Raw genomic sequence first — 143242 nt, 5'->3', positions numbered from 1 at the left:
CTGGATATCACTTCGTCATGCCCAAGAACAAAATGTAGGCCGCTTTTATCTTCTCCCTAAAATATATAATGTTCCCGTCGACGAAATATTTACAGAAGAAATACCAGGTCGGCCTATTGTTTCTAATTACAACGCACCTACATAGTCGGTATCTACACTCTGAAATCTCCACCTGTGAAACATCCCCACCCCCTTCCCATTTTTGTTCAAGACACACCGCACTTCCCTCGCATTATCGATGACATGAACGCCAACCAAATCCTTTCTGACCTCGCTATTCAAGTCAGTTTAGATGTTTCTACCCTTTACAGCAACATATCCATGAATGAAATAATCGAAGTCGTTTCTAAATCATTCGCAATCAATCCCCAAGCGCACGCACCTGAAGCTTGCCTGTCGCTCCTTAGGTTAGTTCTCACGCTCAACTATTTCGAATGCGATTCTATTCACTACCTGCAAATTTTCGTCACTAGCATGGGAACACCATTTGCTGCCACGTACGCGAACATTTTCAGGGGATAGCTTGAAGCAGACCTGTTGAAATCCTACCATTTAAAACCCCACACCAATCTTCGTTATATTGACGACACGGTACTAGCGCATTCACATACGTATTTAGCCATTTTAGTTGCTTTACCCGAGTATTAAATTTACTGCTCCCCACTGTCCTAGTTAGATCAGCTTCCTCTACACGACGGCCTACATAGAAAACGGAAAACTGAGAAGGACAATTTACCGGAAGCCTACGGATAGCCAGCAATATTTAGACTACAAAGGTTATCACCGTGACACTGCCAGCAAGGAATATTTGTCGGTCAAGCAAAGCGAATAAGAAGAATCTGCAGCAATGACCACGATTATATCCACCTCCTAAATGACATTCGAAGAACGTTAGCAGACCGAAACTATCCACAAGTTGCTCTCGATAGAGCTCATTATGTCTCGTCATGTTTGGAGAGACAGTTGGAAATAGCTTAAATACAGCCTACACCAGAATGTGATAGAACGCTCGCCTTCATAACAAATTATTCTAAAGCACTCCCACACCTAAACAACATTCTACGAAAATACCACCCAATATTATGAAGTAACGAGCGCCTGAGGAAAGCGTTCCCGGATATGTACCAAGGGTTACCTCTCACCTCAATAGGAACTTTAAAGACACGTTAGTGCACGCAAAAGTCAGCCAACACCAATCCCCCGTAATAAAAGCATGTTGTCGCCCCAGGTGCGAAGCCTGCAGGCCGCTTGGAAGTGATATCAAAATTAAGAGCATCGCAAATAGTTATCCACACGAAGTCAAATCTAGCTTTTGTACAAGTTCGGACGTGATTTATATGCTCCAATGTTCCTTCCGTAAGAAACAATATATCGGGCAAACGGGACAACGAATGAACGTCAGATTAAACGGAGATCGCGCGGACACAGCTAAAAAAGTTGACAAAGCCGTCGCCAGCATTTCTACCAAGCAGTACATAACTTTGATTAATTGAAATTCTGCATCTTACAGTCAAATTTCCGTTCTGAACGAGAAAGAAAATACCGAGGATAATACCTCACCCATATGTTCAAGACATTGCAAACAATAGGCATAAACGTTTCGAAGGGAACTTTAGAACCTATTAGCTATGCTAAATTTGGAGGTCTAGGCAACAACACCTTATTTGGTTGCTTAGGGGTATTTTTTCTTTTATGCAATCCTATTTCCACATTTTCTTTAAAAGTCCGTTTTTCACGAGCACCGGTTTCTGCCGCTCCTCTGTCGGTTCCATAAGCTATAGTTGCCGCTTCTCGGCAGCTGTAGCTTTGTGTTCTTTTTTTCTTTCCCCCGCACAGCTGGCACCACCGCTGCCGCGATGCGCAGGCGCGAGCGCCATCTACTGGTTCTGCGAAAAACCCAGCGGCACACGCGGCTCGAGCGGCTTGCGCCTCCAACTGAAACCGCCGCTACCTAGGATGCATGGATAGATGCTATGAGCATCCCCTTTGAAATGGGGCGGTGCATTGCGCGACCAAGTTATCATTATTTTACCCAATTCCCTACCTATATTCATAAGAAAAACAAATAATTTCCAGAATTAACTTCCTGTATCCCTAGTGGGAACTTCGTTTTTGGACGCCTCTGTTGTTTGGCATCTCGCTACTTTTCTGCCACAAAACTTCCAAAACTTCCAATTGCCTCTTGCAGATCTCCTACAGCAGACATGTTTACTTTCCCCCAGCATCGTGAACCGGATGACTTCAAGGAGGCTTGATGGGCACAATTTAATCGTTGGGCTCATATTGTAACATTCTAGTAAAACACGATTCATAGTTTTCTTAGTTTACAGCCTCAAGCACATGATTATTTTTTCTTGTTGTACCTCGCTCTATAAATGAGTGTTCTAGGGCATCGTGATATCGCTTCGAAAAGTAGACAGCTTCCCTTTGAGTTATCGTAAGTTGTTTCTTTCCTTATTTCGAATTTTCCTCTTATGTAGTTGCTCAGTGGCGGTTCATTTTCCATTCCCGTCACCTATGAGATTGTTTCAGCCACTTTGACTTTGCATTGACGTTCTTTGTTGCCATGTTACTCATTATACTCTTCGCATGTTTGCTGATAAGCTTCCAATATTTTCCTCCACTGTGTTCAATGTTTTTCCTGTAAAATTATCTGATCACCCTCGCAACCCATTTCTTTTCTTCCATATTCATTATTCTTCAAAATAAATTTTATGCTGAGCTTCGCGCACTGCACATCTCGCCAAGCCAATATCATCCTGCGCAGTTTTGAGTGCTCACGGGGTGGGCGCTCAATGCTGACCTTTGATTTCCATCGATTTCGGATTGTACCTCTGAGTTCAAGAAACAACTCCATTTACAAATGTGAGTCCTGAAATCGTTAGACTTTTCCACATGCCCCGCACCAGCTCGTACCTATCGTAACCAGATAGGGCTCCAGGTTTCGTTATGGCCACATTTCTCTTCCCCTTTGCTGCTATAGTTTATTCCTGTGTTTCCATATTGCTACTGCCTTCGTTTATCGATATACAAAGGTATTTGTATTATTTTACCCGAGGCATTTCCTGGCCCTACATTGACACTTTCTGTTGACTGTTCTCACTGAATACCATAACACCTTAATTTTAACGCTTATTTTAACGAGGAATAAATCCTAAATTCTAGCCTTCCTGGCCATAGGTATTAGTCAGACGTTGCACATCACTTTGCTTGTTATCTGTCAACACAATGCCGTCCGCTTCCAACAAGTCTCGAAGCTGCTGCTCTGTTATTCTGCCAGCCTGCTTCTATGCGAGATTGAACCCGATATTGCTTCCCTCTAGCGCCCTTTCCATCGTTGAAATGTGCTACCTAAACAGAACTGGGGATAGAGGGCGCCCCTGCCCTAATCCCTTGTCGATATCAACTTTCTTCTCGGTCTTCGTCCGTTCGCGTTCAACCGAAACTGTATTGTCTTGGTAAATCTCCCTCAGAAGCTGCATACAGTCGTTGTCTAAGCCTTTCCCTTCCTGAATATGCACAGTATATTGCGGTGCACGCTATCATACACCTCGGTAATCTCTAAAAAAGCCCCATATGGCGATCTGCTTTCTTGTCACGCTATTTCACGACACTAAGTAGGGAGAAATAAGTTATGGCCCAGACGTATGGATTGTGAAGCCATACTGTAGTTCTCCTAATGATGTTATTGTCTGTTCATGTTTCTTGCTTTAATTTATTCGCCTGCATTGGTGACCTGTATATTGCCCATCTAATTGTCAACGGTCTACATTACTCAATTCTATGTTTTACAGCGAAGCTGTTTGTGGCTAGGGTTCCATGTATTTTACCTTTCAGCCAAAAGAACTATCATGAATGACTCACAAATTTACGCAAGCAACCAATGCAACGACTCATACCTCCCGCAAGACAGAGGCTTCAAGCTACAGCAGAGTGTAGCGAACAGTGCATGCATTCTTTAGAATTACGCATACAACATATAGTACAGCATACGTTTCAATAAAGAACAAGCTCAAAAAAGGTATGCAAGCCTCATAACTGATGATAAGGCGCTCCTGATATTAATGCGAATTGAGGTTGAACAGCGCGATAAAACAAGAACACGAGGAACCAAATACTGCAGACAAGTGCAGCCTGTCAACTGGAAGTTTATTTGAAATTCTCCAGCTATGTTATAGCTTCTTCAGCATAGGCATGCGTACACCCGTCCCAAAACAATCTGCGCATCAGCAGCATCCAAATCTTTCCTCAAGAAAGCTATTTCTTTTCCCGACAAGGCAAGAGAGGCAGCGCTTACACATTTATCTCCTTCCCCTCGAATGTAGTAAGCCTCTATTATTTCCCTTTCCCTCTCACCTTTTCCTTTCCATATGAATTTTGTTTTCTTCGAATATGGGAGTGCAATGACACTTGTTACAATGTCCTGCTACATGACTCAAAGCCATTCTTTAGGTTCTTGCTGTGCTGACGAGCTCTTTCATTGAAAAACTGACCCGTTTGACCTATACAAGTTTTTCCTCAGCTCAACGGTATCTGACAGATAACGTTGCACCTGCAGTCAGTGAAACGGTATTTATGATTTGTGGTGCACAGGGGCCTTTCGCGCGTTTTCGTACGATTACATATCGAGAATAGCTTACATGGGGCACTGAACAGCAAATAATATTATGTCTATTGGAAACTTTCTTGAGATTGTGTGACAGCTTGTGCCAGTATGCCACCACGTGCGCTTGTCTCTTCTCTTTATTCTTTTCTTTTTGTGATGTTTCAGAACCCATTCTTTTCTCTTTCTGCAAGATGGCTTCGCCTACTGTAGTGATCACAGAACTGGGAAGCCTGCGTTCTATAATCGCGCTATCTGATTTAAAAACTTTGATCGCACTCACGCTCGCACGACTTACTCAGTGCTGCCTTAATGAACGTGGTTGCTATGCCTCTCTTAATCAATTTAGAGGGTGCGCTGTCGTAGCGCAAGAAGGTTTTCTTAGATCTGGGATGATATCGCCAGCATACATGCTCGTCCAAAGAAAAACAGAGATTAATATCGAGAATCTTAATGCGGTTGTTAATTGGCAATTCATACGTGAACTTAAGTTCTCCCAATGAGTTATTGAACAAGTCCAAAATTTCTTTGACCGCGTCATGAAAATGCATACCGGTATATTTCTTCATAACAATTAACTAGTCGTCAACGTATCTAAATACTCGCGTTGCAGGCATGTCCACCAACATAGCAGAAATTACATTGCCAAACGAGAATAAAAAAGTGTCACATAAAATGGAGGCTATGGCTGATCCTATACAGATACCAGTGCATTGGACGTAGAATTGGCCATCATAATTAATAGCAGTTGAATGAATATAACAATCTAAAAGGGTTAAAAAGTTGTCGCTGTTGACAACTACAGAATTCTGAAAATTGACTTCTCCACAATCTTCTATCCTATCGCGAACAGTGCACATCAAATCATCGCACGGCACAGAATAATATAAGTCCTCTACATTTATTGAAAATGCGGTTAGTGCAGTCCCCTGTACATAAGTAACACGAAAACAACAAGTGTAATCACACTGCAAGAAACAGGCGCACACCCAACTTAAACGGGCTACAACACACATACCGACACGCCTGAAAGCCACATGGCCGCACTTACCGCTAAAACACTCACGACAATACAACAGACAATAGACGACAGGGACGTCGATCACAACCTAATTAGCATCCTACCGCTTCAACAAGGCCGGAAGCGCCTTCTCATATTGAATATCTATAGCCCACCTAAGCAGAAGCAGCTCAAGTTTGACTACTTTATCGCCAAAGCGATTGCAACAGACAAAAAGAATAGCCTGCTGATAGTAGGCGAATTTTACGTGGCTCACCAGGCATGAGGCTTCACGACAGCCACATCAAAAGGCACTGCACTCAAGTACATCATACAGTAGCGCTGTCGCACCATCCGCACAGGCCCCGCATACCCCACACGTCTAGGAAACAGCGTCTCCAGAGGTACATACCCATGCCATAACCTCACTAAAAGGTTACAACAAAACACCTTACACAACACGGATGAAACCCTGGGCGGTGAGCACTGCATACTTGCCAACACATTGAACGTTACGCATGCACGCCGCCTGATAAAAACGACAACACTCACACATTGGGCAGCGTTTCGCAGAAAGCCAGCGGATGACACCTCAACGGAAACTACGGATCTCCAGCAGTCCGTACGCGAGTTTCAGCGAGACGCTGACAGGCATTCAAAACAGATCACATTCACCACAGACATACGTGCAGTAGACCCGCACATTCTTCCCCTCTGCGAAGCAGGTCGAGGCATTGTTACAAGATGGATCATCATCATCATCATCAGCCTGATTACGCCCACTGCAGGGCAAAGGCCTCTCCCATACTTCTCCAACTACCCCGGTCATGTACTAATTGTGGCCATGTTGACCCTCCAAACTTCCTAATCTCATCTGCCCACCTAACTTTCTGTCGCCCCCTGCTACGCTTCCCTTCCCTCGGAATCCAGTCCGTAACCCTTAATGACCATCGGTTATCTTCCCTCCTCATTACATGTCCTGCCCATGCCCATTTCTTTTTCTTGATTTCAACTAAGATGTCATTAACGCGCGTTTGTTCCCTCACCCAATCTGCTCTTTTCTTATCCCTTAACGTTACACCTATCATTTTTCTTTCCATAGCTCGTTGCGTCGTCCTCAATTTAAGTAGAACCCTTTTCGTAAGCCTCCAGGTTTCTGCCCCGTACGTGAGTACTGGTAAGACACAGCTGTTATACACTTTTCTCTTGAGGGATAATGGCAACCTACAAGATGGATGGTGCCTCACTTAGAACTCCTCCAGTGCACTACATTTGCAAGCTTGGAGTGACGCCTGACACCGGCAAAAGATGCCGAGAGGAGAGTGGGGCTATACTAATCCTTGTACAACCAAATTAGGAAGACGTAGTAAACTTCAACAAAGACACTCTTTCACCAGAACAGGAATTGGCCTCCCTGGTGCAGTATTTGGCCAGCCCGTCCCTCAGGATTCTTACAATTAAGCTATGGCCCTCGGTCCCCAGCAGCTGCCGTGCACCTGACCAAGGTGGTGGTCGGACCTGTAACGTAGCAGAAAGTGATCAGAATAGCTGTATCCGGAAATGGAAACTGACCTTAGCAACCTTTAAGAGCAGAACTCTGTTGAGTGAGGCTAGTTTAGTAGGACTCAGAGGAACCATGTGACATTCACTAGGGTGGAAGATTGGGCGAGTTGGTATTGCATTCTAAATCTGGTACAGCGCAACGTAGAAAAGAAGAAACAAGCCGAGCCGGCCAGCTAAAGGAAGGCAGCATTCTGTTCCCTTATCTGACAGGCTCGGCTTGCTTCTTCCTTTTTATGTTGCGCTGTACCAGCTTTATAGTATCAGCCATTGTTTGGGATATCATTGGCCTTAGCGAGACTAGAAGAACTGGTGAGGCTTATGCAGTGCTGACTAACGGCCATCTACTCTGCTATAAAGGTCGCCCAGATAAGAAGCAAAACGGGGTAGGATTCCTAATATAAAAGGAGATAGCGGGCAACATTCATGAATTCTACAGCATCAATGACAGGGTAGCAGTAGTCATAATGAATCCTAATAAGATGTATAGAATAAAGGTAGTAACAGCCTACGCTCCAACATCCAGCCACGATGACGATAAAGTAGATCAGTTTTATGAAGATGTTAAATTGGCGATGAGAAAAGTGCAAACTCAGTATACTGTAGTAATGGGCGACTTCAATGCAAAAGGGGGGAAAAGGCAGGCTAGTGAAGAACTAATTGGCTACTACGGTGTCGATTCTAGGAACGCTCTAGGAGAATGCTGGTAGAATTCTCAGAATGGAATAGCTGAGAATAATGAATACCTTTTTTCAAAAAGCGTAGCAAGAGAATGTGGAGCTGCAAAAGCCCTTATGGTGAAACAAGAAATGAAATTGAATTTATACTTTCTGCCGATCCCAGCATAGTACAGGATGTTGAAGAGATAGGTAGGGTAAAGTGCAGTGATCATGGTTAGTGAGGACGAGGATTTTCCTCAATTTGAAGAGAGAAAGAGTAAAATTGGTCAAGAAACAGGTCAACCTAGAGGCAGTAAGTGTAATGGCAGATAAATGCAGTGTGTGGGTTGCATACAAAAGCACCCTTAGAACAGACAGGTGAAGATGACGTAGAGGTAATGAATGAAACCTTAACTAGGCTGGCTTCAGATGCAGCAATTTAAGGGGGAGCCAAAAAGGCCATCAGTAGGCAAGCCTTCCCAAGTAACAGACGACCTAATGAAGAAACGACAAAGGATGATAGTGTCCAACTAGAGAGATCAGATATTATTCGCGGAGGTGTCAAAACTGATCAACCAGCGCCAAAAACATAATCGCAAAGTGAAACTACGTATAGTGGAAGTCGCGGCAAGCACAGAATTGGATACTGGGGAGCTCACCTGTCATAACTGGCGACCACTATGCAACAAGTTGCCGGGCACTCTAAGCATGAACAAAACATGGTCGCTGCTGCGCCACCTTATTGACCCCACGCAAAGCAAAGCCTTTAGCCAGCAAACAATCCAACGCCTCCTGGACCACAATCATCCGGGTTCTGATGACGACATCCTGGAGGAGTTGCGGGGGCGAAACATAGGCGATTTCAAAGCAGCTCAAGGAGAACGTCCCACGCTCAGTGGGGCGACAACCACGACCTCGACAAGCCGATGGCCTTCTCTGAAGTACAACAAGCAATCTATGCACTGACACAAAACACCATCACTAGACAAGGAGAAAATAAATGACAAGCTCCTGTGCAATTTTTATGACGGCATCATTACATCTCTTACTGACCTCTTTAATCATCATTAGAAAGTGGGTACGCTACCAGCAGACTGGAAGCACGCGGATTTCACGCTCATTCTTAATCCAGGTGAACCCTCCAGCTGCAAAAATTTGAGACCAATATCGCTAACTTCATGCCTACAAAACCTCCTGGAACACATCATTCTGAACAGACTTCAACCTTACCTAGAATCCAGCGACTTCTGTACCGAAACAATGAATGGAGTCCGGTCCCACATTCCTACCAGGGACATTCTTCTTCAGCTGAAGGAACAAGTCCTTGAAAACATCTCACCCCACAACACCGGAGCGATCCTAGCACTCGACATCAAATGCGCTTTCGACAGAGTGCCTCACCATACAATCGTTACAAAGCTAAGTCTCACCAACTGTGGTCTTAATGCTTACAATTGCATACGCGCCTTTCTAAGCAACCGCACGGCCTGAAGAGGCATTGGCTGATTCAAAACCTCCAGGTTACCTACTAGGAGCAAAAGAACCCCAATAGGTGCTATTCTATCACCCACCGTTTCCTGCATTGCTATGATGAAATTATCTGATAAAATCAACGCAATACCCGGAATACGGCATGGAATATACGCCGATGATATTATTATCTGGAACACCAGTGGTCCCCAAGGAGAGAAACAAGATGTCCTTCAACAAGCGACTAACGTTGTCCAGCTATATGCGAAATCAATTGTTTTCCTATCATCAACACCTGGTTACGTCTACTGCAGGGCAAAGGCCTCTCCCATACTTCTCCAATTACCCCGGTCATGTACTAATTGTGGCCATGTTGTCCCTGGAAACTTCCTAATGTCATCCACCGCCTAATTTTCTGCCGGCCCCTGCTACGCTTCCCTTCCTTGGGAATCCAGTCCGTAACCCTTAATGACCATCGGTTATCTTCCCTCCTCATTAGATGTGCTGCCCATACCCATTTCTTTTTCTTGATTTCAACTAAGATGTAAGTAACTCGCGTTTGTTGCCTCACCCAATCTGTTCTTTTCTGATCCCTTGACGTTACACCCATCATTCTTCTTTCCATAGCTCGTTGCGTCGTCCTCAATTTAAGTAGAACCCTTTTCGCAAGCCTCCAGGTTGCTGCCCCGTACATGAGTAATGGTACGACACAGCTGTTATATACACTTTTCTCTCGAGGGATAATGGCAACCTGCTGTTCATGACCTGAGAATGCCTGCCAAACGCACCCCAGCCCATTCTTATTCTGATTATTTCAGTCTCATCATCCGAATCCGCGGCCACTACCTGCCCTATGTAGACGTATTCCCTCACCACTTCCAGTGCCTCGCTACCTGTCGTAAACTGCTGTTCTTTTCCGAGACTGGTAAATATCATGGCCTGCTATACTCGCCCGACAAGTCGGGAGTGTCAGTCGTTCGCCAGAAATCACCAAGAAAACTTACTGAAACACCCCACATCACACTCGACCTCGACGGGAAAAGAATACCCACAGTAAACCGTGTCCACATCCTCGGCCTCCACATAAGACAGGACGGCGTGGACGAATACACCATCCAACGTTTCAAGCAGACCACCTTCGAAATCATGCGAATGGTGAGCCGCATCACCACCAAACAGTACGGACTGAAGAGAAGACGATATAGCACACTCCTCCAGGCCTTTATAATCCGCCGCATTGCCTACGCTGCCGCGTACCTACTCCTCACCCCGAAAGAGAAAGATCGTATGGACATACTTCTGCAGAAAGCATACCAGCAGGTGCTCCGCCTACCAGGGACACCCACACTAAAGCTTGAATCCCTAGGCGTTCATAAGATAATAAGAGAAACAATACACGCCCACCTCGCAAGCCAACGACAAAGCCTGACCTTCCCACCTACATGAAGAATGGTCCTAGTGCACTTAGGTTAGCCGACGCAGGGAAAATGCCACGAACAAGCAATCTATCTCGCCTGCAAAATGCGGGAGCACATCAAGGTAGCCTTTCTCCCCAGAAACATGCGCCCGCAACATCAAGCCGGCCATCATCAAGCTTGAGCAAGGACCGTCCAGACAAGTTATGGCCACCACCACACCAAACTATACATAGATGCCACGCAGTGCCCCAGAAAGCAGCCAAGATAGCCAGCGTTGTCAACCATCACATTCAAGAGGTGGTCTGGATGACGATCCGCAGTGTCAAGGCCCTCGAAGCAGAGGAGACAGCCATCACATTGGCCAGCATCGCTAGTCTAACCAACGAGCACGTCACACATATTACTGACTCCCAGGCAGCTTGCCGTATTCCGCGAGAGGCAGAATATCTTCCATCGCGCACCGACACTTCAAACGAGCCTCCCAATTTCCGGTCGTTCAAATAGTACGGACTCCAGGACACGAGTCGCTCCGTGGAAATCAGCGTTTGCACGCTGCAGCGCGAGTGAGTCCCAGACCCCACAAGAGAGGGATAAAGCCGCAGCTATGGAGCCCGTATATTTACAATGCAACGCTGTGCTACAACACAGACGAAAATACCCATCTCCACACAATACCCTCTAGGGTCAAGAAGCCATATCGTTGTGACAATTACAAACCAACACATACCCCCTTTTAAGCATACTACACGCAATAGATACTACACTATACTCGTACAAATGTCCCCTTTGTAATGACTATATACGCCTCCTTATATTTCACCACATGGGCGTGGTCCACCAAATGCAGCAGCCGAAATAACCACCCCACACCCGAGCAGTCGGATACCATGCCCGTCAGATCGGACCCTCGTGACCAGCAGCAACTGGTGCGGCGCGCTCGGGAGACAGCAAGAGCCACAGGAGAGCCCTGGACTCAGGGCGCCTCCGCGCACGAGCAGAAAGACACCTGCTTGTCTTTATTTTTTTAATAAATGTTTCCCATCGTCCTCCTCCTTACTCTAAAGCCACAAAGCATTGCATACCACCCTCAGTACTTGTAGCGGTGGTTTTCAACAGCTTCACTGGTCATTCACCGTAAAAAAGTGAAATAGCTCGTGAATTTTTTTCTCCTTTATACGTTACCTTCATTCTACTTTGTCACCAACTGTCTGGCATTCCTTTAACTTTTCAGGTTTCTTTCCTTTTTCTTTTACGTTCAACAATGCTTCCGTACTTTTTGGTTCTAGTTGAATAATTAGCCCAAAGAGAACCCTTAGCCCTTAGGCTGTGCGATTACAAATGTTTTGTTCCGCTTTAATTCAGGTGAAATTTTTCAGCAACAGCTCCTTTTTCATCTGGTTCTTTTGCATGCTCGTTTTTTGCTCCAGTACTACCTCGTCATTTCCTTAGAATGATTCGGCTGCCATTTTTTTAGATAATTTAATACCTCGTCCCCTTCCAGCTCGTTTCCATTTTGGTCTAGGATATATTGTTGTATGGTTGCAAACTTTCGGCCTAATAAGTATATGTGGATCCAAAATATTTTATGTGCAGCCTTTTTTTTCGTATTTCTGACAATCAACGTTCACTTTCTCCTTTTAACTATACTTGAACTAGAACTTCAACCATAGATCGTTTATTCCGGTATATTTCCCATATTCTCTGTATTTCATCCTGCGGTGGCGGAGCTTTTCTTGCCTGCCTATGCACCCGTGGTGCTTTCTGTTGTCCGTCGATCGCTCCTCTTGCCTCCCTTTTGCACTAGCTTTATGGTTACCTTTTTTTCCTTTCCAACAAGCATGTTGCTTCTCTTTCCGTATCTCTGTCGTGATTGCACTTAGAAACTCACTATATACACACTCTTTCGCTGCCCATTTGACAACGTCTTTCTCTAGTCTTATGAATATATTTCCTATTTGTTAAGCGTTCAAATATCAACTGGCCAATCTTGCCTCCTTGCTCTTTTTTCCAATTCTGTATACCATTGTCAAAGTTATGTGGGTAACGCCACTCCCTATGATGCCATACCCTTCCTCTTAACTTATCATATATTCCTTCGTCATCAGACAATAATCAATGCAATCAATGGTCGATTGCCTATTTTCCACTGCCCGCGTAGTCTGCCCATCACACATAGGCCCTGTATTCATGGATGGATGGATGGATGGATGGATGGATGGATGTTATGAACGTCCCCTTTGGAACGAGGCGGTGGGCTGCGTCACCAAGCTCTTGCTGTTATACTGCTTAATGTTCTACCTAGGTTAAACAAGAAAAAAAGAAAAAGAGCTAGTATGAACTCCCACTACCAAATTTTCTGATCCTTTCTTGCGAACTTAGCTTTTGTACGTCTCCGTTTTTTGTCGTTTCCTTACTTTTCTTCCACCAATCCTCCAACTGCCTCTTACTAATCCCTATTGCACACTTCTTTACTTTTCCACTGCTCTCGCTGAACCCAAGGGCTTCAAGGAGTCCCGTGGTGCCTAAATCAACCGCTGGGCATGTGAAGCTATCTTCACATTCTAATAAAACATGCCCCATAGTTTCCCTAGCTTTACCACAGCAAGCACATGCTTCTTCTTCCTTCTTATATCTCGCTTTATAGGTGCGTGTTCTAAGGCATCCCGATAGATGGATGCATGAATAACTTTCTTGAGGTCCGTCGTTGCGCGCAATTAGTGTGCAGCATGCCGCTCCCACTTCGGGACACAGAGGCCATGCCCCTCCGCCGCGCCGCGGGCCCGATGGGCAGTCCAAAGCTTTGATTCAAGGTCCGAGCTGTGTAGAGCCCGGTCCCACTCTTCCTTGGTGCTCCTGGCTCCCGGCGCCAGGGGGCAACCCCAAAGCATGTGAGCAATGTCCTGAAAAGTAGCGACACGCATTGTGAGGGTGCGCGTCCGGAAAGATTTTGTGCAGGAAGGCCGGGATGGGTAGTTGCCCGTCTGAAGCCGCCTGTACGTGACTTCTTGTGCCTTATTGAGTGCTTCGTACGGTAGGGGCGTGGTTCTCTTGAGTAATTTATAATGCTAGGTGAAATCGTTGTAAGTGACAAGCGGGTCGTGCTCGCTCTCCTATCCTAACCAGAAGGAGTCCTGGCTCGCACGGTGAGTTAGGTCTCGTGCGGCTTCGTGTGCCGTCTCCTTGAGATTAGGGAGCGGCCCCTCCAATGGTCCCATGTGTGCCGGGAAGCAATTGATGCAGTCTGGGGTGAGGTGATGAGTATGAAGTATTCTGCTGATGGCCGGGGATATTCTCCCTCTTCCGAAGGACAGAATTGCCCTCTTGGAGTCGCAGTATATCAAGCTTTTGTCGTCTTCTGGGAGTGCAAGGCTGAAGGACGCCTGCTCGGCGACCTCAGGACTATCAGTGCGGACTGTGCACGCGTGAGACGAGTGGCCAACCGGCATTAAGGAATCCCGACCTCGCTTCGAAAAGTAATGAGCTTCCGTTTGAGTTATCATAATTTTTTTTCTGATTTCGTTTTTTCCTCTTAATTAGTTACTCATGGCAGCTTTCTTTACATTACTGCGACCCACGAAATGCAGAAAAATAATGAGCTTCCGTTTGAGTTATCATAAATTGTTTTTTTTTCCTGATTTCATTTCTTCCTCTTAAGTAGTTACTCATGGCAGGTTTTTTTTTCCATTACCACCACCCACGAGATTATTTCAGCATCTCTGACTTTCCGCCTGAAGTTCCTTGGTGCTGTGCTGTCCACCCTACAGGCCGCGTACTTGCTGCTAAACTTCCTAGTTCTCCTACTCCACTGTGAATATTTTTCCTGTACAAGATACCTCAACACTCTTCCAGCCCATTTGTTTTCTTTCATATTACTCAGTCATCTCAGTATTAGCAGTCATGCGCAGCAGCAATTGTACTCGGACTCACAGTAGAAAAAATGGAGAGAGAGGCTACAGTATCGAAGGAAAGGCGAAGTAACTGTTTAAGTTTAAGGCGATGCTAAGTTTAGGGCAAACCGCATAAATTATTACCCTGTAAATCCGTAAGTGCCGCACCCCCAACTTGATAGCCAATAGAACAAAAAAGAAAGCCCATCGCCAAAGAAATCGCCTTCGGTGCGCTGATTACTGTTCATATCGCTGTGTCTTATTTGTTTATTGATTCCTTTGATAATACTGTGCTTTATTTGTGCGCCTAATAATTGATTATTCTATAATCCTTTATTCCGCCACCGGGAAATAAATTAAACCAATGGCATAAGGCATGCTTTGACAAATAATGAAACTATTGCGTTTGAGGTCACCTGGTTTTATGCTAATAATTTTAGCAATAGGTTGTGTTCAAAAAATTTATATATTGCGTAGCTTTATTTTCTACGTTATGTCTCATCTTTTTAACTAACCTTTCCTAAGTAAAATATTTCTTGATTTTATCTTAGTGTATTAAAGCTATCACAAGGTGGTACATGAATTTTTTAATTTTGCAGCTTAATACGGACAAAACACATATATCCCCCTAACGTGTTGCACTGAATCCTCTTGACGCGGGAAGCAAATGCTATATGAAAGATGAACTGCTTCTAGTGCGACGAAAACCCCTCGTTACTCGCAGTCGCAATAGTCGTTCTCAAATTAACTCTCATAGGCACGTTCAAGGCGACTTCTTTATTTATTTAATATCTCCCAACAATCTACGCCACATTCTTACTGGATAGCAAAGTCGAAGCTTCCTTACCTTGGGGTGTCGTTGTAGCCTCAGTGGTCGCCTCAGTGGTCGCCTCAGTGGTTAGCAGTTCTGGATCCTGAACCGCATCTTGAAGCCATCTGTTCGAGCAAGGAATATGGAATGCAGGGCACCAAGTGTGTGCACACGTTTCCTGGAAAGCTGCGCAATAAAAAGAGAAATTCCTCTTCCACTGCTCATTCCTAATCATCATTGATGGTACAAGATATGGCGCATGTATTCGGCACAAATACCAAGAAAAAAGATCAGGGAAGATTCGCATTGTGTTGCGTGAACACGACTCATTCTATTTTAACTTCCTTAAAGATGCCACATGGTTTTGTTTAGAAGGGGTGGAAACGTACAAACAGTGCAAGCTTATTACCACGTACTGTCACTTGGAAAGATCCCTAGATAAATTACAAAGGACCATTTTAATCAAGCCGAGCTCGTGCTACGACGACGAAGAAGAAGCTGCGCGGCTGATGATCATAATTACAGATGAGGAATTTGTACAAGTGATGATGTGTAGTGATGAATAAGAATCAGTCATGGGTCGCGCTCACACCAATTACCTCCCGCGGTGGAAGCAGCCTCCTGGTCGCGTGGCATTATGATGAAGCGCGGCGAGTGTACGGTTTTAAGCGCGATACGGCCACAATTTTTGTACGGGGCCGACGGTGGTTGGGAGAAATTCTGAGGGGTCAGACACGGTAATAACCGGAAATGTCTGGTCAATGACCGTGTAGGCTCTAATAAAACGACTGACGAGTTTTTAGCATAAACCGGGAACGCGCATAGGAGTCCATAGAACTTTGTTGCCAGGGTAACAAAATTGGCTGGGGCTTAGCTAAGGTTAAGCCTGGATATCTTGAAGCGAAAAGGTTGGGTGACGCTTATGGTTTAGCTTAAGGTTATGCTTTATGATTTAGCCTATGGTTGTGCTTACAGTTTAGCTTATGGTTATGCTTTATGATTTAGCCTATGGATATGCTTACAGTTTAACTTATGGATATGCTTATGGTTTAAGCTATGGATATCCTTATGGCTTAGTTTATGGTTATGCTTTATGATTTAGCCTATGGTTATGCTTACGGTTTCACTTATGGATATGCTTTGGTTAGCTTACGGTTATGCTATACGTGTACCTTGCGTAGTTGTCATCATCATCATCAGCCTGGTTACGCCCACTGCAGGGCAAAGGCATCTCGCATACTTCTCCAACTACCCCGGTCATGTACTAATTGTGGCCATGTTGTCCCTGCAAACTTCTTAATGTCATCCGCCCACCTAACTTTCTGCCGCCTCCTGCTAGGCTTCCCTTCCCTTGGAATCCAGTCCATCACCCTAAATGACCATCGGTTATCTTCCCTCCTCATTACATGCCTTGCCCATGGCCATTTCTTTTTCTTGATTTCAACTAAGATGTCATTAACCCGCCTTCGTTCCCTCACCCAATCCGCCCTTTTCTTATCGCTTAACGTTACACCCATTATTCTTCTTCCCATAGCTCGTTGCGTCGTCCTCAATTTAAGCAGAACCCTTTTCGTCAGCCTCCAGGATTCTGCCCCATACGTGAGTTCTCGTAAGACACAGCTCCCAGCTGTGATAAACATTTCTCTTCAGGGATAATAGCAACCTGCGGTTCATGATCTGAAAATGCCTGCCAAACGCACCCCAGCCCATTCTTATTCTTCTGATTACTTCCATCTCATGATCCGGATCCGCCGTCACTACCTGCCCTAAGTAGATGTATTCCCTTACCACTTCCAGTGCCTCGCTACCTATCGTAAATTGCTTTTCTCTTCCGAGACTGTTAAACATTACTTCAGTGGTCTGCAGATTAATTTTCAGACCCACCCTTCTGTTTTGCCTCTCCAGATCAGTTAGCATGCATTGCAGTTGGTCCCCTGATTTACTAAGCAAGGCAATATGATCAGCGAATCGCAAGTTACTAAGGTATTCTCCATCAACTTTTATCCCGAATTCTTCCCACTCCAAGTCTCTGAATACCTCCTGTAGACACGCTGTGAATAGCGTTGGAGAGATCGTATTGCCCTGTCTGACGCCTTTCCTTATTGGGCTTTTGTTGCTTTCTTTATGGAGGACTACGGTGGCTGTGGAGCCGCTATAAATATGTTTCACTATTTTTACATATGGCTCATGTACACCCTGATTCCGTAATGCATCCATGACTGCTGAGGTTTCGACTGAGTCAAACGCTTTTTCGTAATCAATGAACGCTATATATAAGGGTTGGTTGTATTCCGCACATTTCTCTATCACCTGATTCATAGTGTGAATATGGTCTATTGTTGAATAGCCTTTACGGTATCCTGCCTGGTCCTTTGCTTGACAGAAGTCTAAGGTGTTCCTGATTCTAATTCTAAATTTCTTATCAATGATATATACCATAAGTTATGCACGATTATTAAACTTCTTTATTCATCATTGTTGGGCACACTGTCTTGCGATTTCTGTACAGGTATAAACACAGCTCTCTGTATCGGTAGTATCACTCTCTTCTCCTTCCATGTTGAATGCGCACGCCTATTCTCTGACAAGCGGTTATATAGTTGGCCTCCACGATAAACACGCGTTTGCGGCGAACTTCAAACGATGGCGCATAGCGCGCGGCCGTGGCCACCTGCGCCGACTCCGAACACGCTTACGGAGCCAATTCCGACTCCGAACGCGCTTACCGAGCCAATTCCGACATACGCCGGCTCGCGCCAAGCGCGGTGTTGACTTCTCGATTAAAAAAATGACAACACGGTGAGTTGAGTCGTAGCGATGCTTCAGCGCATCCTCAGCTATACCGGCGTTAATTCGGGCTCGATGATGGCAGTCTTCGAGGCGAGACAAAAACTTTTCTGAGAAGGGTTTTGCTGAGGACACGGGAGCCATAAGGAACGAGACGTCCAGGACGAAAGTAGGTGAGCTGCCATAGACGAGGAAAAATGGAGAAAAGCTGGTGGTGTGTTGTAGAGCCGCATTGCAAGCAAATGTCACAAATGGCACAATTGCATCCCAGTTGGTGTGGTCGGGGCTGATGCACAGTGCAATAATATCGGACAGTGTACGATGAAAACGCTATGTCAAGCCGTTGGTCTGCGGGCGGAAACTTGAACTGGTCTTGCGAACGGTGTTTGAGGCGCGTAGAACTTCGGTAAGAAGATACGAGAGGAAGGCTTTGCCGCGGTCGCCGAGGAGAACACGCAGAGCTCCTTGACGTAAGAGGATGTTGCGTAGAAAGAAATCGGCGGCTTCAGCAGCCCTCGGACATTCTATACAGGCTGTGGCGGCGTAGCGTGTCAGATGTTCTACGGCCGTAACAATCCAGTGATTGCCGTAGGAGGCCTTGAGAGGGGGACCGTACAAGTCTATTCCAACGACCTTTAAACGGCAAGCGGGAAAAGCAAGAGGTTGCAAAAGACTAGAAGGAGGAGTCGTAGGTCGTTTGCGGCGTTGACATAGAGCGCATGAAGCGACGTACCTGGCTACCGCAAAAGAGAGGCCAGGCCAAGAGCACCGACTTCGTATTCTGTCGTATGTCTTGTGGTATCCGAGCTGACCTGCCGTTGGATCATCATGAAAGGATTCAAGCACCTCACGTTGCAGAGAACGTGGCATGATGGGTGCCCACTTGGTGCCATCGCCGTGATAAATGTAGCGATGCAAAGCGCCATCGTCAAGCTTGAATTGGTTAAATTGTCGATAGATTCGGGATGTTAGGAGGTGAAGCCGAGCCTTGCATGCGGTCGAGAATGGTTCGGCATTATATGTGGGCACGTCTGTGGGAAACAAGGACAGATTGGTGATTAGGTTTCAGCCAGTCAAGCGTTGAGACAGACAGGGATGATTAAGTGGGGTCGGGCTTTGCAGCTGTATGACTAGGCGATGCTAAGTCATTATTGCTCTGCAAAGGGCAATGAGATAGAGCATCTGCGTCTTGGTGACTCTTGCCAGACCTGTAGGTAACATCGAAATTATACTCCTAAAAACGGATCACCCAGCGACCAAGGCGACCCGATAGCTTCTTTAGCGACCATAGCCAGCACAGTGCGTTATGGTCGGTGACGACTGTAATGTGACGGCCATGGAGGTGTGGTCGAAACTTTTGCACTGCCCAAACCACAGCATGGCACTCATGTTCGGTGACAGTGTAATTTTTCTCAGCAGAGCCACCGTCCGACTGGCGTAAGCAATGACTCATTCAGGCAAGGTGGTGTCACGTTGCAGAACAGCAACGAGACAATGACTGCTGGCGTCAGTGTGAATGATAGTAGCTGCGCTTTGGTTATAGTGGTACAGCACCGGGTCGGACCTCAGGGTCTGCTTGAGCGACAAAATGGCACTTTCCCAATTGGCCGGCCAAACGAAGGGCGCGTTATTTGAGAGGAGGTGATGGAGCGGAGATGCAAGCGCAGCGAAGTTGCATATGAAGCGGCGGAAGAACGAAGCCAATCCGAGAAAACTGCGCAGGCCTTTTGGGCGCAGAGGACGAGGAACCTCAAGGACGCCGGAACGCCTCTGAGGGGCTGTTCGAGTGCCATTTTTGCTGACTAAATGACCCAGAACTGTGAGAGTCTATCCTGCGAAAGTAATTTTTTTGCGTTCAGCTGTAGGCCCGCGTTTGCGAGGCAGGTCAGTACTTGTTCAAGACGTTGCATGTGTTCTGGTAACGTGGTTGAAAACAATACGATTTCGTCGAGATAGCAAAGACAGGCTATCATTTTAAACAGCGCAGGACATTATATATCATGCATTCCAAGGTGGCAGGTGCATTGCAGAACCCAAAGGGCATCATACTAAACTCGTATAGCACGTCATCATCATCATAATTATCATCATCATCCTGGTTACGTCCACTGCAGGGCAAAGGCCTCTACCATGCTCATCCAACTAACCGAGTCAGGTACTAATTGTGGCCATGTTGTTCCTGCAAACTTCTTAATCTCATCCGCCCACCTAACTTTTTGCTGCCCCCTGTTACGCTTCCCTTCCCTTGGAATGCAGTCCGTAACCCTTACTGACCATCGGGTATGTTCCCTCCTCTTTACATGTCCTGCCCATGCCCATATCTATTTCTTGATTTCAACTAAGATGTCATTAACTCGCGTTTGTTACCTCACCCAATCTGCTCTTTTCTTATCCCTTAACGTTACACCCATCGTTCCGCTTTCCATAGCTCGTTGCGTCGTACTCAATTTTAGTAGAACCCTTTTCGTGAGCCTCCAGGTTTCTGCCCCATACGTGAGTACTGGTAAGACACAGCTGTTATACACTTTTCTCTTGAGGGATAATGGCAACCTGCTGTTCATGATCTGAGAATGGCTGCCAAACGCACCCCAGCCCATTCTTATTCTTCTGATTATTCCAGTTTGATGATCCGGTTCTGCGGTCACTACCTGCCCTAAGTAGATGTACTCCCTCACCACTTCCAGTGCTTCGTTACCTATTGTAAACTGCTGTGCTCTTCCGAGATTGTTAAACAGTATATTAGTTTTCTGCAGATTAATTTTTAGTCCCACCCTTGTGCTTTGCCTCTCCAGGTCAGTGAGCATGCATTGTAATTGGTCCCCTGAGTTACTAAGCAAGGCAATATCAGGGAATCGCAAGTTATTAAGTTATTCTCCATTAACTGTTATCCCCAATTCTTCCCAATCCAGGTCTCCGAATACCTCCTGTAAACACGCTGTGAATAGCATTGGAGAGATCGCATCTAACTGCAGGACAGCTTTCTTTATTGGTGTTTTGTTGCTTTCTTTATGGAAGACTACGGTGGCTGTGGAGCCGCTATCGATATCTTTCAGTATTTCTACATACGGCTCGTCTACACCCTCATTCTGTAACGCCTCCATGACCGCTGAGGTTTCGAGTGAATCAAACGCTTTCTCGTAATCAATGAAAGCTATATATAAAGGTTGGTTATATTCCGCACATTCTCTATCACCTGATTGATAGTGTGAATATGGTCTATTTTTGAGTAGCCATTACGAAATCCTGCCTTGTCTTTTGGGGGACACAGTCTAAGGTGTTCTTGATTAAATCTCTATAGAACTCCTCAGCCCTATAGGTCATCTGGGATGGCGAAAGCGGTTTTCTCTTTGTCGGACTCTGACACCAGTGTTTGCCAGTAGCCGTATCTCAGAGCAACACTAGAAAAATAATCGGCACCCAGTAAAATATCTAGTACATCGTCGACACGTGACAAATCCTTGCGCGTGAATTTGTTCAGGAAACAGTAATCGACATAAAAACGCACTGAAGTGTCTTTCTTCCCCACTAGAACAACTGTATCGGACCAGGGGCTCGAGGAAGGTTGCATTATATTCCGTCGAAGCATGTCCAATACATATTTCTTGATGATTTCGCGCAACTCGTGAGACACGCCATATGGCCGCCAGTTAACAATGAGGATAGCCGTCAATGTGTATGCGATGACTCGCAGCAGTTGTCATACCGAGGGCTGGCGAATAGATGTCGAAGAAAGTACAGTATGTTTCTAATCGCGCCTCTGGGCAGAGGTCAGGTCAGGGCTTATGTTTGCCGACAGCGGTGTGGAAGAGACAGTGAGTGGCGATGACGTTTACTCTGGTAGCACAGTCTAAAGGGCAACAACTGCATTAGGCTGTGTATCAACAGCGCAAGTGACACTTGATGTACGGGGTAGTTGTCGAGGTTCTGTAGTTCGCTTTACCATGGTGAGGAATGCAGAGCCATGAGAGAAGCGAACAAGGCCAGGTGTCATAAGAATTCCTCTAGATTGCGTATGACTGTAGGGAAGAACGAGAACGTCGGCATCCCGAATGTCGCTGGAACTGACACTTACATATTTCTTCTCTTGATGGCCAGAAAACATATTTGGAGAAGGTGACGAAGCGAATTCGTTCTTTATAATCAGGAAGAGAGTAACCGGCAGCATTCAGGTGTACGAGTCGCTCACGACAAGAGATATCAGTGGACGCCAAAACGAAGAAATCCCATGCTAAAATAACTTCGTGGGAATACTCGGGAAACACAGCAAAAACAATGTGACCACGTATTCCGTCAATGAATACCCGAACTGTACATTGCGCGATGGGTCGAAGAACAGCGTTGGTCGCTGCACTTAGAGACGGGCCGCAGTACGCATCATCTCTTTCAGGAGGCGGGAACATATCTGCCCGAATAATCGAAATGGCGGCACCTGTGTCAATCAGATCTTCGACGGACACGCCTTCCACAACCACTGACAACAAGTTCGACGGTCACTCTGGAGGAGTCGTGGGCTGTCCGGTGGATGTAGTTTCCCCTCCTAAAACTGCATCGGAGAATGTTGCGAGTGAGCGTGGAGACGTGAGAAGCAGGCAGGAGAGGCAATACAGAACGACGACGTGGAGAAGGCTACCTGTGTCCAGATTCTCGAGAATTCAGAGGCGCGTTGGTTGTGTACGGATGAGAAGGGGATCGTTGAAATGAAAAGCGGTACGAGGTTCTCTGGTAGCCCGTTGCTCCACCGACACCTGTTCGCACTTCGGGTGTATAACCATGTTGCTCATCCTGTTGACGCCATCGACAGAACTGGGAGATATGCCCGCAGTAGCCACTGTAGTAGCAAATGGGTCGAGCGGGAAGCGAAGCGGAGCGGTAAGGCTGTACACGCACTGGTGGCGACAGTGAACCCACAGGGACGTAGTGGTCCGTCTGTAGAGGGGCCGCGGTGACCAGAGGGTAGCACCACGACGACGGCGTATCCTGGCACCTGTCCAGTGCAGGGGCCGTCGGGGCACGTTAGACGTGACGCAGTGGCGATCTCTTGTTCCCTTATCTCGCGTAAGCCGGTCGGAGAAGGTGTGACGCCACGTTCTGGCACGCAGTAAGGGCACCACCCGTGAAGTTCCTCCCGAACAATATCACGTATGATCGTGCGCAATTCTGCTGCTGAAGGCAAACGAAAGCCTGCGTTAGCCGTGCATAGCCGTAGAGATTGAAGTTCTGCTAGGCGCAGGCAAATGGCTATTACATCTTGGATGGTGGCAGGCTTTTGTGTGGCGAGTGCGCTAAAGGCGACGGTTTTTATGCCTTATATAATATGCCTTATGTGGTCGGTCTGAGACATGGTGGCGTGGACACGTTTGCACAATGCTAGCACATGCTTAATGTAGGATGTGTACGATTCCGCGGGGAACTGAACGCGCTCACCGAGCCACTTCTTCGCGACCTCAGTGCCGACAGCGAAAGCACTGAAGATCTGTCGAAGTTGCTGCGTGAATGCTTTCCAGCCGGGGAGATCAGGCTGATGGTTCGAAACCAGGTTTTCGCGACATCCGTGATGTAGAAGGGCACATTGTGCAACTTCTGTGAGGTATCCCACTCATTGCAGTCGCTTCCCAGGTTGTAGTTTTGGAACCTTTCCTCGACGTCATTTCCCCGCAGCCCAGCGAAGACTGGTGTGTCACGGTGGCGGTTGTGGATGGCCACGACAGATGGCGAAGGCTGTGCTGGGGAGGTAGTAACGGGCGTGCTCGAATTGTCTTGAGCAAGCATGGTATGAGGCCACCCGAGCGGAGCTCCAGTGAGAAGGGCGAGAGTTCGCGGGGAACGATAAGCACCTCCACCACTTATAAGGGACCGTTTTATTCCAGCAGAGCTCGAGCTACGATGGAGAAGAAGCTGTGAGGCTGAAAATTATAACTACATGTAGAGATCTTGTACAAGTGATGATGTTGTGTAGACATGAAGAAGAGCTAGTCATGGGTAGTGCTCACAATATTTCAAATAAACAATAATAGACTGATGATGGTAACCGTAACCTAAGGAAGTTCGTTCGAATCTGGGACAGAAGGGAATAAAACATGATAAAAGTAGTAGTTTACGAGCGCAGGATGGAAGCTCCAAGTGGGTGACCGGTGCGGCGATATATTTGGTTGGGGTCTTTTGAATGCACACGCGCCTTTTATATCAACGGGAAACGAGATCGGGCAAGGCAGCTTTCACGTTTAAGCGGAGGAGAGTATGTTGGCCGGCGGTTGTTGTGGCTCGTCGTTTCATGTGAAGTATCTTCGTACACGAAAATCCGACAGCGAGAGAGACGTACCTGCTGTGCCCGCCTACCCCGAACCGCGACTACACAGCTGCTTCCAAGTTTCCTGAGCCGGACGATGTTGTCCGATATGAACACATTTATGCCGCGCTCAACAAAGGCGCAAGGTAGTCTAAAGCGAATAGCGAATTTCACCTTTTGTGGCCGTTTTAGTGGTCGGTCGGTGGTCGCGGTACCGCAGTCAGCACGGGAAACGTTAATTGGGTCGCTCTGTCTCCTTCTTTCGTTTGCTCCTTCTTCGGGATATTGGCTTACATTGACAATCACGTACCTAAGTACTGCATAGCTGTTGTTCTACCAAGTACTCTGGGGCATGAAATACCGGCCCTCATGGTGGGTGTGATCAACGGCAGAATAATGAGGTCTACGAAAGCTGCCTCTTTTACGAAGCCTTTTGAGGAATATTCAGCGTACACACTTCCACCCTAAGGATTTGATTCGAGAAATGCTCGCATACTTCTAACGACACAACAATGCACTTCTATAAGCGGATAAAAAAGTTGTTTTGTTGTGATGGCCTCCCACGCATTTAGTGAGGAAGCAACGCGAGCATTAGCTAAGAACTTCCTACTAGCCAAAGCGAACGTCAACAAGGCAACGCCCCAAGGCCATATCTCTGTGTAAAAGGCTTCATGCGAAATTATAGAAACCCTTCAGTGACTCGGAGAATGGCGCTCTGTCGGTGTTTTCCTTTGTTAAGACGCATGCACCACATACTCCTTGTAGGTACATAGAGGAAATGAGCTTTCCTAGAAGCATAATTTAGTCGATTTCATAAGATATTCCAATGTGCTTGAATGGAACGATCCGTTAACTGGTTAGAATATGACAGGTGTTCTGACTTTCAGTGAATATAGAAGATTTCTTTTAGGCTGTCTTGGGGTCATTCAAAACAAAATACAGCTGTTAGGACCTGCGGCGAACTAAATGATGTTCATGCTTGTTGTGAGGGCTTCAGGTATTTTGTTCACATTTCCGTAACTTTGTTGCAATGTTAGGTACCCTCGGCATTGGTTTATTACAATCATCAAATTTTCATTCGACGTAAAGACATCAGCAGTGGTTCGCGTGTCACGCTAGTTTGACGTATCATATATTCTCCGCTCTTGGCCCACAGATGGTTGAGGCCCTTGGCAATGCAGAGGCGCTTAGGATTGTTAACTCTTCAAAACAAACCCTTATATGGCCCACACTAACGCAGTGGGTGAAATTTTAAGGTTGTTTAGGTAACATCGTAGAAATCTTTATTTTAAGAATTTTTTCTTTGTAGTGACCGATTTCAGTGTTAGAGTGCGCGGTTACAGTGAGCTGCACGTACACTTGCTCGGTCGTATTACGCACGTAAACGCAAGGAGCATCTGCCGTTTGACTCACCTACTCCAATGATGTAAATGGAGCTTAAGTAGCCGAATGAGGTCTTACCGTCTTCAAAACGCTGTATTCCCACCATCGTCCTCCTTGTGTGATCGCTTTCGTCGTTCCAGCGTCAGAGCTCACATCTTCTTGACGTAAGCATGTACGCTCGCGTCAGGCCCAATTAGACATCTAAGCAGTTTTCACCACGGATTCATAGCTTGACGGCGATAAGCATTTATGGACTAGGTATCGGAGTCTCCCTGTAGCATGACTGTTCCTTGTGTTAAGCGGTCTATCTTATGGGATTACCGAAATGCCAACTCGGTGGACACGAACCGAACACCGAGTTCGAGCACGACCGGAAATGATGTGCCAAACGTTGAATTGATTGTGCTTCGCCAGTGCTCGTCGCCTTCGCTACGATTACCCTGGGGAATAAAAAGGAGAATGAGTAGTTCGTAGTACGCAGGCAAATTTTGTGGGAGGCGATCGCGTACGACGCAGTAAACTCGTTCATACATGGGGAGTACTTTGGAATACAGATCAATCGCGTTGGCAACGACTGACAGCCACATAAGCGCGGCAAGAAGGAAAAGGCCACTCAGGTGCAGTCGACGCTGATGCTCCTTTTGCGCTCATAGTTAGTTGGAGCTGAAAGAAGCTTGCTTGTATCAAGGACAACAAGAGACATCCGTGGACTACACTAAGGTGAACTAACCTAACGGAGAAATGTGCCGCTGACTTGCTCGTTGTGGCGCGCTGTGGCAGATATGCGATACTGGCCTTTGCCGCAGTGGCAGGTATTAAGCACTGTTTTCGTTGTGCGCAACAGTTCATGTGTGGTGCAGAGAAAGTTGCGTGACATCAAAAGAACTCAATTCTTCCGAGATGCATAGAAGAAGGGAAATCTGCATAGGTCTAACAGCTCCGAAAGCACATCGCGGGCAGCAGTGGCAGCGTGTCCTTCCGGCCGCCTTGATACCGTTTTACATGCACGCGGCATCATCATATGAAGCCCGATTCTGTAAATTGTCTGCATTGGCACCGACATCGCCGTCGCTACTTATAGCCTGCGGCAAGCGACCTGCGACCACTGCCCCACCCATCTTGACTGCCATAAGCGCACGCATCGTGGAACGTCTCGGACATCGCGGGCAGCAGTGGCAGCAGCGTGCCTCTCCGGCCACGCCGATACTGTCTTACGTGCTATTTTACGTTGTTATTTTAACTTTGTGATTTTGCTTTGTTGCTGCTGCCCCTGCTGCCCTATGCATATATTTATCTGTTCGTTGTTCGGTTGTTTGTCCTCTCACACTGAGTGTTAGAAATGGCCTCCGAGGTAACCGATACCTGCCTCTCGTGTTACGAAGATTTCGTCAAAGGTGAAGAAGTTCTGACATGTTCTGAGTGCGCTCAATGCTACCACCTGGGCAAATGCGCTGGCATAAGCGAACGGGTTTTCAAAACCAAAGATGAGGAAGCTAAAAAAAGAATATAAGATGCCCTACATGTCGGCTTTCTCGTAATGGTCAAGGGTCACATCAAATGCCCTCTACTTTACCCATTGAAATAGATAAGCAACTAGCACAAATAAGAAAGAGTTTGGCTATCCTTACCACGAAAGTCTCAGAATTGTGAACCTTAAGAGAGACAGTAACTGCCGTAGAGGACTCTGTTCAGCACATGTCGGACAAGTTTGACGGACTACTGCAGACGTCATCCAAACATGATAGCGAAATCGAAAAGCTTCGCGAGAGAGTCGAGACTCTTCAAAACAGCCAAGACCAAAAAAACTGTTGAAAAACTAACTCAAGAACTGAACGATCTTCAACAGTACACTAGGCGCGAGAACATGAAAATTCATGGCTTACCATTCACAGAGAAGGAAAACCTATTGGACAAAATTAACAACCTTGCGCTGAAGCTCGATCTCCCGCCCTTGTCAGATAGTGACGTTGTCAGTGTGCATCGCCTCCCGCCGCGCCAGAATGAGCTACCGATCACGCTAATTCGTTTTTCCAGGCGAACGGTGCAAGCAGCGTGGCTGGCAAAACGGGATAACCTGAAGGAGTGCGCAAGCGCTTTACATTTTTTCGATAATTTTACTACCATGAATAAGAGCCTTCTGTGGCTTGCTAAGGCTAAGGCACGCGAATTGAACTACACTTTTGTGTGGTGTTCTCAGGGAAAGGTTTTCGCAAAGAAAGAGCAAGGCACTCGAGCCATACGGATTGCTTGTGAAAGTGATCTTGAAAAAATGGTTGGGTCAGTGTAGACGCACCGCTTGCACACTGGTTTGCAACCTGTCACTATCATGGGATCCTATTTTGCACCGAATTCAGTTAATAACTTGATAAGCAGCAATAATTATTCTTCTGAACAAGCACTTTCCCTATATCACCTCAATGCACAATGTCTACGAAACAAAGTACATGAAATTGAAGCCAATCTTCAGCAAATAAGTTGCGCATTTGACATCATTGGTTTTTCCGAAACTTGGTACTCCTCTGATGCCGATGTTACGCGGTTTCCGGGCTATGAGAACATTTCTGTGTTCGGAGAAGATTAGCGTGGAGGAGGGGTTACTTTATAAGTCAAGAAAAGCCTGTCCTACGATGTTTTGTTTGATTACACGGCCTTGCAGGAAGATCTTGAGGCTGTCGCCATATTACACCACAATGTCGCGATACTTCTAATATACCGTCCCCCTAGTAGCATAACAGCCGTAGTTCTTGAATTCATACAGTCTTTTCTTGAACGCCCAAGCATTATTAAAAGGGCAACAATTATCTTTAGTGATCTAAATATTGATCTCAAGAAAAATAACTCTAACCAGATGAAGTTTCTTGAATTAACACTCTCATACGGTTGTGAAAATGTCATTGATTGTCCCACGCGAGTTACAGTGCATTCTGAAACGTTAATCGACTTGTGTTTTACAAGTTTTCCCTCAGACTTCATCTTATCCGGGGTATTTATTTTCCATTTTTTGCACAATTTCCACTAAAGAACATTTTAGTGAAAGCAATTATAAGCGACGAATCGTGAATGAGTTCGACGTGGCCAGATTTTGTTCTTTGATAGCTGAGACTAACTGGGCTGAGGGGTACAGAGAAACGAATCCGTCTAAGGCGTATGATGTGTTCTTAGAAAAAATCCTCCATAATTATGACCAGGAATTTCCACACGTTTTTGTCAAAAAGCAGAGAAAAGCGAAAAAGGCATGGATTACCAAAGATTTGTATAAGCGCATTAATAAAAAAAGCGATTATTCTCTCGGTTCCTAAAAACAAAAAAACTTGATCATCGCGTAGAATTTAAAAAAATTTCGCAACAGGCTCAATATGTACCTCAAGAAAGCAAGGTCTGATTATTACGAAAACAAGTTTTCATTAGTAATGCACAAGCCCAAATTGGTTTGGCAAGAATTTAATAAACTTGTATCCAGAAGAAAAGCATCTTTGCCTTCTGAGTTAATCATAAATCGAACTGTTTGCTCTGGCTAATTTCTTGGCAACCAGTTCAACAAGCACTTCTCGAATATCGGCGCTATCAATAACTCTGAATGTGTACAGTCATGGAAGTCTATACACTGGTATATTTTTCCAACTTACAGTGATTCGTTGTTTCTAACGCCTACGTCTGAAGAAGAAATTACAGATCTAATAAAAGAGTTAAAAACGATTGTTCGCCTGGAGACGACGGCATCAGTCCTATTCCGATCAAAGCCACTATTGATTTTATTGTCAGTCCACTTATCTATATATGTAACAGAATGCTTCTTACTGGCATAATCCCCGACAGATTGTCACTTGCACGTTTTACAGGGATTTTTAAAGGTGGTACCAAAACGATTTTAACAATTATACACCAATTTTTGTATTGCCACATTTTTCTAAAATTGCTGAGAGAGTAATTTACAAAAGAATCGACTGCTTTTTAAAGGATAAAACGTAATTTGTAAACAGCAGTACGGATATCAAATGGGAAAATCAATTAAAACAGCTCTATTAGATATTAGGGATAACATACTTTCAAACTTTGAAAAGAAGCTGTATACTCTTGGTATTTTTATTGATATTCAAAAAGCGTTTGATTCCATTAAACATGACATACTACTAAAAAAAATCTAGAAATATACGGTATTCGGGGAGTCCGACGAACTTGTAGAAAATTACTTGGTTGGAAGGAAACAGTGCACACAACTTCACGAAACTCGGTCTGAGACCGGCAATATAAAATATGGTGTTCCTCAGGGATTAAATCTTGGTCCTTTGCTCTTTATTATCTACATAAATGATATGCCTTTAACCCCAGATATAGTTATTTATGCAGACGATACAAATGTGTTCTTTTCCGGACCTGATCTTGCCTTGCAGGATTCACAAGCTAATGCCTGGCTTAGCGAGTTGTATGTGTGGCTCAATAATAATGAAATAGCACCTAATGTAAACAAAACAAAATATATGATTTACACTCCGAAAAATAAACCTATACACTATAATCTCAAATTACGCATCAACAATTCGGAAATCATGTTAACAAATGGCTGTCGATTCCTTGGGGTTTGCTTCAAATCAGATTTCAGCTGGTGCAACCATGTCAACCATGTACGTCTGAAGGTATCTTGGTCCATAGGCTTGATATACCGGCTGAAATATCTTATATCGATGCGTTTGAAGAAACAATTGTATTTTTCACTAATTAATTCACACCTTGGGAAACTGTCATTTAGTTTGGGGATTAGGCAACAAGACTGACTCGGACCGGCTCTTCGCACTCCAAAAAAGAGCTTTGCGTTTAGTATGTTTTTCAATATCTGTACCAGATAGCTGTATATTCCATATTCTAAAAATATTAGCTTACGCCGAGCTTTACAGTTTCTTCCATAATTTACGTACGAATATTTTAGTCGGACATAGACCCGGACCAACTATGGTACCCAAACAATACATAATCAAATAATATCCCTTTGTAACAGACATCCTTCTATAATTGATCACGCTCTCAACAGTACAACTATTTGGCATTAATAAAACAAAATAAAACTACTATTGTTCAAAATACCCGATCCTATCTGATTTTATTTGGTGCTTGACCTGTGTGTTATAGGTAATGAAGTTCAGCGTTGTATGTAGTGTATATATGTAGTGCGTTCATCCCTTTATATTCATATTTATATAGTGACCCAATCGTATTGCACTACTTTGTATGACTTGTTACTATTTGTGTGTTATTCCGTTGATTATAACCCATCTCAAGTGTACATTTGCTTGTGTTCCCTATGTATTATAACATGTTTTGTTCTACTTATGTGGTATCACATGATTGCACTGTATTTCATTTAGTGCATATGCTGTCTGATGTGTACTCCCGAGGCGAAGGCCCTGTCAGGAAACATACGTGTTTCCTTTTCCCACGCCTCGCGGACATACCTACTTTATTGTATTTATGTCGAGAAATAAAGATTGATTGATTGATTGAAAGCTTCAGTGATAGAGGGACCAAACTCATCTGTAGACACCGTATTATTTGTAGATATAACACTTAGCTTAGAGTTGCTGGCGGGCAGATTTTCATTCGGCTAGTCTATGCGTTCCATGTCGTTAGTGGCTTCTACATCAATAGGGCACTTGACTCGAAGGAGTGTAGCAAGTACGGAAGCCGGTTAGCTCTGTTAGCACAGTTAGCTCCTCCACACTGTGCTGTATCATGGAAACAATGCTCGGACGCGAAAGCTAGCAGCACAGCCTTCACAGTGAGGAGGAGGTCGAGATGGTGAAAACAGTGCATTTGCGTTGTAGAAGCTGCTCCAGCACAAACGCAGAAGCGCTCAGGTGTTGGCACAAATGTTGCTATCTTTCTAGCGAGAATTTTACAGAGAATGTGGGTAACGTCGACGTCTGAGGTTGGCAAATCTCGCATCATTACCTGCACAGGGGATGTTGGCATTGAGGCGCGGCAGAAAAACCCAATCGTGTAAAATGTCATCAGAGTCATGAAAAAATCACAATACGCACGGGATGTATAGTGCATCGTCAATTATAACGCGCGCCGTAAACACAACTGAAGGGTCGCCATGCTGAGCGCTTACTGTGCGAAAGAACAATGAAAGGTTGCGTCTAGTCTTTCCCAGACAAGACACAACGGTTTGCTTCCATTACAAGCGTGGTCCCTGAGATATGCACGAGAGCGAATTCACGAGCACCTTCAGCGAGAGTTTTAATGATATTGAATGGGCGATGATGGTCAAATGTATTTCAACGGCGCATAGCCCATTCCTCCTGGATTGCGATAGTCACTGCATGGCCGATGTCGTGGCGCTTGCCACATAAAAATTTTTAGCCGTTGCTTTCACCTTCTCTATTCCTTTCCATAGACCCTGCGCGGACTTGTATATACCTGATCATGTGCTTTTAGTCCTGTTTGCCACGGGTGACCGGTTACCCGAGGTTGACATATTTACGTTTAGATAATTGTCTTTTTTCGTTTTTTGTTCCTTTTCCTCACTCTCTTTCTTTCTTTCTTACTCTTGTTTCTCCCTTTCCTTTTCCTTTTTCTCTTCATCCCTTTTATTTCCTTTTCATTTTTCTTGTTTTTTTGCATACTTTTCTTTCACATCACCTCTACTCTTCTCTCACCATTCACTACATCACTGGAATGGGAAGTGCCTACTTTGATATCTGATATACCCCACAATTCTTTTTTTTTTTTTTGATGATTCTGTTTCACGTTGAGCCTTATTGGTTCCGCCGGCCGGTTGGGCGTACGTGTGGGCTCGGGTGCTTCTTCTGCGATGACTGCCCGATTGGCCTTTGTTTCCGCACCTGGCGGCCATCGCTTTGCCTCTGTAATTATATTTACTTAACTTCACATCCTCGTTTACTGACTCCGGCTTGCCTCCATGCCTGTCACCTCAACCTGCTCCTGTCAAACTCCACCCAGAGGCCTTCTCACTAGTATCGGGCATTTCCAGTCTCAGTCATTTGTCACTCACCCTCTTATTCTTTTATCAACTGTTGTCATAAATAAACGATCTGCTCGAGTGCTTTCTTTGCTCCCTCACTAGACCTTTAGGACGCCAGTAGTTACCGTGCCAAATTGTTGTTTTTCCAATTGGCTTGCTTTCCTAAATTACTGCTCTGGGTCGTTTCACACCCCTTTTCATTTATTTTTGTTTGGCTTTCATGACCGTTATTGCTTCAAGCAAAAGCGCGCTTGCCCCCCCCCCCCCCCCCGGCTTTCTATTACTTGCTCTGTAAATACCGGGTGGCGATGAGTTTGGAGAGGGGCGACAATAGCGAAATGCATTTCAACGCGCCGCAGCGCTTTCCTCGTGGAATGCAACATCCACTTTTCCTTACTCCTTTTAGCTACAAAACGATGTCACATCGGTGATGGTGAGGGGTGACGTTGGAAACGTGTACACCGGTTAATGGACGTTAAGCGAATAGCGGCTGCTCAGGGCACGGAAGGCGGGTATCAAAAGCAATAAAATGGACGTAGCGCACATGTATCAAGTCTTGTGGCGAGTGATGCTGCGCCGGGAGATCGACCGTGCCGATAAAACTCGGTGCCGTTCCACTCTATGCAGAACGATGACCAGCGAAGCTACGTATGGGGACCCCTTATTGGCGGATTGCACATCCGCCGCGGATCGGGCCGGTGTTGCACTATGTTCGGGATTGGCCCACGTATGAGAAGCGCTCAATGCCTGCTTCACCTCCACCGCGGGTCGGCCCGGCACTCGACTATCTTCGAGATCGGTCAGCGTATGGGGAGTGCTTAACGTCTGCTTCACCTCAACCGCGTGTCGGCCCGACATTTCACTATCTCCGGGATCGGTCCACGTATGGGGAATTATTGCTTACTATGCCAATGACCCGAAAATTTCCTTGTGCGGTAGAGGTGTACAGATTGACTGTAATAGCTGGTGGTATGACCGACGTAGTGAACCGCAATGCATAGAGGCCTGTCGTCGAAGGCATCTGGTAAAACAATGGGAAAGGTCTTGTGTCGGTACCGACTTACAATTTCGCGGTAACTGAGACATAGCGCTGCATAGAACGGTCCCAGCCTGTGATTGCATCGACAGAACTGAGAGACGCCACTACGGGGAGCTCGTCGCAATGTTCAAGCAAAACCATGCCTCTTTATTCTCATTTCGCTGATGGAGAGTGAGTACGAGATGCAGAGCAGGCTGGTGTGTCTGCTGCGGCTGAGCGAATGACAGTAAGGAGATCTGGCGGGCAATATTCGACACACAAAAACGCTTTGATCTATACGAGCAGCGTTGACTGATCGGAAGTGGACAAATCGAGCTGATTGTTTACCGTGTGAAGGAGGGCCACGTATCAAGGGTGGCTGCTTCTACCATTATTTGTAGCTTTGACACAGAGTGGTATTTTCCACCACAATGTGGGGGCTCTTTGTAAGCAGCATGTAAAACACGCTGTCTAATATGGTTTTCACAACACTCTTTATTTTGTGCACTGCCACATGCACATGTGGACTGTTTTGAACTGGTTGTTAATGTCTTCGATGAAGGTCGCGAATCATTGCGCCTGTCCTGTCTTCTTCCTTGTGATCGTCTAGAAAGCGCAACCAATCTTTCCGAAAATTCACCCGGTGGCGGTGCTTGCTCCACCGAATGCCGCTCTGCGCGCAGCTTGCAAACAGCAAGTCGCCGAAATACTCCTGCGAAGCACGTCTTGAATGCTGACAACATCGGCATGCAAATCTTTTCATTGTTTCACTATACCTCCGAGATAGATGCTAAGGTTCTTCAGTGTCGTTACATCATCGCACCGTCAGGCTACGCCTTCACTCTGGTTACCGCAAGCCAGTCCTTGGTGTCATTTTCATCCGCGCCGCTGAAGCCAGAACGGTCATCTGGATGAGCATACCGGAGCAGACGAAAGATGGGGAAGAGAGCAACTGCTGGGATACTTCCTGGGTTATAGTTCACGGTAGTACAGGTCAGGGTGTTTTCAAGCTACCCTGCACGTCAACTAATTTCTAACCAGTTTATTAAATGCAAGTTCCAAAATGCTAATGCGACCCGCAAGACACCAAGTCCAAGCACTAGCGCTAATCTCCAGCGTAGCGCTGGACAATCATCCTTTGCCAGCGTTTACTCTCTTCGCTAAACTTGTAACTTCACGGTTAGTTGTAAAACACCGGCTCGTAGTAAAGTTCTGCTGAAGGACTCGGACACTAGGGTAAATTGTTTTCATGAACTTCTTTTACAGAGACACAACAGTTAGGACAGTGCACGGCGGCATTCAAGTAAAGACCAATCTTGAGCTTTGTTTATGTAAATATTAGTTTTGTTATGTGACTGGCATGTCATGCGAAGGGGCATATTGCAATGATGTGCTTGGAACTGCTAAGCCTGTACCTCGCTTTTAGACTGACAGGCGGCGGCCTCGCGTGGTTGAAGTCCTATGCAACAGTTAGACGCCGGACAGGCGTCCACAGCTATCGAGCATATTTGTTTCCAGATTTTACTCATAAACGAAAGATTTCTGTCAGCCTTCTGCTACCGAGCGTCGCAATGCATCTCGTTAAAATGAACACAGCTAGGTATTACTTGCTTTTCTTTCGCTCCTCCAAAATCACCAGAATCTCTGGATCAACACCGGCATCACTAATTGCTTCGTTGGTTGCTGGATCCCTATGCGCTGGGCACCATTCCCGTAGGCAGGAATCCTTGCACGCTGCAAGAAACAATAACAAATAAATTGCTGCGTCTTCTTTGCCTAGCCTCTCTCTTAATTGTATGGTAACTGTTATGATGACCGTTGCAAGATGAAGGCTTCTTCCACGCAATAACTGTTTATCTGGGTTTAGATGATTCGTTCATTTACCTGTGAATTCCCAGGACCCATCACACGAGTCGCCCATGACTGCATTTCGCTTTCCCTGTCACCAATTTCGTGTTTTAAGAGACTACAGATTAATAGAACTATGCACTGCATGGTTTCTCATTATTTGGGAGCTCCTTCAACGAGGGTTCTGACCTATGTTATGGGTATGCAAATGCCCTCCTAAAACTTTGATCCTTCCATATTATTTGGCTTTCTTAAACGTAGTCCTGCCTAGCTCCAAGAAGCTTGTTAAGTGGTATAGGCACGTAGGGATAAAAAAGCTCAGTGCCTTTCCACTTTGTGAGGAAGGATGACCAGCTAAACTGCGTATGCTGGCCCCTTAATGGCTAACTACTGAACCGCCGCGGGTTAGCCCGGCATTACACCGACTTCGGGATTCGCGCATATGTGGGGAGTGCTTAACGCCTGCTTCACTTCTTCCGCGGGTCGGCCCGGTATTGCACTAGGTTCCGGATGGGCCATCATATGGGGAGTGCTTAACGCCTGCTTCATATCCGCCGTGGGTCGGCCCAAAATTGCACCAGCTTCGGGATCGGGCCACGCTTGGGGAGTACTTAACGCCTGCTTCTCCTGCGCCATGGGTCGGCCCGGCATTGTGCGATCTTCTGGACCGGCCCATGTTTTGTGTCTAGTCACAGACATGATCCTGAGGAAACTAGCCTTTGACTGTTTCGCTGTAAAATTGGTTACGTCTTTGTGTTTCTTAATTACATACTTAATAAATAATTTATTTGTTAATGACGATGACGAACGCAGCAGCAGTGGCAGGAGCGCGTTCGCGCGGTAGCGCCAAGGGTTGCCAACGACGTAGTTATGGAAGAAGACCAGCACGTTGGAGACAATGCTGAGGATGATAGTTTTGTGTGTACACATGGACACAATCCTCCATGAACTAGCCCTTCATAGCTTTGCTGTAGAAGTAATGTTAAAATCCTGCTTTAGAAATATACTGATAAACCGTGTGACAATTCATCACACAGGCAGCAGTTGAACTGATATATCGGTGTTCATTGAAAGATAGTGCATTCACTGGAATGTGGGCAAGTTCACCAGAGCGGCTAAAGCCATGCATACTTTTCCTACTGGTCTGCAATAACGAGGATTTCAAGGCAAAGCTTTCTTCGCCTAGAGTTCCGTGTTTTTCGTGACTGCGTGGTTGCTGTTGGGTCGGTTGGTGAATGAACTGATATATTTTTTGGTGATATACAGAAAGGTTGAGCTTTTAAGAATGATAGTGACAGAGAACACGCTTATATGATGCTTGTATGCTGAGCAAGGGTCGTATAACGTAAAACTATTACAAACTGTTATTATTCCAATCTGCTGGCACAAATTTATGTAACCAGAGACGGAAGCATAAGGCTTTAACCCGCATCGTTTTTGAAGAGGCCAATGAAACGCTCTGCTCATTTTTAGGAGGGACCTTTGTTAGAAAGCGAAGAGCATTGTCTATATTGAGTGATTTTTCTTATCAAATAGGCTAACAAAAGGCTAGGACAACGCTTTCGTGGAGAAGGTTTTGGTGGGCCTGAGTCAGCTCAGTGCGGGTGGATAACCGGATGCGGAGGGGTGGGGGGGGAAGGTGCAGGCACCTGCGATTGATCCATTTCTTCCTTCTTGGCTTCCAGTCGCTGGTTGAAAATGACGGTCGCCTACAAAGAGAGCTCAAAATGCTGCTAAAACGCATAATCAGCAGGAAGAGTTGGCGGCGCAATGGCGTATTCGGGGCGAACGGGCTTCATAACTTTATACTGCCACGCGAAAATTTATTCCACGCAAACAAATTCATGCTGCCCAGTAGCTCCTTGTAGCCTCTGCCAAAGTCATTGGTGGGAGTCATCTTCTATTCCTCTCGGAACGGGTCAGTCTCCACCTATTGAAGAAAATATGAACTTATATTCGGCATGTTATTGCATCTCTATTGCGTACACGTCACTTTGACGCGGTCGCCCTTCGTGTTTTTGTGACTTTGCGTCCCAGATAAGTACAGTGAGTACAGCGCAACACTTTTGACTAACTACAGAGGGCTGATGGGAAAAAGTTGTCGAATCATAAATATATAGTTTTATTGTGTACGGTCTAATCATGCATAATCAGTCTGTATACGTCATATTATAGGTTGCGAGGGGCAGTTCGCCCGGTTTTCGTGACGTCGCATGAAAGAACGATGAAATGGAGGTGTCCTGAAAAGTGTCTGACCAGTTGGGGACAGCCGATTGCAGAATTCGAATAAAAGCAGTTTTGAATAGTTCTACGTTATGAGGTCCCAAGTATGCGCACTTCTAAGGCTCGTAAAAGCAAAGAACTGCCTTCATTCATAAAGAATGAACCTGTTAATTAAAGTGAACATGTTCAAGTGAGCATGTTCATGTTCATTCATAAAGAATGAACATTTAATGTCGGCTCACAGGAATCTCTTCAGCAGACCAGTATGTGTACGGAGTGGTGAAATATATTTCTCAAATTCTTGGATGTACTTTATTTTCTTTGATTTGGGCACTCAATATATGCCACTATGTGTGTGCGCATTCTTGGCGAATCATCGTGAGTATGCATGTCCATAATAATTCCCACATAAAACCCACATGTATAATGTCGGCTCACGAATACCTCTAAATAAAATAATACTGAATTCTATTTGATGGCCTCGTTGATTAACTTTATTTTGTTTGCTTTAGGCAGTGCGTATATGCCAAGGTGGTGTACCCGTTCTCGGCCAATTTTCCTTAGTGAGTATTTCTAAAACACATCAGGTAGAAAATGCTTAATTGTTGTTCCTGGACACGTTCCTTCATCATCACCACTCATCGCTCGACATGCTTCATACGTCGTGCTTCTCCTTGTGACATCGCTACGTATGCCTGTCGCACTGCACATCCGCCTAGTTTAGCGCTGGAATATAGTGCACAAACGTAAGAACGTGCACGAAAATAAAGTTGTCGACTGTGCGGTGGATAAACGTACATAATCAATGAGTTTATACGCTGGAAAGGATGCAAGTGATACTTGTGCGCGCAGAGAAATTAGTTGTATAATAGTCAGTCAACTGCTTCACTAAATCCTTGTTTCAAATTGATTCCAACATATGAATTGAATCTGGTTAGTTCTTTATTTTATTTAAAAATAATGCACTCTTTGATACCAGTAGGTGTGGCAATAAAATGTTAGTGATTTAGCCTACATAAAACACGAAAAATTCCAGAGGGGATAAGTTTTGAATAAAGGGAAAAAACAGAAGAAACACCAGTTCGCTCGCCCTTTTCCGAGTCACTAAAGGTAAAGTTAATGCATGATAAACATATTGGGTAATCGTAAGGATGATAAAAAATCGCTGACTATTACGATACTCCCTAATGCTAAATTTGAACGCTGCTGTATACGTGTTTTCAATTCGCGATACATTTAGTTAAAGAAATTGAGACCGATCTCAGCCCATTGAATGGCAGTGGGCCAGTGCCGTCAGTGCCTTTGCAGAGGGAGGCGCAGTACGGAAACGCTAGCGTGATTAACGGCATTGGAGCCAGCTGTTGAAGCAGACGACGGAGGCTCGAGCAGTGGCACGAGCGCATTCTCGCGGTTTCGCTGCCATTATACGGTATTCTCAAGCGCTGGAGGCGTTCATTTTGTAGGGGAGTGTACGGCGTGACTGCTAAAAAAGAATACGGTAGCAACCACTCGCACTTACTCGTGCCCTTCGTAGGACGGACCGTGTATCTATTGGTCGCAGCACCTCTGTTTATTTGATTAGAAATCTCGTTTCTCGCTGGGGTCTCTTCTCTACTCGTGCTCGGTTTCGCGCTACTCTCCTTGGTGCATAATTGTCGACAATAGAGCGCAAGTAAAATATTTTATCGAGCCCTACGAAGCTGAAGCATCTTCAAGCACTCGCACTAATGCTGCTAATGCTTCTTCGTCACAAGGACTTGGCGGTTTCGCCCGCTTTGCCGTTTGTTACCAAAAACGCAGATCTTCCCCTGAGAGGCTGGATCCGACCATTCTTCGGTTATATACTATTCGCAAAGTCGACGCCATCTTCGCGATCATTGCGACTCAATGCTAATGATCTCCCGTAGGCAATTCTGTTCTCATTATCCTTGCGACAACCCGCACAGAGCTCTCTCCTTGCTTTCACAATTCTCTTTCCACGCAGACCGCTTACAGTTCTTCAACGTGCCTGGCGATAAGCTATCGTCATCAATGCTACATAGTTATGCCGAACGATTCACCGCGTTACGAATTCGTCCAGTGAGGCATCGCTTCCACGCCTGCGCACCACAATGGTCCCAATAACGGCCACTCAAAGAACTTTCCCGTGCTTCGAAGGTGTATGACGCACTTACAGGGAGCCTCAGGCACGATGCCTCGAGTTAAAATATGCACATGGACCATTCTACGCGAATATAACACCAATACTGCTTCATTGCGCCACTATTTGGTGTGCACAGAGGAGCAGTCGCTATAGCCGTATCATCGACGCAACAAATAAATATATTTCGCCAAGCCAGCATACTGTCCCGTGGTGCTGACGTTGAAGAACATAGTAGCAACACTGTGAAAGGCAAAACTAACTTTTCTTGGGCGAACCTGTGCCCACAAAAACAGGCTACACTTATAGCACAACGATAGCGGTGAATACAGACGGCGATCGTCGAAAATCTGATCAGCGGGTCAACCGCATCGGTTTTATAGATCAGTCGTCGAATGTTCCAGAGTAATCGCTGGGACCCGCATGCCTTCCACAAAGTTCTACGCCATTCGCGTCGCGCATACATGCAATCAGATTACACAAGGTTCGGCGACAACAGACAGCGGATAGAAACATCGATAACATTCTAGAAACTTCCGCTACATGTAGGCGCGTCCTGCGCTCAGCGATAACATTTGTTAGGCGGTGAAACGTGCCGCCCGATAAAGACAAACAAGTACACGTGTCAATACCCTCCTCTTAAAAAGCATCGACCCGATGTTGCAAACGAAAGTAATAAAGAAAAACACCCGTAGCAAAGATAACAACTAAATAAGAAAGTTCGTCAGCGTCCGTAAAATGGTTCAAGACGCACCTCGTGGACCACTTAAGATCGAGCGCGGCGCCACTGTGAATGCGAAATGCCGTCTCGCACGACTTCATAGTCCAGTGCGCCAATACGTCGAATCACCTTGTAGGGTTCGAAATAGCGTCGCGATAGTTTCTCACCCAGTCCTCGCCGGAATATCGGGGTCCAAACCCAAACACGTTCGCCGGGCTGGTACTCGACGAAGTGTCGTCGGAGGTTGTAGTGTTGGCTGTCGGTACGCTGCTCGTTCTTGATCCGTAGGCGAGCGCGCTGTCGTGCTTCCTCGGCGCGGTGGAGATAGGTAGCGACGTTAAGATTATCTTCGTCAGTGACGTGCGGCAGCGTGGCGTCGAGCGTCGTCGTCGGGTTCCTGCCGTAAAGCAGCTTAAACGGCGTGATCTGTGTTGTTTCTTGCACCGCCATGTTGTAAGCGAAGGTTACGCACGGCAGGACCGCGTCCCACGTCTTGTGCTCGACGTCGACGCACATTGCTAGCATGTCGGCGAGGGTCTTGTTCAGGCGCTCCGTGAGGCCATTCATTTGCGGATGGTAGGCAGTTGTCCTCCTGTGACTTGTATGGCTGTATTACAGAATGTATTGGGTGAGCTTTGCTGTAAAGGCTGTTCCTCTGTCGGTGATGAGGACTTCTGGGGCACCATATCGCAGCAGAATGTTCTCGACGAAACATTTCGCCACTTCGGCTGCGCTCCATTTCGGTAGAGCTTTAGTTTCAGCGAAGCGGGTGAGATAGTCCGTCGCCACGATGATCCACTTATTTTCGGATGTTGACGCCGGAAACGGTCCCAACAAATCCACCCGATCTGCTGAAATGGCCGGCAAGGAGGTTTGATCGGCTGTAGTAATCCGGCTGGCCTTATCGGTGGTGTCTTGCATCGCTGACAGTCTTGGCATGTCTTGGCGTAACGGGCGACGTCGGCGGTCTGACGCGGCCACTAATACCATTCCTGTATCCTCGACAGCGTTCCAGAGAATCCGAGGTGCCCAGCGGTTGGATCGTCATATAGGGCGTGCAGTACTTCTGAACGCAGCGCTGACGGAACAACAAGAAGGTAGCTGGCGCGGACTGGTGAAAAGTCCTTTACGAGCCGGTTGTTTTGTAACGTGAACGAAGACAATCCGCGCTTAAATGCCCTAGGGACTACTACGGTGTTCCCTTACAAATACTCGACGAGGCCTTTTAGCTCCGGATCTGCTCGTTGCTGTTTAGTGAAGTCTTCCGCGCTTATTATTCCGAGGAAGGCGTCGTCGTCCTCGTCGTCTTTCGGCGGGGTATCGATGGGGGCGCGTGATAGGCAGTCGGCGTCAGAGTGTATTCGTCAGGACTTGTAGATTTCCGTGACGCCGTATTCTTGCAGTGTGAGGCTCCACCTCGCCAGCCGTCCTGAAGGGTCGTTTAAGTTAGCCAGCCAACACAACGCGTGATGGTCGCTGACGGCTTTGAATGGCTTGCCATATAGGTAAGGGCGGAATATTGCTGTAGCCCAAATGATGGCGAGGCATTCCTGTTCAGTCGTAGAATAATTGCCTTCCACTTTTGACAGCGACCGGCTAGCATATCACCCGTTCATGGCCGTCTTTCTTCTGGACTAGGACGGCACTGAGGCCTAGGCTACTGGCGTCAGTGTGGATTTTGGTATCGGCGTGTTAGTCGAAATGTGCAAGTACCGGTGGCGATTGCATGCGTCGTTTTAGTTCTTGAAATACGTCGGCCTGCGGCGTTTACCACTTGAACTCGACATCAGATTCGGTTAGATGCGTTAGCGGCTCAGCGATGCGTGAAAAGTCCTTGACAAAACGCCTGTTGTAGGCCCACATGCCAAGGAATCTACGCACTGCCTTGATGTCGATGGGCTGCGGGAACATTGCGATGGCAGCTGTCTTCTGAGGGTCGGCGCGGACTCCAGATTTGCTGATGACGTGGCCTAGGAACAGAAGCTCATCGTAAGCAAAGCGGCACTTTTGCTGCTTCAGAGTGAGCCTTGATGATTTCATGCCTCGAGTACCGTCGCAAACCGCCTAAGGTGATCGTCGAAATTTCTGGCGAAGACGACCACGTCGTCGAAATAAAGAAGACACGTTTGCCACTTCAATCCTGCTAACACCGTGTACATGACGCGCTGGAACGTTGCAGTCGCCGAGTACAGTCCGAATGGCATAACCTTGAACTCGTAGAGGCCGTCTGGCGTGATGAAGGCGGTCTTTTCGCGATCTCTCTCGTCGACTTCTATTTGCCAGTTGCCAGACTTGAGGTCCACCAACGAGAAGTATTTAGCGTTGCATAGCCGATCCAATGCGTCGTGTATCCGTGGAAGGCGGTATACGTCTTTCTTCGTGATCTTGTTCAGTCGACGATAATGGACGCAGAAATGTAGGGTTCCCTCCTTTTTCTTCAAAAGGATAACAGGAGATGCCCACGGGCTTTTCAACGGCTGCATGATGTCGTCGTAGAGCATTCCGTCGAGTTGTTGCCTAATAGCTACACGTACTCGCGTCGAAACTCGGTAAGGGCTCTGGCGGAGTGTTTGAACGCACTCTTCGGTTAATATGTGATGCTTTGCAACTGGTGTTTGTCTATTCCTCGATGACTTCGAAAAGCATTCCTTGTATCGTGGGAGAAGACTTCTGAGCTGTTGTTGCTTAATCGTCGGGAGACTTGGATTTATGTCGAGGTCTGGCTCGGGAACTACGGTCGCCGGGGTAGATGCGGCAGAATCTGAGAGGACAAACGCATTGCGGTTTTCCAAAATTTCCTCGATGTATGCGATCGTCGTGCCCTTGTTGATGTGCTTGAACTCCTGGCTGAAGTATGTCAGCAACACTTTCGTGTTTCCTCCATGCAGTCGAGCGATCCCTCTTGCGACGCAAATTTCACTGTCGACCAGTAGATGTTGGTCGCCCTCGATGACTCCCTCTACGTCAGCGCGTGTTTCGGTGCCGACGAAATGACAATGCTGGAGCGCCGCGGGATGCTCACTTGATCCTCGAGCGCACTCAAGGTGTGGTGACTACGAGAGCTCTCCTGCGGTATCGCTTGATCTTCCCACAGCGTTTTCGATTTCGACTTCAGGTCGATGATTGCGCCATGTTGGTTCAGGAAGTCCATGCCGAGAATGACGTCTCGTGAATGCTGTTGGAGGATAGCGAAGGTGGCAGGGTAAGTCCGGTCTTGAACGGTAATTCTTGCCGCGCAGATTCCAGTCGGCGTAATGAGGGGTCCTCCAGCGGTCCGAATTTGAGGTCCCTCCCGTGCAGTCTTAACCTTCTTCAACTGGGCGGCGATGTGTCCAGTAATGACGGAGTAATCGGCCCCTGTGTCGACTATTGTGGTGACTGCGTGGCCATCGAGAAGCACGTCGAGGACGGTTGTTCTTTGTCTTGCATCTCAATTAGGTCTTGGCGTCGGATCACGGCAGCGTCGCGTTGACCTGTGGCTGGGACGTCGCTTCGTCAGGTCGTCTTTCATCGATATGTTCTTTGCTGCCAGACTTCTTCGGTATGGCGGTGTGTCGTCGTTATGTCGTCTAGATAGTCTTTCGGCGTCTTCGTCGACGGCGGAGGATGTTCGTCAGTTCAACGAACAGTAACCGCGTCTCCATCGGTTGCTTCTTTTAGTTTTCCGGGTATGGGCTCACGGACCGGGCAAGGGCTGGGCCAGTGTATGGACGGCGCTGCGGCGACAGGTAGTGGCCTGGAGACGGCGAACGGGACGGTCGTCGAGAGTTCCACTGAGTGGCGGCTAGGTAATCGGCGATGTCACGTGGGCGCTCCCCAAGCTGTGGACGCCGCGCGTTGACGGCGAACCCTCTTAGTCCCAAGTCGCGGTATGGGCATCGGCGGTACACATGGCCGGCTTCTCCGCAGTGATAGCAGAGGGGGCGGTGGTCGGGGGCTCGCCAAATGTCCGTCTTCCACGCGTAGGTGCGCTGGACGACGGGTGGGCGTGCTGGCGGCGGCGGAGGACGGAACTGCGGCGTTACAGAGCCCTGGCACGGTCGCGGAGGGGGGCCTTGACGGCGTGCGACGGCGTCGTAGCTGATCGCTTCTGGCTGGGGCTGCGGTAATTGAGGTTGCACCTCAGGAACTCCAAGCGATCGCTGAACATCATCATTCACGATGTCGGCTATCGAGGCCACTTGAGGCTGCGACGAAGGCAGGACCTTGCGCATTTCTTTGCGCACAATGGCACAGATGGTCTCTTGAAGGTCGTCAGAACCCAGTCCTTGGATGGCGTACTGCGGCGTAAGCCCCTAGCAGTTGTATTGCCGGGTGCAAATTTTTAGAGTTTTCTCGATCGTCGATGCCTCTGCAGAAAACTCAGCTACAGACTTCGGCGAGTCACGAATATGTCCGGCGAAAAGTTCTTGCTTGACGCCCCGCATCAGGAAGCAGACTTTTTTCTCCTCGGACATTTCCGGGCCGGCGTGGCGGAATAGACGGCTCATCTTTTCTGTAAAGATCGCGGTGGTCTCATTAGGCAGTTGCACTCCGGTTTCTAGTATTGCTTGGGCTCGTTCTCGGCGTACGACACTTGTGAATGTCTGCAGGAAGCCGCTTCGAAACAGGTCCCATGTCGTTAAGGCGGCTTCTCGGTTCTCTAACCATAATCTGGCGGCGTCTTCCAAGGCGAAAAAGACATGTCGAAGTTTGTCGTCGCTGTTCCAGCTGATAAAAGCTGTTTTCGGATCCTCGAATGTTGAACCGCGGAACGTCGCAGGCTCCCTGGGCTGCTGCAGCACAATGGGGGACGCTGGGGCCGCCATTGGGGTTGACTGGGCGACGATCTTCTTGGTCGTCTCAGGCAACATTCCGTGCTTCCGGGACAGTCCTTGCAGCCGGCGGCTATCTCGCTGGCTCTTGGCGACGTTGGTGTTGTCTTCCGCGTGCGGGCATGGGTGACGGCTTTGTGGGGGCGTCCGGTACGTGAACGCAAAGCACCTCGACCAGATGTCACGTGGTGGAGGTGCTTGAAGAACACAGCAGCAATACTGTGAAATAAAAAACTAACTTTAATTGGGCGAACCTGTGCCCACAAAAACAGGCTACACATATAGCGCAACAATAGCAGCGTATACAGTCGGCGATCCCCGAAAATCTGATCAGCGGGTCAAGCGCGTCCGCTTTTATATATCAGTCGTCAAATGTTCCACAGTAATCGCTGGGACCCGCGTGCCTTCCACAAAGTTCTACACCATTCGCGTCGCGCATACATGTAATCAGATTATACAAGGTTCGGCGACAACAGACAGCGGATACAATCATCGATAACATTCTAGAAACTTCCAATACATGTAGGCGCGTCCTGTGTTGAGCGATAACATTTGTTAGGTGGTGAAACGTATCGCGCAATACAGACAAACAAGTACACGTGTCAATACGATCACCAATCAGCCCAGCGGTAAAATGTTCACCGCGAAAAATTCATTACCGTACTAAGCCAATCTCACCGAATTTCCCGACCTCACTTATCTCAGCGAGTTTCCATGGGAACTGCGTCATAAGATTGTCCGCAAGAAATAACCCAGTACGAGCGCTATGATTTTCTTCCATGCCCGTCGGCCTACGTCTGGATCACCTTTATATCGACCAAGGTAATTTTGTATCCTGTGTGCAAGTAGGAATTGCCCGCCGCTCAGATGGACCATGGGCATCACCGCTTCATCTATTATCGAAAGAGACCGATGGTTGGCCACAACGTAGGGCTTTGCGTGCCATGAACGCCTGCACCATTTCAGAAAGCTTCTCCGTCTGCCACATACAGAACTTCGCCCTCCATTGCGCGGCTGACATTCGTTCTTTATGCTTCATCTGGTCAAGGTGCAATTGCAAATTCCTGCCAACCCGGACGTCTCGAATAACGCAATCATGTCCTTTGGTTTGTGCGAGTAGGAAAGGGGCACAAAAACCTTCAAATGCTTTAGTGATTAAGTCGTCCGCATCCTCGACTTGTGCTTCGTCTATCTCGCCTAAATACTGGTTTCCTCTTAGAAAGCTCAAGTCCAGAAGCAGCTTCATCGCCTATTGTTCGATCCCCCCGATGCCCAAACATCATTCTTGAACCTACTAAACATACTTGGGGCACCATACGTAACATTTCTAGGCTACCATGGCTCAGCTGAAGGGATTCAAACTTTGTCTGATTGCATCTTGGCCCTGGAAGATTAACCTCAGGTAATCACAACGATGGGCCTCCGTCGCTTTTCTACCTCAGAACTTCTAATATTGCACCTTTCTCAAATGTGTGGTGCGCCACGTTCTTTCATAACACGGCTCGACTGTTCTACCAGGCAACCAAGACATTACCTGGACAGCAGCTTTAGCAAAAACCCTCTAGGTGTGCAAAACTTCTGCCCTAGACGCCAGTCTGTTGTCTCATTCAGTACCAGATGCTCACTTGTGGCTCTTCACGATGTGACGCCTCCATCATGCAACGCTTGGGGCAATTTGAGCCCCTTGAGGTTCTTCTGCAGAATACGCGCTGGCCAGGAATCGCCCTTTCCGCCGTTATAAGTTCATCAACGCAACTATTAACTAGGCCCAGATGACTAGCCTGATCACTACAGACCGCTTCTTTTAATCGACGAAGCGGTTGGAGACTTTCCCCACACCCTCGATGAAGAGTGCTGTACCAGCTATAATTACCACAAATTTCTATACTAAATCTTCTCACAGAGCGAGGATAAGTTTCCACCAGTCCATTAAAACCAGTTGTCTTTCATCGGCCAGCCTAACACCGACACCAAGCGTGCCACCCAACGTGTCGACACCCTCTCCCGTGTCTGCCATTAAGTTGTCGCGCGTCAGTAATGACCTCATGTAGTGTGCAAACACATTGCCAATTCAATCAAGACACCTGAAGCTTTTGAACGTTAAGGACGCACAGCTATCACGATAATGCGATAAGTACTCAGTGATGAGATGGCAGCAATACTTAGGGCGGTAAACATATTTTGCGGTGTTTCGTCCCGCATGGACGGAAGTGGGGTGGTACAAGGAAACTGAATTGACCTCTTAAACGTCCCAGTAGCTAAACAAAGCATTGGTCATAATGGGCGCCAGCACAGCACCTAAAAACAAGAGCTCCCGTGCCAGTAGGATGTTTAGTGGGATAATTCACTGAAGCATACAAAGAAAAACTATCATGTGCCTTAGTTTAACGGCAGCACCGGAAACGAGTTGATCTAAAATCACACCAATGAGCTAATAACATGTAACGGTGAACAAAATTACTCTTGGGTCCAAAGAGCAATAATAATGCGGTCGAAATATCCACGGTAAAGCGCACGTCATCCGAACTATGTTACTTAAAATTTGAACTTCGTGACAAAATTGCTTACAGAGTAGTAGTGTGTCAGAAGATGAAAGCTGCTCTGGTTTCTGGCTTGAGCTTATTCCTGGCTGTTCTTCTGCTCGTTTTATCCTCAAATTATTTAATCAATCAGAATTATCCGGTGCTTAGGCGTCATCGGTGCGCATCCTGTTTTAAAGAGTTTACAAGCTAACCTACATAAAATATATTGTTTAACGTGCTCCTCTTCTCCCACTGACAGTGTGCGGGAACATTGGTAAAGTGCGAACGAAGTTTCATTAGTTAGGCTTACGTTCAAATCTACTGTATTGCAGGAAGCGTGCTCAAGACAAATCGTGAACAGAAATATACACCACATAGAAACACTGCCAACCATTCCACTCTGTGAAGATAAAATGGCAGCGAAGGCGGACGGCATTCAAAGCTCTCGAATCAAAAGAAATGTGCCTCCCCTCCGTCGTGTTTTGGCCCGAAAATAGTGCAATATCAGGCCGACCCGCGGCGGAGGTGAAGCAGGCGTTAAGCACCCTGCTTACCTGGGCCGATCCCGAAGCAGGCATTAAACACTCCTCAAACGTGGCCCATGCCGAAAATTTCGCAGGGCGTTTTACCCAGCCCACGCGGGTGTGTGCCATTGAGCTTGGAGCCATTCTGCACTATCACCAACATCGGCCCAATGATAATTTTTTTCTGTTGACGGACGCCGAAAAAACTACGGAAGGTTAGTCATATACAGCTTTTGCTGTAAAAGTATATACGGCACGAAATGATCATTTGATGAGCGGGGTGAGATGTTTCAAAAATGGCCACTTACGTGTTGTGCAAAAGGCGAAGTGCGCCCATGCGATGAAAAAAAATGCTCGGTAAAGCGGGAGCTTCATTCTGTAGTGACAGAACCGGGTGTGTGAATTTCTAGAAAAGAGATAAAGAAAAATCACAACACTAATGCCAAAACAGAAAGCACATTCATATAGATATACAAAACGTGAATTCCTTCAAAGGGAAAGGTACAGAGCTTTCACCTATTGCGGATATCTATGTTAGACTTCCGCGATGCCTGAAATTCTGCACAATCCGCGAAATTCCGCGTATCCTGCTTTTCGGGAATGGTGCCGGACCTTTCATGGGCTTGCGGAGAAAACAAAGTTGATTTGAGCATCGTAACATGTGAAAGGTGAATTTTAATGGCGGAAACACCACGAAAGGATTGCCCCAAGGCTCATAAGCGCACAGTTATGTCGCAGGTAAACTGGATCACATGCAAAACAGTATGTCACTTCCGATAATATACTGTTTATGGTACAGTGTTTGCAAAGTGTAAGTGACGGCAAACCATTTATTAATGCGATGTCAATTATGCGGGCGCTCCGGTTGCATTCACGCTCTTGGAGCCGTCGCCATCATGCTGCCTCGCTATCTATGACGCAGAGAGTCTCTCGATGCACTGTCTCTATACACGTTGTAAATGAGATACAGCTGAAATATGGTCCTATCTGCTTCATCAGGACACGGACAGTACCAAAACAACGGACAAAGCATGCATGTAGTAATGTGCTGTGTTCAGTGAGTGAGCCATCTGCAATACTATGCAGTGTAAGGAACAATTAGATTATATGCTGGTTTGTAAAAGGTGATAAGGCATATGAAGTTCACCAGTGCTTAATAGTTGCTTCGCTGTTGGGCACCAATAGAGCAACATACCATTCTACTCCGCTCGTAACCTGCGGGGCAAAAAAGCGACATGACATGATTTAACGCCGTTTTTAAAATCTACTAGCCACCCACAGCGAATTTTAAAAGACGCTCACGCCAAAAGGCCACGTCAACGCTTTTCATAACCCTGAGCTGGGCGTAGGCAATCGGCGGCAGTCGGCAGGACTCATGGTTCACAGTTTGTTTGCTCTGTGAAGTGCTTTTAGCCCTAGCGTATCATCACGTTTGTTTAGCGGAAACATTTTTCACGAATGGAGACCGGTGTTTTTCCCTCGGAGTTCAGGCCATTTTCGATACCAACTTCGACCCCACTTGGGGCCTTGAGCTCCTGTAGAGCGCCGAATAAAAAATGTGGAATCACTTAGCGCTTGACACATCCCATCTGGGATACTAGGTATAGCACACGTATAGGTTCTTCCACAAGTACGGATTGACGTCAAGTATGAAATACAACGGGCTTCGTCCGCCCTAAGCGGTGAATTCACCAGTGATACCACAAGTTAAGGTATGGTAGAAAGCACAATCGGTTGTACTGTAGAATTATTGCAAGTGTGGCAAGTTGGAATGAAACCATAATGACTAATGCTGCATCCCTGTCGTTATTTCTCCTCATATGTGTCCTCTTCCCCTATGCGCATTACTTCCAATGAACATGGTAAAAATCGACCGATGTACATTGAGGGATCATATTAAGTGGTCTATATGTATATGACAGTACATAATCTAAAATTCAAAATAATATAATTGTATGTCGTTTTGCGGGCCAGAACCACTATCTAGTTATGAGGCACACCTAGGTGAGGGACTCCAGAATAATTTTGACCAGCAGAGTTTCCTTAACGTGCACCTAAAGCTAGTTGCAAATGTGTTTCCGCCTTTCGCACCCATCGAAATGTGGCCGATCTGGCTGGGATTAGATCCTTCGACCTTGTGCTTGCCAGCCCAACACCATAACCACTAAGGAACCTAACACGATGACTTAGGAGCATACCTGCTGGATCCGAGTGTATGGTTTGGTTGGGCAGATGAGCAATATTGCTCCGTGGTAGAAGTGAAAAGCAATGCATGTACACTGATCAAATAGCGCGACCTACATACAATATGTCACTCTGCACTTTTCGAGCCAGATTACTTGCATGTTAACCTACATGTTCAAAGGTCGAGGAAACGACGGAAATCCTTTATGATTACCTGAGGGTAATCTTCTACGGCCGAGATGCGCTGAAAGAAAGATTTAGTATTCCTTTTCTGAGACATAGTAGCTTTGGAAAGTGACAGATGGTGCCTCAGGTGTGCTCATTATGTTCATGAACGAGATTGGGTGATCGAGGAGCTCGAATAATAGGCGAAGTTATTTGGGGACTTCAGCTACCTGAGAGAGAACCAGTGTATTCCAGAGATAGACAAAGCACAAGTTCAGGACACGGAAGACTTAATCGACAAGGTATTCTACGGTTTTTTTGCCCTTTTCCTACGCGAACAAAGCGAAGTACATGATCGCATTATTTGGGACGTTGTCCCAGTTGTCAGGGATTTGCGATTAGACCTTGACAAGATCAAACATGAAGAACACGTGATAGCCACATGATGGAAGGCAAAGTCTCGTATACGAAAGACACTCTCGGAAATAGTGCTGGCGTTGATGGCACCTGCGGGGTGGCCAGCTAGCAGTCTTCTTCCATAATAAGTGAAGCAGGGATGCCTACGGAATTTCTGAGCGGCGCGCAATTGCTACATGGAACCCGTATACACCGTTAGCCTGAGTGATGCACAGGTGGGGCGGAGCTATAGCTTCGGACGCAGAAGAAACTCGTAGGGCTCAACGGGTTTATATTTTATGGACAGTTTTGTGCCGCCGCTCTCATGGGATCTCGCTCAGATAAATGAGCTAGAAAAATTTGGCGAGATTTGCTTAGCACCGCCACGTATTTTTCCCGCCGAGTATTTCATCGCTGTGTTATGTGGTGCTCTTCTGCCTTCCAGGCGAAGAAAGACTTGTTTGTGCAGTTCATGATAAGGCTATGTCGCTTGCGGCCCCGTGCACACTGATAGCAGCAGAATGAAGCAGTATAGGGGTGCTATGCAGGATGCGCCGAGTTTGGCGAAACTCGGGATCTTCACGAGCTCTGGCGACACCCCAAGATGAAAGCACAAATGGTACCGAGACACAGTTTATCTTTCGACAAGCCTCCAGTTTCATTGGTTTATCTAGATTCACTCTGGGTGGCTATCATTCCTTGGGCGTTGCCTTCTGGGCGGTCGACAAACTAGGGCTCACGTGATCATACCGTCGGTGCATGGTCGCGCCTTCTTTCACTTGTTTGTCGTTCCACCGAGTGCATTACACGCACAAGCGAGTTATAAAACAAATGCATTTAATACAACATTATTAGTTAGTTTAACGTGGTTTAAAAGCATTTTAAAGCTTGCAAGATGTACACTGAATGTGTATTCGACTAATTTGTAATTTAGTACGCTTCGCATTATACCACGAGGGAACGCTGTGGTGGCGTCATCACTAGGGTGCCTCGATGTCCTCCTCGCCCGCCACTCCGTTCAGGGTGGAGACAAGTGCGTCGTCTGCTACGGCGTCCGCCATGTTCTTGCCCGCTGCGAGCGGCGCGTTGTTGGCGCGCGTGTGGATGGGATTTTTGACGGAAGCAATGCGCTTTTTTAATTACTTCGATTACTTCGATGACGAATTGCTCTACTATTAAGAAATATTTTTGCACCGAAAAAATATGTGCGCATTCCCCAAGGCCCCTCTTTTATGCCTTCGTGTTTCTATTTAGTGTCGTTTTAATGCTGTCGTCTGGAAGTACCCTCGTAAAACGCGTTGCAACCACTGATCAGCGGCCTGGCGTGTTTTGTTTACGAACTGTAAATACAGAAATTAAGTTGCGCGGCAATCACTTTGTTTCACAGTGGGAAATGATGCGTTTAACACAAGCGTTCACAGAGGAATGCAAAAATTGCTACGCTGCCAGCATTTCTGTTCTTCGCGAAGAGTTACGCCGTGAACCTGTGTTGCTTGTGAGCATGTTGGTATGCAGCCCTGGAAATTCCTATTGCATAAGAACATACCGGTGGTAAAGAAAAGATGTCAATAAGTGACGAGTAGATACGTGATTTCGGTCACGACGTTTGGGTCGCCATGAGGGTTTTTATTATGTCAGCTGTCAGGAGGTGTGAATTGCCACAGGTCTTTCGTAAATCTCAGACCAACGACCAGAAACTACAAAGAAGCCTTGAATTAACTTGAACAAAATAAATTAGAATGTCAGCTTGCAGCTCAGCTCGATAAGTTGGAAAAAAAAAGCGGAAAACTTGTACAGACACAAGGTGAAAAATCAGCACGCACAGCAAAGTAAGAATAAACACATGAATGAAAACTATATTAAAAGACTAACACATGCAAATGAAACGAAAGTTTTTGAATTCTGCCGTATTTGCACACATCTTGCTTGCATGCCCGTCAAGTCCCGTTGCCGCTGCTTGACGCCGGTGCACACGCAGCCTCAGTCTCGCGTAGTTTGACACAAAAAGCTTTTCCACTGTTTCCTTGTGTTCCTGACAGGCGCCCGTTACGCCGCACCGCAACATCTTTGTCAAGTATGCGGTTACAGCCTTCAAAGGAGATTTCATGGTGAAAACGATTTCTGTCCAGGTGGTGATACCATTAAAATGTTCCTCGCAAGATTTGAGAACTCGCATGACTGCATCGCTTGGGTAATGAAGGTTGCTGCCTTCAGAGACGTATTCCTTGAGGGACGTCAAGTACGCATGCTCACTGCTGCTTGAGCATAACAATGCAGGCTTGCACTGCTCGCAGTGGCCAACAGATTTGAGGATCCCTTTTATAAGAAACCCACCGATATGAAACAAAATCTCGCACTCAGCTGATGTTAGCTCTTCGACAAACGGGATCTCCGCGTCGTCGATTGCTTCAATCTCGGCTGCCGCTTCTTCTTGCATACCTGCCGACAGCAGGTCGATCATGTACTGTGCGTTATCGACATCGTAGCTAGTCGTTGACGGTGTGTGGAAGAATTGGCTGACACAAACACTTTGAGTGATTACTGCACAACGGCACGCAGCAGCCGGGCATTTTGTGCCGACGACACCCAGCGAACTCGTCGCAGCAACGTCCTACCACCTGCACCGTGCAGCGCGCGCGGCGGGCATGAACATGGCGGCGGTGGCTAGAACGAACCGGTTCTGGCGGCACCGGCGCCGTCAAAGAATGTCTCCACCCTGAACGAGGGGGCGAAATGCGAAAACACCCGTGTGCTTAGATTTAGGCGCACGTTAAAGAACCCCAGGTGGTCGAAATTTCCGGAGTCCTCCACTACGGCGTGCCTCATAATCAGAAAGTGGTTTTGGCACGTAAAACCCCATAATTTTTTAACCCTGAACGGAGCGGCGGGCGAGGAGGATATCGAGGCACCCTAGTCATCACATACATTCATCGGGCGAGCATGGCGGCTAAACATTGAAGCCCAGTGTAAACAAACTCGTACAACGAGCTTGCAGTGCGCGACGTAGTGATCAGGCTCGACGATGACCATTATTTCTTGGATAGTTCTGTTCCTCCGTGAGCAATCTTTCCGTGCACCCCGAAAGACTGCGAATAGCTTAGGCGATTTTACAGATCGCAACGCGTACTTACTGTTCACGGCACAATCCTGAACAAACAACTTATCCGGTGTTGCTTCTGTCAGTGCGCTGAGTTCCTCCACTCTGCGTGACTGCGAGCGTCACGAATATTGCATAGTGTGTGCGAAAGGAAGACAGCCGATATAGCTACGATGCGACAAGGAGGTGGTGCCGACGATGGATCTCTCAACCAACACAGTGACGGAGGCATCGACAAACTGCAGATAAGTATATTTCTACTGTTTCATATTTAGCATAATAATAGTGCACGGATTAAGTCACTTTCGTAGTAACGAACTGAATGTCCAGTTTAAAAAAGGCATTGAGAGCCAATGAGTGTTCGTGCATTTACATGTACGTGGGCCCGCGAAAATATGGAAAAAATAAAGGTAACCTTCACTAACTTAGTGATATAACAAAAGTTCATCAGTGACATTCAGCCCGCAGAATCTATGGAAGAGTATCTTTATCCAGGTGAAATAGCAATAGCAGGTACTGATATAAAGCAGGAAACATATACAAAAATTTCATGGGTTGAACAGCACATGGGAGGCATTACCTAATCGTGATCGCCAAGTTACCGATATCCTTGAAAAATGTTTAGAATCGTTGCATTCTACCGGTTATGCAATATGGGACATAAACCTGGAGGTTAACAAAGAAACTTGAGAAGTCGAGGACTGTGCAGAAAGCGAAGTAACAAAAATTGTTGGAGATAGCATTAAGGCAGGAAGACAGTGGCGTAGTAAACCGTGGCAACTGATATGCTAGTTGAGATTAAGAAAAAAAAATGGAATGGGTGGGCAGGCCATGCACACCTTCAATCACTTGTTGCCAATTTATAACAGGTGATTACATAAGCGTGACAGAATGGATGTCAAGGAGAGAGAACTGCAGCCGAGGATGGTAGAAACTTGCGTAATGGGACAAAAATATGATGTTTGTAGGCATAGGATGCAATCAGCTCGCATAAGACGGGATTGTAGGGAGCACCATTGATTTTGCGGTGAACAAAAATAGGTTTGTGTTGCTGACAGTAGAGACTCGTGAAGGTTCGAGGACACGTCAGCTGTTGGCACACTAATAAACATTACAATTGGCTCTGAAAAATACAACCCGTTATGAAAAATAAAGCAATGTTGTCCCGACAAATTGTTTTATTATGCATACACTAAAGGCTTCCACAGTCAAGGGCAGTTAGTACCAATAGTGCAATGAGCATTTTTATTTGTAAATAATGGTTTATATGTGGTTGATTCATTCCAACAATCCACTTTTTTTGCAGCAAAACATTCTGCTGCTGGAGGCACTCAACCACCTGGTGGCAGTAGGCGAGCGCCAGGCACATGCTCTTGAGAGTGTGGCAAGGTCCAGGGGGCTGCTCTGCAACAGTAGGATCAGTGCACTCACTGTTTTCCAGTCGAGCCCCCAGAACACACCTTATAAAGGAGCTTTCAGTTTATTATTTTGTTTATTATTCAAGAGCATGAATAAAATTATTGCAGTAAAACTTGTGCTGTGCATATTGGGACATTTGTCACATGCACTTGATGTCTCTTCAAAATGGGCAGACACATAAGACAACCTGGACTGTGTAAATGAAAAAGACACTAATGCAACATATACGTCATTGTGCCGTTTGTTCTTTCTATGTGCAAGAATACAGTGGGTGTTGATTAGCCACAAGATGAACGGTGTGTGTATTTCACAATGAAAAGACAGGAAACGGCATGACTTCAATAATGCTATCACCTATAGACTGTGCACATGAATGCAACACTTCCCGATTTAAACGTGCCATTACATGCATGTTCGATACCACATATTCTTTGACAATGTCATATATTTGCATGTACTAATTTTCACACAGCTTAAGCGCATGCATAGCTCACTTGTGATGTATCCATTTCATAGGCCAAATAATTGTACACTTTGTCCTTTTGTGCTGTATGAAAAGCGGCATCCTCTAGTCGGATACAACTTCACAAGACAGGAGAGGCCCCGCCCAAATGACCAAAGCGCAGCAGCCGATTGCCTCCACGTCTAAAGAAATAGTCCCTCTCCAATGAGCGGGTATTAGTGCGTCCAGCGGCACGACGTCAGTGTAGAGTGTGTGCCCATTGGTGCAGGCTTGTGTTTACCTGCCGTTGAAGTGCAGATTCTGCGGCCTCCTGAAGTTGTATCCAACTATAGAATCACGTAATGCCTTGCACTGGTTGCATAGACTTTAGCAACTTGATAGCACACAATGATCAGGAACAGAAATCTATAAAGGCACCCAAGCAAAGCTGGCTGGCCACACGTCATTATGAGGGGCTGTAAACAGTTCTCACCAAATATTCCCATGACATCCTCGAAAAAGAGGTGGTGTTTGGCACTTTAGAATCAAAAACAGATTATAGTGAATGTTGTGTACCACGTTAAAACAAACTGAGCTTGGTTATCTGCACAGCATGTAATGAAAGCTTGTGCTTCATATAGGAAACAAAGTGCTCTGTCCAGTACAACTGTCGAGTTTGCTGTGGCACCTATTATGTCATTAGTGTCAACATACAAATTTTCAAAGGCCATTCATTTCACCATTATTTTTGTATGATGGTTCTTTCAATCAGTGCTTGTATTACATGAGCAGGTGGATTTGAAAGCAAAGCTTTGTTTGCAAACCTTCAGACTTCCATAATTGTGTGGCAAGGCACTGGCATGGTGTCGAATAGCTCACACTTCCTCGGTCCTGCACCAAAGAGGCCCAATGCTCTATTTGAAGTTGGATCGCACAATTCGACGGCACACAAAGAAGAGTAACACACACAGCAGTGCGTTCTGCTGTGTGTATTACGCTTCCTCGGTCCTGCACCAATGAGGCCCAATGCTCCACTTGAAGTTGGATCACGCAACAATTCAACAGCACACAAAGAAGAGTAACACACACAGCAGAGCGTTCTGCTGTGTGTATTTCTCTTCTTTGTGTCCCGTCGAATTATGGTGCAATTAAGCTTCAAGCTTCTATACCGATACAATGAGTCTTCAACCTCACCAATGATCTAGTTATCAAGCCACAATGGCGCACATCTTTGAAATGTCCCAACACGAATTAGCTCTCCAACAAATCACTGCAAGCATAAAATTTTGCTGCACAGGTGTATGCACATGCCATATTCTGTACCACTAAACTCGCAGGAATCAAAGGGGCAAGCATTAACCAGCCTTACTGCTGCCGTTACCATCATCATCATGACACCAATAGAAAGACAGTGCTGCGTTTCAGTAAAGGGAGTGCCGGAGGGAAAGGCGTGACGGCGAGGCTTGAGGCTTACAATAAAAATAGCATTTACAAGACATGTTCAATGCCAAAATATGCTGCATGTCGCTCATCCTACTTTGGCATTGCGGCAAGCTTTTACACGTTTGAGCATGTCACAGTTTGTGTAATCATTGCTCTAAAGCTGTACAAAAGGTCTATTCGCTCTGCAATCTTTATTTTTATCATGACGGGTTAAAGACCCACTTTTCATTGGCATCTGCACCACATTTCTCCCGATATGTAATTTTGTCTTGGTGGTTCACGACATCTTCACGCACACCGAGTTCTGCAGAGCATTGAATCTGTATTGTTCTACTGCTGAAGAATTAGAGCCCCATTACGAGACGAAAATATACGATTTGTCCATACAGAATAACGCTGCCCCCCCCCCCCCCCCAAAAAAAATACACTGAACCACTGGCACATGCACCAACAGTGAACACAGCAAACACTCTGAAGTATTTTCTTCATGCAAGCCAGCACACTAAGATTCTCAATACATTTTCATTTTGCCATAAATGCATAGGCACAGCGACATCCGCATCTCGCATTGCAACGAATTGTGCAATACCTTGCTGTTTCATAGTGTGGCCGATAGATGACGCATGACCAAAATTCAGCATTATGCATACTAAGTTACTTGTACTAAGTACTAAGTAATCATAAAAAAACCAAAGTTCTTTATGAGATTAGCATTCACAGGGTACTTCACACAATTTGTGATATCCATTTATCTATTTATACTTCATTAACCTCTTTCCCCCAAAAAGTGAGCCATTTGGAAGGCACCCTGATAGATAAGAACAATCGGTAAAAAGTCAGCAACCAGCGAAAAAGTCAGTATCATAGGCTGCCGCATGTGTGACGTCGGAAACACAAAATTTAAGTCGGCTACAGAGAAGTGACAAATTTGGCAATATGGTGCCTCTAGACACTGCTTCAATGCTAATCACAGTAACGCTGACATTGAAGGCACCTTAATTCCTACGTACGTTGCGTCGACACACCCGACTACGTTCGTAATGTTTCCGCGAAGAAGCGTTTTTTTATAAATGCCCGCTCAGCCGCAGTCTTTGGGAAAACCAGCCACCGCTTCCGCACTGCCGCATCAATAAACGCATCAGACATCTCTGACACAGAGGCTCACAATAGTTTGATGACGTCCAATGTAACGCTCGGCGCCGACGCTTCCCTGGAAACTCCCAGTCCCGTAGAAACGGAGGGCGCAGAGGACTTGCTCTTCAACGGTGAGCGAATGAAGCCCGCCACGCTGTCTCCACAGACGAGAGTCTTCGCCTAGCTCGTCACACAGCCAGCGCACTGATGTCTTCGACAGGCCAAAATGACGCTGAAACTCCACGGCGGTCATGTATGCGAACGGGTCCAGACGATCATACTGACGCTTGCTGCCGCTGGCTGCAATAACACAGGCTGCTGCTGCCGCCGCCATGTTCCCGAGTTGAACTCGGAGGGGGTTTCGCGATGTACGAGTTTAGCACGAGTTCGCCTGTCAATCAAAGCCAGAGGTCACGCCCCGCGCGAGGCATGTAACTCTCGTGCGCGCACCCACCACGGTTGGGCCACGCCCAACTTATCTTTCGGCAACAGCGACGCGGTGCCGAGCTGAGAGGCATCAACAATATTCACCACCGACATAAAACACCCACAACACACTGTCATCGGTGATGTACTGCGCACTACTATCAAAAACAAAGCGTTGACTGTCGCTGGCTTCTCGGGCTGAGATGGCCCCACAGCACGGTTTCATTGCCTGCATTGTGGCGACGTAGCGCACAGTAAATAATTATCGGCACGTCACTGTAGCTGCTTGCAAGGCGTCGATGCGCCGAGGGCGACGACGATGCTGAGGAGTGCGTATCGCAGCAGTCATTTGAGATGGCTGCTCTGTCATCGGTGATGTATCGGAGCCACAACGTCGTAAACACGATCAGCGTCCGAGAATCGCTCGCGCTTCTAGACCCAGTGCAATGGCATTTCTTCATCACAAGCACTGCGCACTCAACAGTTCCACCACCTTCCTCAGTTCGAAGTCTCATTTCATAACCACACACAAGAGCCCTCACCTGCCAAAATGCGATTGCTGCGGTGTCGTTACGATATCCTTCTGCGATCGCTGCTGGCTCCAGCATAAGTAATCCGCAAGCACCTCCGTGCGCACAAAACACTCAAATACTGCGTACATGCGCTCAGAGGCACTTTCACTGGGCAAGCGATGACAAGCGATGAATTGTGTCGATGGGAAGCAAGCACTTCTTCGCAATGCATCGCCGAGGCTTCGCGCACAAGGATAAACTGGTACATTTTCACTGAACTGCGTCACTACGGGCACTACGGACCGCCATTTAGCAGCGACAGCCGTTTCTCCCGTATTTATGACTAGTGTGTCGTTTTTAGTTGGTAAAGCGGGGGCCTTAAGGCGCCTGCGATGAACAGCCGTACCACGGCGCTGCGTTTCTATTCCCCTAATAGAGAAAGAGTGGTGATCACCCATGGGTGATCGCTGACATTATGGAGAATAGCACTGTAGCGCCCCTAGGCGACTTCTCACCGTATGAACTGCCTCGTGCGTGTGACTCGCTCCAATGTATCCGCTTCTAAGCTTTCGCCTCACTGTCGCCACTCGCGGCAAGAAGTGCAATATTTAATAATTTGCTCGATCTCCGTTTGTCATCAGAAATTTCTAGCATTCAAAACGAAAAACAGACACTGAAAGAAAAAAGAATGTTCGTTATTTTATTTGTTGTATTTTAACGTATTCGTTTGAGCGAAAGCGTAGGTGCAAGAATGCGCCGCATGTACCCTGTTCGCATTCGATCGAGGATATAAAGATAGTTGCCGAAAGAGGAGGCACGCCCTTGACGCGCCCGGGAAAGGCGTGGCAAGCGGCCCACGGCAAGTCTGCAGACAGACAGCGGGACAGTCACGGTATTGCTAAGTTGCGATAATCCGTTGATAACAATACGCGGCGCTGGCGAGTTTCGTTGTGCAGCCGTCTGCGCTTGAAACGTGGAAGGAGCGTGCCGCGCAGGGTGCGCTCATGTTGTCATACGCGGCTTTTTGTCTACATATTTTTTTGCCTGCAGCCTTTGCGCGTTTCACGCTATCTCCGTTCACTGACTGCCGTCGAGCAAACTCGGGTAAAACTCGGGTGAACGAGAAACTCGGCGCATACTGCATAGCACCCTAGGTCTTATATTCGCATAGAATGATGCGTGTTTATTTAATTCGAGGACTGATACCGGAGACTGTGAATTTACATCATAAAACGTCAAACAAGGACCGTAATGTCGCTTTATTTCTCGTTGTTATTAGGACCATTGTCATGCGCAAGCGTGAAAATGGTGCAGTAGCAGATGAAGCGTTAATGCGGCAAATCGTTCAGCGGAACAATGTGGCACTGCTGCGACAGCGTGTCGCCAGACACGTTAAATACAATAAGGGGTTTGAGTGAAAAGAGAAATGTGCAAGCAAGGAGACAGCCCTGTGCCCCTTGTCGCAAACATCGTCAGAAAAGGCTTGCCTAGGTGAAGTCTTCAGTATTGAGTGGCGGTAATGGCGTCGACGTTGCCAAAAGTACATGGCGGAAAAAGTCTTGGATCGAAATTGTCAGGTGAACATGTGCGTTCTTAAAACCGAAGCAGAAAGTGGGTGAAATAACCAAGTTCTTCTTAGGAAGAAACATTAGCGCAGATGCTTGAAATGGCTCTGACTTCGTAGGGCTAGACACAATATTGTGCCTGCGTTTTATTCTTGAAAACCGCGCACTAAGGAGAAAAGTGCAAAACCGAGCAAATGTTGAGAAGGCACCCCAATGACAGACGAGTTTATTGGAACACATATCCCGAGATGCTGCGACGAATAGATACATGGCTCGTCCCATGAAGCGGATGCGTCCGCGTAAGTGGTTGCCTGCGTTCTTTCTGTCTTTTTTATGGTCACGTGTTTACTTCTCTGGAAAATAGACACTTCCTGGGCTTGAAAATACCGCGTCCTGGCAACAAAATTCTCCCCAATTCTTTAAGGATGAAAAATTTTGCCCCTCGGTTAACCCCCTTTCTTCTCGCTTATAAAGTAACGAGGGTTTGCATCTGGCACCATTGATGCCTTCAGGTAGCATGTGTGGGTTTATTGGCCTGGTTACCTTCACCCAAAACGATCACGTTCCCGTGACGCCTGCCGCAGAAAGGGTGTTGCACATCCACCGCCAAGGTTTGTGAATGGTGGCGCTGGCTAACACTCCGAGGGTTCTACTATGAAACAAATACCCAAGAAAGTCGATGTGCAAACGGCGCCGCGTAACTCAATTGGTAGAGCAACGCACGCGTAATGGGAACGTTGTGAGATAGTTCCGCAGCTGCGTTAAGTTGTTTTATCATCCACTTTCATTTCCAATAATTCATCATCTCTTTATTTCATTTATTGACCACAAGCAATGTCCCCTATGTTCTCTTTGGTGTCAATGTTTGCTGGCTTCTTATGATATCACTAATAAAATCAGACCCCTTGGTTAACCCCCTTCCTATTGCGCACTGTCGTCACACTTCTGTCTCTATAAAACAAATTCATCAAAACACTTTACCGTAGCTTCCGAGTCTTCGAGCTGCAATTTATTAGGGGCCGGTGCTTTACAACTAACCGTGGAGTTACAAGTGTAGCGAAGAGAGTAAATGCTGACGAAGGATCATTATCCAGCGCGATGCAGGAGAATACCACTAATGATTGGGCTTGTTGTGTTGTTCCTTTTAAGCCGTTTAACACTTCCAATAATATATAGCTGAAGAAATAGAGTAGGTGCAGGGTACCTTGAAAACACTCTTAGCTCTACTGCCATCAATCATGCCGAGAACGCATCCCGGCAAATTCTTCCTTCCCCATTCTTCGTCTGCTGCCGTATCCTTATCCAAATTGACCATGCCGGCTTCAGCGGCATGGATTAAAATAGCGTAGAGGACTAGTTTTTGTGACGAACGAGAGGATAATCGCGCACAAGCGGTCGGACGATCCAGAACAATAAAGAATTAAGGGACTTGTATTACGACGTTGCCACCATTCAAAACCTGGTTTTAGGGGCATTTCGCCGACTGGCTCTTCGCAAGCGGCGCGCAGATCAGTATTTGTGGAAACAAGTACAGCCACCGGGCGAATGATTCACGAACCACATCGAGTGCATTCTCGACCAGCGCAAGCCAGTCAACATGCCAATGTCGAATTGTACAAAAGCAAGACTTTTCTGAAGAGGATATAAGACAACGTTTTTATAGGCTGCTTGTGAAGATCCCGAACAATGTGGTGAAAAACACTACATCACGAGAAAACTACAAACAATGGAAGAAGCAGTCACCCTTGACATGTGGCCCTTCTACACGATAAACAATTAGGTGGATTGGCAGCCCCTTCCAATCAGTCAACGCTGCTCGCATATATGGAGGCGTTTGTGTGCGACGAAGGTGCCCGCCAGGTCTCCTAAGTGCCATTTGCTCAGCCGCAGCAGCCCCAGCTGCCTGCACTGCATTTCGTACTCTGTCATCGAATTGAGTAATAAAGAGCCGTGGTAATGCCTGAACATCACGAGCAGCTCCCCGCAGCAGCGTCACTCAGGTACGTCGATGCTATCACGGGCTCGGACCGTTCCATCCAGCACTACTTCTCAGTTATCGCCAACTCTTAAGACGGTACCGACCACAAGACGCTGTCCCATTGTTTAAGCAGATGCGCCCGACAACGTGCCTATATGCTTTTCGGGTGACTACGTCTTCCTCACCGCCAGCTATTATTGACACGCTCAACCTTCTGTCGCAGCATCACCCGCGACAAGCCTTGCAGTTGCGCTACGTCCGCAACACCTCTCTTAAGACACGCCTTCGGTTCCACGAGCAGTTGTTCGCCCAACGTCCATTAACCGGCGTTCACGTTACCGACGTTGCGCTCATCATCAGCTATGTGACTTCGTGCTGTGGTTCCACAAATTGAACAGTGTTTTTCGCTATCCGCGAGGCAAGGGCTGCGGCGCTGCTGAAATAAAAGTCTGCATCGTTGCCCATTCTATGTCATTGAAGCTCTTGTTGAAGGGCTGCACGCCTTCGCTCTAGCGCATATTGGAGGGGTCAACGTTGTAATTGAAGCGAAACTCTCGCCTGCGCGGGAAAGACAGGAGGCAAATTTCATTGTTGTTCTTCCACACAGCCAACGCTCAGCATCTCGCCCTTAAGTGGTGTATCCGGTGCGCGTTGTCATTGAGGACGCCCTGTAGACCATCATGCCTGTGTGATTTCTTCATGGCTGTGATGACATTCTACACGATTGGGGTTTCTTCTGGTACAATAATTCCGTCATCTATTAAGCACGTACTGACGCAAAATTTGCCAATGTCAGGCGTGATATTCGCCATCGTCACCCGCATTTTCTGTAAAATTCTCGGTAAACAAGATATCAAAAATCCTCCCAACGCCTTACCGTCTGTGCCCTTGTGCTTGAGCAGTTTCTCCAACGCACATGCACTGTTCTCACCATCTCGACTTGTTCCTCATTGTGAAGGCTATTCTGCTAACTTTTGCGCCCCATCACTGTCTCCATCCAACACCACAGTCTTTCTAACCTCCTTACGTAATTGTTACGCTGCTGCGAATGTGCTGCCCTGGTGATGTGAACGCCAGAAACCACATGCAAATCACGTACTAGCCGAATGGAAATTCTTGCGTCAGCTACCCTGCGCTGAGCGTTACATCTGCAGCTGACACGCTGTGCACAGTTCAGTTCGCTCCCTCCATCACCGAAGATGTTACACCGGTTAAGCGTTCCCAGCTTCTGTGCATCTCAGAAGAATTGAGTTTTTTCGATGTCCGACAAATTTCTCTGGGCCGCTCATCAACAGTCACCCTTAACATTAACATTGCCTAACACCTGCCACTGCGACAACACCCGAATCGCATATCTGCGACAGAGCGTCTTAATATCAAAGAGCAAACCAGCGACATGGTTCTCTGTCTTGAGATTACCGCTTCGTATGGTCTAGCGAGGTCTCTTATTCTCGCTGTTAGACGCAAGGTCGTTTGCGGTCCAACTAACCGTGAGCCCCAGAGGAGCATCAGTGTCAACACCTGACTGGCCCTTTCCTTCCTGGCGCGCTTGTGTGGCTGTCACTCCTTTCCAATGCTCCCAGCTTCTGCTCGAAACTACTCCCCATGTATCAAGGACCCTACCCCGCTTTACTGCGAGCGTCTCCCGTAAGCTTCACCATCGATCCCGCTGCGCCGTCTTGGGAAGCATTGTCAATACCTAGGGCCTCAAGACATACAACGAACCACTCATTATCGCAAGCTGTTAGGTCAGTAGCATAACCTTCTTTTCGTTCCCGAGGGTAATCGCAGCGAATACGACGAACGCTGGCGAAGCACAATCAGTCCAACGTTAGGCACAATATTTCCGGTCGTGCTCGAACTCGGTGTTTGGTTCTTGACCACCGAGTTGGCCTTTCGGTACTCTTAAAAAACAGACCGCTTAACATAAGGAACAGTAATGCCACAGGGATATCTCGATACCTCGCCCATAAATGTTTATCGCAATCAAACGAAAGCTCCGTGGTGAAAATTGCTTAGATGTCTAATTGGGTCTGATGCGAGCGTACATGTTTACGAGAACAAGTTGTGAGCAGTGACGATGTAATGATGACAGCGGTCAAGGGAAGACGACAATGCTGTGAATACAGCATTTTGACAGTGGTAAGATCTCTTTTGACTACTTAAGCTATCTTTGCAACTTTAGGGTAGGCGGACGGAAACGGCAGATGCTCCTTATCTTGGCGTAGGGCTCAGAAAAGGTCAGCCTCCGGTCTAAACACTGCAATTTGTGAGTACAGGAAAACAAATATGCAAAAGAAACCTTTCTAATTTCTTGTCCAAAGAACACGGTTGTAATTTATAATTATTGTAAAATTAATGGTTGCCTGCCTGGGGGCTGCAGTGAAACGCTAAGAAAAGCAACCCTTAGCTGTCTTCATCTATTGCAAAAAAAGACAAAAGCTGGCTGCAATAAGCTATAATAAAGGCTAGAAAATGAGCTAGACCGAAATTGAGGTAATAAATTATTGTTTTCTACATTTACTTCACCCGCCATGGTGGCGCAGTGGCTTTGATGTTGCGTTGGAGACGAAATGCATTAACACCAGTGTATCGTGCAATCTGTCAACGTTAAACAATCCCAAGCTGTCAAAATTATTCCGGCATTCCCAACTACGGCGTGCCTCATAATCTAATGGTGCTTATGGCACATAACACCCTATAGTTCATTTTCTATATTTATTGATTTCTTGAAAGAACGCTGAGGCTCATAGTGCATTTTATAAACATTAAGCGGAAGGTAACAATGCACGAGACGTGGCACTGGAGCATTTCTGCCAAATCAAATGTCAAAAGACAAGAAAGTGGTGTCAGTGGTGTTCATGTTACAATATCTGAAGAAACAATGGTATCAGTGAAAAGTCTGCTGCCAAGGATGAGTCGTGCGCAGTTAAGTCTTAGCAGTATTCTGCAGTTAGAGAAGCAGTGACAAAATGCGCAAGTATCACTTATTACACTAAACACAAACATACGCGACCGTTCAATCAGAAGTGCTGCTAAATAGACCGGCCTCAGCCGTCGTAAACACGATGAAACATGTGTTACTCGTCCGGGCTGCTTGCACTTATTTGCTGATCGATTGTGCGTAGCGTAGAAAATATACTTGAATGGTTGTAATGGCCTGATAATACAGTTTGCTTGAACTACTGGCGTTGTTGATGGACAGCACTTTGCCTGCAGGACTACTACCAAACACATATCATCGCATGAAAAACACAAACTCAATGCCACAAAAAAAAACTATTAACGATTGTGTGCTCGTATAACATTGGCCGAAATATTTAGTTGGGCATTTCTACAATTTATGCACCGAAAAAAAATATTGTTCAGTAGAACACGTAAGAAAGCAGAGAATGTGTGACCATCGGTTACGGCAGGCACGTGCTTGCGATACAGAGGCATGACAGCGACGGTGGCGGCGGCGTCAATAGCGTGAACGCGCCTCGAGTGCTGTTATACTTGTTACCACAGTGTAATGCCTAATCGCATTACTTCCGATGACGCTGTCGCCTTTACAGCATATGCCGAGCCCCTCCGACATAAAAGCTTCTTTTTTTGCTGCACCCAAATTTTATTTGAAATAGATGTGGCAAATGCGACAATTCTATCCCTTGAGGTATATCACTCAATGAAAGAGACATTTCTTTCACGAAAAATCAACATATTTAAATAAATAAGTAATTTAATTGCACTACTTGTCTTCTTAAATAAATTCTTTATGGCATATGCTCAACTTACGAATTCATAGCTTGTGACATTGCAAGGCATATTGACTTGGAAATTAATTTTGAGGATGGCACTGGTTTCCATCTATGCGCTTTCAACCTTTCAGCATAATTAACTGTGGTTCCAGATTTTAAAAAAAGACGCTCTTTCATCCATTGAAGCAATAAATTAACTGGAACACCAATGCGTTTCGTCGGACACTTTGAAAATTAGTATCTCGAAATAGCGCTCCTGGCAATACGATCCAAGTGGATATGCCTTGCGACCATTGTCGGAGGATCTCTTGCTAGGCGCAAGACCACATAGTTGGCAGACGATAGAGACAATGCGTGCTCTTTCATGTTTCTTAGGCGACACGGGCCTAGACTCACGCTTGTGATAACAATTATGCAATGCGTCCGTCACCTCGTTCCTCCCATTATCATCCCCTATTGTGACCCTCTTTCTTCCCCTCTTCCCCTTCCCTTACCTAGAGTAGCAGGCCAGATGCTCCATTTTCCGGCTGACCTCTCAACATTTTTCAATCATTAAACTACTTTTTCTTCTCACCACTACAACTGCGAAATGGGAATATATGCTGTAAAATAATTGTTTAGAAAATTAATTAGATTGCTTATGGTATTTATTAACTCATTAGGGACCGGTTTCTTTTTTTTTCTTGATACCTTGAAATAAATCTTATATATTAACTTATCTTTGTACTAATAATTCACATGCAAAAAATTATTACTCTTGCCTAATTAGTTTTTGAAATATAGCCCGTGACCATATGGTCACACTGGGCCCTTACGCTACAGTAAAATACGCGAAGTGAAAAACATTTATTTGAAGCCATGAAACATCACAAAAAAACATACATAGCGAATAGTCGAGCACTTATTTAGTGTGATATGGTTTAAATCATGGAATACACATGCCGTCGTCATACTTTGCGCATTGTGTGTGCACTGCGCTATTGCAATTATTTCATGCACACCTCCACCTCTTGCCATTAGGTATTGGTGCAACAAAGTTGGCCACTTGGTCATACCGTGTACCAGTCAGGACATCACCAGTCTTTGGGAATTCTGCGTTGACCAGGTCCTCTATGCTTATTGGCCCATCGCATCAGGTAGCTTTGTGATATTTGCCTGCGGAATTCCACCTGCGTGACGTTGAACCCTCTGCTACGAATTAGCGCCCAAGTGTTGCTGATAGATACATCACAAAGTCGAGTGAAAATTGGCCACCACCACTTTTTGCCACAAATTACAATCCTGTGGGCGCCTACATTTGCATCAATCTGGTCGGTACCTCTCATAAAACTTGTACTGAGCAACAGTGTTTGTTGCGGGCCACCTCGATTTGCTTCTTCTGAACACGAGAGTACCTGTCTGCAGATGGCATTGGCTCTACGCCGTGAATGGTAGGAAGGAAGGTCGTGCGCCTCTGCTGCGAGTTCATCCACCATTTGAAGAAGTGGCGCCACTGCTTTTCCGAAGTCCTTTTCATATTTTTCAGATGTTCCGGGATCCCCTGCTTGCCTTGATACACTTTGAAGTTTACAAGGTATCCGTTCTTGGCATTTAGGAAGCATACTTTATACCCGAAGCGGATAGGCTTTCCGCGTATAAACTGTTTACAGCCATCACGACCATAATACTCAATCATACTTTCGTCATAGCTCAGGTGACGCACAGGTTGAAAGTGCTCCAGAATCCTTGCTTTCAATAGTGCCATCAATGAACGCAACTTTGCCAAGTTGTCACTAAGCGTTAGGCTTGCATTTCACACAGTGCAGGAATCGCATTATCTGTACCAAGCGATTTCTTCGCATAGCATTGTAGGCCATCGTGTGGCGCATATCCAAGCCGCTGTCCCAATAGCACTTTTTCCCTGGCAAGCGGTTATAGCCGGACAAAACCAGCACTCCAAGAAAACCTAATTCTTTTTTGGTAACCTCCGTATCTGGCATATTGAAAAATAACGCATACTTTCTTGTTTATTCGACTAGCAGCTCCACGACGACGGCTTCGTCAAAAAAGATTTAGAACAACTCAACAGATGAAAAGCCCCTGTAAGCAGCAAAGTTTGGGTAGGGAAATATGCCAAGGCTGTTCTGGAGATCACCGTTCGTCCACTTAGAAGCAGTGGATAATTTCGCAGGAAAGGCCGCATTAACTACGGCAGTAGAAACCTCTCATGTTCCTCACGTTGCCCGCCTGAGGTCGTCATTGTCCGAGTCGGATCCACCAATACGGCGTCCGTCAGAGAAAACAGTTTCAGCGCCGGCTCATAGCTGCCGCCAGATTGGATTGTCAATGAGCCCGCCTGAGTCTTCATCGGCCGACTCTTCATCCGAATAGATGCTAGCCTCTCGCGGGTCGATATAAATCACTGACACGTCGTCATCGTCTTCTTCGAGTATCTTCCCTATTAATTCTAACAACAACCCATTCAGACATTAAAATAAGAAATAACCACTGCGGGAATGCGCCAGCAGCCGTGCAAGAGATGAGAATGCAGTTTTAAAAAAAAATTAAAAGTTAGGTAGCCTAAAAGCCTAGCGTGACCATATGGCAACGCACAAGATAAAACGCTCGTTGACGGATAAATCAAACATAAATCTTTCAGAAATGCTCATCCAAGGTCACATATTCGAAGAGCAATATGGAGGTAAGGATATCGGACTTTTGCTTAACCAAGTAGTGAAAAAAAAGCACATTACCCCTTGGAGTGATGCATGGCGACGCTACTCGCACAGCAACACTTATTCCCGCCTTTGCGAGGGGCTCCCACAACACGACTGACACCTGCTGCCACTTGATATCCATAACGGGAACTCTCATCTGTCTAACGGCATGTCAAAGGCGATTTTGGTGCCCTTTTGTTAATCTTAATTAAATGAAATTCACTGTGCAGACTAACGTGACCATATGGTCACGCTGGTCTTTAATGAGTTAAATGGAGCATCTTGATTTGTCGTAGACATAATCGCCGCCTAATTGAGTAATTTATCTCAAGGTTGGCCGTCTAAAGTTCTGTCTACCTACCTACCTACCTACCTACCTACCCAAAGGCAATTTGGCAAAATTTGGTGCAGGTGAAAAAATTCACCGACAATTACGATACTCCCTAAAGTGATAGTTCAGGACAACTCAATACGGGTTTTCATTTCGCAATATGTTGTCTGGCACGGGCACCCTGCCTGGTGCAGTGCATTCCAAATGGAGCCAAGTAGGCGAAGTAGAAGCTGTAGCTCAGCAGAGCACTAAGCAAATCACAGATTTGGCCACGAGAATGGACTACTCCGAAAATAGACCTAGGCGCTCAAATCTTGCATTTTTCGATTTGAGGGTCATTGCCCGTGAAACATGGCAACAATGTTGAAAAACTACTCCTCGTTCTTTACAGTCCAAAGCTTAGCACTTCGTTGGAGCCAAGCGACATGGAGTGAGCCCACAGCAGTCCCCGCTTCCAAACGCAGGAAAATGGGCCAATCACCGTGCGGTTTGACCATTTTAAACACAAAGCGAACATCTTCTCATAAATGCGCAACTGAAGGGCTCTGACCAAACTATCACCGCAGACTTCTTGCCAAAGAGCAGACTTGGACGCAAAAAACACGTTCAATTCAGCAAATAACAGCAAGAACCATTCAAGCTTCGTTATAACAAAGAAACAATTATAAATATAAGTTATTTTTGGATCCAATTGAAAAGAAAATTGTTATACAGCCACGGTATCTATCGCCTGACGATTTTACTCAAAGAAACGTTACTTATACTGAATTATCGCTGATATGTACAAACATCAGATGTATCTTTCCAAAGCACAGCACACTTTCACGTATAGCCAAAATAAGCGATTGTAGCCTTAACGTTTTCACCGAAACTTGAGGGAATTCGTCAATGCGCGATACTTCTTTGGCTTGGTTTCCTGATTTTAATGTTCTCGGTCGTGACCAGCAAAACTAACGTGATGGTCGCGTGGTGAAAGCCGCTCACAACCGCCATCCGAGTTCTACTGCCAAGGTTCCCTCCCGCTTAGAAATGTTATTCGTATGCTGTCACGCGTCTACGCCACCGATTTTATTTGGCATGGGCTACCGCCCGCCGGACGCCGATGTGAATTTTATTAGCCATTTCCACGACACCCTTCATTCCGTTACGACAGCTTGTCAAAACACTCTGGCGCTCTTACCTGGTAACTTTATTTTCCAACGACAACATGGTCTGATCTAGCACAAACAACATCAAAACATAATAATCAGTGACATCCACAATCCTTACCTAACATTTGGATTGTTGCAGCTAATTTCTGAGCCGACGCAACAAACGGATCATTCTTCTAACATTCTCAACTTTTTACTGAGAACTCATTTGGATAGCTTCTCTGATATTATAAGTTTATCTGCTATAAGCGATCAAAACGCTCTTCGCGTTGCATTCAAGAGCAACCTACCTAGCACTTAAATATGCAAAGAAAACAGCAACACTATATGATAGAGGTAACTACGCTGCCATAAGTATTTAACGATCAGTTTGTCATGAATGGTTTCTCACCTATCTTGCCCTCCGCCCTTTCGATACTGTCACCACTACAAAACTAAGCTGCAGCCACAAATTCGAAGCTATGTCCCCAGCATCGCAATCAGCATTCAATCAGCCTCCCCTTGGTTGAACGCTGCACTGAAACGACTTAAAAACATAAAGAAGGGTGAATTCCGTCAATTCATGCTAAATGCGCTTGAGATGCAGACCGGAACACTCAACGTTTATTCTGTTTCATTGCCGCTGTAGCCAAGCGCTCTTTCTACTCAATTACTTTACCCGGCATGTTATGCAATAACCCCAAACAATTCTGGAAAACTATCAACCCCTATTCCTATACACCTTCATCGAACATTGTGCTGCTAGACGAAGACTATGTTTTAATCCCGCCATGTTGTTTCGAGCAAAGACTAAACTGGACTTTTTTTGTTCAGTCTTTACCGCAGAACCGGATAAGGAACTACCTGATGCGTTTCATATGAATCACCCAATAATGCGTAAGATCAAGCTCGGCACCAATACCAAAATCATCGATTCATGCAAGCTGACGTGATAAAGTGTTATCAATGCCAGAACTGCTATCAATGCTGGTATCAATGCCAAAGTATTGAAGAATACTAAAACCGTAAGAACTTTGACCCTGTCCCATTCCACTCCCAACGAAGCGTACGACGACCTCGTCCAAAAATTACCGAACTACATGCGATACATGTTCGGTCGTTCCGTCTGCTCTAAAATAATTGAACAGGTTCAATATTCTCACGTACGCAAATTTCTAGTATCTTTGAAATTTTCTAATAAAAATCAACACGGTCTCCAGAAAGGTGTTTCCTGCGATACTGAGCTTGCTCTGCTTAAAGGGAAGCTGAAAGCTTTTCCAGAAAAAACGAGTGAAGAGAAGTACGTAGTGGTCTTGAACCCTCTGAATTCGTATATCGATCGCATCGAAATTGAGCGAAAGAAAGCGCAAACACATTTTATTTCGACGGAAAGTGCAGTAGCAAACACGCCCAGCCACGCGCCTCGTTTCTGAGTCTGTCGAATTCAATAAGACGCTCATATACGGATGCGGGAACCTTATAAACCATGCAGGTAAAACTTTAGGGCGGATTTTTCACTTAGGAGCGACGCAACCGTCGGTTAAAATTGCGCTGTAGCTCCGCCCCCCGTCGAGCGCAGCGCGCTGCTGCTGACGCTGGCGATGCGAGCAGACACCGGAAACCGCGGCGTAGTGACGTCAGCACTGGTGCTTCGCTCCTTCGCAGTCTCCGCGACCGTGCCTGACTGTTGGCCTGACCGGGCTTATTTCTGCGTGTGTGCCGTCCTAATCTTCTTCGCTCGACCCTACATTCCTTTGTTTGTGGGTATATAGGAGCAGCAGTTGACGTGCGCAGCATCAACTGAACTTGTAGGCCGATCATTCCGGAGTTCTGTGCAGCCTACAGTTGCACGAACACCAGCGGCGGCGACGATGTTCCGATGTTCCATTAGTTCTTGCAAGACAAGAAGCTTTCAGCTAAGTGGGAGGCTGGTGTGAAGCGAAACAACTACAAGCGCTCAAGAACAGTGTGCTCTAACCATTTCCATGACGATTACTACCGGAGTTTATCAATAATGCGTGCTTTGGGTTTTCCTTCGTGTTAGCACACTGAACGGAAAGTGCATGTTTATCTCCCACCCTTGACGCAGGTTTCATCGCCAAGCGCCGCGAATTTTCTATCCGCACGTGTGTTGTGAAACAGCCTGCATGCAGCTACCATAGCGCAATGCAAGCGTAAAGTTTGCATCTGTTGGAAAGCCTGCTCACGCCAGGACGCTGCGCTCCTCCTTCTCTCGCAGACATAGAGAAACCGACCATCTCACTTAGCCGATGGAATTAGCCGGCTACGAGTAGCGTGCGGGTGGCGCGCTGATGAAGGTTCTATACTACAGGTGTTAGAACAGCCGCTAAAGTTTTCCCACGTTTAAACCGTCTGTGGAGATTGCCGACAGCTTTGGGACAGCGCACAAATGCCGAAGATCGCATCGCCACTTACGTTCTACGAGGAGGCATGCATGCACATAACACTACAGTTGTTTGCCCTGAAACGTACTCACTGGAACGCTGAATGCAGCTTAGCAAAAAACATACTCGCCAAAGAACATTTCCAACACAAGGAGATGCTAACACTTCGCCTTCGTTCGCGTGAAAAGCAGTGCTTGCACCAGCATTTTTTGCTTCTTGGAGAGGCCGTCTCTTCGCAATCGGCTCGTACATGTAGGGAGAAAGTATAAGTCCCTTACAAGTGATCTTGCACGCGACAGCGACAGCGCTACAAGCGAGGCGATGGCTGTCGCGTTCACTCGTCGTCTGCAAGCCGAACTCCACGCGAGTGACGGCTTTTAGCGACGACTTCCCGGTATGAGGGCAGCAATATACGCGCCGAAACTAGCGTGACGCATGCTTTATCAATTTAAGTTGATGTATTTTACTGAAGAAGGAGCATAAAATATTTCTGAAGGTCTTGGACTAGGTTCTTATTCTTGCACGTGTAAAATTCAATAGCTTGCTCGTTCCGTGCGACAAACAGTAGTATTTGAGTTATGTACATCCAGTTTCGGCTTCGCACAATTGGGTAGTCGCTCATAGCATTTCCGGGCGCCGAGCGACGAGTTCCAAATTTCTAGAAACGAGCGATCGAGTGACAACACCGAGCGATTTGTTCAAGCGACGGCCCGTTTTGTCTCTCGAAGCCGTCGCCCGTCACCGTCGCGCGCAATATCGCTCTCGTAGAATTTGAACTTAACGCCGAACTCCTCAGAGAAACGCAAGCTCTCGAAAATTTCCATGACCGTCTCAGCAAAACACCATGAAACTACCTTGCACCGTGCTTCGCCTGTAGCGGCAGTAGTCGGTCCGGACAAACACCATTGTTGACGGCACGAGGCGCCCGACCAATCACAGGCGGAAACGAGGCGCGCGAGCTGGGCGTGTCTGCTGCTGCACTTTTTGTCGAAATAAAATATGTTTGCGCTTTATTTCCCTCAATTTCGATGCGATATTCAAATTCAGAGGGTTGAAAACCACGGCGTACTGCTCTTCACTCATTTTTTCTGGAAAAGCTTTCAGCTTCCCTTTAAGTAGAACCCTTTTCGTAAGCCTGCAGGTTTCTGCCCCGTAGGTGGGTACTACACATTTGATCTTAGCCAAAAGGCCGAGAAGCGTACTGGCAAGACACAGCTGTTATACACGTTTCTCTTGAGGAATAATGGCAACCTGCTGTTCATGATCTGAGATGGCCTGCCAAACTCACCCCAGCCCATTCTTATTTTTCTGATTATTTCCGTCTCATGATTCGGATCCGCCGTCACTACCTGCCCTAAGTAGATGTATTCCTTTACCACTTGCAGAGCCTCGCTACCTATTGTAAGTTGCTGTTCTCTTCCGAGACTGTTAAACTTTACTTTAGTTTTCTGCAGATTAAGTTTTAGACCCACTCTTCTGCTTTGTCTCTCCAGGTCAGTGAGCATGCATTGCCATTTGTCCCCTCAGTTACTAAGCAAGGCAATACCATCAGCGAATCGCAGGTTACTAAGGTATTCTCCATTAACTTTTACCCACAATTCTTCCCAATCCAGGTATCTGAATACCTCCTGTAAACACGCTGTGAATAGCATTGGAGAGATCGTATCTCCCTGCCTGACGCCTTTCTTTATTGGGATTTTGTTGCTTTCTTTATGGAGGACTACAGTGGCTGTGGAGCCGCTATAGATATCTTTCAGTATTTTTACGTACGGCTCGTCTACACCCTGATTCCGCAATGCCTCCATGACTGCTGAGGTTTCGACTGAATCAAACGCTTTCTCATAATCAATGAAAGCTACATATAGTGGTTGGTTATATTCCACACATTGAGTGACTATACTTGTTTCCAGATACACGACGACTGATTTCCAAAACATTGGACTGACAGCTGCATAATATACACCGGCATGTGACTTTCATGCATCGATATAAAATTCGCGGCAAGAATAATTTAACTGCATTTCTAGGAAGCACATTCAGTCACCTAACTCTGGAGCGTATTTAATTATTTCCACAATTGATGACTCACTTTCAAGGAGCTGACATTGCCATGGCGGCAAGAGTTCTCTGTAGCCGTTAGACGATCTTCAAAAAGACACGTATTTCCTCGCCGAGTTTCTTCGTAAGCACATAGTGAGGTCGTTTATAAGATAATGTGGCGCTGGTCACATTGTTTAATGTTAAATAGCAAACATCTTCAGAGTTGGGCATTTGCTTTAAGAAGGTATGCGACGCTGAAGTAACACCTCTGCAGATAGAGTCACAATGCTTTTGTCTACCTAGATACTTCTCACAAGACTTGTCCTTCAGGCACCTGTGGCAAGTCGGATGCCTAAAGGTCGAACCACACGTGGGTAATCGTATGCGGTTAGCTTCGCGTCATGCGTCCGCGAGGGCGTGCGCCTTGTTGTACGCATCTAGCTAGGCCGCGGTTCATATTGAGCGTCACTTTGAGAGTGCGCAACTGAAGTGGCAGCCTCTGTGCCATCGTCACGTGGCCGGCTGTAAACTTCCGGTGCGAGTAAATCTCGGAATTGTTCTGAGATGGCGCGAGTTGAATTGAATTCTGAGGTTTTATGTGCCAAAACCACACGCCGCAGTGATAATGACGCCGAGAGTCCCTTCCGGTTCCGTGTCGCAAAGAAGCGCTAAAGCCTATCAGTAATGCAACTCTGGTGGCCTGCCTCAGCCTCGGCCTGCACTTTGATCAGCAAACCTCAAGCACCATAAGAAGAAACTCGGGACGAGGTGCTTGATGGTTGATGTGGCGAAAAATGTGATACCCAACGCAGCAACGCTGCCATAACATGGACGTGATCAAAGTTTTATATGGCTGTCGCTTAATGGCGATCGAACCTGATCGGGATCAGATTTTTCGATCGCTGATTGACTCTTTTGCGCAAGTTGAGAATAATCGTTCCACAATCCTAATCACCAACGTCTCTTCCGAAAGTGATCTGGAACACTGTGCTACCCGCAATGAAGCGCTCACTTGAGCACGTGTCGTGGGGCTGCGTATCGTGTGGCTCCGCATTCACCCCACCGCGTAGGCTGCCGCAGCCTCTCCGAGAGATGACAGATGAGAACATTCCTTGCAACAAACTTCGCGACTACGTTAAAAACAACAAAAAAGAAAACACGAAATCACTTCGCTATTGTTCTATTTGCTTTAGATTCTTTGCAATGTTTTGGTACATAATTCCCGCTGTAATCTATTATCTGAGTTACGCTCTCCGTTTTAGCAAAGGGTCTGTGTGGATTTATCTTTGTTAATGTAGTAACTTCTGTTTTTTTATTTTAATTTTAAGCTTTGTTAGGTGTATGCAGTAACTTCTCTTTGTTGATCGTGAATTTCAAAACTTTGTTAGATGTAAGGTGTCGTGAAATTTGAATTTATGCGGTTCGTACTTCTGGGGGTTCAAACAAGATGCCATAAATGTTCAAATTATTATTTTTCTTTTGTATGCAGAAATTTCAATGCTTGCGGATTTATATGCTACATTTTGCATGATTTGCTGACCGCTACGTGAAGTTGCCAGTGCGGGGGCCTGCGGCCTTGTCAAGCTGCCTATACGACAGCTTTTTCTGCAGGCCTCCATCATCATGTACACGCGGGATGCGAACAACTTTATTGTCATTATTATTATTATTATTATTATTATTATTATTATTATTATTATTACTATTATTATATTATTACTATTATTATATCACGGATCACCGGAGAAAAAATAATTGCAAGATTCTCCCGAAGGGCGAAACACTGCCAGCCACAGCAAGGTCTGTCGTTGCGCTTGCAATCTTTTAATTGTACTTTGAAATCTAGCTTCAAATCATTAAATACTTTAACACGCCTTGTATGGCCTGCAATCTCATCGCACAGTTGCCACTGCGCTGCCCATAAAGGGCAGTGCCAATGAAATAAATTAATTTTCAGAGTACGAGTACAATTGATTTCTTTTTCGCTTTTTAATAGTGAGACGAAGTATTTTAATGACTGGAAAATGTAGAGAGGTCGGCCAGATAATGGAGCATCTGGCCTGCTACTCTACGTAAGGTAAGCGGAAGAGGGGAAGAAAAAGGGTCACAATGGGGGGTGATAATGGAAGGAACGAGGTGAAGGACACATTACACAACTGGTATCACAGGCGTGAGTCCAGGCCCGTGTCACCTAGGAAACGCGAAAGAGCACGCATTGTCTCTGTCGTCTGCCAACTCTGTGGCCATGCGCCTAACAAGGGGTCCTCCGACAGTGGTCCATTGTGTAAATGCCTCAAGGTATCTGCCATTGTCAGTCTTTCGCGCGCATACTCAGGGCACCACCACGAGCACATATTCTATAGTATCTACAGCGCCACACAGTGAACAGTCCGGGGAGTCTGTTCGTCCAATAATGTGCAAATATTTGCACGTGAAGGTGACGCCTAATCGCAGTCTGTGTATCAGGCATGTATGCGGTCGTGGAATTCCACGCAAAATAGGAAATTTTATATCGGGATCCAGCCTTTTAAGGCGGACGTGACGAGCGTCTGGCTGGGCCCAGTATCTTCTCGTCGCACTCCTCATTAATTCCGACAGGAGGCATGTGATGTCCGGTCTGCAGAATGGTAATACAGTTCGCAGGCCATTGCTGAGGGAGTGCCTTGCTGCAGCATCGGCCATCTCATTACCGTTGAGCCCACAGTGTACCGGGATCCATTGGAACACTATGCGGTGGTGTTTTTCTTGAGCGCATATAAGTAGCTCGGTGATCTGCAGTGCCAGAAGCTGATATGCGGTGTGACGCAGGAAGCATCGCAAAATTTGCAGCGTGGGTTTCGAGTCCGTGAAAATGCACCACTCTTGAGGTCTTTCCCCGCAGATGTGGCGAATCGCTTCCCAAATAGCCACAAGCTCTGCAGCGGTTGATGTAGAATTATGGTCAGTATGAAACCTCGAGTCATCTGTTGGGCTGGTATCACCACAGCTGCTGTTGATGCCTTTGGTGACGCGGAGGCGTCTGTGTAAACATGAACATATGTCTGGTATTCTGACCAGATGTACGCGAGAGCAAGTTGTTGTAGTCCACTGACGGGAACCGATGATTTCTTTAGTATGCCGGGGACATGTACACATACGGAAGGTTGAACCATCACCCACGGTGGTTTGACGGGGTGATATAGAAGGGCATAGCCTGATGTTACGTGGAGTAGATGGCAGCGGAGTGCACTTGTGAAACTGCTGTCCGGCCGCTCATGTAGAACCGACGTCAATGGATGGCAATGGTGTCGTGTGAGTAAGCTTAAATACACACGAAGTGGTTCGTGGGACAGGTATATCGATAACGGGCATTCGCGGGCTTCCTTAATTGTGCCTTTGTTGGAGGCACGCCGTGGCAACCCGAGGCATATTTTGAGTGCCTGCGCTTGAACGCTCTCTAATGTCGGTAAGTAGGAAATGCTCAAGTTTGAGAATATCGGAAGGCTGTATCGAATGTAGCCTACGAAAAGAGACTGATAAAGTCTTAGTAATGAGCCTTCCGTGGGGCCCCATTTCATGCCTGCTGCGAAGCGAAGAACATGGCTAGACAGATTAAGTTTTTGCTTCAACATATTAACATGCCTCGACCATGGCAAACCGCAGTGGATGATTATGCCCAAGAATCTGTGGTGGGAGACATAAGGTATTATGACACCGTTAATGGAGATTGGGTAGCGGCAGACGGGTTTGCGCGTGAATGCAACCACAGCACATTTTTCGGCAGCTAAGAGCAAACCCTGACACCGTATATGTATCGTGAGGTAGATGACACAGCCCGTTGTAATTTCGCACGTAGTTGTGGGCGTGTTGTACCAGAATCCCAGATGCAGATGTCATCTGCATATGCACTGATGTCGATGTGAGGTGGAAGTTCGCTCACCAGGCCAATCCGTGCCACATTAAATAATGTTGGGCTGAAAACTCCTCCCTGAGGAACTCCACGGCATATCTGATGTCGGTTAGTCTCTCCGTCAGGCGTGGACATGTAAACGAAACGGCCGCTGAGGTAGCTCACAGTCCACAGGTAGAGCCGGCCGCCAATACCCATGTCATCTAGGGGATCGAGAATGGCTTCATGAAGGATGTTGTCGTAGGCCTCTTTGATATCTAAGAAAACAGCGGCGACGAGTCGGCGTTGACGTTTTTCATGTTCAACTGTCGTAACGAGGTCAATGACGCTGTCAATTGAAGAACGACCCCGCCGAAAACCGGTCATCATGTTCTGATAAAGATCATTTCTCTCCAGAAACCATTCGAGCTTCGCCAGGACCTTTCGTTCCATAACTTTTCCAACACAGCTGGCTAATGCAACTGGCTGGTATGAGGTAAGCTCATAAGGAGTCTTTCCAGGCTTCAAGAGAGCAACCAGGCGGCTCATCTTCCACTGCTGCGGAACAATACCGGAGACCCATGTGTCGTTGTAATAATTGAGCAACGCAGTGCGACCAGCCCTGCCAAGGTGAGAGGGAGACGAGTACGAGATCCCGTCAGGGCCAGGAGCAGATGAATGCCGACACGACGCAAGAGCGTATGAATGAATGTTTTCGCAACTTTGCTTTCCGTGCGGCAATTCGAAAAAACTGTAAGCAATAATTCAATCATAACATAGACCTGGTCGCAGTAACTTTGTGGCTGCATGATATAGCATCTACTTCGCATATACGACACATAATAAAATAGAGCATACTTATACATCAAAATGTAAGGAACGTCACGGTGACAACGCCGCCGAAAATTCACCTAGTGTCCGATTGCTATCGCAATAAAAGCGCCTGTGAAGCAGTCACCCGTAGAGCCGACTGCGTTGTACCTCCAGACACTTCCAAACCTTGTCCTGTTTACTAACCTTATATGTGCCCAGGCAGCTGGGCCGTTTCGCTATACACCGAATGAAAGATACAACCTAACTGCAACAAATACATGTCATCAAGAGCACAAGTCTGTTATTAAAGCAGACCTTCCGATCCTCTCTATGCCTACTTTCCTAATCATCTGCTAGGCATACGCAGGCCAAGTATCGCCACCTTGTTGATTTGTGTGATCACAGCGCGACACGCCTATATGAGAGAGATTTTTGGTGGAGCCCGGCGAAAGGCGATTAGTGTTAAAATAGGAGAACGGGTGCATTAAGCTCAAGCTAGCTCCTCACCTTCACTCAGCTATCATTAAGTTCACTTTGCGGCATTGCTTTAACGGCGTCTTCATTCGAATGGTCGGTGCCTGGGTACTTACCGTTGTCGCAGTGGGCTTCAGCTTCGGATCAAAGGTTACAATTATATAGGACTCCCGCAGTCCTACTGATGTTGCTGCTGCTTTACTGCTAACAATATCCAGGCTTGTTCGTTTTACGCACATTTTTTTATGCACGTGGCATTTCATCATACGGGGCCCATAATCGGCTTATTTTTTATAAGTGAGCCGACAGTCCAGCGTGACATATGAGTTGGGCTACGCATGCCTAATGCTAATTCAACAAAATGTAATGCGATTGTAATTGTTTTTCAAAAAGAAGCGTATGGCGCATTTCCTTAATATACTGTATAGCGTCGAGAGGTGGGCATTTCTATCATTTAAGTGCATTGTTTTATATATTGTAGAATTTCATCTCTGTGTTATTTTAGACAATACAAAGTGTGGCTTATCTTCTTTAAACGATCCCATTGATGAAAGAACACGTAAAAGGTATACGGTGAAGGCAATTTCAGCGACATAAATTGGACGCCTGTGCCTAGTCGACATTAAGTAGCTTTAATAGAGCAATTTTAGCATGAGCAATTTGACACAGCAATTAAATAGTTTATGTGACCATGAATCGGAGTTCACGATAGAGAATCTTCCAGCACCTTGTGACATTTACACTAAATAAATATTATAATCATCTACTTCGCTTTACGTAGAGCAATAGGCAAAAGAACATGCCAGCAGTTTCTAAGTGAAGACACTACAAATTGGAACTAGTGGGCGTTCTCACATAAAATAAAAACATCAATTTAGTGAAAGTTTGAGAAATCCAATTTTTATTGTTATTAGTGCTTTATCACAGAATGTACAAAATAAGACACGCAGACAGGAACGGCACAGGCGCTAACTTTCGAATAACCTTCAGTGTCAGGTGTTCTGAACATAAACAGCAAAACAGATAAAGGAAAAGAAGGAACATGATTAATCACCTAATTGTTCCAACACGTTTGCGTTACTAAGCGCTTGTTAACAGCTTCCCTCTAGAAAACTTAATTATTTGTCAGAAAATGAAAGAAACGGTGAGCTGACGCATTCACAATCATCACCATTCATTACAGCAGCTTCCAAAATGTCGGGGGTGCAGCAATGTCTGTATGTGGACAAGACTGCAATGTTGTCAAGATACGGAGCACAGCCAGAGTCACGGCAGTGTAACACCGAGTGTCCATGTCCACCCTTCGTCCCGTTCCTGCTGTGCTCCTTTAACCGGTCGTCTCGGCAACGCTCCGTCCGTCGCGTTATAACGGTATTCGATACACAGTACCTTCGGCACATACGATGAAATTTCTTCTTGTGCTTTCCACGATCTCCATCGTGGAATTCTTTTGATGGCAAAGCATCAAATGGGCCATTGGAAGAAAACGCCGGCGTTTGTAGCAGCGAAACAGCACTTAAATTGTGATTGGCTGCGACTCCACGCCACTTGCATGCCTCGATCAGGCAGAGCGGGCGAAAGGGAACACCTGCTGCAATGCTGACGCGCCAGCTGTTGCGTGAGGGGAGAGGGTATCACCGTGAGGCCATGTCACAATCGCTCTCGGTAGCCTGTGTTATACCCCTGTAACGCGGCACGTGTAATGTCATTCGCAGCCAATAGCCGCGTTTACATGAATGGGGCACTGGCGCATCGAAGTTCGAAGCGCATTTAAGAAAGGCGATGCGACGCCTTTTACACGTAGCGCACGAATGCTCCCGAGAACGCCGCACCACACGCGTGAGTCGATTCGCGCCCGCAAATCTACCCTCGCCTGACGCATTAATGCGATGCACCTTCCTAGCGCATTACCGCTATTTACATGAATGCGATGCGCTAGAAATGTCATGCGATGCGCCACTGTCGCATTCGTGTAAACGCGGCTTACGACATTCACGGCTAATGGCATTCGCGCTTTAAATGTGTTTTTCGAACTCTCGCAAGCGCGACTGGTGTAATCTTGACGCCATGGGCTTGGCAAAAAATTACCAAATCGATAAGTTAGAACGAAATGCAATCAGAGTAAAGGTTTTCATAATTGCTGTTACGAATTTTTTATAATTTTATGACGTACAGCACGATAGTTGAAGTAGTTTGTGCGGCTATATTCTTGTTCCCAGTCTCCGACTGGACGCTAGCACCTCTTGTCGGCCATGTTTATAAACGTATGACAGCTTTTTTTTTTTCATTTCTGAATATTGGCTTCAAAGTAGTGCCGCGCTGAAGTCTATCCGCCAAAGACGCAAGCCAAATCTGCAGCTTCGTCAGCTGAGAATAGGAAGGAAAAGCGCACGGAACCCACGAGGAGACGCGGGCGCTGCTGAAGTGTGGGAAGACCACCTCAACGATTTGCGCAGGGTGAAGCGCAACCTGAATGTATACATGTCGATTGCAAGCCAAGTAACTGTGAGCGCATGGTGCCGATAAACGTCGCCATCAATTGCGAACGTAATTTTCTATAACCATGTAAACAGGGAACGCAAGACTGCAATGACATTCGGTATGAATGTCATTTATTGTGAATGACATCACACGTGCCGTGTGACAGGGGTATTATCCTCGTTGTCTACTTCCGCGCCAGTTTCTGGCTGCTTTTTAACTTCGCCTCGGTAATCGCAATAAGGAAACGAATCTATAAAGAACAGAATAAATTCGAAAGAAGAAACGTTTGCCGTGATGAGTTTCGAACCTACGACCCCACGCTCAGAAGCGGAGTGACTTAGCCACTGGGTTCAAACCAGCGCCTCCTAGATAGAAGGCCTGTGCACTCTGCTTGATGACATCATGCCACATGGAGCGAAATTTCTGTTGCCAAGCCCGGCGGGGCGAAAGCGGCGACGTAAAAATCACCGCGGCTTAAGGTTCTTTCAAATGGCGCGACTGGAGCGAAAAAAAAAATTTTCTGCCGCGCTGGTCGCAGAGCGATTTTCACTGACAGATTTCACATGCGTTAAGGCAGCGTGATTTCCATCGCAGCGATGCGCAAGGTTGCCCCCGGCTCACGAAGTATCCATGCCTGCATCGTTAAACAAACATAACCTTGCAACTAGTCAAATATTAGAATTTTCCTATTAGAATTCGATAATAGAATAAGTACACCATTTTCTAACCTTTAAAAGCGTTGAGACTTTGCGACCACTTGCAGATGCAGTGCGTGAGACGCTGCACAACACAGCAAGTGTGAGCGTACGGCTTGGGCGGCGTCCGTGGAGTGGTTCCTTTTAGTAGACTCTAGTTTCGTTGCTACTATGAAAGCCACAACTGTTTTCCTGGATGAGTATTTGCTTTTGCAGAAGTACTAGCTACTATTGAGTTTGCATGTATAAGCAGCTGACACAACTTGTAGCGATGAAGAGGTTGCCGACGGTGGTGGTCAATTGAGTACGTCCCTTACGTGGAAGCGGCGACCTTCTACCGACCTGGATAGCGTGCAGCTTCTCCTTTTAGACGAATTGTGTAAGGAGAAGAAAAAAATGGTTGTGAAGTTCCTAAGCCGCAGGTGCTGGTGGGTACGCCCTATTGAAACATAACTCAAACTGGCACGCGACATTGCTCCACAGAGCTACCAACGTGCGGTAAAACAGCAAAGCGCCTATTTTGACGACGCTTTGTTTCGTCACACATTGCCCCTCACACATCGGGCTGATCGCTGCGACTCAGCGTCGGCGCGACCAACTTAGAATCTAGTCGCGGAGGGCCCGCGACGTTGCAGCGGTCGCTGAGCGTCAGAATTCGCGGTGCCGCTGACTCAAAATCGCGTCATCTGAACCAGCCTTTACTCGGGAGCCTGCCCTTTAGATTCTATGGCAATCGGGCAAGGTAACCCGACTTTATCCATCGAAGAACATTTCGATCGATGACGTAACGCTACTTTGCATGACGAACCTTGCCTGCTACCTTGCAACTCGCAGTATGACTTGACGGATCACGGAGATTAGCCAGCCAGCAGAGAGAACAATGGTCGTAAACACGGTGACGGGGCTCCCGTACAGCATGACCAGAAGCGCTGTACTTCAATATCACTGCAAGGCATTGCTGCTTGTTCTGTAATGATGTAGTTGCTCTATCACTTGCTCTACGAGCGACCCGCACAGGCAATGACGTGTTCTCTGGCGGCAACACGCTGAATAAGGGCAGCGGCGACTCTAACACCGTTAGCGTACGTGTGAACTTCTGTGGAAGCTGCACGGTCTAAGCGTCAGAGAATGGGATGAGACGTTAGAAGAAACTTCAGCTCAAGAAATTGGCCTCGCATTCACGAGTCAATTCAAAAGGCACACCCTTCTGAAGAACGCATGTCAGCGGATACGCGACTTTGGAAAATCCACGAATAAACCGGCGGAAGTGCGAGCTAAGGCCTAGGAAACTGCGTAGCTGTTCTGCTAAGTGCGGTTGTTCGAAGGCTTCAACAGCATAAGTCTTCGCAGCGTCGGGTCGTATGCCTTCCTTACCCTCTAGGCGGCCCAGAAACAGTGTTTGGCGCTCTCCAAAAAATGCTATTTCTTCCGTCGGATTTCTTTCTAGATACCAAAAGTGGCATTTCTTCCAGTTGAGCCGTCTAGCGCAAGATCGTGACGTGCGCTGTGCTCACTGGACGTGCGCCAGAAAATCACTACATCGTCTATAAAGCACATACACAATTTTCCCTTCAAACTACGCCTTATGCTGTCCATGAAGCGCTCTAAAGTTGCAGGCGCATTTACAGAGCCTGAACGGCATCATATTAAATTGAAAAAGGCCTGCTGATAATACAAATGCATTTTTCTCTCTGTCAGCCTTCCGAATAGGAAATCGCCAGTTCCCCGAGCTGAAGTCGACAGACGAGAAAAACGATGCTGATGAAAGGCACTCGATAGCACCATCAATACGTTGAAGAGGATACACGTTCTCTTTAGTGATGGTGTTGTGACGCCAGTCGTCAATTATAAATTGCCTTGTACCATTTTTCTTTTCAGCGAGAATCACTGCACCTGCCCACGGATTACATGACCCGTGCGTTAGACGATTATTGGGCATTTCGTGGACTTGGTCGTTGATCACCTTGCGTTTCGATGGTGCGATTCTGTACTGCTTATTTCCCAAAGGTTAGGCAGATCCCGTACGTGTAGGATAGGGTGTATGTGGAGGATAAGATGGTGGCCCCTCTTGGTGTGAGAAGTCATAGAATCGGGCATGTTTTAGTGGAGTATTACCCACTTTATGACGCTGCTTAGTTCTTAGCGACTTGTTGACCATCGTCAGCATGAAGAAGCTCGCAGCACGGCATGCATTAACGAAATGTCGTTCAGCCATATAGAGGGGTTGAATGTACTCCGCATATTTCTCAATCAGCTGATCTATGACACTAACGTAATAGATTGTGGAACATCTTCTCTTCAAGCCAGCCTGTTCTCTTGGTTGACTGAAGTCAAATGTCGTCCTGATTCTAATTGAAATGATCTTGGTGGGTAATTAATACAATGATCAAAGCACTGTAATGGGCCTATTGTTTTTTTGTTCAATTCATTAACGTTTCTCTTCTTATAGAATAGTATACTGCTGGCATTCTTCCAGCATTCTGCTACACTTAAAGTTGTGAGGCATTGGGTATAGAACTTTTCATCGGGCTAGAAGTAAAGGGTGTGCTAGGACCCCTTCCTCCTCTGCATTGCACGAGCCCGAGCGACGCTACTTCAATGTATGGCCATGGCGTGCTACGCAATGATTTGGAGGTGTTTCTTTCAGCTTATTCTCCGAAAAATCTACGGTGTTTCAGTTCATACAAGGTCATCGGAGAACCACTGTGCAGTATACGCCAGTAGTGTATATGGTTGTATAGGGGCCGCACTTTTTCTTAAATATCGGTTGTGAATATCGGTTGTGAGTATCAGTTGTGAATCTAAAGGAACCAAATATTAAGCATGGCATATTTCGGGAATCTTTATTCAACCAACGCGGCCCAAATGCGAAAACATATTTTGGAATCCCTGACGTCACGCTGACGTACCGGCACTGGGGGTTAGGCGAGAAATTCAAATACTGATACTTGACTGATACATGACTGCCTGCAGGGTTCTCAAACAATGCTTCATTAGTCTAAACTGATTTATCGTTTCGCTTTAATGTCTCTTTAAAGTTTTTTTATTCGTAATGAACCTGCAACCAAACAAAATTCAAGCATGCTGACCCACGACGCTACCACTATTTGTTTCGGTTCAACATCCTTACTAACGTAGTGTACTTTGCGTCCTTCAAAATGAACACTGAAAAACTTGAAACTGTTCAACCTAAGGCTGTTAGGTTTATTTGCAACAAATATGAGGAGTACGGATTCACCAAATACCGTATTGCACGTTTGTGGCCTTCACACATTCCAAAGTAGAGCTATGAAGGCTGCATAATATTTATAGTTAAACTTCTTTATGGTGCTTTCAAAATAGACCAGTTTTGATATGTTGTCCGTTAAAAAAAATGGATTGAAGAGAGTGTTTAAATTTTCTAATTTCATCGCCCTGTTTATTTTAAGGATTTGCCTATATAAATGAAATTGCTACAGGAAGTGGTTGCATTGGCAAAATAGTCGCCTTCAATATAGCCGACATCATGAAGGGCAAGAAGGAGCATTTGTAGTGGTTTAGATCTCTACAATATCATCCACTCTGCTTATTGCTCATTGGCCACATTGTGGACCATCTGCGGGAACGCAGAATAGTTCTAATAGGCAAATACATTACCAATATGTGTCAATGACCCATTAGGCAAATACGGAAGCAATGGATTACCAATAGACAAATATAGTTTCAATGGGCAAATGCTGAACGAATAGGCAACTATAGTTCCAACAGGCAAATGCAGAACCAAGTAGACCTATATGTTTCCCATGTACAAATGCAAAATCAATAGACAAATAGCTGTCAACCCATTAGGCTATTGGTTTTTCAATTGGGAAGTTTTCCTTGGATAAAGCTCTTCAATCTAAACCAACTGTTAAAAGTCTATACGTGCAACATAATGAGCAAGGTCCATGCTTTTTGCTGCAGAAGTCTCTCTACCCGCCAAGTGAAATATATCTCCTCTAATTGCTTCGAATTCATTGTGACTAGCAGTAAATATGCCGCAAAAGGCATTTTCTACCTGCGGAAGCGCTCAGTAGTTCGAAGTACCTCGCGAATAGCCGCCTTTTGCGCCTTTTGCATGTAATGGGCAGTGCAAACACGGATGATACAATGTGAATATGGAGGTACTGCTACTACGAGCAGCAACAGCTCTCGTTGTTAGTGGGAAAAGAATTTAAATTACCGACACGCTGTATCAATGTACCAGGAACAAAATAGAAGTTGCATTTTCAAGCCTTTTTGGCAAGCATGACACCCATAAGCTTTTCTACAAGGGTAAAGACAAATATCACTATATTTAGAGGAATATTTTTCAATACGCGGTCACAATTCTGAACGTTTTCCAGGTTACACTCATTAAAATATCAAGGTATGGAGAGAGACCTTATAGAGACTTCGCTACAAATAGGTATACTCATCTAATTTTAAATAATGTGGAAGCGATTGTGTGGAGTAATGCACTTTTGAGAGTAATAAAATTCTCTTGAAACTTCCTATTCCCGCTCGCACATTAAGACGTGAACGGCACGTCAAAAGGCTGAAGTGGACATTTCGCTTGAATACATGCTTGATTTCGTATGTGGACAATTTGACAGCAACGCTGTAACCATGCGAAGACGATTTCTGCTCTTAATGCAGTTTTTCACAGCGTTCCCTCCTTCTGCGGGCCCCCCTCCGGCAGTCCAGGATGCATCGTCGATTCCGGAGCAACGGTTACAAGATTCATCTTGCCCGTGCCTGGAGTGCCTTATCTTCTCTACTGAAGATAGCCTTGTCCCTGCCGTCGCCGCTTTCAACTTCTCTTCGCTGGATTACGTGATCACGGACTGTCCAATCCTTCTGGCACTCAACGCAGTGACGTCAGTATCTGCGACTAAAAGAGCAACACCGCAGGCCGATTTCTTCAGTGGGCAAGGTGACAGCAACGCCGTAACCACGCTGAGACGAATTCGGCTCTTTGTGGAGGTAGGTTACTTAAATAATGCTTACTGCATTCAATCTCACGACCCTTTCTTGTTGCTGCTGCCGCACCCACAATGCTGCAGCTCCTTTTTTGAGCACACTTCAGCACAGCTTCTGCATCCTCTTAGTAGCATTTTGTTGACTGGTGATGTTGAGACGAACCCGGGCCCTCCTAAAAAGAACCCTGAAGCTAACACTGGGCTAAACACATAGTCCGAATCCGCCCCTATCGTCGATAGCTCGCCAGCGGTGGTTAGTGGCCCTCCCAATTTCGAACAATCCCAGCGCAACGTTTGTGATATGATTTCGCAGCTACTGGCGGTCAAGAACCGAACTGCGCAAGATATTGCGGATCATGAGACGTCCGTTGACTCCCATTTCGAGGCTTTTGAAAGTCGTCTAGCTACTCTCGGATCTTCATTCCGGGTTTCTAACTCTTTGTCTGATCAGCTGCAAGAAAAGATTCAGGCATTCACAGCGACACTGAACGAGCTTGTCATGCAGAATGGTGAACTGGAAGCTTGTCTCTGTCAATAGAACTTTGAGTCTGTTTCTTCACTTCTTGAAGACATAGACAAATGCAGGACAGCAGCAGATAACGCCCCTGCGGTCACTAAGCTGTGGCGAAAGTACAGGCAGAGGTAGCTTCGCTTTCGACAACTGCGACATGGCTACTTTCCAAGAATGGTGAATTAGAAAGCAGGTCCCGTTGAAACAATATAATTCTCCACGGTTTTGATGAACCGACCAGCGAAAGTCCAGAAACATTTATAGCTAATGTTTCGCAGCTATTTTCAGAGATACTGATGATGCAATGTCCGTCAAATAAGCGTTGTCGCAGGCTTGGTCGGCTTCAGGATGGCCACCGGTGCCCGGTCATAACGAAGATCCTAGATTTCCATGGTCACTTTTTGTTCTTCAAAAATTTCGCTAAAGTAGAAAATTTACTCAGTTTTACTCGCAGGAAGTCTGTGCAGCAAATTTTTTTTTAATTTTACTTGTTTCGTGCGCCTAAGACTCTTGTCAGCTGGTAGCAACTGTACATTAGCCATGTGAATTCCTATTTTTAACATTGTTTTCTAAATGTAACAAGTAATTTTGCCACAGAAGCCTCTTATATGCCACATGAAGGTACGTAAGAAAATTTCATTGACATCATGCCATTTTACGCGCGTTTCTTGGTGGAATACTGATCACTGACAATGAGCAAAGAAAAGAATATTATAGCGAAATACACCAGGTTTCTTAACTTTGTGACGCGAAGAGATGCAGATGACCAATGTGCATATTGGTAAATCTGATGGTATATAGACATATATATCGACTTTATACATGTAAGAGAAAAATTATCACATATTTTAAATACGCTGATTGCAAAAGTGAAAACTCCCGACTGGAATATGCATGTTTCCTTTAAAAGCTGTACCAGCACCAGGTGAACCAATCGAGTTTCTGAGAAAATGAATGAAGGCAATTATTGCAAGAGAGAGAGAGAGAGAATAATGCAGAGAAAGGCAGGGAGGTTAACCAGAGACAGTTCCGTTTGGCTACCATGCGCAGGGGGAAGGGTTAAGGTGGATAGAAAGAGAAGCAGAGTGGAAGGGAGAGATAGAAAGAAAGGGAGACAAGCACAAACAAAGCGCGTACACTACAGAGCGGTAGGGGGCGTCATTCTTAGTCTGTCGTGAAGCCCCGTGGACCGCAAGAACCTTGGTAGCGCGAGTTATGCCTTCAACGCGGATGTTCTTTCAGAGCATTGGCCTAAAGTTTTCAGTTCTGAAAGTGGACGATTGTCCAACTGGTCCAGTACTCTGCACATCACTTCTCTCTCATCACTGTACCGCGGGCAGACACAGATAATGTGTGCTAGCGTCTCGTCGATGTTACATGTGTCGCACGTGGGGCTGTTGGCCATTCCTATGAGAAAAGCATATGAGTTTGTAAAGCAACGCCTAGCCACAGACGGTAGAGCATGGTCTGTTCACGTCGTGGTAATCCAGGCGGGAGGTGCATCCGTATGTCCGGAGACAACGAACGCAACGAACACATGGTGAAAACATTCGAGTCCCACAGGGGCAAGGTACACTCACGGGACATCAATCGCAGCTCAGCCGCAGCATCTGTTCGCGAAAGCGGAATGAAGACTCGTTGACCACTTTCATGTGCAGATCGGGCGGCTTCGTCGGCGTGGTCATTCCCGCTGATGTTACAATGTCCTGGAAGCCACTGAAAGATTATATTGTGCCCCTTGTCATGGCTTTGATGATATATGTGCCGAATTTCTGAGGCCAGTTGTTCATTGGGTCCGTGGCGCATTGGGCTTCGTATGCACTGAAGGGCTGCCTTGGAGTCACTAAAGACTGTCAATTGTTGCGGTGGCTTCTGCTTAATGAAATCAAGTGCAGCACGGAGCGCCGCGAGTTCTGCACCCGTCGATGTGGTCACATATGAAGTTCTTAATTTGATATCCTCAGATTGCGCCGGGATGATGACTGCAGCAGCAGAGCTGTTGAGTTTTACTGAACCATCTGTGTATACATGTTGCCGGAATCTGTGCACGTTGTGAATGGGCTCCAAAGTTGCTTGTTTCAAAGCTTGCAATGGCGCTCCAGCTTTCTTTCTGATTCCTGGAATTGTCAGCAGCACTTGCGGCCGGTGCAGACACCACAATGGATCTGACAATCGTGTAGCGGGCGTAAATTCTGATGGCAAGTTAATATGAACAACAGCATTAGCCAAAATATATTATTGTCTGCGTATACTCAGACTGAATCGGGGAGACCAGGAATTCTTAACCAATGTAATCTCCGTGGCTTGTCTGGCAATCTCCTTCAGGGTGTGAACAGGCGAAAGGATGTAGAAACATATAGTTTAGTTGAAAGGGTATTTGCTATTCAGATGGTATTTCACTTCTGAATTGACTATTAATAATTCAGAGCCATTCCACAATGTATGTGAATGACCAGCAGAACTGTATACAGTCTAGCCCGGTTATAACGAAGTCGGCGGGAATCGGAAATTACTTCGCTATATCCGCTATTTCGTAATATGTGGACTATGAAAAAAAAATTGCAAACATGGGCATACCGATTTTTTGCCGCTGAAAGAAGTGGTCCAGCGTCCCCTGAACACGTTTCGCGGGTGAGGACTTCAGGATTGCGGCTTCCATACCATCCAACTGCGAACCAAAGATCTGGTCGTACTCCGGACTCCCGAGGCGATTGGCCAAGACTGCCGCTGTCGGCGACGTCATCAAAAAAAAAAATCGTCTCTTTTCATTTTTACATTTTTCCCCTGCGCGGCGTGCTCTACCGCTCTACGCCATGACGCCGTTCAAGGACGTCGCAACACGAGACCGGCGTGCCATGCGATGCAGTGAAGCAACCTTTCGCTACGCGGGAGAGCAGGCGACGCCACGAAAGGACGACGTCAGCCGAATTTTGCTCTTATCTTCGCGGAAAAAATCACCTCAAGGACGCAAAAATGTCTCTATTGACAGATTATTTTTCGGTTGGTATTAAATGTCTTCGTTATATCCACTGACGCGCTCTTATTTACTTCGTTAAAACCAGACCCAAAATGTATTGAAAATGCAAAAATGGGAAGGGAAATTGAAATCCCTTCGTTATAGCCGCTATTTCGCTATAAGTGGTTTCGTTATAACCGGGCTAGACTGTATAACCAGAAATAACATAAAATAAAACAACTAAACAATATAACACAAATATGTCAGTTAAGTTTATTTGTAGGTACGTTTATCTCGTGACCACAATATTTATTTATTTATTTCCTTATTATTTATTTATTTATTTATTTATTTTCTAATTTATTTATTTAGAATACCTCGAAGGCCCCAGTGAAATTTTTACATGAGGGGCGGGCTATTTAAGATGTGTTAAATGTTATAAAATTTTTCGATCGCTATCTTGAAGTCGACGCTCCTGGAGAGGAGCGCAACGCCAGAGACAAGCCGATTCCAATCTTGTGATGTTTTAGCAAGAAATGAATACAAGTGTGCAGTGGTTGAAGCAGATGGCGGGTATACAGCTTTTCCGTGATTGATGAGATCTGAATGGAGATGAGCAAGCTTGATGGCAGGAGTACGCTATGACGTGTGATAAAACTTGAAGGATAGGTACAGACATGTTATTTAGCGGAGTCATGAAAGACATCCAAGGTTGGCACGACATTTGTGTTCGGTGACACTTGAATGACATGTGTATTCTGAGACAATGAGTCGGGCTGCGCTGGTCTGTACAGATTCTGGCATTTTATTGAGGTTACATTGGTGAGGGTACCAAAGTGCGCATGCGCATGCGTATTTGCATGCGGAATCGTGTCTGTTAGGCGAGAAGTCGGAGAGAAGGAGATGCTAGATAAAGGTTACGACACAGACAACCAAGAACGCGTTTAGCTTCATTAGTAACGTGCGTTATGTGAAGGGACCATGTTAAATCTGACGACAAATTAACTACTAGTTATCTGTATACACTTACACATGAAATTTCGAAGGTATCCATTATTTGGGAGTGGGAATATCGTTGGCGATGATACGTAGTGATGTTTTATTCGTTTTTAATGAAGTGAGCCACTTGTTGCACAAGATTTTGATTCGATGAAGATCAGACTGAAGTGATTGAGTGCCACACAGGTTGTTAATTTGACCATATACGATGCAGTCGTCTGCGAAGAGTCTGATGTTAGAAGAAATGTTACTCGGTAAATATTAGGAATAATATTGGGCCTAGGACCATGCCTTGAGGCACGCCTGTGATGAAAGGACGGTAGGCGGAAGACTGATTATTGGCGTGCACGAATTGCTGGCTCTAAGTTAGGAAGTCACAAGTTCATTCAAACACAATCAAAGTTGAGGCACGAAAGTTTCAGAGACAGGCGTTTATGGGCAACTTTATCAAATGCTGTCTCGAAATCCAAAAAGAAGGGCGTCGACCAGTATCTTTACATTAATGTTAGAGGTAATGTCATTGACAAACAGCTAAAGTTGAGTGTCGCAGAAAAAACCGTTCTGGCAAACGTGTTGGTATTCATGTTACAAATTTGACTGCGTGAGAAGAGATCACAAGTTCCATTACTTTCGAGAAGACACATGTGAAGGATATGGCGCGATAATTTTTAGACGAAGATGTAGTTTTCTTTGGGATTGGAATGAGCTGACCCACCTTCGAATGCTGTGGCAAAAGTAGAGATAAAGATTCTGCTGCAATATATGCGATAAGGTAACACTTGGTACGGTTCTAATATTCTTCAGTATTTTAGCATTGATGCTACCATACCACTGAAAGATGTCTGCTTTAATGAATCGATCATTTTGGCAGTGCCATTGGTATCTAACGTGACTTCAGGCATATTTGGATGATTCACATGAAAGGCATGAAATCATTGATTATCAGGTCCAAGTGTTAAATTGAACAAAAAGTCGCATTTTGTACTTGCGCGACCCAGTGTTCTGGGACCAAATTAGTACGTCCGTCTCTCATCAAGATGTTCTATGAAGGCGTAGTGCATGATGGGTTGATAGTTTTCCAGAATTTTGGAAGTTTGCGTAACATGCCGGGTAAAGCTAATGAGTAGAATGAGCGCTTGGCTTGAGCTGCAAGAGAATTGAATAAAGTTTCTGTAGTTTGAAATGTATCCCAAGTGCATTTAGTATTTATTATCTTTGCGCATCGGAATTAACGCTACATTTTGTTTTTAAGTCGTTTCAGTGAAGCGTTGAACCAAGGGAAGTCTGATCGTACGAAGATTATGATAGTGGGGACATGACTTGGGATTAGTTGCTACAGCTTAGCTTCAAGGGGGTGCCAGTTAGTTTCGATGGAGCGCAGGACAAGATCGATGACAAATGATTCTTGAAAAATTTACAGTACATTATTTATGGCAGCGTAGTTACCTTTATCATATAATGTTATTGTTTACTTTATCTTTGGGAGGTTAAGTAGGTAGCATTTTAATGTTACGTGAAGAACGCCGTGATCGCTTATAGCAGAGAAATGTGCAATATAAGAGAACTTATCCAGATGAGTTGTCTGTAAAAGGTCCACGATGTTAGAAGAATGATACGTTTGTCGGGTCGGCTCAAAGATTAGATATCACAATTCAAACGTTTTAGCATTAATTGAGGAATGGACTATCACTGTTATTATGATTTTATGCTGATGACCATGTTATGCCGGGAAACTTAAAGTCACCGAGTAAGATTTACGGAGCGTTATAATATGCTGTCGTAACGCAATGAACAGCGTCGTGGAAATGACTGACAAAAGTGGCATCTGCGTCCAGTGGCCCGTACCACGCGCTGATCATAATGGGTGGGTTAGAAGTCTGGCAGCATGCGCATCACTTTTCTAAGGAGAAGAGAACATTGACGATCTGCACGTAAGGCTGCTGTGAGCGGCTATCAGCACACCACCGCCACGTTTGTTTAGTTGGTCACGACGGAAGATATGGAAATAAGGTAAACAAGAAGCCAAATCAGTATCTGTGACTGACGAATTCAGCCAAGTGTCGCTTAAAATTACAAGATTACAATCAGTTATTCCGGCTATGTGTAAAATAGAGTCGCGCTTTGGCGAGATAGTTGTGATGTTGGTATAAATAAGTGATAAATTAGTACGCGTAAGGATTCTGTCAGAAGATCTAGCATCATGTGATAGCTGTCGTGGCTGTACGATGACTTTCCGTTCAATTGGATCCAAAATGTAGGTTGTATTTCCAATTATTACTTTGTTATACGAAAGCTTGAATGGTTCTTGCAGTGTTTTTCCGAATTCGGCGAGTTTCTTGCTTGCAAGTCGTTGTTTAGTGAGAAACCTCCTGTGATACTGTTGTGACGGCCCATCGATTGCGCTCTTATTCACAAGATGCGCTGTTGATTGGACGCGGCCAATCCTGTGAGCGCACCCGATGTTTCTTGGCTCCAACTTTTGGCCTGTTGGTTGCTGCGATAGACGGCCATAGGCTGTGTGGCAACACTGGACACACACACACATATATATACATATATATATAAATATATATATGTGTGTGTGTGTATATAGTCAAACTAAAAAAAGCCAACAAACCCTGAAGCCTAGGACACCATATGGGAAATAACTTGTGCTTAATAAATGAAATAAAGAAACGATCAATTAATGGAAATGAAAGTGGATGAAACAACAACTTGCCGCAGGTGGCGAACAATCCCACATTCTTCGCATTTCGCGTGCGATGCTTGAGCAATTGAGCTACCGTGGCGCCGTTTCCCGATGCACTTTCTTGGGTATTTATGTCTTAGCCAGCGCCACCACCGATAGACCTTGGCGGCGGACGTGGAACGTCCTTTCTGCCGCAGGCGTCACGAGAACTTGATCGTTTGGGTGAAGGCAACTGGTCAAAAAACCCACACATGCTACCGGATGGCATCAATGTTGCCGGATTCCAGACCCTCTTTATGTAATAAACGAGAAGAAAGGGTGTCAACCGAGGGGCCCGATTTTATTGCGAAGGAATAATACTTTAGGTCGCACTTCAGCCCGTTCCGTGGCGAGGCGGTGGTAGGCACCATTAACCTTTAGCGTGACCTCGCTGCGTGACGTCACACCACGTGACATAGAGTGACGTCACATAAATAACGTCATTTCATAAATAAAATACGTTTTGTAAGCTGGGCTGGTGGGAATCGAACCAGGGTCTCCTGAGTGTGAAACGGAGACGCTACCATTCAGCCACGAGTTCGCTACATCAAAACGGGACAAAATCGCCTCTAGTGAATGCGGTGTTGCCTTAGAAACGTGCCGTAGAAAGTTATACTGCGGTATATATCGGTAATTATGACCACGTAACTTACAGAAGTCGCAGTTTCTTGAATAGCGAAGTACCTTTCCACTACATTTCTTGTGCGCTCTGCGCACACGCAGAGCCATCTTGGGGCAAACACAGAAGACACCCTCCTCGCAATGTACGGAGCTGCCCCGACACGTGGCGCACCACTCGCCCCATGATTAAGCCATGATCGCGTCCGCCTTCATGGCGCGTCGGGGCCCGGCTATCTTTGCCGATCGCGACGTTTGGCTGGCGTAGCGCGTTTGAGTAGGCGGTGCGAACGGGGTGCGATAACGCTATCGCGTTCCACTCTTGAAGGCGGCCTAACTTCCGAACAAGGCAGCTCGGCAGAATGCAAAGAGGAAGCATCAGCGAGCTACGGAGACGGAAGAAGAACGAGAAGAACGACTTTCTAAGCGGCGTGCCCAGTATGCAGCTCGGCGACACGCTATTGCTTCGCAATCACCAGGCTTAACCAAGCTAAGCCACGGCCGTTTTTATTAGTCATATCATAAGAAGCCCACAAAAACTGACGCCAAGGACAACATAGGGCAAAGAACTTGTGCCTAATAAATGAAATAAAGAAAGGATAAATTAATGGAAATGAAAGGTTGTGGGATCGTTCCCCACCGGCGGCAAGGTGTTTTTTCAACCACTGTTAGCTGTCTTCGAGCGCCTCGATTGTCAAAGTCAGAGTCATGGTCGTAGTTTGGTAGACACAGCACAGTGAAATGTGAAAGCGAGCTGTAGCACGAAACGATGGTTTGCGAAATGTGTCTCGAAGACACTTCAAAAGGCGGTGCACGCGGTAATCGCATGAACTCTTTCCACGTGTGTTTTTCGGCACGTGACGCCACGAGCGATTAGATAATCGATGTTTACATTAATTAATATTGCCCATAGAGATAGAACCTTTCTCCAACAGCCTCACTGTTGTTGTCGCTGTCAATACTTCGCCTGAACTGCGAACCTTTACAGCAAAACTTTTGTTGTCTACCTCCACCGCATGGCCCCTTGATAGAAGGCCTGTCCACTCTACCTAATGACGTCATACTACATGCACCGAAAGTTTCATGGCCATAGTTGTCCTGATGAAAGCTGGGACGTCGAAGTGAGCACGGCGTATTCAGGGGATTAGGTTAGATTAGATTCACATTATATTCTATGGCACTCGGCCACGTTAGCGTGCCGTCATGGATCGAAGTGCACTGGCCGTGTGCTGTATAGGAAGCGTTGCCTCCCCAAGATTTGGGGGATTGCAGTAAAACCCGTTGTGGGGCTAGTTGGTGCATAGCTTTCAATAGGTGAAGCGCCATAGTGACGGCACACAAGAAGGAATACAGACAGGACAAAGCGCTTTGACAAGGGATCGTCATCGACGAGGGAAAAGACGACATGGGATCGTCGTCGTCTGACCCGCCGAGTAGAAGCTGTTGCTGTCGGAGACAAGAGAGAGATAATCCATAAGGGAAAGGCAGGGATGTTAATCAGGCTGAGCCCGGTAGGCTACCCTGCTGGGATTGAAAGAGGAGGAGAAAGAAAGAAGGCCAGAGTCTCCACTTATACGCGCACAAGAGTGCACCACTGAGTCAGCCACATGCAGTTATACAGGGTGGTGCATTTCAAGAAACGCAGCAGCGCCTTTCTGGCCTTGCACATAGCAGACAAATGAGGCCATAGGCCCAAGATCTCCTCTGTAAAAGAACGGTCGTCTAAGCGCTCGAAAGGTGTACGAAGGGCACACTTCTCATCTTGGTATGTAGGGTAGTCACACAGGACATGTTTGGTCGTTTCTTCGACACCACATTTGCGGCATTTGGGACTGTCGGGGATACGATCACTTGCTGTGGTTACATGAATGCGGCACTAGCCAATCGCATTGCCTACCGAATCGCGATAATACTGTGCGACAGGGCTTGTGTATGGCGCTTCCTCGTTCATGCAAGACAAGCTGGAACCTTTTCCTGGCGAGTGCACTTCCGCCTTCGTTTCTCTCTTTCCCTCAATGCTATTCTTCTTCGGCTTGGCCATGCTGGGATTCATGCGCAGAATCTAACGCCCCATGTATGCGGCTAACATTGTGACAGCCTTATTTCACTTTTGTATTTGTGTCTCAAGGAGCCGTTGTACATTAGCGTGTCGACTCGTGTTCTGGAACGTCTCAAACAACCGACGGCAAAGGTTATCCCACCTTTACAAATGTCCCTCGCAGTTCTTGAACGATATTTCTCAGTAACATTCAGCATGCGTTGGTCAGTTCCGGTTCCGGACGCGAGCGATTGCACATGGCTACGCGTTCCTACTCATCCAGCGGGTATTTCGCATCTTCATACGCGTTACTGTGAAAGCTCGCGAACACTTGTTAGATGCTTGTTTGACAATTGTTAGATGCTTTGGGCTCTCAAGTGCCATTTCTTGAGCAGCATTTGGGAATGTTTCTTGCAGGAGACTGATTTCTGGGTTCAGGCATTACAGGCGGCAACTAGACCTATGCACAGGCGTCTCGAAGTGGGGATATCATGCCTGGCTGGATGCAGGTCTGCTCGCGGGGGTCCCAATTATGAGGCGAGAGTGCAATACTCAGCACATCCAACTGTGCCGCGGTTCATTCCCCTAATACCGGAGTGAAAACTGCAGTCGTACTCGAAGAGCTGATCCAAGCTAATGACGCATTCTTCTTCTCTTCGTTTACTCGCACTCGCGAGCAGGTCGTAGCTTTGCTTTCGCGAACGTGGCTTCACGCCAGATAAGAAAGAACTAAACTTAGCAATTATTTATAATAATTTTTATTGTCTGAAAACTTACGGGGAGGGAGGGTATTACATAGTGTAGGGATAGACTTCATGACAATCACTAAATAAGGGAGACGGGAAGGCAAAGATGTAGGTTGAAAATCTATTGACATTATACAAACTTAAAAAAAATAACAAGAAAAAGAACTATATGTTCAGACCATATGTTGAAGGTGTGAGCTTATAAGTATGAGCACTAAGCCAATTGAATCTTTCCATTTATTGTTTCAATGCAAAAACAACAAATGTCCAGTTGACCGAAGAAGACGCCCACTGTCGGCTGGAAAAGCGAAACGGGGCATCTGAATTCCCATTGGATGTGACGCCATATCACATGCGCGCCTCGCGGAGCCAAACGGGCGAATGTGAACACCAGCTGCTGCGATAGAGCGCCATGGACGTGTTGCTTGAGGGGAGAGAAAATCGCCGTGACACCATGTCATCCTCGCTCTCGGAAGCCTGCATTATCCGCGTTCCCTTTCCGCCCAAGCTGTGGCCTGCATTCTAAAGTGCGCATGGGTAAGGCGAAATCAAGTAGCGCCAAGTTAACGCCTCACAGATAGCAGGTCTATGCACTCTGCCTTATGAGGTCATGCTATTTGGACCGAAATTGTCAATTCCATGCGCACCGCGACAAAAGCTGTGATGTCAACATCACCGCGGCTTACTCGGGATGTCCCCATTTGACTCTATGAAAGTCGGGCAAGGTAGCATAACGTCATGGACCAAAGTGCACTGGCTGTGTGCTATCTAGGAGGCGTTGGTCAAGCGTCTCAACGTACTCGCTTGCCTGCGAGAAGTTAATGACTCGAAGAACCGCTCAGCGGCATTCAATTCGAGAATGCTTCTTTCGCGTTCCCACTTCATAAGGAGCGCTTAGCTGTCCTCGGATTTCCTTTTATTTCTGTAAGTAAGCAAGAAACATTTCTCGACTTTTTAGCAGTGTAATAACTATAATTTCTATGGGGGAACCCAAGTAGCACATATGAAGCGTCTATCCTTATCGTGTGACCAATATTTCACTGATATCTTCGCAAAACGCATACAAAATCATTTCAGCGTGGTTCTGCAGGCGATTTCATACGATTTATTTTCCAAATTCGGAAAGTGTTGGCACCATATCTAAACTCTTAATTTCACTTTAAACACCCCGTGGTGGGTCGAAAATTCATTAAGTTGGCTCTAAAAAAGACGTGAATAACTGTAGACCCATTTTACTTACGTTCGTACCATGTAAATATTAGAACACATTTTATATAAAGAGATAATCACACATTTATTGACAAACAACGTACTGGCTTCACAACAACATGACTTCCTTAACGGTCCATCTTGCACAACACAACTGATTGAATTTTTTCATGACCTTTATCTCATATCGACAGCCGCGGACAAATTGATTGCCTTTACCTGGACTTTCAAAAGGCATTTCATACTGTTTCACACCCTTTGCCTTCAGGAAAACTAGCATAACTAAATATTGACCATACAATTCTAGTTTCGATCATGCACTATCTATCGTTCCACCGACAGTCGGTAGTATTAAATGGCAGGAAATGCACTTTCGTAGATACCACATAGGGTGTCCCACAGCACTGAGGTTTCGGGCCACTTTTGTTTTTATTATGTATAAATGGCATTTGTTCAGGAAATTAATTCAGGTATACGGTTGTTTGCGAATGACTGTGTCTTTGTGATGACCCACTTATGAGGGCCAAGGTTCGTGTACTCAATGTTTTAACGGTTCTCTTAGGCGGAGCCTCCGAGAACCCAATTGAGGACAAAGCCGTTGGTTTGAACACACACACAAAGACTTAATCAAACTAGAAAAGGCTTAAGATAAACAGAAGAAAATAGAAAACACGCCTAAAATAAACACTCACGAAGACATTGCGGCAACGAACACATATAGGGCTTGCATGTGGTTAACGAGTGCGCGAGTCCGGGCTTGCCCCGAGGGCGGGGACGCGTCACAGTCTCGACGCGGCGACGCGGCGACAAGCTGGCGAAAGCAGTGATGCCGGTCTCACCCTAGGTCGCGGTGTAAGCTGACCGACCGGGCGACCGGAGCGCGCCAGCTCTGGCTAGGCGAGGTAAAGTGGGCGGCTTGGTGGCAGGAGTGGACGGCGGCGGCGTTCTGGCCGGGCGGCTGGATGTAGAGCTCGGGCCCGTAGCCCGACTGCTCCTCTCTCGCCCACGGCGCGGAAGCTCGAACGCCGGCCTCGGGCAGCAGGCGGCACGGCAGACGGGGCGGCGTTCTGGCCGGGCAGCTGGCGTAGAAATCGGGCCCGTAGCCCGACTGTTCTCGTCCTGCCCACTGGCGCAGAAGCTCACCGGCGTTGAGGAGCTGACAGCACGCTCGGGTAGACGGGCGACGCACAGGAACAGGTTGGCAGGAGGCCCCGGGCGGGTGATGTCCTGGTGGGCTCGGGTCCGGAACCCGACGGCCCGTCTTCAACGCCCGCTCCGGTGGTTGATCTCCTCCTGCCGTCGCTTCCTGGGACTCTCCTGGCGTCTCCCCGGCGTCTCCCTGCGTGTCCTCTTGCGTGTCCCCCCGTTCTGCCGGCGCACCACGCTTTTTCTTTTGGTCTGGCCGATTTGGCATTTTCGGATTGGCTGCCCGACGCTCCGTGGTCTTTCTTGATTGGTGAGGCTTTTCTTGTTTTAGTTGTCTTTCATGCGCCGCGCGTTCTTGTGCCGGACGCTCTTCGTCGTCGTTGTTTTCCTTCTTCCACCTCGGCGCGCGTGCACTCAGTGTCGTCTGCTCTTGACCGTCCCGATCACCGCACCATGTCGCGCACCACACATCACAGTCTTATATAGCAAAATTAGAAAAGAAGATGACGGTGCCCTTTTACAAAGTGACTTGTCATGTGTTCTAGTATGGTGTTCAAGATGGAGAATGAACTTAAATACTAAAACATCCGTTAATGATGCTTTTACACGTAAAAAACACAGGCTAATCCCTAAGTACGTCATCAGCAATAACACAGTGAGGCAAAAATTATGCTATAAATATTTAGGTGCGATTGTTCATGGAATGCTCACGTTGATACAGTGGTTACTAAGGGCGCCAGGATCTTAAATTTTATACAGCGATATCTGAGACACGCACCGCCTTGTTTGAAATCAACCGCTTACCTAACATACGTTCAACCAATGCTCGAATATGCTTGTGCCGTGCGGGACCCTTGGCAAAAACCACTAAGTGATAAACTGGAAAAATTCCAGAACAGAGCATCAAGGTTTGTGTTATGCCGGTACTGGAAAACCGATAGCTGTACCAATTAGTAAAATTAAATTGGATGAGACATTCTTTCCTGTCGTTTTAAAAAAATGCGACTCAAACTTCTTTCTCAAGTATTTCATGGTAAAACCATCATTCGAAAGGAAATATACATACACAGGCCTCATTATGTATCTGCACGTACTGATCATCGTTTCAAGATTCTAGAATACAACGCTGGAACTAATATGTATAATATTTCATTTTCTGGTCCTTCCATTAGTGAATGAAATCGCCTATGAAGTCCACAAGTGCACTGTGCCAAGGAAGATGTGTCTTTCTTTCTCTAAATTGTACCCCCTGCTATAGAGCCTTAGGGCTGAGAGGACTAATTATTGAATAAAGAATAAGGAAAAAAAAGGAAGTAGCAATGGGAATGCATTTTATGTATGAAATGCCTCATTACTACAATTATGACTGCAAAATATTGAAGGTGCTCCTAGGCGTATTATGTCGAATGCAGTTATAATATTTCATTAGCACAAGGTCTCACATACTCATTATTTCTTGGGCCATTTGAGAAGTAAGTATATCGTAGCGAAACTTAGGACCTGTTTCAATATGTCTGCAATAATGAGGCATATTTGTAACTCTCCCAATCTGCTTTGCAAATTAGTTTGGCTAATGATATTTGTCTGCTATGTGTTCTCAGAATTCGAGATATGCTATTGACGCAAAACATCAGAATACGGAGTGAAAAGTCCAGAGGTGCCCCTGCTTATATGAATAGGCTCGTTTAGTTCTTGCACTGGAGGTACTGCTGCAGTGCTCGGCTTAAGATATAATAACTGTATTTTTAATTTCATTTAGGTCCTTTACTTAAGGACGCCAAGCACAAATGTTATGTCAGCGTGGACGGTTAAATTACGAATACAATAACACGGCAGGGCGAACACCGCAGTAAAACGCTTAATTTAGGGAAAATGTAATCCGAAGTGTCCCGAGTGCTCTAGCACAGCTCCATTTACCGGGCACGAGCAAACAGGTGGGACGTTGCATACGCCGTCACCACCCTGTACCGCCATTAGTAAAGTCGGTGAGTTAGACATCGTCCAGCAGCCGGCACTGCGGCTTCTCGCGTAAAGCGCGACAGCTCGACCAGAAGCTTAGCAAAGGCGCAGCTGACAGCATCTGAAGTCATAACTTTTCATCTGCTTGCAGAAATTTCCCTTGTGGCCGGGGAGACCGCACGGCAGAGCAACCAGCAAAATGACTGCAACCAGTGCATCCACTTCAATCCAAACTCGCTCTTGCTGCTGGCTTTCCTCTTTGACAGCAAGGAATGCTTGCAAGAGTCAGCCTACGCTTTCTCTTATCTCACACGGGGTACAAGGTATCCGAGATCGTGCGCGCTCAATTTGTGAGACCGTCGAGTCACGAAAGCGTTTTCATTTCTAGCTATCCCATGGCACCACAGCATTTACCGCTGGCGTTACGAAATGCAATTATATTGCCGATGACAGCATAATAAAAGTAGATCTAGTATCCTCTGGTAAAATCTGGCCTCATGCAGATTCGAGATTACTTTTCACGGGCGTACAATTGTATTTATTCAGACAACAATGAACGCTTGCCGCTATTTGTTTCCAGATGTCGCATCCGCGTGCGGAGCGTCAGGGGAATTCAACAGGAGAGCGCGAGGGGCGCGTGACTGAGTGAAAAAAAAACTTTTTGCTATGCGCCCCATTGTTATCACCAATAACGTCAATGAGTTCTTGTTTCCTAGAATTCACCTCTTAGGCCAGCTCTCCGCTTCCGCATATCATTTCATATATTAAACATCGAAGGCCCCAGTTGAGGCATTACATGAGGGATGTGTTTTACCTACAGTGAAAGTTACTCCAGTTCTGCCTTGAATTCATGTGGATCGGAGTGCTGCAAGGCAATTGCAGGTGAATGGTTCCAGTCCCGTGCTATTGTCACAAAAAAGGAGTGAAGATGAGTAGTGGTTTGCTCTCGGGGAGGGTAAACCGTTCTGGGATAGATTGTACGGCTGGGCAAGTGAGGAACTGGCAAGATAGCTGGAACTTCGAAGGGAGCATTACAAAATTTGTGGTAAAGGCATGGTCTAGATATGCGACGTCGCAATTCAAGGTTGGTAAGTCGACCACGAGCCTTAAGCTCGGAAACACTAGAATGGTAAGAATACACAGAGTAAATAAAACGAGCTGCGCGATTTTTGACAAGTCAAGAATATTAGACATGTTAGATTGATGAGGATCCCAGACAATGCATGCGTATTCTAACTTTGGCCGAACAAATGCAAGAGAAGCTATTATGGGGGAGCGACTGTCAAGTGCCCACGAAGAAAGCCCAAAGCGCGATTCTCGCATTTAGCTATGTTTGTAACGTGAGTTGACCAGGAGAGATTGCTTGAAAATATTGAGTCAAGATATTTATAAGATTCAATGGATGGTACTGCGGAGCTGGAAATGATACATTGGGCCGGATGGTAATGCGGCCTGCGGTGGAAAGATAATAATGAAAGTTTCTTTATATTTAAGGACATTGCCATGTGCTACACCAGGACTCAATAAGGCTGAAGTGGATTTAAAGAGTATTAATATCTGCGCTGTTTCTAATGGAACGATATACGACGCAGTCATCTGCGACCAGTGCACCCTCGCCAACATACCCTGCCTCCCACAGCACGTAACTCTGTTATGAACTACTGGCTACAAATCTCTGAGCGGGAGCCAATGGACCACGTTCTTGCGCGAGTTTATACCATCCCGGCCCCGTGCACGGAGAGGAAACTGGCGACCACATGGAACCCATACATCTTACATAAGATCCCCTTCTCATAAGACCCTAACTGCGGATGAAAAATGTGTTTGGCGGAAACGGCAACCAAACACTTCACCTAAGCCTCTATTAAAACATACAACCCACCTTGTACTGCCACAAGTGTCCGGACTGTGGAGAGTATGCCTCGCTGTATGACACCACATGGGCTTGCCCCAACACTCCCACCCTTCTGCTAATCTCAAACCGAACCACTGAACAGTGAGAGGCTAAGCTTTCCACTTCGAACCCGCGTCACAAGCAACAGCTGGTGTGGTAGGCCCGACGGGCGGAGCTTGTCATAGGACTGCTTGACTGATGAGTCCACCTCGCTGGCGCAACGCAGTAGCAAGGAGAAGCAGAAGCTCTCGACACAAGCGTTTTTTTTTTATTTCCTGGAATAAATATTTTATCCTCTTCCTCTACGGATCGAATAGAACTTAAGTAGCATTTTCTTACGTCTAATAATGAATTGTAATTATGTTATAACAAGAAAGCCTTAAGTGGCACGTCCCAATGGCTAATACCCGAAAAATTGTAACATCAGGAATTGCTCATACCACCGTAAGCAAGTAAAGATTCAATGGCTGAATATGCAGCATGAAACGAAAGTAAGAAAGACCGAAAGAAGGAACGAAAAAAAAAAGCATGAACGAAAGAACAAAGAAAGAGAGAACAAAGAAAGAATGACAGAAACAAAGAGAAAAAATAGAAAAAAGAAAGTAAGAATGCAAGAATGTTCAGATAGTTCATTCGCTGCTCGCATGTGTCGTTGAGGAGTTCGACCTACACCACCATACGTTTGCTTCAAACTAAGGCTCGTTATGTGTTGCATCAAATCTGGCGCCTCCGACAGCATAACTTAATGTATTACCAAGTGCGCGGCAGGCCTTCGCCTTCAGGTGTTACAGGGTGGCTGTGATGGATGTTCAGGAATGTCACATGCTGCAGATTTTGATTATAGTTGGTAGAATAATAGTTACAGAAATATAATCAGGAATTCTTAAGTAATTGGACAAGTACCTAGAATGTCGCAGTTGAGTCTCATTTTGTCCCGCATGTACATCAGTTTTCACCTACTAAAGCTGTATTATTGGTGACATTGTGACACTTTAGAAGGATTAGGATACCATTCTATGTTTTTATCTTGAATAACTATTTGTCTTTAGTTACCTTTCAAGAACTCTAGTGCAATTCATGTCAGGGATAAATATAACATGTAATCGTCACATATTCACACAACAGAAAATATCACAGGGATATAGGGTTTGAAGAGTTACGACCGTTGCTGCGCTCCTCGTGTCGCGCATGTGCTGCAATGCGTTACGTTATCTTCTTTATTTGCGTCCACGGGGCGCACATGCTAATGATGTCAGGGGGTTCTAGAAATGGCCGTGAATAAGTTCTCGTGCTGTTGGTGTGCTTGGACGACTGGTCATGCACATCGGTGGTCTTTTATCGCGGATGCTTGGTTGCCACCACACGCGACAGCACAGTTAGGGCACTGAACGTTTATGAACGTTTTAGTTTGTCTATAATGTAGACAGCAGGTTCCGGAGCAAATAAAGTACATTGAAGCACAGCAATATTAAGAAGACGAATTTACTTATTTGGGCAACTTCTATGGCGAGTCCTGCGCTGACAGTGATTGTGCTCTTTTGCATTCACTGCCTGTGAATGGTCTCCAGGTTAACTTAGCCTTCCGATGAGTACACGAACGCAGACATTGTGGTACTCTGCATTTTTCACCAGTCAAGGATACTTTCGGTTATAGTGTAGAGAGAGTGTCAGTCGACGCGCGATGTTGGATCATCTCAGAGCATTGCATGCAGCTACACTTTAACGTCGCACCCCTTCCACGAAACCCGGTAGCAGTCGGATGCGATTCATCCCTGCATGCTAAATCATGCGTTGGAGGTTTTGCCATTCTAATGTCTTCTATCTGCGCTTATTGCGTCGTCTTGGGTTGGAATAAGGCACAAGAACAGATATTCCTAAATCAAGCATTCTAGAGCTATTTTTCGAGGTGACGCTAAATGATTGACATTTACATGCTTAAATGTATTCGGCCTCGCACAGGAAAAAATAAAGGTTCACTTTCATTCTGCATTATTGGTGGATATTTCCCAGAGAGGGATCCAATACAGCATAAGCGGTGTAACAGCTAAAGAGGATGGCTTTTCCTACGAACACAATGCAACAAGCGGAATATGCACAACAAGTTCGGCATATACATTCTCCCAATAGTCAATTAAACAATGACTTTCATAGGCAAATGAGTCGAAAGTGTTCGCGTATGAAGAATTGCCCGGAAAATACAGAACACAAAAGCACAATACACATGTAGATCTATGCCTCCATTCACAAATATTGGTCTCCAGAAATGCAGCTTCTTACAAGGCTACATTGTTGTCCGTAAACAGCATTCATGTAAATCTCTGGTGGTGAGGTTGTGAATGTCGAAAATCATATTCCTACCCTATAGATACAGATGAACACCAGAATAACACTTGTGGTCGCATCAGTTCAACATTAAACAAATTGGCCAGAGCGCGCCTCACCATCAAGGTCGACCTTAATAGGATAAGTACGGAAGCAACGAAAGTACAAATTGCATTGCGAAATTATTCGGTTCTCTCCAAATAACTTGAAATTTCAATTACGGTCTGTGCCAGTGCGGGCAGAGACCGTACAATTACCTACTCAGGGATCCTTCATCACAGGCAAGAATGCAGGGTGTACCCACCACCTCACGCATAGCTCAACGAAGAAGGAAGTACCACACTCAGAAAACTACAGCGTAACACATACACCCACGGAATGCTCATGCACAGACTCTACCCAACCCTACACAGATACTACTGCCCAATGTGTGGTGTACCGGACACTTTGGCGCACCTGACTCTCGAGTGTCCATGGCATCTAGGCACAGACGCATCGCCTTCATGGAAAGAGTGTAACGCCGACAACAAAGCCAAAGCCTCATCGCGCCCGCCGTGGTTGCTCAGTGGCTATGGTGTTGGGCTGCTGAGCACGAGGTCGCGGGATCGAATCCCGGCTACGGCGGCCGCATTTCGATGGGGGCGAAATGCGAAAACACCCGTGTGCTTAGATTTAGGTGCACGTTAAAGAACCCCAGGTGGTCGAAATTTCCGGAGTCCCCCACTACGGCGTGCCTCATAATCAGAAAGTGGTTTTGGCACGTAAAACCCCATAATTTATATATATAAAGCCTCATCGAACCGTGGGAGGCTAAGCTCGTCTCCGACGATCTGGAAGAGCAAGGACGCTTCGTCGTCAGGGCCAAAGAGGCAGCGAAGGCGAGAGCGTTCCTGCAATGAGAGCTCCCACCTAGAGCAGAACCGGGGCTTACCCCGGGATACTCTTTCGAAAATAAACGTTTATTCCTCCTCCTCATCCCCCCTCCTCCTGCTCATTCTCCTCCTCCGACAGTTTCGTCACTTCTCTGAAGCTCAATGTGCGCGGTAGTCCGATTCTGCTCTGTTCACTTTCGGATCAACACTCCGCTGATTGTGATGCCCACTTTTTCACTTTCTGTAGCTGAATTGTTCAATTTAGTGTTGCTGAGAATTCGTCATTTATTATCCCTTGCTCTGCTTCTCTACCCTGGAACCTATGAGTGGCTTATACCCACTCTGGAAGGTTGGCCGCGACTGCTCACATACTTAGCATCAATTGCCCAGTTACACACACCCAATGTCCCAAGTTGCCTTTTCAGGCACACACGCAGTGGTAAATTCCCAGTCAGATATATCAAATGCCTCAGGTTGCCTATCTCCAAGTTGTCTACAGAGGCATATAACCGCTTGTAAATACCCAGCGTTTATGTTTGCGTCAAGGACGTGCGTTAGATATGGACATACCAACAATAGTACTATGAAACCCTGATTACGTGAAGCTGTACTTCGCGTCTATGCATGGAGCGTATTTGTGTTCAAAAGCGTAGCTGTGTTTAAAAGAGTTGTGGCGAGAGCTACAGGCACTACATTCAACTTTGTCGAATCCAGAAAGAAGATCGGCACTTTCTTTACGTTTCCACGAAACAAAAAAATCTGTTCAACAGTCAGTATAGTCCCATTCTGCTGCTTCATCCCCCAAAGAAGCGGCAGATTCACTAAATGAGATCGAAAGATGTCTTGAAGCACGCTTTCCTTGACAGTGTCCCAGACCTAGGAGGTTTAAATGTTCCGCATCTGAGTTTGTAAAATTTTCCGTGTCAGGAATTATCCGGTGTCATCTTAACTACACAGCAATCGGCTCCTGGACCAGGCCATATCACAACTGCTATGATTAAATTATTGTTTAACTCTTCCTCAAACGAACTATTGAATATAGTTAACTGTTCACTGCAATATGCATGGAACCCGACCTCTTGGAAAATTGCTAAATTCGTGCTTTTACTTAAAAATCTAAACGTCGGATTTATCCGGGGCAAAATTTGCCCAATTGCCCGTACTACAAATGTAGTCAAAATTGTAGAAAAAATAATCCATGTCTGGCTCAATGACTTCACTTCTCAGGGTATTCTGTGCTCGCGACAAAGGCGATTTAGACCTCATTTCTCCATGTGGTCAGCTCACGTTGATTTAGAAAGCCGCTTTCGCCTCGCAGGACAATGAGGATAAGTATTAGCATTGGTAACTTTAGATATTGCAAACGCATATGAGAGTGCCGAAAATGGAATTTTAATTTCTAGATTAATAAGACGTGCTGTTCGAAATTATTTAGTGGCCCAGATACAAGAGTTCCTTTCGCGTAGAGATTTCTTTTGTGTCAAGAATTGGGTGACATCGGGTATCCATACACAGAGGAGAGGCGTACCACAGGGATTGCTTCTTTCACCACTTTTGTTTAATATTTTATCTTCTGTCCCTGTTCACCAGGATGTACAACTTTATGTCTATGCTGTTGAGATTGCAATTTTCTCCTCATCAGGGGATATTAATACGTTATACCAAATTTAGCAATCATATTTGTCTCACCTAGAGTCCTGGCTGGAAGGACTGTATTTTTCGCTTAGCGTCAAGAAATCCTCGTTACTTTTGTTTCCATTGCCAAATCCCGTTTTTATTTGTCTCCCAAACCTGATTGTCTCCCAAACCTGATTTCTGCAAAATCTAATTCGTTCAAGGTAAAACTGACCTTTGCTGATAGTTTTCGAAAACACGCAAAACTTCTTCCTGCGCTCATACTTGAAGGTCTCCTTCAAGATAATGTTAATCAATTTCCGTCTCAGTTGATAATTTCGACGGACATATCAGAAAATTTAGAGAAAGTCGGTGTTGGCATATTTTGAATTTAGCTTATCTAGTATTTTGCTCTCCATCTCGCCAATTGCACTCCAATATTCTCTGCTCAATTCCTGGCAGTAATTATGTCCATCCAAACATTCGGTCCGCAGACATATAAGGTAATAGTGGTTGCAGACGCGCCTATGGTCTGTACACATTTACCTTCCACGAATCGGTCACGCCTGTTGAGCATATTTTCGACTCTTGTTCCCCACAATTTGCCGCAAGTCGGATGTATCTGTGTCCCCGGACATAGTGGAATCTTTAAATGAATCAGCTGACTCGCTCCCATCGTCATGGCTAAATGGTCCGGCCTTTAGTGTTTTTCCTTATTTCTGTTTTAGAACAGGAGCCAGATTGAAACACCTTTTATTGTTGACTTTTAATGAATCGTCCATACTTAACGTAGTTAATTGCCAACATCTAAAATTTCAGTGGAAAACGAACGAATGCCTTTTGCGCCAATGCGAGGTGACGTTAGCCAGTTTAAGCTGTCGAGTTCCCCGCAAGAATTTTGACCTTCACATATGTGGTCTATCCATAATTAACCTCTGCTCTTTATGTAATGAACCACAATCTATTTACCCTTTATTTATTTATTACCGCCGCTTCTGTACCTTTCGCAAAATTTTCCTCACAACCTTCGCACTCCGCGTGCGATGCTCTACCAATTGAGCCTAATATGTTGTGGGATCGTTCCCCAACTGCGGAAAGTTGTTTTTTAATCCGATTTATTTGCAATAATTTATCGTTTCTTTAATTTACTAAGCACAAGCATTTTCCCGTAAGTTGTCCTTGGGGTCAGTGTTTATTGGCTTCTTATAATGTGACTAATGAAAATGGGGCCCCTCGGTTAACCCCCTTTTTTCACGTTTATTCCATTTCTGTCATCTATCACGTGAATGCTTCTTTTAAAAAAGCAACTTTTTAGGCACCCGTTCCTGGGTTGAGCGGCGGCGTCCCCTGGCTTCACTGCACCAGCGGGCTCGTGTCACTTCTCGCGCGTTCGTCATCGTCTTATTCCACAGCTGGCTCCTATGTTGCTCATCATGCCACCGTTCTCATAATGCCCCGCCCTCTGCGAAGGCGCTGAACACAGTAGCCCACTGCCAGTCGTTGCGGTGATTTCGATCTCAAAACGCATAAGTAAAAAGAACAATCAGATTTATATATGAATTATTCTGGTCTGCCCACTTAGCACCGGTAATATTATACTAACACTGGTCACCCAATTATTCATTGTAATTAAGAACAAGTTAAAAGTAGCTCAATTTTTGCGCCCGACGAGTGCGGTGGTGTGTTGCATTTGAAGGAAAGTACAGTGGGCGAAGGTTATTTCGTTATGCTTTGTGTAGTCAGAAGAAAATGTGCAGTGGAACATCTTTTTTAATTCCCACAGCATAGGAAAATATTGTTGTTTCCCGGTATAAAAAAAGACGTGGAGGTCGGGAAGAAAGGAAGAGGAGAACGACACTGTGCAGCGGCCATTCTTAATACTTGTAGCAGATTGCAAGGCCTAAATAAACATTTTCTCCGTACTCGTAAAAGTTTGGTGGAGGTGCGAGTTCTATTTCCTGTTAAAATCGATGCCAGTACTAAAGTAGCTCACTCATACTCGTAACTGTTCGTATCGTATTCATATCGAAGCTGTAAGTGCCTTTCATATAACTAAGTAGCGTAATATGTAAACATGTAGGCATAACGTATTCATCTGACAGACGACCATTAATTTGCTAAAGAACACTGTCTGCAAACGTGGCACCCGGTTCCGAAGATGTGGGAAGTTAATGTTCGTGCTGGAGTAAGGATCGCGGTCTCCGCCTGACGTGCAGGATGGCATGTGAGTCAGCTTTATATATTTACATAATTCAGAAGAACATATAAAAATAATGAAGCGGAAACGTTCACTTCAAGGTGCCGAACAACGGACAATATCGGCTAATCTGTTTACCCTTCTGTCCTCGTTGTGATGTCACTCACCTTCCGCCAATCCCGTGATGATGATGTATGGTGTTTTATGACGCAAGGACCAGGTATGGCCAAAGATCACCAAGCCAATGGTGATGAAATGAAAGTGAAGCAGTAAATTACGAGCAATGGTTGTAATAAGACTGTAAAGGAGCCTAAAAGACGGCCACTATAAAATGTGTAAGAGCTACATGTAATAAAACTATGACAATGACTATGAAGCGTGCCAAGGACGCGATAGAAGCATTGTAAAAGAATGACAATGTGCTAAAATTGGTCATTTCGATAAAAAAATTGAGGAAGCACTACTACCCTAACAGAGTCCTTGAACCGCAAGGACCTGAAGGCGGGTGCTGCCCAGAACTACTATCATAGCAGCATCCTCTAGAAGGAGGATGTGCTACGATACTATTGGGCTATTAATATGCAGAACCACATCATTCAAGAAACCTAGAACAGCTTGGTAGTAAAAAGGGGTTCCTTACCAAGAAGCATACCGGGATGGAGAGGAATACATTACCGGTATGCTAGAGGAAAATGTTTCCTTCTTTCTCTTTCGGCTTCCCGACACTCCACGAGGATGTGGAGGACGGTGAGCCTTTCAGCACATCTGCCACGGGTAGGAGGTTCGTTTCCAGGAAGCAGAAAATTGTGAGTACCATATGTGTGTCCTATTCTGAGTCTACAGAATAGGACATCAGTCCGTCTTGTTTTTGTAACCGGGGGCGAGAAACCTATCCTTGGCTTAATCAAATGGAGCTTATTATTTGTTTCATTGTCCCACATGCGTTGCCGGTAGCTTCAGCGTTTCGTTCGCAAGAAAGGCTTGAGGTCTGTGGCAGGAATAGCAGTGGTGGTATTACCAGCTTGAGGTGTAACTGATATAGCCATTTGGTCGGCCAGCAGATTACCTTCGATGCATCTATGACCAGGGACCCAGCATATTGTCACATGTCTACGAGACGAATAAATATTGCACAAGAGACAGCAAAGCTCAATGAAAACATTATTTTTGTGTGTGTTTTCTTAAGTACATTAGTGCTTTTACAACACTTAACGAGTCCGTGAATATTATCGCTTTCTCTAGCTTTAATTTATTTATGTGTTTCACCGTAGACAGTACTGCGTAGGCTTCTGCGGTAAAGATGCTTGTATGGGGGTCCAACAGCCGCGTAAGACACACCAACATGCGATTTTGACGCATCGGTGTAGAATTCCGGACAACAGCACTTCAATTAGAGTTCATGGAAATGCATTCGTATTTCCAGTTCTGGTGCGTATATTGTAACTCTTACAAAAGATGTGTCACATTCTATCACTTGCCAGCCCCAAGGCGGTAGTTGCTTCGCTGGAGGCATCAAGCGGGGTTCGAAAAGTGGAACATCTATTTCCACGCAAAGCTCCCTCACATGGAGTAAGAAAGGCTGTCTCACAGAGGGTCGATTACGGAAGAGTTCAGTAAATGTCGAATCGTTAGCAGTTTCATAACACGCATGTTCAGGATTAGAGTGCACTTCAAGGAAATATGTGAAGCTGGTGTAAGATCTCTGCAGATTGAGTGGCCACTCATTCGATTTTACATAGAAGCTTTGAAGGGTGCTAGTTCTGAATGCGTTTGTGGCCAGACGGATACCTATGTGGTGGACGGGATCCAGCATGTTTAGTGCACTGGGGGCGGCAGAGTTGTATACTATGGCGTCATAATGTAACCGTGATTGAATGAGGCTTTTGTAAATATTCATTATACACTTCCTGTCGCTACCCCATATTGTGTCTGATAGTATTTTGAGCAAGTTCATTGTTTTTAGTCATTTAACTTTGAGATATTTTATATCTGGGATAAAAGTAAGCTTAGAGTCAAGTATTATACCTAGAAATTTGTGTTCTTTCTTGACAGCTATTTCTTGTCCACACAGTTCCACACAAGGATCTGGGAGCAGGCCTCTCTTTCTTGTGAAGAGAACAGAAGTGCTTTTGTGGGGGTTGATTTTAAATCCGTTTTCATCTGCCCTCTTGGACACCTTGTTTAAACCCTGCTGTACATCTCTCTCGCACACTGTGAGGTTGACGGATCTGAAGCCTATTTGTATATCGTCTACATATACGGAATCAAAAATGGCCGGTGGCAGTGAAGCATGCAGGGTGTTCATCTTAAAGATAAAGAGAGTGCAGCCGAGCACGCCTCCCTGGCGTACACCAGTTTTCTGCGTAAAAGGATGTGACAGTGCATTACCGACTTTTACACGGAAAGTGCGATTCGACAAATATCTTTCAATGGTGTTCAGCATACTTCCGCGGATTCCCATTCCCGACAAGTCTCGCAAGATCCCGTAACGCCATGCTGTGTCATACGCCTTCTCCCTGTCGAGGAATATTGATAAGAAAAACTGTTTGTGTACGAACGCGTCGCGGATATTTCCCTCAATACGCACGAGATGGTCGGTGGTGGACCGGCCCTCTCTGAAGCCACTCTGATAGGGATCAAGTATTTTGTTCCTTTCAAGAATATGTATGAGTCGCCAGTTAACCACTTTTTCAAGAACCTTACACAGACAATTTGTAAGAGCTATCGGACGATAACTTGCTGCCAAGGAAAGGTCTTTTCTCTGCTTCAGAACAGGAACCACAATGGCTGCTTTCCATGTGGATGGGAGGTATCCCGCAGCCCAAATAGTGTTGAAAAGTGTAAGTAGTGTAACTTGTGTATCATTATGTAAGTTCCTGATCATGTCATACATGACTCTGTCAGGTCCCGGTGAAGTGCTTTTGCATGTGTTCAATGCAGCTCTCAACTCGGCAACACTAAAAGGGCAGTTGTACGGTTCATGCTGTCGACATTTTCTTATGAGTGGCTTACATTCTTCTTTTTGTTTATATTTCAGAAAGAATTGCGAATAATGGTTTGACCTTCATACGCTCTCAAAGTACTCCCCAAGTGAGTCTGCATGATCTTTCAGTGTGAATCTGGAAGGAAGTGAATATGTTTGTCGCCCTCTTATCCTATTAACCATATTCCAGACTTTAGCCTCATCTGTATACGAGTTGATACCCGGTAAGAACCTCTGCCAACTATCTCTTCTAGCCTGTCGGCGCGTTCTGCTGCTTTGGAATTTTACTTGCCCAAAGTTAATCAGATTCTCCGCAGTAGGAGAGGTGTGTAGCAACCCCCACGATTTGTTCTGTTTCTTACGAGAGATCCTACAGTCGTCGTTCCACCACGGGACACGCCGTTTGCATGCCAAGCCATTTACTTGTGATATGCATTTATATGCGGCATCTATTATGAAGACTGTAAAATACTCCACAGCATCATCAATTCCTAACGAGGACATGTCATACCATGAGATACTAGTGAGAGTTCGGAATTTCTCCAAATCAGCTGTATCAATCTTTCATCTAGGTGTCTTTGGTTTATATTCATTTTCTTTAGGTGTTCGTAGCAGCATGGGGAAGTGGTCGCTTCCGTAAGGATTGTTCGTAATTTCCCATTTGAGTTCAGGCAGTCTGGACGGGGAAACTATGCTGATATCAATTGAAGAAAAGGTTTTGCTTGCAAGACCGTAATATGTGGATACCTTCTTATTCAGAAGGCACGCACAAGACAAAAAAAGGAACTGGTCAACAAGACGACCTCGCGCATCTATACGAGAGTCGCCCCAAAGGCAGCTGTGCGCTTTGAAGTCGCCAAGAACAACGTAAGGTTCTGGCAATTCATCTATAAAGGACTGAAATTTATATTTGTTTAATTTGTAATGGGGGGCGGTATGTAAACGGAGCAAATAGTAAGGAGTTTGTTTAGGAGAACAACACGAACCGCCACAGCTTCAATGGCCGTTCGTAGCTGTAAGCGCTGACACGCAATGCTTTTCTGAATAACAATGGCAACGCCGCCCGATGATGCGATTGCATCATCGCGATCTTTGCTAAGAGTAACATGGTATCGAAGAAAGTTTCTGTATTTTGGTTTTAGTTGTGTTTCCTGTAAACCCAGCACTTTTGGAATGTGTTTGTGGATGAGTTCTTGCACATCATCAAGGTTTCTAAGGAGACCTCTGACGTTCCATTGAATAATTTGTGTATCCATATCGGAAGTAAATACGTGCTGTGTGTACGGAAACGGAAATGATGCCTTAGATTACAGAGCTCTTTCGAGGCCCTGTAACCGGGGTTTTGCCTTTTCTGAAGCGGTCGAGGGAGCCTCGCCGCTCCTCAGGCGTTTGGTGCGCCTTGAGGACAGCTGTAGCGTCCATTGCCTCTAGTGAGGCTCCGGACACGTGCTCTTGCGAGCGAGAAGTTACCAGAGAAGGTCCCGCCTTGGAGGGCGAGACCCCTGCGCCCAGCAGCACGGAGGTCGATGAGGCTCCCTGAGGGATTTGGCTGTGCCATCTGTTGCCAGCCTGGAAGGGGCCGGGGAGGTTGGGGCAGCCTCGGCTGCGCCCACCTTCGGGGTCGATGGTCCCTTCTGCTTGGTTGGCGGAGCAGCGCTAGCTGCAACCGCCACGGGGGCAGATGGCGTAACTGCCGACTCACTGCTTGTGGGTCGGACAGCCGCCGGAGGCCGTTGTTACGCTGCCCCCTGACGCGCTACTTCGGAAAAGCTGGTCTTTGGAAGGTATGCTACCCACCTGCGTGCCTGTTTGAATGATATGTTTTCCTTTACTTTGATTGTGACTATTTCTTTTTCTTTCTTACAAGACGGGCATGACCGCGAGTATGCGGCATGCTCGCCATCACAGTTCACGCAGTGTGGAGCGTTTTCGCATGTTTCAGAGGCATGGTCACGGGAACTACATTTTGCACATGTCTGCCGGCCTCGGCAGTTCTGGCAACTGTGGCCGAAACGCTGGCATTTGAAGCAGCGGAGAGTATTTGGAACATACGGCCTGACCCGTAGCATTACATAGCCGGCCTCGAGTGTCTCAGGCAATATGCTCGAGGAGAAAGTCAGTACAAGATGCTTGCTTTTTATCTCCTTCACATCGCGCCTTAGCATGATTCTTTTAACATTGATCAAATTTTTCTCACTCCAGCCTTCTAACAGTTCGGCTTCTGTTCGCTCCATAAAATCGTCGTCGGAAACAACACCGCGGCTGGTGTTCATAGTTCGGTGTGGAGTTATTGTTACTAAGATTTCCCCAAATGACTCAACTTTAGGAAGATTTTCAAGCTGTTTCGGATCACGGAGTTCCAAAAGGAGATCGCCGCTAGCCATTTTTGATGCTTTATAGCCTGCACCAAGAGTTTCATTGAGATACTTCGACACGAGGAAAGGAGAAATCATAATCATTATCATGGTCTTTTCAGGTTTGTTTCAATGAAATACATGCAATCGGAGGAAGTCTGGCGGTTTGTTTCCAAGAAATTGGAAAATATCCTCGGTGCGCCCTCGTTTCTGAGGGTCATCAGGTAGTCGGGGAAAAGAAGTGGCCATTAGTAGTATGGTGCTTTCGGCAGGGATGGCCGCCACCCACCATGGATCCCAACCAGCGGACGACATAGGACGGAAAGTATTTACATATACCCAAGACTGGATATAATGCACAAGGTTAACCCTTGCTGCCTACGAAGCCGGAAGTAACACGAAAATAAAGAGAGCACAGAAAAGATGGAAAGTGAGAGAAAGATGAAGGTTGGAGGGAGAAAGAGACAGGGAAAGGCAACTACCGATTTCCACCGGGTGGGCCAGTCCGGGGGTGCCGTCTACGTGAAGCCGAGGCCAAAGGGGTGTGTTGCCGCCACCGAGGGGCCTTAAAGATCCGAACACCTGGCAGTGGCTCAACCCCCAGGATCCCATTGTCCCCGGACACGGCTAAGCCGCGCACGGTTACACGCGGGAGGGTCCAACCCTCGTGTGCTCGGGTGCGTGGTGTCGCAACACATCAAACGCCTGCTTACGCAGACGGCCCTGCGGGGCCGCCAATCCCGTGTGTCAAGAGATGGATGATATCATCTTCGGCCAATAACGATGTCTCAGACCCTCTACGTCCTGTGTGCGCTTGGCCCTAAATGCGCGCCCGGCGCGGCGCGCGAAAGTTCAGGTCACATACCACGGATACTACATACCCACTGCCGAAGCGATGGGCGCGACGAGATCCTTCGATACAATGCCAATTCGCAAAATGCCATGACATCTTTCATTGTGTCTAACTGGTGGCCATAAATTACCGCAATTAGAGGTGACTCTGACGAAGGCAGTGGCTTGTTTGCCGGGTGTCCTTTGCGAGGTGCTTGCCAGGTTGTCGCGGTTCTCCGTGAGTCGGCGACGTGTTAGGCGAGATCTACGCACAATCCCCACAACGCGAACTCGCGTTTTCCCTTATTGGTATGGCACCAGATAGTACTTTTCGAAGTGTACCACACCACACAGCTTAATAAGTGCAATATGTTGGCCTATGAAGTGACGGAGTTATCGCGAGTCCATTTTGCTGCTATTCAGGCATTCGGCTGCACTTAGAAGAAGTCGTATGACATCGTGGGGCGTCGGAGTCGGTAGCGCCATCTATTTATTGCTCCTGAGACTAAATCCACAGTATATGCAGGCATAGTGCTGAGCAAGGTGTATGGTGCTTGCTGTTGTCTACTCTCTATCCGACAAGAAAAATAATATCTGGCTCTAGTTTCTATGGAATGTTTGTGCAGCCTTCTTTGCCACCATCGCAGATTCGAGCACATCACTGGATTTGTGAAGTCACCGGGAATTTGCGGACACCTTCCTTTAAGGTGGGACTTTCATTTTTGGACTGTTACTGGCCTTTCTTGGTGCAAGACCCAAGTAGGCCTACGGGCCCCGCCGGGCCGCGATGGCGGAAACGCGCATGGAAGATGACGCTACCGGATTAGAAGAGAATGAGGAATACCTAGGTTGGCAAATTGTGACAAGCCGAAAATTTCGGTCCACCACAAGGATTGCTGGCGATGGGAAAACATCGCCGCAGAGCCAGCAAGAGCAAGGCAACAGCAGCAAGAACAAGGGACCCGCAACCACTATGTTCAAAAACTGGATTGTCAAGGCATCAAGGATGCCCCAATTGCCCAAGGAGCACAGCAAAATCATCATCCGCCCACGAGGAGGTCACAACTTGAGCAAAGTGAGCACCACAGCAATAGGCGTGGCGATTACTGAAGCATTGGGCATGACTCCGCAACAAGCCCGAGAGGATGTCGTTTGCCCTAACTTCACGTAAAACATCTTGGTGGTTAGTACACCAGATACCAGTCATGCTGCCAGGTATGTGCGAATCAGGTCAATCATTATTGTGGAAACCGAATACGAAGTGAACGCCTACGAGACAGCTCCGCATACCACGTGTAAAGGAGTGATTCGGAGAGTTGACCTCAGAGACGATCAGGCCACGATAACGAAGAACATTGTGCATGACTTTAACCCACTGGTATTGGCAGCCAAACGTAATAAATCCATGGGCTCGGTCATTGTTCTGTTTGATGGGCTCAAGGTACCCAATTATGTCAGATACGGGTCGACCCTTGTAAGGTGCTACCTGTATAGAAAGCAGTTTGATGTCTGCTATGCTTTCGGAAAAATTGGACATCGATCAGATGTATGTCCAACACCGGACGTGGTACAGTGCAGAGGATGTGGAACTCAAAACCCGGAGGACAATCCCATGTGTGTGCCTAACTGCAAATTCTGTGGAGGGGACCACCCAACTGGGGACAAGACTTGCCGACAGCGGTACGACATTCCATACGTGGTACGAATTCGACGACGAGAGCGCAACGGATCTGCATCGGGGGCGACATCAGCACAGCGGCAATGGGATGCCCAAACGGGCACCAGGGGGCGCACGTGCTCAAGGAGCCCCACACGGTCAAGACGCCGCTCGCCGTCGAAGTGCAGAAGCCGTACCAGATCACGTGAAGGTGCGCTTCGAAGGAGGAGGGCAGACGCCTGGCGACAAGACGACATCTGGAACAACCTGGGCCGACAAAGTGAAAGGTACTGTGAGGGCTGCCGAGAGCGGTGCGGGGCGGCTGGTAGGAGATAATGATGCCAGCTAATTAAAGAAGTAACGTATCTGAGAAAGGCAAATGAAGAACTTACTAAGCAGGTTGTAGAACTTCGCAAGAACTCGCAGACTAGCTCCACAAAAGTAGCAATAGCCAAACCGGTGAATAATGACAACAGCCAGGATGAAGAAAACACACCAGCTCCAAAGAAGCGGGCAATAAGCCCAGTAGAAACGACAGTGTGCTCTGCTTTGGAAGAGATCAAGGAGGCGATTAAACAACTTAGAGATGCCATAGATAAAACTACCTTCAAAGTTGATAAGTTATGGAAATGGAGACTGACGGCTGAAAAGAGGCTTACCAAAGTAGAAGCACAAGGCGAGGACGACGAATACCTACCCTCAGAAGCAGAAAGCGTCAGATCGCTCCCTGGCGCGTCGGGGGGTTCTACGAAGCGTACTCTAGCGGATAGCAGTAAGGCGGGTTCTATAAGCAATGGCTAGCAGGGGGAGCTTTACCGTGTGGCAATGGAATTGCCGAGGATTTTATCACAAAAAAGCACCTCTCATGCAGTTAATGAAAGCCTCTCCAGACAAACCGAAAATAATTATGCTGCAGGAAACCTTGGCGGATGAGATCAGCCTATCCAGATAGAAAGCGACATGCAGGGGCAAAGAGCCGGATAGGGGGCTAGCCACGCTCGTAGATAAGAAAATACCTTACATAGAACATGATTTGCGCCTTGGACTAAACAAATTAGAATACTTACTTGTGGAAATAATTTTGAAATGGAATAGAAGCAAACCGCAAAATCTCTTTTGTCTTAATGTTTATAGCAGCCCTAGCGACATGAAACAGAGTTTCAGGGCACTTCTTAATAAGACTATGGCTGTTACTAAGCACGCTCCACTCATTATTGGAGGGGATTTCAACGCCCCACATCAAACCTGGGGATATCGCTGGAATACTAAGAAAGGGGATGGACTCTGGCACCTAGCTACAGATCTTAATCTCTCCCCCATCACAGACCCAGCTTATCCCACTAGGTGTGGTAGATCTACATGCAGGGACTCCACCCCAGACCTTACTTTTGTATCAAATTTAGCGAACGCTGCCTGGAATAACACCAATATTGACCTGGGTAGTGATCATTACATATTACAAATACTATTGCAAACACCAAGTGATGAGATAAAGCACTTTAACTACATTGACTGGGATCTTTTTCGGAAAGCAAGGAAAAGCAGAGCTGAGACAGAGGCAGGACAAAAGAAAACACTCCTAACTTGGACCACTCAGCTCAGGGAAGATGCAAAGGCGGCAACGAAGGATATTACCACAGAGGAGGATATCCAAATCATGGACAGTAGGCTGGCGCACTTCATTGAAGCCAAACAATCTATGTTAAATAGATGGAAAACGCAACGGCTGAACAGGAGACTCAGGAAGGGCATAGCATTATTGAATAGGGAGATTGAAGAACACTCCAGAAATTTACAGAAACAGCAATGGGATGAGCTTTGTAATTCCATAGACGGTCGAATCAGACGTGGTGGAAATCAGAAGTTACTTAGACATTTGCTTCATGAGAACGACACGAAATCTAATAGGAGAGAGCAGTAGCACGACTCGTCCATCGTGAGAGTCAGGACACAACGGAGGAGGCCATTCTGGATCGGCTCGCAGCTAGGTATTTACCACTTAAGGATAGCAATGAGAGTACTGACCTGCCTGAATATACAGGGGAAGATTGTGAGCCTATGGATCAAGACTTCACAAAAAGCGAAGTTCGCGCAGCCCTGTACGACCTCAACGGTAGATCTGCTGCCGGTCCAGATGGAATTTCCAATAGGCGGTTGAAAAATTTGGACGATGATTCTATAAAACATTTACCAGAGTATTTCAACGAACTCTGGAAAAACGAGGATTATCCGAAGGAATGGAGAATTGCTAACACAATTCTTATTCCCAAACCAGGCAAGCAACTCACTCTAGATAACCTAAGACCCATATCGTTAACATCATGTCTGGGCTAAACCATGGAGCATGTCATACTCAATAGACTGACTAAGTATGTAGAAAACAGAAATGTTCTTCCGCATAACCTGATCGGTTTCCGTCCTGGACTTTCGATTCAAGATGCAATGCTTTTAATCAAACATCACCTAATTCTTGCTAGCCCGCTACATACGAGAGCTCTTATAGGCCTAGATGTAGAAAAGGCCTTTGATCGCATCAAGCACGGGGCCATATTGGATATTCTCTCGGAGATGGGATTGGGTAAGCGATTGCACAATATAGTCAAAGCCTTTCTCGGTGGCCGTTCCGCTTGTCTCAGGTTAGGTGAACTCCAATCGACAACCCTGGAACTTGGGAATCGTGGGACGCCACAAGGGTATGTCTTACCTCCCATGTTATTTAATTTGGCAATGTCAAAAGTGGCTCGAGGTCTCGCGCAGATTGAGGGTATCCACTTTGCTATATATGCAGATGATGTAACTATCTGGAGTGCCGAAGGTAATATGGGACAAAGACAGACCAAGCTACAGGAGAGCATTTATGTGGTGGAAACAACACTTGAGGGTATGGGACTGAACTGCTCTGCTAAAAAATCAGAACTATTGGTATTACGGAGCAGTAAGCGTGGGCGCAAGCCAAACGGATATATCCCAGAGGAAGAACCCTGCATTGACATATACGCCAAGAATGGAGAACCAATCAGGCAGGTGGAGACTATTAGAGTGCTAGGACTTCTCCAGCAAGCGAATGGATCTAATTGCAGGATGATAGAACACATCTCTAACAAGTCAGAAGAAGTCATTAGGCTTCTGAGTAGAGTTACCAACAAGCATAAGGGGCTAGGAGAAGACAGTGTCATAAGATTGGTACGTGCATTCGGCTTTTGCCACTTCTCGTACGTGGCTGGCATGCTACAATGGACACAGGCTGATAAGAACAAGCTAAACGCTTTAATCAGACGACTTATAAAGACTGCCCTAGGACTTCCCATCAGCACGGCCAATGATAACTTATTGCGCCTAGGGCTGCATAACACATTAGAGGAGATAGCTGAGGCTCAACAGGTGGCCCACAAGGAGAGACTAATGGGGACACGACCTGGGAGGGCGCTACTTGAAGAAATTGGCGTAGAAATTAACAACCACGTCAACGAAGGAAAATTAATAACACAATTGCAAGCGGGCCTACGATAAAAAATAAAGACGACCCCGTTCCCTGGAAACAGGCACCCGACCCATAACCTGGAGAGACGGAAGGCAAGGGCGAAGGCACTCCTTCAAGACATAGATCAACATAAGCAGCAGACAGTGTTTGTTCACGCTGCCTGGGTTAGAAATAAGGATGCGTATACCTCCGTTGTTGTAGACACTCAAGGTAACACACGGGATGCCATCACCGTCTATACCAAGGACCCAGCAGTAGCAGAACAAGTAGCAATCGCCTTAGCCATCCGGACTAATCGGTGGACACATATTTACAGCGATTCTAGAACAGCCATATGCAACTTTACCAACGGATATGTGACACGGATAGCAACAAAATTATTAGAGAAGGTCAACAGTGAGAGGATTGAAATCTGCTGGTTTCCTGCACATCTGGGGGTGATGGACGGAGCTCGGAGAAACCTCAATGAGGTGGCAAATGAAGCAGCACGAGGACTTTCTAGCCGTGCTCTTCAATACCGAGCAACTTACACTTCACCCAGGGAACACAGGGATCGATTATTAACATATAACGAAATCACGAAGCATTATTATTTAAGCAGAAGGGAATACCCATTGCCACACGGTAAGCTTTGCAGAGCCCAAGCGGTCACATTACGTTTGCTACAGACAAGAACATACCCAAGTCCAGACTTTATTAACAGGATCTATCCGGAGAGGGAAGCTCAAACCAACTGTAATAAGTGCAATGGCATCTTTACTCTTGACCACATGCTTTGGCAGTGCCCCGCGGTCTTCACACACTGTGCTAAGGAACAAGAATGGTGGCGGCAAATGCTACACAGTGAATCACTCTCTGACCAATTACGGGCAGTCCAGAAGGCCCGCGATTTGGCTGAAGGGCTCGGCCTGACAGTCCCAACGTGGGAGCGGCCCGCGTCAACGTAGGGTTGACCTTCAGGACCCAATAAAGTTCTCCATACCATACCATATAGTTTCTTTGAATCCGTTTAAATATGCTGCAGTATAGATATTTCCTACTTACGGAAGCGCTAAGCACTTCATTGTACCTTCCGAAAAGAAGTCATCTGCGTGTAATGGACAATCTGATCGCGGATGATTCAACGTAAATATGGAGGCACTGCTATCTCGGCAGCACCAGCCCTCCTAGTTCTTTGCAAACGAATTTTAATTAGCGACAAAGAGCAGCAATGCACCACGAACAAAGTGCAATTTGCACTTTCAAGCATTTCTGGCAAGCGCGATGACAAGAGCGTTTCCGTAAGAGCAACGACAAATGTCACTATTTCCAGTACGGAAAAACTGGCAATACACGGTGGCAGTTCTCACCATTCTCCACGTTTCTTTCATTTAAATAATGCGGAATGAAAACAGATATCTTAATTTACCTGCTCTTAATTGGTAGAGCCTTGCGGCAAACACGTAGGAGTGTTTGTGATATTTAAATATTTGTTTAGATTTCAGCCTTAGACAAATTGTCCTTTAGCCTATCCGTTGCTCCCCTGATTCTGCTAATAGATTTGCTGCTGTCGACAACTCCAGTACTCGTTTTACACGTATTTTGTTGCCTGGCTTAAGTGATCATTGCTTTATTGACTGCAGTATTCAGACATGTACGCTTCACAAGAAGCACGTCGAATTTATTACATTAAAAAAGCACGACTTTTCTACCATTAATAGTGAACTTTGAAATTTCATCACTGACTTTAAGCCGAGCGTTTCCAGTCGCACTGTTCAAGAAAATTGGTCTCACTTTATTGAAGTGTTGAGTAGTTGATCGATCACTACATTGCTAAAAAAAATGAATCCTTTCTTCTTCCAAAACTCCTCGGTTTAACGCCAATCTTAAGCACCTGTTAAACAAAAAGAATACACCGATGAGTGAGAGTGGCGATGGCACGCATACAACTGCGCTGACCGCGAGTACGAAAACGCCATTGCGCAGGCAAAAGTTTCGTTCCAGAATTGTTCAAAATTAACGATAGCCCTCGGAAGTTTTGGAATGTAGTTCGTGGCAACAAATCTAACACGATTAAGTTGCTCGAGAACAGTGGCGATGCTGTTCCTAATGGTGACTGCTGCAATTTACGAAATTATGTTCTTGCTTCGTGTTTTTATGACGCAACAGCATGTACTTTGCAAACAATTGCCCTCTGTTCTTTTCTCCTATGCATTTCGTCCCTGTAGGTTAAGTTCAGCTGGGGTATGCCGTCTGATAGAAAATTGAAGGTTGTCTAACTCTGCAGGTGATGACAACATCAATTCATATTTCTGAAAAAAAAAAAGAAAAGCTTACTGCCCCATTATGCTTGTCGAATTACATTCGCAGCCTTTACAGACTTCTACATTTCCATATGATTGCAAGGTGGGTAAGGTGATTCCACTCAACAAATTAAGTGACACCCATTCTCTCCTAAAGTACAGGCGAATATATTTACCCAGTGTACCCTGTAACCTCCTCGAACACATCATTTATTCAAACTTGGTATCAATGCCCTTCCTCATTCATCTCGTTATTCGTCTATCTCACTCGGAATCTCGCCAGGCCGTAAGGTAGTGAAAACGTCTCGGCTCTTAACATTCCGAGCTGGAGGAGGAACCTGGCCTTCTTAACGTGCTCAACAACCTACACAGCACACGCATAGACATCGAGTGCAACTTGGATGTCCATGTTAGAATCGAGGACAGAAGCAATGCTCGAATTGATGTAGTCCGCGTTTTTCTGCTTAGTGTCTGTCTTCTGCATGATACAAAGTCTGGTGATTCCTGCAATGTACGATGTTCATGTACTCGTCACCGTCTTTGATTCTGTTATGTTTCCGCATCTAATGGTAGAGGATGTGCAAACAAAAGCCGCAGCCGTCCCCCGAAAGAGGGTCAGTCAAAGTCCGGGAGCTCCTACCAGGACACCGAAAGCTATAGAGCACACTGATAGCGACAGTAATATCCATGGATAATATGGCAAACAACACAAAGACCGGACACATTCAAATCTGGCAATGGAATTGCTGCACGCTACGCACTAAATTGGCGAATTTCACGCACTACATAGAATCGGTGCCAATCCCTCCCGACGTTATCTGTATTCAGGAAATAGGGAAACAAAATCAAAAACTCAAAGGCTACGAGCTTTATGCTCACCCTGACTACCCTCAAGTAGCCACCTTTGCCAAGAAGGATGTCGCGATTAGCGTAAATTATTTTTTCCGGGAACCTATTCAGCACCAGATAATCACGATTTGGCCGCAGAAAAGGGGCAAACCTAAAACAATTATTGTCAACGTTTATAGTTCTCCCAGAGAAAAACAGGCGGATTTTGAAAACGTGGTGGCCACCGCGGTGCGACTCGCTCAAGGTAGGGACAAATTAATATTGTTAGGCGACTTTAACGCTCAACACTCAAACTGGGGCTACAGTAGAGTCAATCCCAAGGGCATATTGTTAGCAGACGTTGTAGAGCGCTACGGACTTTTCCAGCTAACTCAACCGGATCTCCCAACGCGAATCGGGAACAGCGTGTCCCAGGACACTTCCGCCGACCTCACGTTCACCAACAACGAAAGTGAGACGCGATGGACGAACCTAGGTGAAAACCTAGGAAGTGATCACTATATCTTAAGCATATCGGTTAATGCAGCCAGGATTCGAAGAGCTATTGGCAAGGCAAGGCTATCCGACTGGACCGAATTTCGTGAAAAACAGAAAACAATCGGCAGCATAACAGACGTAGGAGAATGGGCCGAGCAGATCCGAGTTATTCACTCTAGGGTCACCAAAACAATTGAAACGACAACGGAGGCTCCAGCCGTGGATCGTCACCTGTTGCATCTCTGGGAAGCCCGGAGAGGCCTCACAAAAAGGTGGAAAAGGTAGAAGCTTAATCGTAAACTCAGGATACGGATAGCTCAGCTAGCGCAGGAAGCTAACGAATACGCACAAAAGTTAAGCGACAGCAATTGGCGTCAGTTCAGCGACTCGCTTCGGGGCACGTTGACTACAAAGAAATCATGGCGCATTCTTCGAAGTATGATTGACCCGGGAGGAACAAAAACAGTCGCGAATCGCACACTTAAGCTGCTTGAAAACGAGTTTGAAGGTCGGGAAGCTGACATGATAGACAAAATTAAAGAGGTATACGTAGGAACTGTACCGACCGGGCAATCCACCAAACCAGTTTACGAAGGTCAGGACCAACCGGAACTGGACGCCCCCATAACCTTTGAAGAGGTTTACGCAGCGGCACACTCCTTCAAGAAAAACACGACCCCAGGGGTAGATCAGGTCACGAACGCAATGATTCGCAATCTAAGTGACTACACGCTAAAAAGCTTGACCAAATTCTTTAACGACACGGTCTGGACAGAGGACGGCGTCCTTCCAAAAGAATGGAAGGAAGCAAAAATTATTCTTATTCCAAAACCAGGTAAGCCTCGTAACATCAACAACCTTCGACCCATCTCCCTAACGTCGTGCGCGGGGAAACTCTTTGAAAAGGTTGTGCAGGTCCGGCTCTCGAACCACATAGAGCTAAACAACATGTTCCCCTCCAACATGTTCGGTTTCCGACCCCACGTGTCAGCGCAGGACATTTTTCTACTACTAAAGCACGAGGTCCTGCACCCCAACAGAGGGTCGGAAGATAAATTTGTACTGGCATTGGACATTAAAAAGGCCTTCGACAGCATCTCCCACCATGCTATTCTGGAGGGACTGGAAGCGGTGAACTGCGGATCGCGAATTTCTAACTACGTGCGCTCGTTCCTCAGCCACCGCACGGCCACAATCGGATTAGGCTCCACGAGGTCCGACACCTTCAGCTGTCCCGACAGAGGTACCCCTCAGGGAGCTATACTCTCTCCACGGCTATTCAATGTAGGGATGAGAAAGCTAGCCTTGGAGCTAGGTAAACCACCGAATCTCGGTTGTGCGATATATGCCGATGATATCACGTTCTGGGCTCACCAGGGGTCCTACGGGGACAAGCAAGAAACCCTTCAAAAGGCCATAGACGCAGTCGTGGAATACACGAGGGCGGCGGACATGGCATGCGCACCCGAAAAATCGGAATTCATTCGGGTGCGTGCGAAGTACGCAAGGAAGAAGGACTGGGTGCCGCTCACTCTGACTCTCGACGGGGTGCCAATTCGTGAAGCGGAGACACTCAGAATATTGGGGATGTGGATACAGCAGAATGCTGGAACATCTCACACCCTACAAAAACTAAAGGCGGTCACAGGAAACGTGGCCAGAATGATAAGGAGAGTGGCAAGAAGCAGAGACGGCCTAACTGAGGGAGAGACCATCAGCCTGGTTCACGCATTCGTAATTAGCCGACTCACATACGCCCTTCCGTATCAGGCCTTGACAAACCTAGAGATTAAACAAGCAAACGCAATAATAAGAAAAGCCTTCAAAGCCGCCCTTGGTCTTCCGGAATGCACTAGCACAGAGAGATTCGAGGGACTGGGCCTGCACAATACTTTTGACGAGTACGCAGTCGCGACGTTATATGCCCAGAGAGAAAGACTTTGTTCTTCAACTCAGGGCAGGGAAGTATTGGCGAGGTTAGGCTTTCCCCTGAGACCCCAGTATTGCAGAGAGGAAACGGCACAGATAGACCACAATGTTCGATCGCGCATCGCGGTGGCCCCAATTCCCAAAAACATGCACCCCAAGTACCATCCCGGACGACGCAGAGCAAGGGCAAAGACCCTTCACAAACGTTTCGGCATGGGACCGGGGGTGTATTATACGGATGCCAGTCGAGCCAGCTCAGACACTTTCAGCATAGTCTCTACATGCAACAACAACATAACAACGGCATCCTTCAAAACCTCCTCGGCATGCGTGGCAGAGGCTGCAGCCATCGCCTTGGCCATTCAGGACGCCGAGCGCCAAACCAATTCAGCTGTCATATTATCTGACTCGCAAGCGGCTTGCCGCCTCTTTTTACAAGGAACGGCACCCAAATCAATAATCAAAATTTTAGGCACTCAACTAGAGGGGCACCACACTATCGTCTGGTGTCCGGCACACGAGCGACTGGCAGGAAACGCTAGGGCAGACCGTATTGCTCGAGGTTTGAACGTCCGAGCAACGGCATGGCCTAGCGACGTCCTTCCACCGAATTCTCGTGACATCCTCCTACAGCAAAGGCAGGAGCGGAGACGTTTTGGACATCCTCACTCCAATTTAAACAGCGAACAGGAGAGGGACTGGCGTCGTATTCAGACGAATACATACCCCAACCTGCACCACCTACACAGAATACACCTCACGAGGTTCACTGACGAGTGCCCGTGGTGCACAGACACACCCAAACTAAAACACATCACATGGGAGTGCCCCAGGAGGCCTCCGCACATAGACAGTCCCATATTACACCAACATCCACTAATGAGGAATAGGCAGTGGAAGGCATGGCTTGCGGACGAGGGTCGGGAGAGCCAGTTGGCTCTTCTGGACCAAGCCCAGCGAGCCGCTCGTGCCAGTGGGGCCCTGGAATAGGGGCTCCAACCATCGTGCCTTATTTTATTTACATTGAATAAAGTTTTACTCTCTCTCTCTCTCTCTCTCTCCGCATCTAATGGATGTCAATACAGAGTCCCATTAACAACGTTTCCTTAAGCTTCTCCTGCCGAGTCTGAAAGTTTACGTCGTGTATGATATTGTGTGGTGTGTGGTGCGCGACATGGTGCGGTGGTCGGCATGGACAGAAGCAGACGACAAGGAGTGCGCGTGCCGAGGCGAATTCCGTGCTGGAGGGGGAACGACGGCGCCGAAGAGCATCGGGCACGTGAAAGCGCGGCGAAAGAAAAGAAAACAAGAGTAAAATGCCAACCAATTTGCAGGGACCACGGGGCGTCAGGCAGCCAATCGGAAAATGACTACACGGCCAGAGCGGAAGAAAAGGCGAGGCGCGCTGGTAGAAGGGGGAGACGCCGGGAGAGTTCCAGGAAGCGACGCCAGGAGAAGGTCGGCCACCGGACCGGGAGTTGAAGACGGGCCGTCGGGTTCCGGACCCGAGCCACCAGGAGTTCACCCGACCGGGGCCTCCTGCCAACCCGTTCCTGTTCGTCGACAGTCTACCCGAGCGTGCCGCCAGCTGCTCAAAGCCGGCGAGCTTCTGTGCCCGTGGGCAGGACGAGAACAGTCCGGCTACGGGCCCGAGTTCTACGCCCAGCTGCCCGGCCAGAACGCCGCCCCCGTCTGTCGTGCCACCTGCTGCCCCGGCGTTCGAGCTTCTGTGCCCGTGGGCAGGACGAGATAGGTCGGGCTACGGGCCCGAGTTCTACGCCCCGCTGCCAGGCCAGAACGCCGCCTCCGTGTGCTCGTGCCGCCAAGCCGCCTGCCTTACCTCTCCAAGCCAGAGCTGGTGCGCTCCGGTCGCCCGGTCAACCATCCTATACCCCGACCTTTGGTGAGACCGGCGGAACTCCTTTCATCAACTTGTCGCCGCGTCTCCACGTCGAGACTGTTATGCGTCCCTGCCGTCGTTGCAAGCGCGGACACGCGCAATAGTTAACGTCATACTAGCCCCAAGTGTGTTTCTTACTGCTGTGATATGTATTTGAGTGTTTATTGTATGCTTTCTATTTTCTTCTATTTATTTTAAGCCTCTTTCTAGTTTCATTAAAAGTTTGTGTGTGTCTTCGAAACCAACGGCTTTCTCCTCAATTGGGTTCTCGGAGGCTCCGCCTAACAGAACCGTCAGAACCTTTGAGTAGAAAATCCTTGCATCACAGATATCATCTGCTAAATCTGGTGGCGGTATCGGAGTTACGACGGTGGCCTCCTCCATGGGCCGAATGGCGCGTTAAACTGACACTTGGTTCTGCCGTTCTTGAAGCAAGCTTGCGTATGCGCGTGTCTGACAACGTGGTCTTAGAACTAATCCCGAGTCCACTTATATAAGCTGCTTTGTCATATGGATGGTTTCTCGTAGATTGCACATGACGGTGCACATGACGAACCATTGCTTCAATGGTTCGTTATGTGCATCGTTTAACCACAGTAGGAACTAGGCATATCCACTGCCACCGTGCTGAAACTCGATGCAGTCGAAGTACTCGCCTATGTGGTACCTTCCGAAAGACTGTATCTGCTTGTTCGTCTGTATCGACATGATCAATCTGGCATTGTGATAAAAATACAATGCAAACGTGACAATCCCAGTGACATCACTGACCTATTGAGGTCTTGCTACGGTAGTTACATTTTCCACTGGCGATATCACTACATAGGGGTTCATTTTCTCGCGTTGTAGAAGCTCTCAGAGCCCTTTCGATCTGAGTTCTGACGCGGAGAGTGTAAGAAATGCAGACGGCTTAGCTAACTGACCAATTATCGCAAATAGTTCTCGTTTCTTCTATCCTATACATTGTCGTGTTTGGTATGCCATCCTTTTGCACATTGTCATGGTAGACTACTTTCTCGACAAAGTGCTCATTTTGCAGCTGCGCTCTTGTGACACTGTGTCATTGGAGTGTTACGAAACATCGTTGTCATCGACGACGCTACTCAATACGGCATCACTTCGATAGCCATGTAGAGGCTGTGACGTAGAGTAGCACCTCTACCATCGCAGCGCCGACATTCAGTTGGCGCCATCTATATCGGCGTTGCTTTGACCACTAGATTACGCTCTTGGTCCAGATATATTTGTGGGAAGCCCAGATTTCCGGCATATCCATTAAATAACACATTCAATGGCGTCTTCGCTATCTCGAGACTCTGGTTGTCGTCTATGACCATAGTGTGTTGTCTTAATGTCATTGTCATAACGTCTTTGACTGGATCATTTACATCCTCCGAGTCTTCCGCGAACTCTACGTTTTGCTCTGTTGCAGTAACAGCGTTTTGACATATCGTCGATGGCTGCCGTATCTATCTACTTTGAAGTCATAAAATCGGTACAGCTCGACCTGCATGAAGAACTGTAGGCACGAAGATGAGATCTTGCTTCACCATTCCATGAAGGTACATCTTGCAAATCAAGTATCGTTTTGAGTAGACGTGGATGGCTTAGTTATTCTCGAGAGGATTGGGGAAAATTTGCAGTTTCGGCAGATTGGTACGCTGAATTAGTACTCTCACAATGAAATGTTTTCCAGTTTGTAGTGAAGTAGACGCCGTATCTGCATGAACGCTACACGAGGCGATATGAATCAATTACTGATCAAGTTCACAGGCGGTAGATGGGCAAGCTTTGTACGGCAGATAAACCGGTTCGTAGTAGAGTAGTTGGCGACCTTCTTTTCCCGAATCGATGCTGCACACGTCGGACAAACTCGAAATGGCGTTATGTCCCGGTCCAGGAAGTGTTCTTTATGCGAGGCATGCAACAATGCTCTAACGTTGCTGACGTCGTTGGCAAACCACAACCTGTCACATCACTGCACAGACTATCGAACGACTTATCCAGGAACCATTGGTAGAAGCGATTGTTCTTCATTGTATAGTCGGTACGACGTCGTTCCTCTCTAGTGGCTGCCTCTCCTTGTCGCTTCACGTGCTTCACAGTGGCTTCGTGTTGTCTCATATCGGCATCGCCTTGTCTCTTTAACTGCGATTCTTGAATTGCAAGAACTTTTACAAACGGAGACAGGACTGCCGTAAGTGCGGCGGCTCCTACGCACGGAGGGACACGGAAGGCGGAAATGTAGAGGACTCGTGGTATGACTTGGGCGACTGGGACCGAGGCACCGTTCAGAACGAAGGAGACCCGGGAAGACAGTATGACAGCGGCTGTTCCGGACGCGACAGTTTCGGCGAACTGCACTCCTCCATGGTGTTGAAGGGTCTGAAAGCCTCCTGACCCTACGGTTTTTCGATGGCGTCGATTATTTATCCAACGCTGCTGCCCGTAAGCGTGCCTTAGGCGCGGGTTCACGGAACGCCATCTTCGTTGAGTTGCTAGGAGTAGTGCTGGCTACCACGGTGGGTCGCGTGGCACGTGTGCCTTGTTCTCGTTGGTAGATCGCTCGAAAGGTACGCTTATCGCGCCCTCGCTTATCACTGGACAAAAGTTTCACCGCACAAAATTCGGTGTCAATTACGGACGTCGTTTCGACAAAAAGATTTTCGAACCACGCATACCCAGGCCGTCCATGTGACGCAAGGAATTGACGGAATTTAAATTCTCAAGCTAATATACCTGGAAAAATCGTGAACTACGACTTATGCGCGACTTACAGACGCAGTGGCTCTTCGATTGTAATTTGAATATACGAGCAAGCAAAATACGTTACGCGAAAACTCAAACTGCTTTTCCGGCGATTCCACAATGCATACACTGTAGACAACGTCCGCCATTCGCGTCCGGAGGGCGTCAATATCTCAGAGTCCACAGAGCGGCGCGTCCGCTTCCTTGAAACTTCCAGATGGTGCTCGCCTCCGCCGCATCGCGGCCAATGCAAGAGACCACGTTTCTACCATAAAGCCCGCCTTATCGCATAGCGATCGCCGCGAGCATTTCCCAGTAAATATTAGGATTACATACGCTACAGTTGCCGGGAAGCGTGACGCGGGATCAAATCCCGGCCATGGCGGCCGCATTTCGATGGAGGCGAAATGCGAAAACACCCGTGTACTTAGATTTAGGTGCAGGCTAAAGATCCCCAGGAGGTCGAAATTCCAGGAGTCCTCCACTACGACGTGCCTCATAATCAGAAAGTGGCTTTGGCACGTAAAACCCCATAACTTAATTTTTAAGGAGTCAGGGATCTCTGAAGGCTATCGCGTACCACACTCACAGAGCGAAGCTTAAGCATCCTCCAAATTATTTGCCGCCGCCGCCTACCGCGTTCGGACGTCATCACTGGACCGCACATACCTGCAGCCCACTGCGATGCCGATCCGAACTCACCGCCGAACTTTCGGGATGCTCGTCAGAACTTCAGCACCCATCGTTCTCCATTACCGCGCTACTGCGCGATATTGCCGATGCGTCGTCGCCCTCCTTCCAACGAGGGAAACTTAGGGTTTCAGTTCCGGAGGCCAAAGGTGCAAGCTTTCTGAAGTGTCGAAGGCCTCCGCTACTGCCGCAAAACGTTATATAAGTCAAAGGAGTCGCTACGTTTGCACTAGCCGATGCGGGCGCAGTAGCTTTTGTTATACGGGGGACGCTTTGCCAACGACTGCGTGAGGTCCCCACGGCTCTTACTGGCACTGTACTTGCATACCGCCAGCACTCAGCCCGTCCAATCGTCTGCTCCTTGCATTGCAAGACTGATTATATAGGATGTTTTCTATAACATCGAGTTTGTTGTGCTGCCTTCCTGATCTCACGATGTGTAACGTAGGGTGCAACTTCTGTCGCGTCATAGCGCTGTCACTGACTGCGCCCATGCCAAAGTCGCGTTGTGTGGCCTCTCCAACACTATGCTTTGTATTGTTGCCACTAAAAACAAAAAGGATTGTTGGCGCCGCTAATACAGACATCCGTCCAGAAGGTGTGGTGCTCGTCGATTTGTCCTGTTCACGCCGCCATCGCTTAGTAGTGCCACCCCACATTCTTGCCGTATTTCCCATTCTAGACGTTAGCTCTGGTGCCACAACTATGCCAGTCTACAATCCGCTATCTTCGTGACAAGTCTATCTGTTGTATCTATGTCATTGACGTTCAGCAATCACTGGAACTCAAGGTCATTTCTGTGTTCAACTACAGCAGCGTTTCCTTATCATTGTGCCTAGTGGCTGGAAGTGCCTTTATTGTTGTTTTATTTTGCCTGTTTTGTCTATTACAAGTGTATTTTTGCACTATCATGCTGTTGTTAGAGCTTCAGAACCGAATCAAATAAATCTAATGTTGAGTGTACCACATGTTTTTATGCCCGCTCATGTAAAAATGCTGAGAGGGATTGACAGTATTCTTAAATAACTACATTACGTCACCTTCCACTGCCCATCAGTGTGTGCTGAAGTCTATTTCTTCTATTGACGCCGAACTTTCCACAGAACACCACGAGCACCTTCTTTGTCGACTTGACCAGTCCCGCACTTCCTTAGATTGTACCTCCCAGATCATGGGTCGTGTTGGACAATATCGACACTGGATCACAACGTCCGCTACGCCAACGCCCGTATACTGCCTCAGCAGCAGAACGGCGGCTTATCATTGACCAAGTGGAGGACATGCTTGAACATGGTGTCATTCAATCGTCCCATAGTTCGTGATCGTCCCTAGCAGTGCTCGTGCGAAGGAAAGGTGGCTCTATTCGATTCTGGGTTTTATTACCGTCCCCTCAACAAAATTTTATTGAAGGACGTCTATCCCTTTCACGTATTGAGGACGCCCTCGATTGCTTCCGATGTCCTGAATAGTTTTTGTCCATTGACGTGTGGCCTGGCTACTATCAAGTTCCTGTAGCCAAATTTGATTGTCCTAAGATTGTATTCGTGACGCCTGGCGGGTTCTATGAATTTACCATCATGCTTTTCGGTCCCTTCAATGCGCATGCCACTGTTGAGCACACGATGAACAGCAACCTTCGAGGCTTAAAGCGGAACGTGTACCCATGCTATCCCAATAACATCATCGTATTTTCTCTGAATCTTGCGACTCCTCTCACCCGTCTCCACAAGTTTCTGATGTGAGTCAAAACTTCTGGCCTTCAGCTAATCAAGAAGTGTCGCTCTGCTGTCTGCAAATTGACAAACTTGGGGGACTTTGTATCCAGAGACGGTGTTTTTCCCGACCCCGCGAAACTCCGTGCTCTCGCCGACTTCCTGAAACCAACGTCACTTTTATGGGGCTCTGTTCCTACATCCGTTGCTTTCTGTGCAATTTTTCCACCATCATTGCACCTTTGACGAAGCTTCTAAGCGCTGGCACCAACAATGCCAGTTAGTTCCCTGAATGCGTTGTCGCCTTCCAGTCTCTCCGCCACATGTTAATATCTCCTCCGATCCACCCTCACTACGATCCCTCGGTGCCTGCGAAAGTACATACACATACCAGTGGTGTCGGCCTTTGTACAGTACTCGCACAACTCAAACCCTGCTATGCAGATTATGTCGCGTACACGAGTCGCCCACTCAGAAAGGGCGAGACCAAGTATTCTGTCAATGAAAAAGAGTGTCGGGCCATCGTGTGGACTGTAATGAAGTTACAACCACGACGACTCTGTAGCTGTCCTTTCTACCTCATCGAGGGCCATCGCCCTCTGTGCCGGTTGTCGTTCCTAAAAGATCCCTCTGGCCGCCTTCGCCGCTGTGCTCTTTGGCTGCAGTGGTACGACATACAACTACTGTACAGATCTGGCCGCAAGCACACTGACGCGAATGCCCTTTCTCGGTGCCCGCTACTATTGTTGTCGGAGCAGCGCAAGGATTGATTATTGAGCGTCATTAGCATCCTGTCCATCCCATCTGTCGCCTCGCCTTCACGCGCGTTCTGCCGTCCAACCCCTAATTTTCCTATGCCCGAAAACCTCTTCTATCGTCGGAATTATGTGCCTGGCGTCCAAAGTGGCTCCTCGTCGTACCGCGTCATATGCGTTCGGACATGTACGTGTGCTGCCTTTCAAGGCGTCCCACAAAGTGCTCATGCCGGCGTGCTGAAGACATATACGAGGTTGCGCCAGTGCTTTTACTGGCGTGAACTGTACACTTTGCTCCGCAAGTACAATCCTGGTTGCGCCGCTTCCAAGCGATGCAAGGAGCCTCCTAAGATTTCGGGCGGCACACTGCAACCCCTACCTTGCCCAGAACTTGCTTTCCACCACTCGGCATTGACCTTACGGTCCACTCCCGCTCATCTCCTCGGGGAACAGATAGATCATCTTTGGCGTCGACTACGTCACCCGCTATCTGAGACAGCAGCCCCTTCTGCCGCTACAACACGTGCGGTTGCTTTCGTAGTTCTACGCAATTTCGGGCTTCAACGTGGTGCGCCTCGGGAAGTTTTCAGTGACAGAGGGATTGTGTGTCTGCCCAAAGTTGTCGAAGCCCTTGTTATCGAGTGTCAAGAAATTCACCGCAAGTTGACCGGCCTACCACCCACAAAGTAACGGGTTAACTGAGCGCTTCAATCGCACTCTTGGTGGAACACTCACTGCGTACGTCGCGTCCGACCATTATAACTGGCACATAGCTCTCCCTTTTTCTACGTGCTATTATAATCCCGCAATACAAACGACTACTGGCTTCTCACCATTTCTTTTTCTATTATATGGAAGAGAACCATCGTGCGCGTTGGGCAATGTACTACCATACATCCCCAATCCCCACGCCTCCGAGTGGTGACTCATTTCAGAACTAGCCAAGTACGCAGAAGGTAAAAAACGTGCCGAGCTGACTCAAACAGATCCAGCAACAAGAGATATGTCTCAGAGATCAACATAGTGTAGGAAACTTTTACTGGAACGAGGCAAAGATAATATTCCTAATAACACGGCCCGAGGGCCCGTTGCAGTTACAGCACATCTAATAAAGCATCTGGGCTTAAAGAGCAAGGCACTGCTTAATAGTGCCATAGACCAAGAGATTAAAACAAAAAAATGCGGTAGAGAGGTGGGGCATATACATTGCTAACTAACGGTCATGTCCTTTGCTATGGAGGTCTCCCCGATAGGAAGAAATACGGGGCAGGATTCCAAATCCATAAGTATACAGACGGCAAGATCGACGAATTCTGCAGCATCATAGAGCAGTCATAATCAAACTTAATAAGAGGTATAGATTAAAGGTAGTACAAAACCTACCCTCCAACATCCAGTCATCATGATGATGAATTAGATCCGTTTTATGAAGATGATGAATTAGCGATGAGAAAAGTTTAAACTCAGTATACTGTAGTAATGGGCGACTTCAACGCAAAATTGGGGGAAAAGCAGGCTGGTAAACAAGTAGTTGGTAACTATGGCATCGATTTTGGGAACGCTAGAGCAGAAATGCTGGTGCAATTCACGGAAGGGAATAAGCTATAAATAACAAACACTCTTCAGGAAACGTAGCAACAGGGAAACAGCACTGGGTTTGAGCCACATCTGACGTGGTTCGCTCGGCTCCCGCTTTTTGCCAACATTTTCGGATGTTTTTCGAGTATGTACCCCTGAACTTTCCACATTTTCGGATCCGTGAAGTCAAGAGGAACACGCCGATACCCGACGTTTGTGGGTGGTTGGATTTTGTGACATTTCTTGCCGTTTTTCTTTCGAATACGCCGTGACCGTGCGCTGTGCCTAACGGACTTTGTAATGGAGTGTGAGGTGGCAGGGGAGTTTTTATCCCCCGAGAACTTCACTAAAGACTCCTGGTGGCAGCTCGTTGCCACCAGACGTTTTTCAATGAGCAAGAGAAACGCGGCCAATGCCAGCGCGGCCGACGTTCAGCATAACACCGGTTCCAACGCTCGGCTTAGCGCCGACAGCGCGGGCATTAAAAGCAAGATCATTCGAGGGGTTAGGATGCCTCCGATGCCCAAGGAAGAGGCAAAGATCGTCGTGCGGCCCAGGGGAGGCCTGTGTATCAGCAAGTGTGGACCTACCGCAGTCGCTGACGCTATATGGCAAGCTGCCGGGCTCGATTCGGCGTCGCGGGACACCGACACGATGTGTCCCAATTTTCAACAAAACATAATGGTGATCAGCACACCAAACAGGGACAACGCTGCACGCTACGTCGGCATCGAGGGCATCTTCGTCGCCGGCCAACGTTTCGACGTGAGCGCTACGAGGCCGCCCCCCACTACACGTGCAAGGGCGTCGTCAGACAGTACTGCGACGTCCTCCAAACGCAGGGCAGTACTCAAACAAACATGTGAATCGGGAGCGTTGTCTGCAGAAGTCAGCGAGATTAAGCAAAGTCTCATTGGGCTGGCAGACGGCCTCAAACAGGTCACCGCTAGCATCGCTTGCCTCAGTGATAACGTTCGCCAAATTCAGGTTGCGCTCGGGGACCCCAACAGGGGCCTCGGAGCTCTCGCAGATGGCATCGACGCCATTGAGGCGCGAATGGCTTCATCCGCCTCCGTCGTACAACCGCTAACCGTTCCCGCCATACTAAAGGAAGCTACACTTCAGTATCCCACCAGCGCGGCGACAGGAGGACCCATTCTTTGCGCAGGCCTAACTGCCCCGTGAGGTGGTAGTCCGTCAGGTCAGCCATAATGGATAGATTCAAAGAGTTTTCGCATTTGGAAATGGAACTGCAGAGGGTATTATAACAAAAAAGCCCCTCTGCAGCAGTTTTTCAGGTATTTCGCTGCGAAACCTCAGGTCATTGCTCTCCAGGAAACATTAATTTCCGCCGCCTGGCTCCAGGGCTACAGGGCCGTGTCGGGCAGGCCCGGGGGGCGAGGGATTTGCACCTTCATCGATGAACGGCTAACTCATATCACCCACGACCTCAAGCTGGCGAGGGGTATAATCGAATATGTCATGGTTGAGATCCTGCTCGACGTTCCGCAGCGGAATCAGCGCAGAAACAGCGTGTTCGTCCTCAATGTATATAGCAACCCCAGAGACTCGCGCCAGCAGTTCAAGACCATTCTCAAGAAGGCGACTGACTTGGCCGGCCCTCGACCCTTCGTCGTTGTCGGCGACTTCAACGCACCATATGCATCTGGGGTTACGTCTACGACACTACCATGGGGCGCAACCTGTGGCAAGACGCCAACAAGATGGACCTCACTCTGGTCACTGACAAGAATTTTCCTACGCGCATTGGTAACTCCATCACCCGGGACTCGACACCCGACCTCGCCTTCGTGAGGAACGTCGAGGACGTGGGCTGGGAGAACACCGCCATGGAGTTTGGCAGCGACCACTACATTCTCGAGACCAACATCAAGGTGTCTCGGAGTAGGGTCAGGGAATTCACGTTCATCGAGTGGGACCATCGTTACGAACCCGGGAGAGCCAGGGCACCCGCCACTCTCGAAGAATGGTGTGAAGGCATCCGGAACGACGCTTCCGCGGCTGCCAAGAAAGGGGAAACAGATCTCGACGTCGAGCGGAAGGACAGCAGGCTCGCCCACCTGATCGAGGCCAAAACCGCCATGCTCCGCCGATGGAAGGGTCAAAGGCTCAATCGCAGACTCCGAAACAAGCTTTCGGAGCTCAACAAGGTCATCGATGACCACTGCAATGGGCTATGCCAGCAGCAGTGGGACGAGCTTTGCGAATCCATCGATGGACAGATGCGCAACGTCAAATCCTGGGGTATGCTGAAGCACCTTCTCGATGAAAGCGGCTCGATGTCAAATCAAAGGCATACGTTTGCCCGGGCCCTTCACGAAGCCGCCAGGCCTAACACGGTCGATCAACTCGTCGCAAAACTCATACAGAAGTACCTGCATGTCCGCGGCGACGGAGATCCGTCGACCCAACCCCCGGACTACCGAGGCCCTCCACGCCCCGAGCTGGATGAAGACTTCTCCATTGCCGAGGTCAGACAGGCCATCTTCGCGCTCAACCGCAAGTCTGCGCCGGGTCCGAACGGAGTCACCAACAGAATGTTGAGAAACCTCGACGACACGTCGATTGTCTTTCTGACCGACAAGATAAACGAGTCCTGGAAGAGCGGCATTGTACCGGCAGAATGGAAGACGGCCTGCACGGTGCTTATTCCCAAGCCCGGCAAGGCACCGAACATCAAAAACTTGAGGCCGATTTCTCTGACCTCCTGCGTCGGCAAGGTCATGGAGCGCGTCGTCCTCAACAGGCTTAACGGGTACCTCGAAGACAACGAGGTTTACACGTACAACATGATCGGCTTCCGCACCTGACTCTCAAGGCAGGATGCCATGAAACTAATCAAGCATCACATTGTGGATGGCCGTTCCAGAGACGGCAACGCTCTGCTCGGTCTGGACCTCGAGAAGGATTTCGACAACGTGCTCCACACCTTCATCGTCAAGACCATTTCGTACATGGGTCTCGGTTCCAGATTCCGCAACTACGTCAGCTCTTTTCTAACTGACAGGAAGGCCAAGCTTCGCATTGGAGACTTCCGCTCCGAAGATGTGCCCCTCGGGGGGCGGGGCACTCCTCAGGGCGCCGTCATCTCGCCAACAGTGTTTAACATCTGTATGATTGGTCTTTCCGAGAGGTTGGCGCGCGTCGAGGACGTCAAGCACGCCATTTACGCCGATGACATCACCATATGGTGTTCCCGCGGCTGCGAGGGTAGAGTCGAAGAAGCCATGCAGGATGCGATCGACGTGATCGAGGAGTATCTCCGCCCCACCGGACTTCGATGCTTCCCCGCCAAGTCGGAGCTCCTACTTTACAGAAAAGAGAAGGGAGGCAGACCCAAAGATTGGAAGCCAGTCTCTGAAAGCAGCATCAGACTTCGCACTTGTGACGGGGGGGGGGGGTGATACCAGGGTCGACGTTATTCGGGTGCTGGGCATGTTTGTCGAATTCAACGGCGGTAACGGAACTGCTCTCCGCAAGATCATCGCAAAGACGGACAACGTTTTCCGCCCCGTTCGCAGAATCGCAAACCGGCATCGAGGCATGAAGGAAAACAATCTTCTCAGGCTGATCAATGCCTTCGTACTTTGCAACCTCACGTACACGATTTTTATGCACAACTGGCTCAGAGCGGAGCGAGACAAGCTCAACGTTCTTATCCGCAAAATAGTCAAGAGGGCTCTCGGGCTTCCCATCAGGACCCATACCGAGGATCTCTTGAAGCTGGGGGTACATAACACCGCCGAGGAGATTGCCGAAGCCCAAGAACGCGCACAACTCAGTCGCCTGGCCACCACAGCGGCAAGTAAACGCATCCTCGAAGAGCTGGGTCACCACCCTGCGGAATTCTCGAAGGTCAGTACCCCGATCCCTAGGTGCATTCGAGACAAGTTCGTAGTGGCTCCTGTGCCCTGAAACGTCAATCCCGTCCACAACGAGGGCAGACGCAACGCCAGAACCGCAGCCATCCTCAAACAAATCAAGCGGCACGACATTAGCGCAAGCTTCGTCGACGCTGCGGAGTACAGTGACGGGAAGACCTTTGCCGTCGTTGTGGTCGACTCGAGCGGAAACATTTCCAATAGTGCCTCGATTCGCACTTCAGACCCCGGAGTCGCCG

At 46.7% G+C, this 143242-nt stretch overlaps 1 long non-coding RNA gene across 1 annotated transcript; it reads right to left on the bottom strand.

The window, feature by feature from the left end:
* Positions 1-35478: 35478 nt before the first annotated feature.
* LOC126524683 (uncharacterized) lies at positions 35479-106820 on the bottom strand. The gene is made up of 3 exons (XR_007598037.3): positions 105859-106820; positions 48962-49059; positions 35479-35595 (listed from the first exon to the last, which is right to left on the bottom strand). It is a non-coding gene; the product is annotated as an uncharacterized lncRNA (long non-coding RNA).
* Positions 106821-143242: the final 36422 nt, after the last annotated feature.

The sequence above is a fragment of the Dermacentor andersoni genome, chromosome 3, assembly GCF_023375885.2.
Source record: "Dermacentor andersoni chromosome 3, qqDerAnde1_hic_scaffold, whole genome shotgun sequence".
NCBI lineage: Eukaryota > Metazoa > Arthropoda > Arachnida > Ixodida > Ixodidae > Dermacentor > Dermacentor andersoni.
Note: the sequence above shows the minus strand (reverse complement) of the source record. Positions and strands in the feature narration are given on the sequence as shown.